Source organism: Corvus cornix, chromosome 7 (assembly GCF_000738735.6).
Source record: "Corvus cornix cornix isolate S_Up_H32 chromosome 7, ASM73873v5, whole genome shotgun sequence".
NCBI lineage: Eukaryota > Metazoa > Chordata > Aves > Passeriformes > Corvidae > Corvus > Corvus cornix.
The window spans coordinates 31,172,325-31,276,324 of record NC_046337.1 but is presented as its reverse complement, the minus strand read 5'-3'; the positions used below and the strand labels follow the sequence as shown (position 1 = coordinate 31,276,324).

Sequence of the window (104,000 nt, the reverse complement as noted above, 5' to 3'; positions counted from 1 at the left end):
TACAGGGGAAGCTTTGTACTTCTTACGGAACCAGCTTGAGGTAGAAAGTCAAGTGATATTTTCAGAATTACCCTGAAGGTATTAATGAAATCTCAATTACTTTTGGAGCTAAACTCAAGGACAGTCCCATAACAAGCATGTCCATGGTAACATAAACTTGCAGCTGAAATTTTAACGAATTTATTTTACAAGACTCCAGTGACAAAGCAAGTGCCATTTTTTCTTGATTTAGTTCTCCATTTGCTCACCTCTGATTTTTTGAAAGTCACTCTGGTAGTTCACCTTGATGCCTGAATTTCCTGGACTGTGTTTCCAGGCAACAGCTCCTGGAAAGGAAGGAGCCTTAAACCATTGTAGAGCATTGCTGTTGGTAATAAAAACTGCCCACTGTCGAAAACTCCATAATGGTTCTGCTGCAGCTCTGACTTTTTGACTCCCCAGTGCTGGTTACTGACTATGGCATTTGAACAGAAGTTTTCTTTAGTCTTCAGAGAAGCCAAAATTTGTACTTGTGACCTGTCTGTAAGTGTAGAAATAAGTAGGAAGAAGCACTGATAACGTGAACTGATGAAGCATAAAGAAGAAGGCGTAATGTTGAAGAAAGATTGGTAGCTGTGTGTTGCATACACGATAGAAAAAATAATTTCCCACTCACAAATACTTGTATCAAGGGGTTCTGGTTATGTCATATAACCTCATGTATTATCAGAACCCAGCCACCTTGAATGCACAGGAAATGTGCTGCTTGGTGTTCACAGCAAGCTTTGAGGCATTTGTTTCTTCACCACTGTAAGACCAAGAAAAACCAGCAATTTTGTGAAATCGTGAAAAACTGATTATGCAGTCGAATCAGACTTAATGCCATTTAAAAAAATGGGCTATACAAGCAAAGAGAAATGTGCTCTAGGCTCTGGCAACATCACATTTGAAACGTTTACATCACACAGCAAGGCTGAAAAATGACCAAACGTTAAATCAACAGAACAATTTCTTAGACTAATAATGTATCAGTCTGAGCTTTTATTTAAAAGGGTATTTAACACCATGAATTCTGTGTTGCATTTTCCTTTGTAGCTCTGACTACATTAAAGGTTTAACCATATTTTATTTTCATTGTATACAGAAGAATCTGAGGCACAATACCAATTTACCAGATCAGTGACAGAGCCAAGAACACAAAAGGCCTCTTGACTTTTTGCTTATTAGGTCACCCCTTCACTGTGCTCTTTCCCCAAGGGCTCCTCTTAAACTAAGAGCTGATGCAAAAAAGTAAATGTTAATCACTGTGTAAAGCAGTAAAAATAACAATTTGCCTTGAAGTGATTTTTCCCATTATTAACCAGAGATACAATTATTTTCTCATTATAGAGAATATTCCTGAATGAAAAAAAAAAAAAAAAACAACAGAAAAAAGCCTTGTGAATGTCAGGCTAGCTAAAAAAGTCTTGTCAAAATTGATCACACTGCTATAAATTTTTGTATCACAGAACTAAGCAGATAGATAAGATGTCACTAGCTTTGATCTTTACAGCCTGAGATCATCGTTTCCCAGTGGTTTAAAACAGTTGTCCACAAATTCATCGCTGACTTCTTCTAGAGCAGCTGGGTTCCATTTGGGGGACTGGTCTTTGTCAATCAGCACTGTCAGGTGGAATAGAGAAACACCAGAGTTACTTGTAAACTTCCTCTAATTAAAATGACTTAAGGTTGCATCAAGACAGATCACCACAGTGGTTACATGGGGAAGACAAATCCATGTGCTCTGGAGAAGGCAGAGTTTTTGTAACACGCGTATTTCTACTCTGATAAGAATTCCTGAGTTGTGACCTGTCCAGAGATGTATCTGGGATGATACAAGGAACAGTGCATCACTTCAGAAGTACTGAAGGAATAGACCTGAAATTGGTGGTTTAGTTAGACCTGCCACTCTTTGCTGACTTACACTCCTTCATGGGAACCTGGAACAGTACATTATGATGCTACTTTGGGACAAGGCTTTCACAGCTCTGTGCAAAATCTGACTCTTGGGAGAGTACAAGAGATGACTCAGTGGTGCTAAGTGCCTAAAACGAATTTAAACACATCATGTAAACTAATAATGAAATAACTCACGAGGAAGGACTAAAGCAGAGTATCTCTGTGGGAACCAAGAGTGTTTATTTGTAAATACTGACAGATACTGAGGCCTGGGTAGATTTAACTGTGACAATCTGTATGATCTTAGTATACAGACTTTATGCTGTATCCTGGGAAATACACGACTGAAGATAAAAACCATCACTGAATGAATCACATGTAAAAGGCTAACAAGAAAATGCCAATCCCAAAAAACATTCCCTGTATCACAGGAATTTCAAAGGCATGCCAGCAACAGCTGCATTAGCAAACAATACAAGAGGGAGTTTATTTGTGTGTAAAAATGACCAGTATGAATGGAACTCCAGAGCATCCTTCCAAGTACCTTTCAGGCTTTAAGAAACCCATAAAAGTGCTATTGAAAATGTGAAATTTTTATCATTTAAAAAAGAGCAACTGTAAGAACTGTGGCTCTCTACGATGCACTGACTGCCCAACACTCCTCACGACACACATTTTCTTCAGGTGAGTGAAATCAGCAACCTCCTGACCAACACAGCCCACAGCATGTAAGAGAGGATGGGCGGGAAGAGGGAGCATATTTCAAATTTCTCTCCTGAGAATGGTCTTTATTTGTTTGTTTTCTGACAAAGAGTTTAGAGTAGGATGGTTCTAAAGGCAGGTGCACTATGACACTCACGGAGACCAGATATTTCAAAGAATAACAGCTATTTTTGGGTAAGTTATGTTTTACTAAACTTTGTTCTTATTGAATGAACTAGAAATATCCAAGATGAGGAAGGTGCAAGGGGGTGGAATTTTACAGTGAAAAGAATACCTACCTAAAGATTGTGCTTATCAAAAAAACAGGCATTGTGGCCTGCCTACCAACTTGTAGTAAAAAATGTGACTTGAAAACTTCTCTTTAACTATTCTGTCTTTAACCAATGGCTGAGAGTGGTTAGAAAATAAACACTATTCAAATGGAAATGGCACTAATTAATATTTCTGTAGCTGAAGGCATATAGGTATCACAACTCTTCAGCTTACATCCCTAAAGAGCAAGGCAAATCAGAGTCCCACATCCATTTAGTTGCAAATAGGGAACTAAGGACTCCTTAGAAACAAACTGATTGTAGAAAGTAACCCATTATATGGACAGAAACTGCAATTCCACAGAAGACAGAATCCATGAGGACAATTCTTTAAAAGAAATGTCCTGTAGAGTGCTTTTACTTTGTCGTTCAACTGGGTAACTTACTGAAAAGCTGTGATCTTCCAAGTTATTTCTGAACATGGTGAAACCATTGATTGGCTTGGGTCAAATGATGTAACTGTCCCAAATCAACTGTATTTATTCCATTGGAGTAGTACTTATCTACTGATTTTCTTCAATTTTAGTTGAAGTTCACAGTCCAGCCAAAACAGTCTAAACTGTTATGCACAAAAGCCAATGCTGATTAGAGATGCTTTAAATTAAAGAGGAGAAAGTGTCCATGTGTATGTTACCAGAGCTTCACCTCTGCTATGCTGTAGTAAGTGCTGCCAGTTCTCCACTCCAGGGTGCTGCTGTCTATTCAGGTTCATCCTTCTGTTTGGATCTGTGGCCAGTTTTACTCTGGTGGATAAGCTGAATGCTCATAATGGTCTCTCCTGTGAAGTCTTTAATCTTGTGTGAGTCAAAATACTTGTTTTCTAGTAGTATCATGAAAATATTCCCTTTCTGCATTGACTTCTTTATATTTTGTATCTCTCCAGGTTGAGATCAATCATTACAAGAACAGAATAAAAATTCTGAAGACTTCTAAGGTAGGCTAAGGGAAATTCATTATGATAAAAGTAACTGAGCACAGACATCATGTTAAGGGTTTGTTCTTTTGTTTCACCTTTTTTTAATCAAAATCCTAAACCCCTCTGTTCAGTAGTAGTGACTTTACCAGACTTCAGTTAGTGCTCTGTTGCTGAGCTTCCTTCAGCACAGTCAAAACGCTGATATTTCCAAGTCCCTGGCATTCTGTTTGCTGCCATAAAATCTCTGAACTCGTGCAGGGCCCTGGGGTGCCCAGGGTACAGCTCACATCTGCCAGCACTGCAGGGGAGGTGGCAGAAGCTGCACAGAAATATCATCTTTGCAGGATCAGCAAGATGTAGAAGACCTTTACAATTTCATTTCAAGTGCACATTCTGCACAAAGAGTTAGGAGGGTGCTTTAACAGGTATTTGTCCCTGAGATTTGCTGCTGAGACTGTATCCTACCTGGATGTGTTTGAGCACTGACTCCAAAAATGGCCACTTTTCTTAGGCAGTAAGATTTGAAAAACAATTCTTGGCAGCTACCCAGACCTATGCATTTCTTAGTTTTATTCTATTAATCAAGGTGAAAAATTGATACCTAATGTGTTCCAAGCCCACATTTACTATTTTATGGGAAAATGTTGATGAAATATGATCCATGTGTTTTATGCTTTAAGGGTTTTGGCTTTTCTTTAATAGCTCCAATCACAAGAATCATAAACAGGGAAGATTGTTTGCCACAGCAGATTTTCAGGTTGAAAGAAAACCGGCTAAAAAAAAAAAATATTGACCTCAGGTCAAAGCAGGTTTAAAAAGCTTTTAAACTACTCCCTAGCATGCCCTTTAAAATTATGGTTTGAAGCAGATGAAAGGTATTATTAAAACCTGACCTGTGGCCATTGGCTGCTGAAAAACATTCTTAAACTAAAATCTGATTGTTGTAACTCAACTTCTTTTGGTGGTAAATCTTTTTGTGGTAGAGTGGGTCAAGAGCTGGCTCTTAAATGCTTGTAATGTAATGCTTTAAGAAAGAAAAAGCTAATACTTAACACTTTTATCATTTTTATTCACAATGGCTGGTTGAAATACTTAATAATCTCCCTTCCTATTAAAAAGGATGCTCAGCACATTGATGGATAATGATTTTTATGAAATTAGACCCAACTACAAAAGTGATCTTGAGTCAGACTCTACACTCCTCTGAAATGAGAAACAATCCTAAGACTGAAAATCTGAGAACAAGATCTATGCACTAAGCAGAAAACAAAATTGCTTCATGAACAAATTATTAATACAAGCAATCTCCTCAGCGCAGTTGCATTTTTCAAGGTTTTGTTTTTTCTTCCCCTGATATAGCTAAAACTTTTGCTACATCATCCTACATAAAAGAGAAGTTTCCCAACTGCTGTTGTTGCAGCTTCTCTCTTTACAATGAGTTTGTGTATTTCCTGGCCATACTGACAAGGGATTTGCTTTTGTACTGTACTGCAGTCCCAGATGGTTTCACGACCTTGTGCCTTACAAGGAGAAATTCAGTTGGTGTTCCTCAGACTCTCAGACTTGGAGTTTGTCACTTCCTGAATAACTACATTTCAGCAGCTTATTTGCTGATTTAGAATACATCCCAGGAATAATAATTTTAAGATATCCTTGTCCCCATTACCAACATAATGAAAGCCACTTCTCAACACGTGGTAAATTCTTCAAAGGAGTGTCTGCTAATAAGTGCTAAAGACTAATTAATTAAAATCAGAAACTTTCCTCATGCTGTATGAATAAATTTTGCATCTCTCACCCCAGGCTATCTTTAATACAGTGTTACTAATAGCAGATACTCAAACTAATATCCATTCCTCAAGTGGCTTTTAAACTGCTTTATAAAGACAGATATAAAACAATGAGGAGGAGGTGATAATACACACTTGAGTATGTAACTGTGTGAATTAAAAGTCCAACCAAAAGTTATCCATCCAAATGCCTTGTACTGTAAGCTCCTTGGAAAAAGAAACGCCTGTGCTTTATTTCATCTCGTGATGAACAGTACATAAATAATTGCTACAGCCCCTAACAGATGGGACTTTGGGTTTGACAAACTGCACTGTGAATCAGCAGTAGGATCAAGGACAGACTCGAAGTCTGTCCCCTGGATGAACTTGCTGAGCCACTGCTCTACTTTTACCACTACCTCTCTTGACCAATGCCTTAAAATGCTGAATTATTTAACATTATGTATATAGTTTTTTAATAGTCAGACACTTCCATTTAGAGATATTCTGGACACGGGGGAAAGCAAGTCTTTGTTTTCTATGCAAACAGCTGTTCTTGATTTTGAGTCTTAAAGCACTGTGTAGCTGGCTCAACCAGCTCTGTGGCAACACTAAGCCTGGACACAGTGATACACGTACTCAGTACTGTCAGTGTTTAATGTGAAATGGTGAAACCAGGTGGATGAATAGTGTTAGGGAACTAAGATCGCACAAAGGAAACAACATGGCTCTTGTGCTTTGGAACAATAATAAATTCTGGCCACACAAAAGTCCAATAAGCAAAACCTATGGGAATCTGGGAAGTTTTCTCTCAGGTGTTGCTGTACCCACTTGTAGTGATCTCCAAAGAAGCACCACAGTAGTGAATTTCTGTATTATTATGTTTGAGAAGTGTTTTTGGTGTGCATGCTTACCTGCTCGAACCCCTTCGTAGAAGTCATGGCCTTTCTGAAAGATCATAAAAAAAAAAAGTTGTAACATGACATTCTATTTATCCCATCTTTCCCTATCCCACTTCTGCTTGAAATGCAAGTTCTCAAGATTCAGTTAAATCCCACTTGTACTGTTCTTTTCTAGGCCTACTTTGTCTTTACTTATTAAAGAGCTCTGTTATCTTCTTGCTTAAATGCAGCCACATCTCTTAGAATCAGTCTGTCAGCCTGTAGCTGATCAGGCACTTTGGCACAGTCCACGTTCTCTCTCTGTGTAACATCTCAGATCTTTTTCTAAAGAGCTTCACATGATAGGTCTAAGGTGTGTAGTATCAGGAATTCTTCTGAGAAAGGCTAGTCTTCAGGAATTGTGCTGTATTCTGCATACTTGGAACACTTTGCAGTTAAATGGAATCCTGTAAACATCCACTTCTTTTTTGATAAAGGTAAATGTAACAAATCCCTAAGCATGCTTCATTAGTAATGGAGCCACAGTACTAGTTTTAGTTAGGCATTAGAACATATCAGAAATAGACAGATTTTCACTTCTTTAAGTATTTACTTTAACCATTGCAAATCATTTAATCGGACCTATAAAAACCTTATTTTAAAATGTGACACAACTAATAATAAGGATACCATGGGGAGCCCTGCAAGGCATTTGTTCACATAATTCAGTTAGCAGCTCTGTTCCACTGGAAGGATCCCTTTCTCATATGCTATCCAAGTACTCAGCACTTAGTACAAATAGCACTAAAATCTCTTGCTGTGATAAATTTTTTTATAGACAACACTCTTGAAAGGCAGTGATAAACAACTATTTGCACCCTGCTGCTGGGAATTAAGGCACTGAGGACTAAGTAATTTAAATAGAAAACCCATTCAAGAACACCAGTTTTAAAATTACAATCCAAATATGAAACTATCTATATATTAATGTTTTCATACTTTTTTAACAGAAGTCTTCTACATTTCCATCTGACCATCATTAATGTAGTGTCCTTTGCATTCCATATAATAACATGAAACTGGAAAAAAGTGACAGCCTCACAAACTCAAAAAGATGATATTGAAAATTAAAACCTATACATTATAAACCCTTGATGTAATCTACATAAAATTTTTAGCCTCTGATAAACTGCTCCCCCTCTGTGGCTGGAGAGAAAGAGAAGAGGCTCAGCTGTTGCTTACCATGCATGCTTGGCTCAGTCTGTATTCCATCCTGAGTACCTCTTGTAAGCTCATGGAAGCTCCTTCTCTGAGCTGTCTGAGAGTCAGCTTTAAAGATGTAGGTGACATCTTATTAATAGTCTGGGGAAGACATTAACATTATTTTTATTTTCTTCAATTTGGACACATTTTCAAGTCTGTCTTTTGTGCAATTTAAACTTTGTGAAGTCAATGATGGCTCTCTTCTCCCTCAGCTCCCTTTGTGACACCTATTCCTCCTGCTCCCTCCCACCAGGCTGTCACATTAAATGAACTTCCCTTCATAAACTTTGATCAGCAAGATCTCTGGGATGTGTGCCATCACTTGTGGAAAGCCTACAACTCCTAAGGTCCCATTATTTAAGATCAAATTACTACTAGCCAGAGAAATTAATGAAAGACATTTTCAAGAATAATCTTTTGCTAAGTGAAGGCGTTACAAGCAATTATACTTTGTTTCTGAATATCATATATATGTAGTCTGAATTGCTCTTAGATGTACTGATATTGTAGCTGATATTAGTATTGCTCAGCATTTAAGTTTTATTTGGTACAATAGAGTAATAAGGTAATAATAGAGAGAGTGGCAACAAACTTCAGGTAGTTGCTTTATCATTACTGGCAAAGACCAAATGATACACAAAGAAAACAGAAAGAAAATGTTACATTAAATCAAACATATTTATCCAGGATTCTTGTCTGGGATCAACAGATACTGAAGTAATTTAGCCCTACATTACTCTGCTGATAGGAAGCTTGGAGGTCTTGCCTTACTTTTGACAGAAGTAAGGCTATAAATATTGTGCCACAGACAGGATTTGTTTAAGGCACACGAACAAATGCTGTAAATTTGGCTCTCAGGAGTATCCTTTGATGAACAGCATGCCAGTAAACAGTAGGATAAAGTGGGGAGAAAGACAAAAACCTAATTAAGAAAACAGAACTGAGCTTTAAAGATTCATGGATTTTGGGGAAAAGGAGCTAAATCTTACTGCTGCTTATCATTGTTTTCTTATTCGAAACAAGATCCTCCTTCCTCTGTGAACCCAAATAAAAGCTCTGGATCATTCACAGTACAATAGACATTTACTGATAATTAGGACATTTTTACCACTATTAAAAAGCAGCAGATGGTAAGATTTGCCTCTTTACATTATTTTCATTGCAGACATTAGGCTCCTTACCACAGACTGAAATGGCAAGTTTCCAGTCATCAACAGCAACATTTTTTCTAGCTCCCAATTACTCTTCATCCCTCCAGACACCAGCTGATACAGCAGTGACCCATTTTGCCTAGTTAAGCTGGAAAACATGTGATACAAGCAGGAGTCTGTGGAATTGGGCCTTCAAAGCACTGGTTCTGTCGTTCTGTTATGTAGGAACCCAGAGTGCCGAGAATATTTCTCTGCCTGTTTTGAAGGGTTCTTACCCCCCTGAACAACACTGTTTCAACCTCCAACCTTGGAAAAAATTACCAACAATCAGACAAGAACTAGAAAATACAGTGGTGTGAATTAGGTGATAGACTACTATGTAAGATTGTCACAGGGTGAAAAATCTAGAGGTTTTGGTCTTCTCTTTGTAGTAAATAGCTAAGAGTAAAAAATATCAAAATGGGATTGTTGTGTTCTCTAAAACGTCTCCTTCTTCTACTACTCCATGTTCTGCAGTAAAAGTAGTTTGGAATGACTGGATAGAGAATTCCGCAGTTCCTGCCCGTGTTACTGAGTAATTGGTAGGAAAATGAAAATAATGTACGTTTTTAGTAACTATTGGTTAAAATATCTTTAAAAGGCTGTGTAAATCTTGATAATTAGAGAGACTTCTCTCCTGCTTTCTGTGCTCTATGCTGTACCTAGGTCACACTGGTGGCTCTGTTCCTCTGATAAGACTTAATAAACAACTATCCGGCAGCATTGAAACTCCAGGAAAAGTCTTGCTTTATCTTTGAAACTCCTTGCAAGGACTTTTAAAATTCTCTCCCATCAGGAGGGATTTGATTTATGGCACAGTTCAGTGTCATGTTACTTGCATGTAACCACTGTACTTGAGAGAGAAGCTGGCAAAGAAAGAGCCAACACTGGCTCTAAGTGCCAACAGTTCTTGAGTTCTGATCAAGCTCTCAAACAATGAGCTGCCTTTCAGCAGATTAAGAAATCTGCTGTACCTCTAAATACATCACTCTGTAGGTCTCAGATGGGTGGCAGCTCTTAACTAGACCCCTTATTTCCTGTAAGATGCTCTTGCTGGCCTTACCTTTCAGCTGGACCTTTCCCCTTTTGAGTTTCACATTCTGCCAGTTAGATTAGGAAGTCTTTGTTCAGACCAGGTTAAATGGTATGCATGGTACAGTCAGGTGGTTCCAGGGATGAAATGGTAATGGCAAGTTCTTTCTGGTCAAAGCAAGCATTGGAATGGGGAAGATCTCAAAACAGCACTTAAGGCAGCTGCTAGATCCACTAGACTGGTTATCTTGGCATATCAATGAGGCTGAAGGTGGAGGAGGTAGTGACATAAATCAAGCTGGAGGAAGAGGAACATGGCAGGAAAACGGGTAGGTGTAATTGCAGAAAAATGAGTCACCAGTGTAGCTATAAATACATCTCTGTACAAAGAGGAGGAGACTGGTGCTAGGGAACAAGCCTGAAAGGGAGACAGGATAGGCTGGAGTGGGGAGTACTAAAATGCAAAGAAGTCTTTTAGAAGTATTTGACATCTATTCCAGTACCTTTCAAACCATCTTGATTTTGACACAATGATCCCAAAAGCTCTGAGCTGAATTTGCAGCAGACTGAACACCAATAAAATACTATCAGAAGGTGATTGAATTAAGCGGCGCTGACACAGTGGAGTCCCTTACAAGAGTACAAGAGGGAATCGTGATTTTCTTTCACTTAAAAACCCAAAAACGTCTCAGAGGTTCAGTGCATCACTCCCCTTGCAACAGATGAAGACACCCATCACTTACTTTCTGAGGTATCAATGCATTTGGTCAACTACAGGGAACAATGGTCCTGGAGGAGCTTTGACAATGTATGAGGAGTATCTAGCCAAAGCCACACAGGAAAGCTGCCTAAGGACAGAACATCACCCTCACTGGTCTGTTAGAACAGTTTCAGAATGCTGCTTTGAATTCAACATTACCAAGCTTCATTCCTGTAATCTACCTCACCCATTTGCTGCACACACATTAAAGTTTCAGGAGCTATTATGTGCATCCTTGCCTGACCAGTAGATCGGGACAACGTGTCCTGTAATTCTTAGTCTGCAGTGTCCTGCACACTACATTGGCACTCATTCAGTAACAATGAAGGATTTTAAACCATTAAGTGTCAGTGCTCAGAAGGTGCACTGTCCTGCCAAAAAAGCTCTAAGAAAGCATTACGTGAAAACCAAGTCAAGTATCTGATGCTTTTCAGGTTTTGACCCTACATGTTTACTTCATCCCATTAGAAATGGTACACCTGCCACTCAGATTAAAGCTTTTTGGCTCATGTAAATCCTGAAAACAAAGCAGTGAAGTTAAAGGTTTGGAAACTACTGAGTTCAAAGTTCTCTAGCTTTCTACCTGTTTGTAACTGCATTCAAAATGTGGTAGAAATCATGAAGTCATTCTCAAGCAGAATTTTAATGAATTTATATTCTTCTTCATGCAGTATTTCAGTATCAGATATGCGACAGCCTGCAAAGCAGGAATGTTTTGAAAGTAAAAAGCAGGAGTACTGTAGGTCAAAGAGAACAGGATACTTGGGATAGCATGGCTCACAGCGTACTTGGATTATGGCACAACTAGGAGTTCCATTTTATTAACACTAAAAGGTATCTGTTGATCCAAGGTACAAGCTAGATGTACCAAATTAGGATATTTGTATTAAACTTTCAGTTTGGGCTTATTCCATAAGTCTTCTTATACATATAATAAATATAGGGGTAAACAAGGGGAATAAGATAGACATTGCTGTTACTGAATCAGCTGATACAGTATATATCAGTTGAATTTGCTGTTGTTCCTGTACCTGGACACTAAAGTGAAACCTTGGTTTCACACTCTTGCCTAATCCTACTGCTTAGCACAGTACATCTGCTGTCAGAAACTCCTCTGAAACTTGAGTATTTGTTCACACTAGCAAGTCTTGCATCTGCTAGAAAATGTGGGATTTGTTTCATGGGGTTTTTCCCACGAATTTCTGCATGGACTGAAGCAAGTCATACTAACACATTCTTATCTCTTGAACAGAACAGACAATTGTTCTGAAACTTTGGTCAACTCCAAGGATGTTCACTTATGAATCACATGAAAGAAAAAAGTTGTTATAAAGTCCTATTAAAGACATGAGAGAACTGAAGAAGCAACAAAATAGCCTTTTTTCTTTTTTGTTCAGGAATTTTAAAAATCAGTTACACAAAGTTGTAACTTTGAAGTAGATGACCTAGTTTTAAGTTCTAAATTAAAACTGTTAAACAAATGTACTATCATAAACAATACGGATAAAGAACCAATAATTCTTGGTTGTTTTCAACATCCACTGAACCTAATCAATAAAATACAAACAGATAAAATTTGTGTTCTGGCACCAGAGTACATCTGACTGCTTTATTCAATGAAACTTGAATACTAGGGGGAAAAAATGAGCTTTCCATTTTATTCTATTTCACTTTCATAAGAGCTATGCTAAACTTCTTGCAAGGTACTAGATGTACTGGTTGGCACAAAGATAATCTTAAAACTCCCTTCCTCAAAAACTGTCTGATAGTTCCAGTGACAATGTGTTACATTTTTTTTTTAAAAGTGACAGGATGCCTAATGTGAACACTACCTTATAAAATTCCTTCTGCTCATATCAAAGTCAGACATGATGGATGTTTTACTATGAAAGGAGGATTTCTTCTGTGAGCTGTAACTAAAGTTAAAATGACCCTTTTGTTGAGAAATGCTTCAGTTCTATCCAGCTGTAGTATTTCACTAGCTCCAAACCAAACTTTTACAAGGCACCTGAACAAAGATACTTCAAAGGAAAAAAGAAAATATAGACATCATTTATAAATGAATATGAGTTGCTTCTTGCTTTTGAGGCTGAAGTATGAATTATGTGTGTAGCACTGCTATACGTTTTTTGAGTAGTGACTACATCCAACTCTCAGAAATGCATTAAAAAGGTAAAAAAAAACTTCGTGATTATAAATTTTTTGCTGTTTACCCAAATGAGATATCTGGAATTGAAGAAAAACAACAACACTGTTTTGGCACTGTTTTCTTCCAAGTTTTGCCAATAAAATAAGAAGCTATAAAGGGAACACTTGTTCCCAACGACCCCCCTGACTGTGGGGACAGGAAGAGAAAGGGGAGCTTGGTTTTACATTAGATTACAGTTTTATGCACTATAAGATGGTGCTCACATTGTGTGATTTTAGAGGAATACCCTTGTCTGAGTAGAACTACTGAGAATCCCTCAGGACTATGTGTGAGAAGCTGAGGCTCTCAGTCCAAAGTCCTACAGGGTGACTAAATTTTCCCTATGATAATAAACCATAAAACCAGACTTAAAATCTCTAACAAAAATGACATAGAAGACTTTACCTCAAGCTGCTTCATGGCAAAAGGAGAACCATCTTGCTTTAATTTTTTAACAATTTCTTCCATACTGTTTGCTGAAAAAATACTAAAAGAAAAAAAATTAGTTAACAAGCTGCTTCAGTCTCCCCCTTACCTTTGAAGGGTTGATAACACTGACATTAGAAGCAGGGCATAACCAGCTGATTTGGCTTTTCTTAGCAATGTCTTCCATGTTGTTCAATTCACTAACAAACTGGTATTTATCTATGAACTTCAATTACTGCCATCAGTCTCAGCTGTGTTTTTATAACATATCAAATCTTTAGCTATCAGTTCCATTCTACTGGTTTGGTGTCAGTATCTTTTATCTCTAAATGTAGTTATTGCCATCCTTCTTCCACAGTTTTAGCTCTTTCTTATCACTCCCACTTATTTCTCCTTCCCTTTCTGATACACAGAAGTTTCAAGCTATCATAGAAATGGCCTTAACCCAATGAGTACTATAAATGTGTTGGGTAACATTTCCTGCTCAACTTAACAGTTACTCTTACAAATTCCCATCCAATATCTACAGAAAATGTTAATTTTAATGTGCCATAGGCTATGAATCAGGCCACTATGCCTAAGTATTCAATGTACTGATGAGTGAAATATTTAATGAGCTTCAGCTAAAGCTCCCTAGAAACAAAATGTTACTTAAACTTGCAGGTCATTTCTCTCACCTTATCTGTGAAATACTGTTACTAGATTTAACTTCATGTTCTCTACCCACAAGAATAAAAAATTTAAAAAGACTGCTGAATACCTGTTAATCTTCTCCATATGTTCATCAAGTACAAACTCCTTTTCTTGATCAACTGTGCACTATTTAAAAAGCAAATACGTATTTTACTTGGTTATTTTAGACTTAAAAGTGTACCAGTACCAAAAAATTTCAGTGACTTGTGTTACAGAAATATCGTATCATAAATGAACACTTAATATTCATAAGACAGTGCCATTTTTAATGAATTACAATTTTGCAGTGTGTATATATGAACTTGTCACTTTATCCTGTGAATGTTAAAGATGTTGCCTCATACACTGCAGTGCTTGCTCTGAGATACTTTGTATGCATATTTGTCTGGGTGGTTATCTTGTACACAAGTAATTCTGATCATTCTATCAAAACACTTCTGTGCAATACACTAAGAAAGTCAGTGTAGATAAATCTACTCAAAAACCTGAGATTGTTTTTTAAAAAAAAAACCCTTTCATTTTCTTTAAAAATATACAGGCCTATGTTTAGGCTTTTTTAATGACCAAAAAAAAAAGCATTTCTCTTCCTTTTCTATGTCATTTTAAAAAATTTATTTAGACAAAGTGTGTGATAGATCCATCGGCCTTCTGTGGGAAGGCTGTCAAATGTTTCGCATCTTCTGGCATTAAGGGGTTTGGGACATAAGCAGATGTTTCAGGAACAGCAGCTGAAGCTGAAAAAGGTTCCCTGGCATTTCAGCTCTGATAACTAAAAATACACAGTTTCCGTTTCCATTCAGTGTCATCTTGTAAAGCGGGATACTGCAACATATAATCACTCCCATTTCATAGCGTTCTGTTTTGTCAAAAAAATCAGTACTATGATGTAAATTAGTTTATCCCATTAATTTTTCTAGTTAATCTTATTTATGAACTTAGTAATTACAAAACAGAAATAACAAGAGTAGACACAGCACATTTTAAAGCCGAACAACAGCAGAGTAATAGACTGACTGAATAACACTGAATACTGGTTTGACTCTAGAAGTTTTCTTTCTTTTGAAAGAGAACTGCAATGCACATCAAAACAGTTAAAACAGCCACTGACTGTAAAAGAAAAACCTTTTATTTTCATGCCCATTGTTACATGGGGCTAACACAAGTTTTATGGATAGAGTGCAAAGAGTTTGGAAATTCATTATTTTCAACCATAAGAAAAGATAATCAGTAGCATGGATAAAAAAACGTCTACATATATTTAACAATTTTGCTTGATTTCAGTGATTTCAGGTTACCTTCATGTGGTAGGAGTTCAATAAATCTGCAATTTTTTCTTTTGAAGGGGATTTCAGTGCTATCAGGTCTTTCTCCAAGGCAGGTAGCTATTAAAAATGAGATTTAATTACAAATAAGTAAAACAAAGCATACTACTTGCGCTATTACTATGGTAATAGTAGGACATAAGCATATAAACATCCCCTCATCCTCCCCAAATTTCTGATAGACCTTAAAGGAGTACAAAACAAACACCACCAGGAGACAGAGTTCATTTGCTAGTGTTGAACCACCCAAATTTAATTATGTCTGCAGTGACCAGCAAAGAACTGCTTCCCAAGCAGCCCCCCAATGCAAGTTAAGCCAGGCTGCACCAGTCTGAGAGGAAAGAACACATTAATGGGGTGTTACCTTGACTGCAACCTTTGCAGTTGTATAAATCTCTAGTTTCATACACTGTTGTCTAAATTGTACATTTTTAAAGCCACTTTCATAATGCTGAGTAGATCATGTCCTTCCAACAGTGGAATTGCAAAAACAGCACCATTTGCTCCTTTCTTCAAGCAAAGCTGTCACCAGCTGGCAAGTGTTAGAAGGACAGCTTGAGAGTGTCTCACCATCCCTGTTTGCAGGGCATGGCCAGCTAATATAAGTGCACCTCTGCAGACACTCGTGTTGGTAACAGTATATTGGGGTGCTGAAACCCCAAACCTGTCACTGTGGCTGTGGGCTGTGCCCTGGCCAGCACTGTTGGCACCTTACCTTTTCGGATTCTACAAAATGCGTAGCGATGCCAGCTTTTAGCACATCTCTTCCTTTCAGCCTACATCCTGTTAGCGCGAGGTAATAGCCAATCTTTCCTGAGAGCCTTGGCAAGAAATACCCTCCACCTACATCAGGAAAAAGGCCTGTAATAAACAACACAAAACAAAAGTGAAGGGAGAAGATCCTGTACTAATCACCACTAGCAGCAATTTTTTCTTGTCTCACTTTCATCTCCCTCACATAAGCACAGCAACCTTGTCCAAATTTCTTCTTGACTTGTCTTGACATTTCTGGCATCAAAACCCTTCCTAAAACCAAACTCTTGAACACTTTCCAAACTTCATCCTTTCTACTGGCACATACTTTACAAACATATACCAAACAAAAATATTTAAGCTATTTGCCAACAACTCGAGACAATTTTAGGTGCTTGAAAAATCAAGTGTGTTCTCAGCTAAGAAAGAGAAGTGACACAAAGAATTATGAAATAATTTGTGCAAACTCAACCTGGATGCTGCTGTTTCACTGAAATCTTTTATTATGATAAAAATATCAAACACTGATGAAGCGCCTCTTGCGCAGCTTAGTTTGAACCAATTTTGGGGTTGAGAATTCAATAATAGATCAACAGCATTGCCAGGGTCTTCCTGAAGGTGGAGGCACAAGATGCTGACTTAGTACTTGGCTCTTTGACAGAACTGTGACTAAGCTGAAATTAAAAAAAAATATTAAACTCCAGTTTAGTAACTGTCTTGTATATTTTTTTAAATCTACAGATTAGGGTAATTTTTTAAAAATTCAAAGCTGTGAATAGGATTTAAAATACTTTAAAAAGTTGTAATTACAAAGTATCTACCTTCTGTTCTATACATTGATCACCAACAAAATAAATTTAGACATGTTTTGTAACATACTTAAATTTGAGAAAACTTTGGCTTAGCTGTATTGATTTCAGAAATCTGAGTGCATAGAAGCAGGGTCCAGTTACTAGTTTGAAATCATGCCAATGGTGCATTCATGGAACTGAAAGTCTTTTAAAGAAATTAAAGGTGTGCTGCGTTTTTTTCACTTCCAGAGAATAAATGAATCATGGAAACAAATGAAAAAGAATATAAATGAGCAATAAGAAACTCCTAAGACACATGCCAAAGAAGAGATACTAACTGGGAAAATTCACATGTACATAAGGAGTTTAAATGGGATTCTGATAGAAGATGGTAGTTTTTCACTCACAATTAATTGCTTTTGTTCACAGAAGAGTCAATGTATGTATTATAGAAAGACCCTATTCCAAATATTTTGAGACATGGGAAATTAGTGGTCCCTGAACAGTCCTCCCCCTCAGATGGAATAAGGGGAGGTTTCTTTCAGACAGCTGCTCTTCAGTGTTTCCCTCTTAATAATATCTAACCCATCTCAGGTTCCCCTTTGGTTCCCTCTTGGTCTTCTTTTTGTTCTGCTGCTTCTAATACATCAAAAAGCTGGTTTTAGGAGTCACTTCCTATCAGCTACAGCTGTAGTATTCTATTCCCACTGATGGGTGTGCTGTCATGAACTGATTTATTCCTCATCCCCCAGGCTACTGAGACATAAAACTCTCATCCTGAAATGCTGAATGCCTTGCTGACACCCTTTAAAAGCCCTAAGCTGTATTAACTCCAATTCATCACTTACCTTCTTTTTCATCTATACTCACATTCTCAAATAGTCTATTCTACATTATACCTTCTCAGCTTGAGCCATCATAACATTGATGCCAAGACTTCTATTTAGTTTTATGTTTCTATTCATCTGTCTCCCCTTGGATATCCTTCTACTGCAAAAAAAAACCCCACCCAACCTCATTTCAAAGTAAAACTTGTCTTAAAAATGCCCTCCAAAGCAAAAAGGTAATTATATTATTCTCTCCCTCCACTGGAACAATAACAATATTTTTTGCTTTTTGCTGTAAAATAATACTTATGCTGGACTACTGTTTTCCCCACACTCCAGCACATTTCCAGAGGAAAAACATCTTTCTATTGGGATCCATAGTGCCCCCTTCCACTCCCCATACACAGGGAATTCAGTTCTAAATAAACTGTGAAGTTGATTAGCCTAAGTTGTTTTAGAGGCAAATAAAGCTAAATTGAATGAAGGTTTCTTTAATTAAGGAATTTACAAACAGGATTAGTGAAGGTCTACCTAATCCACTTGAAAATTACTTGGTTGCATAGTCTGCTATAGCTTCTACTGTATCCTTTTTCAGTATTCCTGTCTTCCTTTTTCTCTTATAATTTTACTTCTCTTGTCCATGTTCTACATATTGCTCCTAATTCTCTCAGTAACGCTTCCCATATGTTTCTCTTTGCTACTGGGGTTCTCTTAATGTATTTCATACTTGATTTTTGGTTTTTTTGTTAGCATTTAGCAATCATTTCTCAATTTCCTACTGAAGTAAGAGAAGAGCTGTGTTACTGCTGGGCTGCCCAGGCCATAAGCCTATGCCTGTACTGCTGACTTGCAGTCTGTGCTCTGACACAGGAGCAACATGCTCTGCTGTAATCCCAAAGGTGCAACTCTGCATTTGCCAAGCATAAGAAAGGCAGTGCTGCTATGTTCTTACCTTGTCTGGCACAAGGGGTTGGGAATTTATTAGTATTGACTTACAGAAAGCTAAAAACTTAGCAGGGATATACAAGAAAGTATCCATTATTAGTGTAACACCACCTCAAAGCCCACACATTATACTTTCATGGTTTGTTCTCCCCACCAGTGGTTTTTCCATACCCTCCTACTTCTGTGCTGATTTCTAGTGCTTTATCTTATCTACGTCAAATTCCACAGTCTAAAACTGCCTTTTCTTTCCATTTGCTAAGTGGCATATTTATCAATATCCTTTTATTTATGGTGGTGTACAAGTGCAGAGTAACTGTGTGAAAATGGAGCCACTGAATGAATGCTTTGTTTTCATTTCCCAGCAAAGGTGTCATGCCTACTGAAATAAGTGAGCACATGAAAAAAAACAATTAATACAGTATCTAGAGAGCTCGACATTTTAAACACACCCCACAGAGATCAAAACAGCTAAGCCTTTAAATCCAAACAGATTTCAGTGGTTTTACTTCTAAGTGATCCCAAAAGCGGTTTAATTACTTTCTTTCCTAAGCAAGTTCCAAGCTTTTCCTTCACATCTTCACAGTCTATTTTTGTTTAAATACGTCCTTGTCACCACAAGAAATCTGTGTAAAGTACGTAGTTTTTGTTAATATAAAACTACTCACATCTTTACCTTTGAAGAAGAAAGTGAAGATACTTTTATTATTAGAATAATTTCACATGCCAATGAACCTCTATGTTTAGTTAAAAAAATACAAATACAAATTGTTTACTTCAAATTATTTTCATATACAACAACCGATTATAAACTTCAGAGTTTTAGAAAACTCATGCTGTATTAAAGCTTAAGTTTAGTTTACTAAGTTTTTCTTCAGCAAAAAAAACTCCCAGACCTTAGAGGGCTGAAATAGCTTTTGGCTTTTTTATCCCAACTTTACTCGTTCAGAAAAATTACATTACATTTATCAGCTAGCAGGAATTGCTCTAATATTTTTTCAGGAGTTAAAATGATAACGAGCTTGCTTATATTTGCGTGGTTTATTATGCTTTATTGTGCTTGACAGCTGCATCAGGAGATCACTTCAATCTGATTTTTCTTGAGCCATACCTGTATCTTTATGTAGCTTAGAAGCTCTGTAGCTCTACATTTTCTTTTGTACCTCTCAGAATTAACAAAGAAACTGTAGGATCAAACATTAGAAAACACATGGTACATGTTGCTATTTAAAAGAAAAAAAGGCGACGCTGAAGACATTGTGATCTTGCCTAGACACAATCTGTGCACGATTTTAATGGGTCTACATTATTAATCTACAAGAAAAGCTGGAATTCCAAAATCTGTCTCATTAACATTGCAGAGCAGCTTGTAGTACACCCAGTTTGACACATACCGAGTTCCCACGGTAAAGCTGGCATACCTGCACTGGGAGCTTCAGACTTTACCTGCCTTCATCTGTAGCAAGACTTGGTTCCTTTTTAAAAAGAAGTTTTATCCTGTCAGACTTTGTGTCAATCTACACAGTTAAGAGCTTCAATGATCAACTCCCAGAATACAGGTAAGTTTCTAATAATTTAATAGAAAATACTTTTCATATACGGTCATCTCTAATTCCCTTTTAAAATTCTTTCCCTACCACCAAAGCATTCAAAGATATTTCACCCTGGTTACACAAACAGTGAAACCCTAAACATGTTAACTTGTGATAACCTGTTAACACACTTACCTATTGCTGTTTCTGGCATGGCAAAAAGAGTCTTTTCTGTAGCAACTCGAAAATGTCCATGGACTGAGACGCCAACTCCCTACACAGGCAAAGGACACAGTTATAAAATTACTGGTAAAAATAATCATGACCACAATCCTATGTAACATACCTCTTGCTTTGCTCTACAACGTAAGTAGCATTAGATTTACCATGTGCATCTCAACAAAATATTAGAAGACCTTTTATGGTTCAAACACTAATAAAGCCTCATATTACCTTCATGATTTGGCTGAAATAGCATTCTATGCTTTGAATGATGGGTGAGTCATACAGAGAATAACTTCAAAAATCCACAAGTGACCCTGTTATCTCCACTACTAGGGGAGTTGACATCCTTTTGCTCATGTTACTCCATCTATAATTTTTGCACGTACTTCAAATTACCAACCAAAAAAAAGCCAATCCTTTTGGAAAATACATAAATTTCACAAAGCTGTCATCCTAATACTTTCAAAAGAAATAATAATTAACTATTCTTCTAATGTGATAATTACCTACATTATAAACACAGAAGTATTTCAAGCAGAAAAAGCCTTCAGCATTATTGATTGAAATTCAAAATACGTGAAAGAAACTCACTTTTTATCCTGGGCACTTGTGTTCACCAAGTCATTAATGGAATTTACATTTCTAAGTATCTAGCACTCTTCTCTAGCAGCCTGTTCTGATGAAACATTTCCCTCAAAAGCAGAAGAGTTTCTGTGTTGTCTACACCATATTTTCTGATTTAGGTAGTGAGCAGCAACAAGGCCCAATATAAAAAAAAAAAAAAATTAACTTAGCACAAAATAAATTTAATTTAGATAAATCTTCAAGAGGCAAACTGACAAGTAAAACCAAAAATGGTTATCTGAAAAAGTTACTACTACTTAGTAATAGTATTTGAAGAAATACAAGAATATTTAGATTATAGGGCACAACCACAACACACATATTGAGGTCTCACTTCCCAAAGCTTACCTACATGATATTTGTCAATAGAAATGTGTGTTTGATCCTATGTGGAGACAAAACCCTCTGCTGAATACTTCACAAGAAATTATTTCATACAAATATTCTCTCTCTCTTCCTTTTCACTGTTTCAGTTTACTTCCGTTCCTCACTGTTAATTTTCCCTTTGCTCAGTCCTTCCAGCCACCCCTTTTTTATGTTAAAACTAAAATATCTCAAAAATCATTGGCCCGAAGTAGTCAGTGTCTGACTACTTAAATACAAGAGATTTTAAATAACATTTTTAATTGTTTAAATACTAAAAAAATGGCACTTTACCCACTAAGGCTATTAGTCTTCACAAATATCTTCACAATATTTCATACTTCCCATAAAAAACAGTGGGATTAATTGGGTGATATTCCCTTGGACGACCAGTATGTATTTGACAGGTTTTAAAGATGAGAATAGAACTTCTTTTCCTTTTGCTTATCTACAGAGACCTTTGATTGGGGTTTACATCAAAATTTTTGAAAAGTTATCTCAATTTCATATAAATTCAATTTCCTTTACATCCTTCCCTGGCCTGTCTTACAATTCTGCCCAACAAGAAATTAATTGTCACTGGTTATTCCATTAGGGTGATACACAACTAAACCTGAAAATATTTTCAAGTTTCTTCTGTGAAATGACTCTCTGCCACTCTTGGGTTTTAATAGAGATGTATGAAGTTTTTAAGATTCCAGTTTAATTTCATAGGGTAACTGATTATCAAACTTGATTTTATATTCAGGGACTAAGCCAAATGTATTCACATGAAGAACTGCTCTTCCAAGGAGGCAAATGGGATTTGAGCAAACATCTGAATCTTATTTGCACAAACCTTATGTCTCGTCCCTTATCTGTCCTTTAGCCCTTTCTCTGAGCACTGGTCAGATCTCATCTGAGCAGCAGCAAGAGCAATGGGCCTGTATTTAGTTCTCCTGAAAATGCAAAGCTGCATGTAAAGCTATGTTCACTCCTAAAACAGTTTCAGAACTCTTAAATGAAATGTAAATGTGACTTCATCACTTTCAACTTTTTAAATGTCATAATAGCATATTTTCACTGCATTAAGTAAAGCCTGCTGTTACTTTTAGGCATGTTCAGCAATAACTATGAGCTTTTTTATAAAGATAATGAAATAAAAATCATGTCCATTTTGGTCCTTCTTACACTTAAATTCGTATTTTCTAATCCTATATCTAAAATACAAATACCATCTATCTCAAAGTATTTTTTCTGGCTTGCTTTCTAGACAATCAGAATTTTGTTTAAGGACTCAAATTTTTAGCCTGAGTATTAAGTAACAAAGATTTGAGTGTGAATTTCATGAAGGGAGCTTCTCTTCCAACCTCGTTCCTTTTTTAGAGTGATAAAAATAAATGTCAAGTTTTAATCATAGAAAGTTGAAAGATGTAATTTTCTTTTGAAAGAAGTAATTAAATCAGATTTCACTTTCTCAAGTGCTTAAGCCATAATTGGATTTGTTTTCTAGATAGCCTTCGAGTTTTATATCATAGATAACAGCCTTATTTCAGATGTATATTTAAAAGACTAAAACTTTATTTTCTTTTTATTTATTATAAGGAAAGTGGTGCAAATATGTTCTTACTTCTTTGAAGATCATTTCTAAATAATCCAATATTAAAATAAAATTTGGAGAGAAAAATTAATTAATGGTACAAATCCCAGTAACTTCTTTACTGGTGTTCATATGCTTTTGTTTGTTTATTTGTAACTTCCCAAACAGTTAACAGATCACTGCATGTGTTTAACCTTCTAGAGCTAATACAGAGGACAGATACTCATTAGTTTAATAATATCCTGTGTAAAGAACAAACCAGTCAGAAGTCTAAATGCATTCCTCCTTAATTTCTAGATTTTCTGATTTTATTTTGTTTTAATTTAGCTGAAATCTTACATAGCTAGAGTCCCCCCTATCTTCAATTGGACTGTGTTCACTTCACCAGGTACTTCCAGCATTTACACATACAAGTCTTAACACTATAATATCTTTATTAAAATACACTATATATTGCTGTCAGAGTTCCGCTTTTCATTATCTTACATACTAAAGCTAATGTCTTCCTTCAAACTTTTCCAAGGTAATACACTCCCGTGGTCAATCAGGCTTTTACTGGCTGGAAACATTTTTCCACTGACACCTGAGTGTTTGAATTTTGTAAAGGATACTTAAAGAATCAGGCTAGAAGTTAAGGAGAATAAAGAAATTAATGAGCAACCAACTTAAACTCCTGGGCTGATTTGACTGAGGTAGTTTTCTTCAGAGTAGCTTCTTCCTAGCATGGGGGCTGTGTTCTGTCTTCACTGAAAGCAGTGCTGATAATATAGAAATGTTTTTGTTAACACTGAGCAGCATTTGCACAGGGTCAAGGCCTTTTCTGAGTCTCACCCCACCCAACCAGTGAGGGGGCTAGTGGTACCAAGGAGATGGAAGGCCAGGACAGCTGACCCCAACTGACCCAAGGGATATTCCATATCATATGGCATCATGCTCAGCACATGAAGTGGGGGGAAAAAAGGAGGCAGAGGGAACATCTGGAGTAATGGCGTTTGTCTTCCCAGGTCACCATTACGTGTGATGGCTGGAGATGGCTGGACACCTGCCTGTCCATGGGAAGTACTGAACGAATTCCTCGTTTTGCTTTGTTTGTGTGTGTGGCTGTTGCTTCACCTGTTAAAGTGTGTTTATCTCAGCCCATGAGGTTTCTCACTTTTACACTTCTGATTCTCTCCCAATTGTCCTGGCCCACGAGTGAGTGAGGGAGTGGCTGGGCAGGCCTTAGCTGCCAGCTGGGGTTAAACCATGGCAACTCTCCTTCTGTAGGGTTTATATATGAATCAAAAATATAGATAAGAGCAGAAATGAGGGTCTGACAATGTATTACTGGAGATAGGCTATCAAGGGGTTTGGTTACAAATTACAGATTTATTACTACATGGATATTAGAGCATTAATCTTAAAAACAGTGTTAGAACTCAACTCAGTCTCAGTGTACCTCAGGGAGGAATGTAATTTTATAGGCAGTTCAGTCTGAATTCATCAACAAGCTTACAAAAAAGAATGTAGAGTATCTGAATTTTTTTTCCCATACAAGACTGCCTACTCAGTGCTGTATTTCAAAAATCATTATGTGGCTGTGTATAGAAACTTTATCATTGATCTCCATTTTGTTTCTCATGATAAATACAGAACCTTATTACAAATTATCTTTCTAATGAAAAACCAGGTGACCGATAGATGAAGAAATGAAATACAGCTACTGTGAATCTTTTGTGTCCCGAAGGCTGTATTATCTTAGATTGAGAATGACCCACATTTAGTAAATGAGAGAATTTATCACATCTGGGAAAGTTATTCAGAAACTGAGGGCCATCACAACAGGGAAAAATACAGAGCAAAATAAATACTCCCTTTCTGAATGACATACCTAAGCATCTGCTCACATACAGAAAAGCAGACCTGTGTCACAGCAAAACCATACATCACACTTGGCTATTTACTAAATAATCCATCCCAGACTGTAAGGAATGCGTAGGCAAGACAACAAAAGAAACATAAATAGAAAAGGCCTTCAGGAATGTTGCTTGTGTCACCTTCACCAGGCTGGTAAATAATTTTTAGCTGTTTGACTAAGCACTGTTATGATAATACCAATATTGACTGCAGTAAAAGACCTATTGTAACAGCTCCCATCTAGTGACTACACTTTTTACATTTTTAACTGCATGAGAATAGCTTCTGGTAGAGCTAGAACCAAAAAGAAATGTAGCAATCAATTGAGCATAACACAACAAAGGGCAAATATGTCTGCATACAAATGAGTAAAAATAGCCAAGGTGCAGCAAAAATGTTTTCAGATTGGAACTGATTCAGGAAGCAGCAGGAGCTTATAGCTACAGTGTATCAAAAATCAGGGATGTAAGAGCATTACCCCCTGCATCCAGACACAATGAATCTTAAATTGAATCAAAATTAATCTTCATTCATCATTAATGTTATGGCCTACTCCAAAGAGTATAATTCATTTTCATCTGTAGATACTAACAGACAAGATGACAAAATGAACCCGAGCAATGCAGCATGACAGATCAATCTGGACTTAGAATATCACTTCCTTTGGCTGTTGACATATAAATCAACTCTATACAGGTATTTTAAAAATATCTTTAAAAACAGTGGGTATTGTGAAATTTTTCAGTAATTTAGTGCGGTAATTTAAAACGTAAAATATTAATATGATATAATTTAAATATAAAATATTAATTTTCATATACTGATTATGTATTAGAGAGTCTCAGTCCAAATTGCTACAGACACATAGAAGCAGAACGAGCTGACAGGAGACAGATTATCTGTAGTAGTATCTGATGTCTCGGTCTTGTTCTTCTGACCCCTAAGTATTTAAACAAATTGATTGAACTACATGAATAGCAATCATTTAGGTCAGGTTCTTCTTACAGGAAAACTTAGGGAAAAAAACACATAGGCCATTCTATGCACCAATGCTGCTGCAGTGAGTGACCTTTATCAACCAAATTTAGACTGACTTTCTAAAAGCCCAGGTTTGGTTTTTCTACTGCCAGCCCAAGCTTTCAGTGATCACTAACAATTTTTACTACGGTAGCTATCATAATCTGCACAAATTTTTATGGGCACAAGACTTGTACTGCAACAGAAGGGAAAGAGAAGATGTAAGAAGACCTAGATCTGAAAAGCCTACAGCTTTTAATTAGCAACAAGGTCAACTTTTTCTAGTTTTACATTTGAAAGTATTCTTTTTATCCCAATTTGGTTTCTTTATACATTAACTGGCCATGTGTATTCAGAAGATAGCAAGTGTGGCTTTTTGATTGTTTCTAAAATTCTGGAAGAAGCTCTCCCTTTGTCCTTCTGTATCACCTAAAAATGTAGCTACTGCAAGAGATTTCTATGTCCAGCTCATCACATCCTAATGTCTGCAGGGAGGGCAGGCAAGTGGGAGGTAATGTGTTTCAGCAACGTGCATCAGTGCACAACTGAGCTTTCAGGCTTTATCTTAGAATTGAAGAAACACTTCTTGTTCTTAAAGACAGGTATGTGCATCAGAACTTCATTTAAATGGTGGCACAGTTATTTGGGATAACAGGAGTGAATCCAGAGGATTTTTGTAATGATGCTCTCTTTCTCCGAAAAAAGTGCTTAGAAAGTATAAGACTGATTAAAAGTCTTACAACTCAAGAAGAACATGAGCACTCAAATTCTTCAGGAATTGAGGAAAATGAGCAGAAATATGAAAGGACAGGGAAGCAGGCAAAGATAATTCCCTTTAGAACTTTTATTCCTTGATCTATAATAAAGGGAAGGAGAGGGAAATAATGAGCTAACTCTCAATATGAGGCTAGGCATGTATACGAAGGCCTAGAATTGGAGAAAAATAGTGGGACTTTTAGCACACCAAGAGTCTGGTGTTAAATGGAAAGAACAAATCTGTGCAGAAGCCAGCAAAAATCTCAGCCATTGTAGAGTTAGGAGAGGGAGAGAAAAGGAGTTTTACTTGCTGTACCAGTACTGAGCTATAATTTAAAATAGTTGTATTCAAGACAGTGCTTTATGATAAGCCCTTTGGGGAATAACATCACGTGCAAACCATTGAGCATTCAGTGGTTACATTTTGTTGATGTGAAGAGCTGCTGACATTCTAGACCGATTAGCCACAAAATGAAGAGCACCATTTATCCCTGGGATCATACACCAGAGCCAAGCAGGCAGAGCAGCGTGGCCAGATGGCAGAGAGACTGGAACAGCAGCAAGGAGTGAACCCTTTCTTAGGATTGCCTCAGCATTGTTTTCAACAACCCATATTTCAGAAGATAAGTGGTGCACAAGGCAATCTCACAACAATTTGTTTGTACTTGCAAAATCTGTATTCTATTTCACCGTAGAAGCTGCCTTCAGCTTTGAAGCACTGGCAACAAAACAGGCCACAAGCTTCTCTGTGGTACACAGGCACGAGGGAGGGGGAGAGGGGGACAGGCAGGGAGAGGATTGGAAAGCAGCTTATCTAGGTTTAGTATGACAATTACTTTTACTTCAGGGCAGATTGTAGAGTGTGAATTAAAACAAAACCGAAGACGCTCCAGAGCATGATGGCTGACAAGAGGCATGACATACTTACAAAAAGAAAGAAAAAGAATAAGAATCAGGAGAAGTCCCAAGAAGTACTGACATTTCTAGGTTCCAGTTTCCTAGCTTTAAAAAGGGTTAAAGGGGTAATAATGTCCACTACAGTAGAGAAGTACTATGTAAAATCATAATTTTTCATGAGCTTTCTATGATGTGCAATAAAATTTGCACCCCAAATTAAACCAGAATGAATAGCTTTGCTCTGTGGGCAATATCCACTTGCAAATGCACAATCCTGTAATTAAAAATTGTATCACAAGTGGGCAAAAAAGTGAGATTTTATAGATACGGTTAATCCTAATGTTTCGTCGTTTTTGAATGTTAGTCTCAAATGCTGCTATCTACACTTCTGAGTAAAAGTTACATGCACACAACTTACATGAACAGATATATGTTGGTAGTGAAAGGAACATTCCTAAAGAGTTACAGCTGCACAATCTGGATAAAAATGGGACAGGATAAGGACAGCTATTGGTCAACTCCAACTCCTTCGTGTACTAAAATTCTATTGACTAAAATGGATAACATACAAGCTGCTTATGACATCACTACCAATTTACTTGAGAACAAATATTAATGTAGTAAGAATTGTTGACCAAATCCTACTAAAGTGTAAGTGTAGACGTCTGTAACTATTGGTAGATACCCCATCAGGTCCTGGGATCTGATTTACAAGGAAAAGTAGATTCCTCTAACAATGTCAGCATCTGGAATGTTTTGCTGAAAATTAAATGGCAGCAATGTGAAAAAGAACTAAAACTGAATATTAGGTACTGAGTTCACTCTTCTACTACAACACAGGTGCAGTAATCCTGATTCTGTATTCCAGAAGTGAAGATGCACAGGTAGATGCACAATAGAATGAGTATTTCCAAACTATGGAGTAGGTTCAGGAATTTGGCTGCATGTGTTTCCCTGGAACACCTGCATTATCCCTTGATTAAAATGACATCACTCATTAAGCAGCATTCTGAAAAAGCTTCATGTTTTGAACTGCAGTGTTTGTGATGCTTTCCCATCCACAGCATAGTTTCCTTTCACAAACAAGCAAGGGAAGCACAGCCTAGATGATACCCCTGGGAAATGGAGGGCACCATCCTCTGAAACAATTTTAAGAGTTACCAGCAGTTTGCAATAAAACTGAGAGGGCACCCCAGCTGAGGTCATGCAGAAGCCAATCATTAATGAAATTTTATTTGACAGCTATATTACCTGCTTGGATGATGAAGTAACAAGAATTTCTATAAGTCACAGTTTACTTTTGGGGAAGGCAAACACTTTGAAGGGCAAGATTCAAAACTATCTCACTTTGGAGAAAATAACAAAATGAAAATAACTACACTCAGGAAGGCATAATCAAATGCAGAGATGATAAGTATGCTTTCCATGGAATAAATGACTGGATGTTTTTCACAGGTTTACAGCAACCATGAAATTTGTACAAATAAGGCAATGCTGTTGTGAAAAGAACTACTGAAGGTATCACACTACAGCACAGTCTGCACCAAGGCAGCCAAGGGCTGCGGTTGGAACACTCAGCCTAGATTCAGTACATCTGGGCAGCCTCATCAGCCTAGTGCCACCTGATATGGCACTCAGGTGTCTTGAAACTCAGAGAAAAGGAGTACTTTTTTTCCTTTGTAGTCTTTGAAGAAAAGAGTAGCTCTGCAAAACTGTCTCTTTGACAAATGAGTTCAGTTTAAGGAAGAAGATTTAAAATTGGTAAAAGGTAAGCAATAAAAGAATGGACTGTGATGGAAGTCTATGTTAGGCAAAGAGGAAAGAGGTGAGAGTAGAAGTTTTGCAAAGAACTAGAAGTGGTGGCCTACTAGGACTGGATGCTTTCAAAACTCCTATTTACATGGACTATTTGTGACAGGATATCTCTGTAATAAAGGGAGGATAATTATTCTGCTCTACTTGGTACTGATGAATCCTCCAGCTGAAATATGGTCTGGTCTCTGGCAATGAACTGTAAAGTACACAAATGGGAGAGATTCCAGAGGATTGCAAGAAGACTAAGAGACTTAATCTATAGGAAAGGCTGAATTGCTATCCTTATCCCTATTAAAGAGAGAGGACCAGGAGGAAGAAATGCAAGTATCTCAAAATGTCCACAGGGAGCTGTGACTAAGACTGGAATATACTGATTACACATACTAAAGACTTATATTAGACACTAGGGAAACCAAGCTTGAAAGAGTAACTAAGCACTCAGGTGACATAGCTAGAAAAACCAGAATTCCTGCCGTTGGAGAGTTCTGAGTGCTTTAGGTGAAAATCAGCTAAGCAGTCACCTAGCAGTACTTAACCCTAATGCAAGTGCAAAAGAATAATCCTGATGCTCCTTCCAGCTCTACACATCTGTGTAGTCTAAAGCTTAACATATTTCACATTACTACATGAGAAAGTAACACTTAAACGGGTCTTAAGAAAATTCTGCTGTCCAACAGTCACCCTAAAGAAACTCTAACTTAGATGTAGACTCTCAGTGTAAGTAAAAGACCTTGCCTAAAAAACTCATACCGACAGGTGTGTTGACAAAACTAAAGGAAAGCCACTCATGAACCCGAAGACCCAGTTAGGGGTTGACATTTTAATCACCCAGTCTGTACTACTAAGGTGCTCTGAGGAAAGACTAAAGGAGTCAGCCCTGTGTACTGCTCTTACTCTCACAAACCAGGCCCCACAATCTGGGGGAGTCAGAGGTGGAAATTTGGTCAGATTTTCTTCTGTATTAAAGAAAAAACTTCCCATGATACTTCCTAAACAAGAAGATTGGAAAATAAGATGCTTGGAATAACTAAAATCACAGTGCTTTGCAAAGGATTTAAGAGAGCTAGCAACTCTACCAAACTTAATTTCTGTACTGAAAATGTTGCAAGTTACCATGTAAGTTAAAACCTACTTCCCCCACAGGAAGATGTTTTCTCATCCTAAAACTAAAATCATAAATTTTTAAAGCAAGGCTAAAACAAACTTAGCAAATATGCTGCGTAAGAGGCCAGACTAAAGGATTAAATCCTGTAGAAAATTGTCCAAAGCCAAGAATTCCTATGTTTCAGCAACACTCTCTTTACTCACCAGTAAAAAAATAAGCATTTGGGGTTTTAGTTTGGCCTTACTGATAATTAAACACATAAGCATTTAATAATATTAAACAATAGGCTTGAAACAGCAAGAAATTGCTTTTCACAAAGCACAACACTGAACTGGGAAATAGATTGCCAGAGGCCTTTCTGAACACCAAGCCTACTTACTGTCATAAAATACAAGATGTACAGAGAGGGGAGTGAGTGTGACCACTGATGGTTATTTAGCACTACGGTTCTGAAATGAAGCCTAGCTCAGGAAGTTTCTAAATCCATGCATGATCTAGAATACGATACAGCAAAAAGGGTACTTCATTCATGCTGTTACAGATCCCTGTCTAAACTAAAAGCAATGGCCTTTGCTCCTGAAAATGTTCTTCTGATTTTGCAAAGCTCCTTAAGTTTTTTTACATATATTTTAAACTTTTGAAAGTTAATCCAGTGACCTTGAACATTTTCACCAACTTCCAAAGTCTACACCCTGTTTATCTTTTTTTTTCCTGTCATATATTCACCTTGAACTCCAAGCCAAATCATTGAAAAGCCACCACTCAATCTGTCTAGTGTGCTTTATTTGGCTCTGAAAGAGGTTTCAAAACAATTTTATGAATCTTTTTGTCTGTTAGAGAGAGTATCTGACACAGTAATATATTTTGTGCCAAAGCCCTATTTAAAACCATAGCTTTGGACTGATCTTATAAATCACTTATATTCATCTCCAAAGAACTTAAGATTGTGACTTTTCTAAAACCAAGAAGACCAAACTTAGGACATCATTTGCAGGCAGTATTTTTAAAAACCACAGGCTTCACAATTTCTTATCAACTGTTCGGGTACTTAATTTCAAGAAAAAGAAAATTTACGGATAGAAATCAGCTAAATGTGAACTAGATTTTAGCAACATGGGAGTGCCCAGTGTTCCTTTCAACAGAGCACGTCCTTTAGCAGTAAATGTGGTATTTGTAACTCATTTCACTATTTTTCAGTAAACTGCAGACACCTTTGCTTCTAACAAATTTGTCTTACAAATTTGAACTTACTGCTCCAAATAAGTACAAAAAGATGAAAAGATACGTTTATACTGAATATCAATTTTTGATGAACTACAGAACAGACAAGAAGGGGCTGAGGACAAGCTCCACAGCCCCATCTGTTGGCTAATGAAGCTCCCAAAGCCATCTACCAGCCCCTAGCCAATAAGGAAGTGGAAACAGTTCGTTTTTTGGATAAAATTCCTGGTTTTACCATCACGGATCTATGGTATCCGTGCACCAGTAGCAAGTTTTACTACCTAAGCACATAATAACTGAGTTTCTAACACACTTCTGTGATTTTTAAGTAATTTTAAATAAGAACAGCAAGGCAATCTGCATAATGCTGTTTGTTTGAGCAAGGTTGAGACTGGCTTGCTTGCATTTTCATTCAGAGATAAATGGCCTATAGTGAAATTGCAGTGTTTAAGACGTGTCCCTTGACTTTTAAACCCAAGCTGAAATGACTTTCTTTTAAAGCCCAGGGCTTGAATGTCCATCTTTTAAAGGCATCTACTGTAGTTTGTAAGTGACAAATGTTCTACAGACATCTGCCTACAGGGGAGGTGGTTGAAAGGAAAAGGGTGTCAGACAACTCAAATCTAACACAAAGCACACACATGAAAATTAATCAGTGTTGAGAAATACTACTGCTAGCCTTCTTTGTTAAATTATCAGGAGATGCTTCCATGCGCTGCCAGCGTGTGGGGGGAAGTGTTTTGATGCTGCACTCCTGTAGGAAGTACATTATCTCAGAGTAAACTGCAGCTGTGCTAACAAATTCAAATCAAACAGCACTCAAGGTTACACAAAAAAAAAAGTTTAAAATATTCTGGAATATGAGACCCATCTACTTGCTCCCTTAAGTTAGGCCGCATACTTGCTGAGTCAAAATCTAATCCCCTACCCACAAAGATAACTGCTACTTCTAGTATATGATAAGCAAATATATGGTCATTCAAACCGTAATGGCAGTTAAAACTCTGTCATGGTCCCACTGAAATTTGGGTATCCTGCACTAAAATTTGGTTATCCAAAATAAAGTTTCAGACTAATTGCTGTCTCTTAGAAGCTCTTTAGAGGAAAGAGAATTCATGAAGAATCTTAGTAATGCAGAATCATCTGACTCCATTATGTTCTTTTCAGTCCAAAAATACACTTTCCTTTCAAAGGACAGAATTCTATTCCTGCTCAGGCCACATTCATAATGAGCAATCTGCAGGACCTTTAAAAAGACAGTGGCTGCTGGGCAGTTTTGCTCATTCATAGCTTTCCATCCTATTATTCAAAAGTCCATAAAATAAATGGACTCCCTACCTCTTATCTACAAACCTTCAGGTCTCCTTTGGTCAATTAAGTACTTTTCCTGCAAGAAGAGCTACAGAACAAGACCCCTTTATGCTGGAAACAATGTATGTATACTAGGCTGGGGGGAATGGCTCTCTAGCTGAGATCTTTGGGACTTGGTAGAAAAGAAGCAAAGGGCAAGAGAGCTACTGTGTGTTTAGATCACAAGCTGAAAAGACCAAAACAGACAAATGAAATGTGTAAGGAAAGATGGAAAGGGAAGAGTCATGACAGGTCATGGATCACGTAGTGTTCCACTTCTTCCATCCTATCTCTGACAAACTTGATTTAAATAGACTCCACACCCATATCATAGGGACGTGCCAGAAAACAATGGAAATCTAAGCAGTGACATGGTAGACACGCTTCTTAGTCAAACTCATTGTTCAAAATAACTGAGGATCATTATAGTCCACTCTCTGATATGGTGCAAATATATCCTACAGATGTCAAACTCAACAGAACAGAATTTTAGCATGTAAAAAAAAGCACGGCATTGCCCTGTTAACTACCTACTTATGGTATTTACAGACAACAATTGCTGAAAAAATTATTAACACTGAGTAAAACTAGCAATATGATAGAGTCTTCTCTATGTTGCTTTAGAATTAAGGTGCAGCCCTGGGTGAGGTGTGTGTGTGGAATCAGGATCCCACAAATGATGTTTTAAAAGTACCACAGAGGTGAGAAAGTAGATGCATTTCCAGATTAGTTGTTGGAAAAATATAGAACTCATGAATGTCTGTTAAGGTGTAGCTGAGAATTTTCCCAATTTTTCAGAGTTGTTCTTTAAATGTATTTTTATATAGTTCTATTTTTTAATACACTTAGAGTGGAGAACTATTCTCAGCTTTTGTATGATATACCAACTCCCCCTCAGTACTCTGAAAACCTTTGTGAGGGTTTTTTCCAGCAGTGAGGGGATTCTGCTCTTTTCCTCAGAGAAAGCACTTGTATTAGCTATCAAGGAACAGCAGAGGCCCTACAAGAGCAGCAGTGTACCCTGACAAGCAAGAGACAAGGTTCAGATGATGATGCTTGTTCTTCAACTGCCCTGTTGGAAATGCCTTGTGTGCGCTTCATTCAACTCACGGACAGAACACTACATTATTTGAAAACAATCTATCAGGTATCACACCAAGGTACTTAACTTACCCCTCCCATTGTAATGCCATCGATAAGTGCCACATATGGCTTCTTGCAAGTCCCTGTAAGAAATGTAAAGAAAAACAATCATCCATCTTTTTCAGGAGTGGACCTGTGACTAGCTGCCACATGACACGTTACCCTATGTCTTACTTCAGCAAGAGCAGCAGAAAATAAATGGTAATTTAAACAGTAATCATGTTATCAACTTACAATGAAGGTACCACATCAAGTTCTTAAGAAATGAAAAGAAACACTAGTTTCTGATTTACTGGATTGTGAGTGTTGTAAGAGAACATTATACAACTATCAAATGTCAGACTGGTTGTTGTGTGAGTACCTGACAGTTCAGCCATCATAAAGAGCTTTGCCTGATGTTGGGACACAGCAGATGGCCTTTCACCCCCTCTCACAGTCTGGATTAACAACAGCACAAGGTGTGTGCCAGCCCTTCAGTGCTTTACTACAAAGCCAGATGTATGGGCAGGTTCCAGTCACAATGTGACTATAAACTAATGCAATGCAGGCATGCTCTGTCATGCCAGCTCTTGCATACAACCCTGAATGTGGTGCAGGCAGGTTCAGATGACAATGTCCTGAACTACCAGCTCCATCTGTTGGGGCCTTCAGAAGGCATAAAACTAAAGCCCCAATGCTTTCCATTACTATTCACGGAAAGATTCAGAGCTTCACTGTGAATGAAACAGCTGCCTTGTATTCAGTGTTTTCAGGTCAGACTTACAGTCCAGAAAGACTGCCGATACAGGTATCCCCCGCAACCACGTTGTGAATTTTTCTGTAACAACTATATAGAGCTTTGTTTAAAAAAAACCCTGTTTTTAAAAGGCAGTTCAATCCTTCAAATGAGTAGGTAGAAAATGTTAAGAGAATTGTATTTTGAACTTTGTTCTTAGATGAACATACAAGCTAATGCATGAGCGGTAGATGCTACTCCTTGAACTAAGTTTCTGTAGTGAAAGCCTTTCCCATTGCCAAGGCTGTGAAAGCAGCTCCCTGCTGTATTTTTAGGTTGTAAAATGGAAGATATAAATAAATCTTTTTAGCAGAAAACTCAGTCTTAAAGGAATACAATCATACTAAAGCTATCAAAAATCTAGGTTTTGTAATTAGATGCATTATAGATATTGAACACCTAATGAAAAAAAAAGAAAACAGACTTTTACGTACCCTTGCAACAGAATCATCATCAAGTTCAACTGGCAAGGTAATACTATTTTTCTCCAACTATGTGAAACCTTAAACTACTTTTTCATTTTGTATTGGTGAAGAAAAGAAAGGTACATCACAAGCATGCTCAGTCTAGAAAAACTGTCAAACAAAGTAAAAACAACTTTTTAGGAATTACTCTAATAGCTGTGCTCTTCTGTCAATGTAAGCAACACCTTCACCTGTCCTCCTGTAGTGACTAACACTGGATACAATATTTTAAAACTCAAACTGTATTCAATTAAAATATGTTTGGAGTATTTTCTTCTCACCAAAACCTTCAACTCTTGACTTTTACCCTAAAGAATTAATATCCATTTTTAATATGCTTTACTCCAGTAAACATCACCCAGTGTCTTTGCCATTCTTTGCAATAAACTAAGGCAGCTCACTCCTGAGTTATGCAGCCCTAGTCCTTCATGCAGTCTATTTAAATGGAAAGACTTAATATAATTTGATCTTCGGCTTTCTGACTGAATATTAATGATTTTCACACATCTATTTTTACCTCAGGTCTTCTTTGAAGCAGATCAATGATACTTAGGGCAGAACTGCAGTGTCTGCAGCTAAAGCTAATTCTTCCACAGAGGAAATAGAACTAACCAGAACAATGGGATGGGATAAAGCAGCTGTCACAGTAACTTAAACAAAAGAAACACATTCTCCATGCAAGGTATAAAAATGAGATATGTTACATTACTGGTATTGAACTCAGTAAAAAAAAAATTACTACTTCTCTGATGTTACCACAGTCTTTAATAGATTATCAAAGAGATAAGTTTACATTTGAAGCCAGCGTTACGAAAACTGTACTGTTTCAGAATTGCTATTAACATACCAATGGCATTGTTCAGTCTATATTCTCCTCTGAAGAAATCTTGTGACAGTTCATCTCCAACTTTCCCCGCTTCTGTGATGGCTTAAGAGAAATAAAAATTCTGAAGATAACTGTAAGTTTAATAGAAAATAAAGTAAAAGAAAATAATGTCACCCAAGTTGGGTCTTTTCCTACACCAAAGAGAGAGCAACTTAATCCTGCTTTATTATATTTGAGAAAATTTGCTCAAATTTAAATACGAATGTTAAGTCTCAAACTGTATTTAATCGTATTTTGCTGGAGACTTTGTCACATACATGTGAGAGTATGGTCCATTTTTGAACCCCTCCTAATGTCAAGTACTCATTTGTGATATTTTTTCATACCAACATTTAGAACAGTCACTTAAAACTGATTATACTGAAGACTCTAAATACTAAAAATGAGAAACCAATTAGAGCATGACATAATCTAACAATAACCTGTGCTGCTTGTTTACCGACAGTTTACAACAACTGCTAATTTTGACACTTTGGAGATTTCCTGCAGATCATAGCTAAAAAATAATCACAGATACACTGATCCCTCTTGTCAGATCTGTATCTAGCCATCCAAAACATCAGACACAAATTATCCAATACTATCAGAGCTACGTGTTAGGACCGCTCAAATTTCTTGTAAAGAAGCTGTCAGTAATGAAAATCTGGGAAGAGAAAGGTAGAGACAAGAACCCCCTCTTCCCTGGAATGACTGGCTGCTATTATCAGTTATTCATAAAAATGTAATTTTTTCACTTTTATACAATGTCCTGACAGTTGTCTCTTGACAAATACCTTAAACAGCATCTGCACATGAAGGTGTCATAAGAGTCAGCACAACTGATCTCTTACTGTTGTGTAGCAAGCTTTTTTTGCCCAAGTCACAGTAAACAAAGGAGATCAACACAAAGTAGTAACTGGGAAAGACATCAAATATTTAAGAGAGTATAGTCCTTACCTCTGATGTCACCCCCAGCACAAAAAGCTTTTCCTCCAGTTCCCTTTATAATTATGAGAAAAGTTTCAGGATCTTGTTCCCACGTCTAAAAAGAAATAAATATTTCCACAGAGAACTTAAAATCTGTGCAAATAATGCTTCCTCTGCATAGTGTCTATAATTTTTACTTTACTTTTTCAAAAAGCAAATCAAACTGTATTTTTAAATAGTTTGTCTTAAGAGCTAAGTGTCTTTCTTCCACTTCTGCATCCTATTCAACCATGAGAGCAGAGATCAGCAGAGCTGCCTCACATATTTCAGAAAAACACCTCTGCACAGCTCCCAGCCTCTGGGGAAAGGCAGCATACCACAAAACAGGGCCTGACAGAAATCCCAATGGGAAAACTGCGGGGGCAGAAAGGTGGGAATATGGAAGACATATAGTAACAGTGTCTCTATCCAAATCATGGAAGTTGTGTAAACCTAAGATGTCTGGCAAAGAAATCAGCATTTAAATTGTCAGTGGATTTTGTCAAAATGACTGCAGTCGACACTAATGAAGGAATGGATCGAATCCATTTGTCCATGTATGTTTTGATAGTTACAAAGACTATGGGCTTTGGATTTTTTTTCTTTAATTAAATACACTTGCACCTGACTTCAGCAGTGGTGCACCTGTAAGAGAAAAAGATGCCTTTTTCAGGCATTCCACCCTTCCTCTGAAATTATGTTTACGTGTCCCTTAATCAAGTAAGTGTACCCAGATAAAAGAGGGACACGGTATTTCTGTATGCCAGCAACTGCACTTAAAACTTTAAGGTTATGCTTCAAATAAAGCCTGGTACCCAGTACTACAAATTAAGTATTTCTTTCTTTACATGTTCTTCAAAGAATGCACAAATTTGCAACACAACCATCTACCAAAATACCAAAAGGCATCAGACAATTATCCAAAAACTACTGGCATCTAATGAATTTTACTCTGTGCACATGATAAATAGTATCATTAAATTAAAAGGAACTACTTTCATGCTTAAAATCTCATGGTACTTCACTAGCTTGTAGAAACAGTGACTGTAAATCCATGAGTTCTCATTTAAGGAACGACACTGACAGCCCCCTGCTTCCCAGTGGCTGGTATCTTCAGCCATGCAGCCTCCCCACAAAACATGCACTCCATCAAGAGGCAACACCACTGGACAGTTTGAAATCTGTGCATGCCAACTGATGAGGTGGGTGTTGCCAAAAGGAACATACAAATGCTGAGCACTGCTTGCTCTTAATTCAGTCCTGGTATTAACACGGATGTCCATTTACCTATGGAGATGCTAAATTTAACTCTGACAGCTTGTTTCTTTGACCTGTCTTCTCCTCTTTCTAACTTGCTTGAAACAGCCTGGTTTTTCCCATGGTATAAATCTGAGCCCATTGTACTCACACAAACTTTCATTCTTTAAATCAGTACACTAAGAAGTGTCTAACTGCACTTCAAAATCGGTTTCAAATAACATATGTATAGTGGATGGGTAGAAATGGAGCTACTAACCTTTATTTGAGGATAAATTTGTTGGATCATAGACAGATTTAGCGCATTGAGAGCCTTGGGTCTATTCAAAGTTATTATTCCTGCACCTCCTTTCTTTTCCAACAACACTTCTGCTGTCAAATCTGTTTGCTTAGACATTTTCTGTGCAGGCAAAAACAAATAAATAAAGCAAACGTCATCAGTTGGATAACTTGAGTAACATATTTACAAAAGTGTTTATGGAAATTTATTCTCAAAACACACTATTTAGGATCACAAAACAAACATGCATTCTGGAATTGTATGCTAAGTTTTTCCCACTGTACTTCTATTTGCATTTACTAAACAATTCTTTGGAAACTACTTTATGTTTGAGTCCTTCGAAGTTAGAAACCTCAGACAGGTTTTCAGACTACACATTGTTTCACAGTAATATTCTGAGTTCACTTAAATAAAATTTACAACAGAAACACACACACACACAAAAAAAAACCCCAAACACCAAAAACCAAAATCAAACAAACAAACAAAGAATTCCGCATCCTACTAATAAAACACAAACCCATGGTTCCTTAAAACTGACATTCTGAAAATACTTGCAACAATTAGAAAAACGTCAGTTCCATATATCCTTACTGGTAGTTTGACACTGCAAACCCAAATATACATCCTGCTTTGTCTTTAAGTAACTTTTAACATTACAGAACAAATCCCCTGAACTTTTTTCTCACTCACAGTAGGCTGATATTTAAGGAATTTATGGAGGCCAACATAGAAACTATCTATAAAGGTAAGTAAAGCCAAAAAAATTAAGCTTTAATTTACAGTAGAATAAAAACTTGTAACAAAGTGCTCAAAGATGTGAGCAATACTATGCCTGAGCAATAAATGGCAGTGTTCAGAACCACTGTGTGCAGACACATTAGAAGCTGCATGTGCTGTGTGTCTCAGGGGAGCTAAAGAGTCCTGGAAGCTTCCAACTCAGTCAAACATGATGCTCTCCTTACCAAATGTTGTAATATTACTTGCAGTCTGTTGAGTGCCTTTAGCCTGAAAAAGAAGTATTAAAAAGAGCTAAAACCATAAATGAGCCACACCATTCCCCAAATATCTGACAGCTGGGTTAAGCAAAGCAATGGCAGAAAAATTTCTGAACACTACTGTTTTACGTTCTCCTGTTTAAATTAAATTAGGGCACAGTTTTGTTATCGAAACAGTTGGAAATTCTTTGCTTACTAGTAAATACACAGCAGACACCAGTGTCAGCTACTAATGTTTTCAAGTTAGGAGAACCTGGAAATACCAGGATAGAGAGATTGAGGGGTATGACTGACACTTTGTGTTTTGAAGATTTACAACCTTTGTGCGGGCGTGTTTAAATACTGACTTTAAATTAAAAAAAAAAAAAAGAAAGTCTTGTCAAAAACTTCGTGTATTTCCGAAAGCTTCCATGACACCAACCTGCCCTCGTGTATACGTACTTATTACATACATTTACACAGAGTTTATGTAAGAGCTCGCCCAGTGCTCGTGCTGCTGTGGGCGACAGAAGAGACCCACGCTGTCAAACTTTGCGAACACGTCACTCGTTTTGAGTAACGAGGCTATTATTTATTTACGGCCACTGAGGAAGGCTGTGCTGGCCAGACACCAGAGAGCTCGAAGGAGAAACTTCACCTTTCAGCTACTTCAGCGCACACACCCAGTCAACTACATGTTACACATTAGTTACGCGGCATACTACGCTATTTTTTAATCACAGGCTCGCTCCTGAAGGTGAAAGTTAGTGAAGGCCTGGCTGATGTAGGCCCAGATTATAACTCGCAGCAGCTGCGGGGCTGCGATCCCCGGCCGGCCCGGGCCGCCGCTCCCCCTCGCTCCCCGCCGCCACTTGAGCCCCTCAGGGCGGCCCCGTTACCTGGGCAGCGCCCGCAGCGCCCGGCCCGCCATGGCGGCAACCCGCTCCCTCACCGGCTCCGGCCCCGGCGCCGCACGGCACCGCGCGCATGCGCGGGGCTCTGAGGGGCCAGCGGCGGCACCGGCACCGGCACCGGCTCCCACACGCCGTGGGCCGGCTGCCAGCTCGCTCCCAAGAGCAGCCCTTTTCTATTAACGAAGGCAGATTTCTTACCGGAGGGAAGGGGTGCTGCTCCCCGTCCTGGATAAGGCTGTGAAGTGTGAGGGCACCAGGTGATGCAGCTGCTTTGTCGGTGAAGCGAGTGTTGCCGCGTGTAGCAATAACATCACCCGTGGTGGTTGCTGCTCAAGGTGGGGAAAGCTCGCATTGCCAAACTGCCTTCAGAGCTGAACTTCGTGCGCTGGAGCTGCATTTAGACGGCTTATTATTTTCAGCAGTAAGACTGATTTCTTAATTTCTGACCTCCCGGCTTCTCTTGATCCTTTGCACCTGCCCTCACAGCTACGGACAAACGGACAGCGAGGGGGGTGGGAGTAAGGAGCCGCTCTAATGTAACAGCCCACCGAGAGCTGCTTATCCGTCAAGGCAAATACATGGATTGAGAACTTGCACGGTTACTGTCCCAACAGTAGCTACAGACAACTGTAAGCTCAAATACAGCCTGTGTCTTCAGCATAAGAAGACTCAAAAATTGCAGCTGTGAAAATTGCCTTTTTAAAAAAAATAAAATATTAAGGCACTTGAGAATTTATGGCCGTCACGCTAGGAGTCAATAATAGAAAATTCGCTTTGATTTCAGTAACTAAGACCGTACCATGAATTTTTTTTTTTAGGCTGACACATACCAACATGAGACTGATATTGAAAAGACACGATGAACCATTGATTAAATTACAATATACAGTGCATTAGGTTGAAACGTAGCTTCATCAGCTCTTGGTGTAACAAGTTCTTAGCATTAGCTGCCTTGATTCGCATTTGTATTTAAAAGAAACAAAAATCTTAAAACCTTTTAGCAAATTTGTTTTACTGGAAGAAAAAAAAAAAAAATCCCAGCTCTCAGAAGCACTTCTCGAGAAGTCTCCAGAGGGCAACCTTGCTCTTCATTTCAAAAATGATTCAGCCCCCTGCTTATATCAGCGTCATCTGCGTTGGCATTTCTGTTGCAGTCATTCTCAGAGTATATTAAATCTGGTTGTAAAAATTTTAATCTAACTAAATAGACACACACAAAAAAAAAATACAGAACATTTCTGTATTAATGCAGTCTAGGTTTTCAGTCTTGTACAATGTGAACAAAAAGTAACTGAGAACAGGACATGAGGTGCTTTTGCAGGCACTGAGAGACTGCCTACTGCAAACTAATTAATTGCAGAATTCATTAGATGATCCTGACTATTCAAACTTTCACCTAAAGGTTATATGATAATCAATGATGCAGCTTATTAGTGTCATCTTGAGTACAGACAGCCCTATATCCTGCTTTGTACCAAGTGCCATGCGATTAAATCTAAACCAGACTAAACGATGCCAGATTATCACGGTTGCCAAACCTGAACCCTGATTTAGATACATATAAAAAAATATATTTTTGAGGATAACTCTGCAGCTCTCATCCAGGCATAACCAATTGCAGGGAGTTTGATAAGCAGATAACATTTTTGTTTCTCATTTCCTGTGACTGAAAGTCTCTACATTTCACAGAAAAATATGAAAAGAACTTTTCTGTGGGATAATCTCTTAGTTAGGGCTGTTGTGAAAATGAAGAAATGGGTGTATGGCAGCTAACCTTGGGTAAGAGCAGGTGGAGGCTGTTTGAAACCCCTGGAAATCTCCTAACAAATTCTACCTGCACATGGACAGGACATGATTACACGGGATGTTTGTTTCTGGGGGTCCAAATTAGAAGTTGGTGATCTGATTCATCTTTTACTTATGCTGATTTTAATCTGTTCTCGTCCTGTCCTCAGTGTAAACAATGGTGTAAACCCTTTGTGGTCTTCCAGCTGTATGTCTGATGCAAGACACAGGTGGGCCTACTCCTTTGTAAACAATGAAGTAACAGCAAGCTTTGTCTTGAGAAAACTACTGATTTCTCTCCACAGTGCTGACATTGATTTTATGCTTAATGTTTTCTTTAAATTCTTTCCCTTCTTTTTTTTTTTTTTTTTAGGTCATTTTCAAGAAGAAGGGCTGGTAACAAAAGAGCCATCTTCCTTGAGCCCTCATTTTTAAACATGCTGGTGATGGCTTGAATTTACCTATAGGTTTTTGGGGGGGCAGGGGATTCTTAGGTGTTAGAAAAATGCTGTTTTTTCACAGCCATTTAGCTGACTGCAATCCTGTCCAAAAAGTAACTCAGATATCATCCTGTTTTTCAGTAGTCCTCCTGCACACCCCATTTTTTTTCAGAGTGGAATATCAAAGTGCAAATGCTTTCTAAAAAGTAAATAAAAGAGTTCTCTAAGTAGAAACAGGAAAAAGAGTGAAAATAATGGAGTTGCCTGAGAATAAGCAGAATGAGATGACCTTTAACCTGGGAGTTTGTGGGTGATATTACTATTGGCAAAGAGGGCTGCACAACACTGGACCAAGCCAGGAACTGAGAGTGTGTAAGTGCAATAGCCAGAAGGATAAGCAGCGTGTAATTCCTCCCCCTGGAGAAATTTCCTGGCAGTGCATTCAGCAGGTTTGAAAAGAGAAAACAAGTTGCAGACTGTAGGAGGTCTTCAGAGTTGAGCAGATGTTTTCAGTTTTGTTTTTGGTTGGTTTTTTTGTTGTCGTTGTTTCTTTTCCAGAAAAACATATACTTTTAGAATGTGGGAGCTCTTGCTCTCAAGAAGAATTCCAAGAGCAGCTCAGCTGCATTCTGTGTGCCACCTGTACACCCCTAGTTAACCATTAATTTGTGCCTCGCATTTGCCTCTGAGAGGTCCCAGAGTAGTTGACCAAGACCAGATAATAAATGCTACAGGTACTTCATCATGCCCCATGCTGCTGTGTCCAGGCTTGCTGTAAATTCAGTCTTTTCCTCTGCTGGTCTAACAGCTGGCATCTAATTTCTCTATGTGTGGGTAGTTAAGTGCATCCTTACAGCGTGTGAAGGTTAAGGAAAAATGAGTCTGTGAAGGTTGGAGGAACAGAATGGGAAAACTTCCAGTTCATGCCTGCTAACTGGTTGTTACCGTGCTGACAAACAGTCCTCACATCGTTATTTCTCAGTCCAGATTCAGCTGACAGCCCTCTAAAACACCCCCACAGGTTACACAGGTTGAAATTTCCTCGTGCCAGCTCGGGTACCTAATAGTAAAGGCTCAGGTCTGCAGTAAGAGTCTTCCAGGGATGTCACTGAGAGCAGAAGTAGACTGAAAGTAAGCAGAAGACTAATCTGTTTCTTCACTCTCTAACAGCAGGCCAACCCAGGGAAGGACTGAAACATCTATATAATATGGAGAAACAAATTTTTGCTTTTGTCTGTAACCTGAGTAATCTCATGCAAACAGACTGCCTTCCCCGGGGCTTTTGGTCAGAGATCTTTCAGATAATGCATCCATGCAACATCTGAAATCATAGATTTGGAATGAGGGCACAGCTAATGGCATGCAGTAGTGAATTTCTCCTGTAACAAGAAAGTGTGTGTGTAAGGGAGGGGGAAAAAAAATCAACTTTTATTTTCCCCTTTTTTTTTCTTCACCAGTTAATTTCCATCTTATCAGTGGGGAACTAGAAAGTGTTTGGAAAAGGAGGAAAGCAAATCCATAATGAAGCTGATGAGTGAAGTAGTTTTCATTTTCTTTTGGCCTCAGAGAGCACCGGGGAAAGTGTAGGAGTGGCTGGGTGCTGCTGCAGATGCTGCCGTGTTGATGAGACAACGAGGAAGGATTCCAAGCGAGGTCCATCCAGCAGTGAGTTCCTCTCCTCCCACCACCCCGGCTTAGACACAGCACTCGTGCTGCAGCCACCCTGCCAGAACCCCCTGGGTTAGACGGGACCCTGGGCAAACACCCTCCTACATCTTTCTTCCCTGCTGCCACAAGCAATCTGTCACTCCTCTCCCCGAACCACCCTCCACCTACGTACAAAGCCATAACTGTAAGGAACGCCCTCTTCCCTCCTCCTTTCCCCCCCCCACGAGCCTGTTCTCCATGGGTGAAAAATGCAATCTTCCCAGAGATCTGGTCACCCCCGACTTTGGCTTTGAGACCCAAGCTGTTTGATACCTTTTAGGACTACAGCTTGGAAAGCTCTGCTTGCAGATCTATTGTGTTCGTTTTTCAATTGCATATAATTGCACATGTGCAGGTGGGAAGGGGCTATTTGCTTCCCACTCGCTTTGATACGCCTCCCTTCCTAAGAGGACCGCTTCCTTCCCTTTCTGCTCTCAGCCTCCCACGCATTTAGCAATGAGAAATGCTGCAGAAAACTGACCAGCTACCAACCCGCCCACCTGAGGAGGAGGAGCACTAGCAGCAGCAGCACATTTCTCTTGCTCTCAGCTTTTTAAACACAGTTAAAAAGAGCTGTAGCGTAGGCGGAAATAGCTGTAGGGAGTGTGTGTGGGAATGGGGCTAGAGGAAAGTGCATTTTTTCCTTGGTAGGACAGTTAACTTCTAGTGGACCAAAAAAATACCCCAAAGATATCTCACTGCTGAGGGTGTCTTTGGCTGTATAATTAGTTCTTAAGGTTGAGTTTCCCAGGTCTGGAAAGAATGAAGCAGGGAATGAAGCAAGTGATGGCAGGGAAGCTTGCCTACCAGACTTCAGGAGTCTGCTTAGCAAATTATATCTGTGTTGCATCTCGTTGTGTCATCACGTCTGTTGTTCTGCTCTCAATGTGTGTGCTTGATTCTGTGAGAGTCAGAGCTGCCTGTATGTAGGAAGAGAAAAAGGCATGTGGTTTTCACACAGTGTGGGTCCGTATTTCAAAATACTGTCCCTGTTGGACCTCTTGAAATAGCACTGTCCCAGAATATCAGTTAATTCAAGATTTACTCCGTGTGCTTCTATAAGAAATTAAAATCAAGCTTATTTGTGTTAACTGGTTGTTATTTGAGGTGCTTTGCTTGTATTACATGAAAATAGCTGTGAAACTAGTATAGGAAAACAGAACTTCCAAGACTTGTGGTATAGAGTGCAAAGTGATAGTGCTGTTTCTTAAAAAGTCTCTCTGATAGTCTCCAAGAACCAAGGGTCCTCAACAGCCGTGAGTTTCTGACTTGGTTTGATTTCACTATCTGAAATACAGATTTTACAATATGTAATCCTCATCAACGCTATCCTAACCTGAGTTAGTTGCATGCATTCTTCTCAAGTCAAAACTCTACCCATACATTGGTTTTGACTAGATTTCTCACCAGCATCAGACTTTCCATATATGTAAGTGATGCAGAATCTTCTATCAGGATGTGGTCTTTAATGATTCAGAGGTGCAATAACAGCCAAATAATGAAATTTGACTGAAAGTATTGGAGATACCTGAAAAAAATACTGTGTAGGACATGTTATTTTTTCCTAGTGAGCAGAAGCCTCAAGCCTGGGAACTGGGCTCACTGACTTCAGTGCTTTCCTCCACAGCCTATCTCCTGCAGCTCTGGAAATTTTACCTTAGAGTTGGAAGGAAAATGTAGGCATAATTTTTAGACTCAGAAACAAAGGAAGTTATGAATAAGCCTAATTAACAGATTTGCATGTGACACAACAGACAGATCAGCTGATGGACTTGTGTTAACAAGAGCCAGAGCCCTATCAATGGAGATGTAACCTTAATGGAACTAATTATCCTGGTGTTTTAAAAGTCTTATTTATGAATGGTGAATAATATTTTAAATATATCCTTCTAACCTTCCACTGAATCTTATGTAAGTCATAATTATAATCTACTGGAATTACATACCCAGCCTGAGGAGGAACAATATTCCAAATATTAAGTTCATGTCCCTTGACTGATTTACTTTAAGACATTGCAGCAGTTCCTTTGTCAGTACCATTTTGAAGCACTATTGGCCCATTTGTAATTCTACCTCATATTGGTTCAGTTAACTTTGAAGGTAGCGCTTTTCGTACCTTTTAGATCAATGAATGTACATCAGATTTTAAATGCAGATTATATGCTTATCTTGCCAACTATCATTAGCCCGAAATGTTCCTTGTATAATCTATCTATTGTGGTAGACTTATATTATTCAAGAAACAGGAGGAAAAGAAAAAGAAAAAAAAAAAAGGAATAAAACCCCCAAACATTTAGAAATATTAAGAATCTATTTTAGGAGCTCAGTCCTGTACATAAGATTCCCTATTTTGTCTGTCGTTCAGCTGGAGTGTCACACACTTTGGTCTTGAACCATCTGCTTCCTTCTCAGGGGTTGTAGTGAATGACTAGTTACCTATTTTGTTTCCATCAAAATCCTAGTGAATTAAGAACAAAAGCATTTAATGCTAATTAGTAGCTTTCTGACAGGCCAGGGAATTGATCACCTCAGATGTTTACTTCAAGAATTTGTTACTCTAAATGAAAGTGAGGCCCTTCATCAGGGCAGTTTGGCTGACAGTTTGACAGTATCTTATTAAATGGATGTGGTGTACTCAAACTTTTCCCTGTTTCTCATCTGGCAGCTCACACAAGCATTAATTTTCACTTGAAAAGATCTACATTTTGCTATAAAAGTCAATATTAAGAATATTTTTCAAAATTTCTTTTTGTTTTATTTCATCCTGGAGTACAGTGAAAACTGTTCATAAAATAATGACTTGAACATTGCCTAGGGAAAGATACCTCATTTAATGCCACAAATGATGCAAAGGACAGCAGAGCAGATTGGAGAACTTAAAAATGAGGGGGAAAATAGGTCAGTAGAATAAACAGAGGCCTTTAAACTATTAAATAAGCATATATCACTCACTGCTGCAGATATATTCTGTTCAAAGTAGAAATTATTAGCATCCAGTATGAGGTAATCATGAGTTTCAATGCAACTCAATTTATCAGCTCTGTGTATAATGATTAACCTGGCAGAAGGATGTGTAGCATGTCAGAAGGGGAAGTGTTTGTTTTGATTTTTTTTGTTTTTTTCAGGAAAGAAATATGGTCACCCTGGATCATAAACAAACTTGCAATGGCAGTGACAGGGACAGTACTCGGTTCCTTGAGCACTTATTGAGTGGATAGGCTTCCCTAGGGATATACTGCTCAGTGAAGAAAGGCAGTGGCAGCTGTGGCAAGGCACAACATAGATTTAAATTGTTCCAAAGGCAATCCATGGTCTCTAGTATCACTAGCTCCTCTCTGTAATCTCAGTCTTGCATCTGCTCCATGGATTTCGTGATGCCACTGGTTCTCCTGTCCAGACCCAGACAGTCCATCTCTCTGTGTCTCTGCAATAGCATGCTGGGGCAGAGCTTCATGCTGCTAAGTACCCTGTATGGGAATATATATAATTATTTCAGAAATAACATGGAACTCAAGGTGATTGAGTCATACTTTGACACACCTCTGTCTGCCAAGAAAAATGCAGGCACTCCCTTACAGAGCAGTTGCTAAGAGCACTTCTTCAGGCTCTAGGAGAGAGAAGATGCTTTATTGTACAGTTAACTGCAGGAGTTAACAGCAGGGTTTCAGTCTGGGACTTGTCAAAAAATTAAAGCATGTAATTAAAGGCTGGGCTTCTGCCTAAGAGATGTTGCACCATGTAGAATTAGTCTGGGACATTATTCTGTAAATTTAAGACACTGTGAAAAGTGATTTTATTGGCATTTGTAGCCTAAAAAAATAAAGAAGAGAAAGTTCTGGTCAGCACTAAGAACAAACATCTTTTGTTTGTTTTATGCTAAATTTAAATAAAAGAAAGCAGAGACTATGTAAAAAAAAAAAAAAAGGAAAGAGAGAGAAATTCTTTTTAATTTTGAAATGTTAATGGATTTTTTTTTCCCCATGACTGAGCAGGAGAATCATGAAACACATTTGATCTGTGCATTCCCTTTCCTGTGTCACCACTAGCATCCCTTAGCTTTTGTGAGCCTTTTGGAACATTCACCATTGACCAGTTACCATCCTAGTAAGAGACAGCTGAATTTTGCAGGTACAGCTCTCTGACATCTGAATTACAACAGCAACATACAATTTTCAGCATATTTCAAATAGTCAGAAGAAGCAGGCAATGAGAAAAAACTTTGTGGCTTTTTCACTCTTCTATTTTAGTTTTCACTTCTATGAAGTAAAGAAAGTAATCTGTTTCATTGTAGTATCAACATTAACCTTTTAGTTGAAACAGTAGGACACCATACAATGGTGATAACAAATGGCATCTTGTCATTGCTCCTATTAGTGAGCTAAAAAATAGTTTATGTTTGCAGTGCATGTACCAGAAAAAGCCACATAGCACAATGGCCCATGATTATGGGATCTAGAGGAAGAAGGTTCAGATGCTTTGAATTTCTGTGTTGCTTTACAAGTCAACACATGGAATATATTCTCCAGTTATTTCTTAAAGAAAACTGTTCTGTGAACTGTTATAAACTGATATTTAAAAGGGTCTTCTCTATGTTACAAGGGATGCATGCTTTTTCTTTCCAAGCAAAGTTTGGAAAGAAATAGTTTGACCATTGCTTCACACGTGAGCCTGTAACTCTGCCACCTGTCAGCCGATACCCAGTTCCGCAGAAGGAAATGAGCCTATTTTTTTAGCACAGGATAAACAAATCCTCCATGTATTAAAATGCACTCACTCAGCCACACTCCTTTCCCCAGGAGTCTTTCAATTTATCTTTTCTTCTGAGGAAATTTCCCACCTATCTAAGAGTTTCCCACCTTCTTTACTTTTTAAGTAAAAAAAGCCTAGTATTTATATTTACAGAAGTAAGAAGCCCCAAACTCTGTCATGTTCTCCAGTATGTCATTTCAGGAGGCTGTAGGGTATTTGCAATCATCTGTCTGTTTCCCAGGAACTCATTTGCTTTTGTTAGTTATTCACAGTCAGTCTTGATCAGTCAGTCAAGCATCAGTCTTGATGCTTGTAGGTACCATAATTACTCACCACAGAATGACTGCAACAACGAGTTGTGACTTTGTCACTGCATAGTAACAACCAGAGCAGTTCTCTCCGGAATATGTGCGCTAATTCTGGAAGGTGAAGGAAAGCATTCTCCCTTCAAGATGGGACTTCAACACCTGGTACCTTGTTGCCAAAGACTGCAGTGACCCCCACTGTGTAACCTTCGCTTTTCCTGTTTAAGAGGAGGAACTGTTGCAGATCTGTTACAATCTTTCACACCTATCTAGTATGTAGAACGTGAGCACTATATACTTCTCGCAGAAAAAAAGCTATAGCTCTGATATGTTTTAAAAGAGCTTTAGCTCAGGAAGTAGCCAAATTGAAACTGTAGTTCAGTTCACTTTCTGTCTCCCTTTCCAGGATAGGCCTGGGTTAATTAGTAACCACCCTTCCAATATCCATTTCCTCCTCTTGCACTTTTTCTATATAAACTGTGTACATTTGTTCAGCCACTGCTGTTGCAGGATCACCCCACCCTGCTCAAGTCCAAAGGTTTACCAGTTTTGTTTAGCTTATAAATCTAAAGATGAGTAAGATAAGACAGGTTTTGTAGACTAATTACTGCAATCTATTTTAGTGATACTGCACTGACTTAAAATTTGGTGCTGTTGCGTCAAAATTTAAAATATATTGCAGTTTGAAGTCTTCGAAATTCTTTTCCAGTATTACTATTTGGAATGGTAGTTTGTGCTTAAGTTACTAATTTAGAAAGTGAGACATACGAGGTAGACAGACAACCTATGTGTCATGTACATTAGTGTCTATCCACATTTTCATTGTTGCCAATGAAAATTATAAATAACACAGTTTACTGGAGAACTTTCAAAATTAGAAGTCTTACTTCTGAGAGTGCTGTCTGAAGGGGTTTTAGGCATCAGGAGGGCTGATTCACGATCGTACTCCATAGTGTTTAGTTTAATTGTTTAACTTTTTTATTCCACTTCAACCTGAACACCAAAACCCCCCTACAGTTCAGAGCTGATGGCATTTGCTCTCTCTGTAGTTATATTATTCAGCACACATGCCACAAAGAAAGAAGAAACTGAGACCTCAGGCTTTCCTTAACATTCCCCGCTGTTCCTGCTGTCAGTGGCCAAGGCTATGGAAGACACGAGGAACATTTGACTACTGCTTTTCTGACTTAGATATAGCTGATGACAAGGAGGGACCAGCTGCTGATAGCTTGCTCTGGCTTCTTCTGTCACCCATGTAGGAAATGCTGCTGCTTTAAATACATTAGAATGGCTCTGCCATTCTGGAATAGGAAAAATTCTTTCCCAACTGAGCACATCTGTAAACTATTTTTGAGGCAAAATATGAGGATTAGTAACACTTACTACATGGTGGCCCAGGGAACTGGAGTGCTCATGAAACCACCACTGGCCCAAAGGGGAGCTGCAAAACCCTGAAATGTTTAATTACAAGAATGCAAGATATTTTGAAAAACTGAAGGGAAAATAAATTGTCATACAAAATTTTTGAGAACTATTAATTTATTGTTATTCTAGTATCTTTTCGTTGTTCCCTAGAAGATTACAGGTCTTGGAAACAAAAAATCCAGTAACATGGGGATTTCTCTTCTGTGCATGTTCCTTTGCTGGCACTTGACAAACGTTTAGCATCCTCAGTCTCTTTGCAAGTTTTGGACAGGTCTCCTCATAGCTTCATTTGATGTTTCATATTCCATGTATGAGAAGAAAGAGTAAATGAACTTGCTTTCTCCAATTCAGGACTTTTTAGATCTGCTTTATCCCTGCTAATTAGCCTCTTTTCCTGACTGGTGAATACTAGGCTGTTCCAGGCAGAGAATTCAGTCCAAGCATCCTTCTTAGAACCTTTTCTAACACTATCATATTCTTTTTGAAAGGAGGAGGACATCCCAATTTTTTTCCTGTAATTCTTGCAAAATCTATGTCTGAATTTCTCTACATGTGAAAAAAAAAATCCATATATAATGCTAAAATAGAATTATTTCTAACTTTCCAATTGGTTTTGCACATATAATTTCTTTTTTCCTCCCTCATAGGTGCTTTGACAGTTTTGAACCTTCTGGTAATAAACAGTTAACAGCATGCTGTAGCAATACAAGAAATGCTCAGGGAGCGAGGTTGTGCATCCTAAAAGCAGATAAAATTGTCCAACTCTGCAGGCAACAGGCCTTTACTGAACTATTTATAGAGCTATTTATAGGGGAAGAGAGGGGAAAGAAGAAAAGGAATTAGTAAATGACTTTAAAAAGCACAGGTACTTAGAATTCATAGTGGATGTGCTGATTTAGGAAGTCAGGAGATATGACAGAGAAAAAAGGTAAGGAATGTTAATAGTGTTACATAGACAAAGACTATTTTTTTCTACTTTTGTCACCTTCCTGTGTTTTGAATTTTTTTTTCTTTTCCCACCCAGCCATTTCAAAGGCATATCCTTGCCATGACGCATCAATTTTCTGTCTACTTGAGGTTTAGAAATAGCTGAGCTGTTATAAATAGATCACAATCTGCAAGAGACTAAGACAATGGAAATACTGTAAAAGCTTCACTGAAAAATTTAGAGGTGGATTGAGATTCCGGCTGTCTCCTAGAGTAGAAGTGCTCAGTTTGAAATGCTTTATTAACCACTGCAGAGGAAGCCGTGCTCTTTGTGCAGTAGGGGGGAACAGCCAGGTGGAATCAGGTGGTGCTTTTGGTCATGGTGCCAAGCAGAGAGCGACGTCCAGCCCCGTCCCTGGGAGGTCTCAGCTCAATGATGTGAGAAGGAGGCACTTTGCTGTTCCTTACTGCAAAGCTAAAACACAAGAGGCAGTTACACTTTTATACACTGTAGAGACACTAAATCAGAATGTATCACTTTTACACCACAATTTTTCTGGCAGTACTTGTGTACTCTGACTTGATAGCATTCGTCAAGTTTGCTCCCTTTTTCCGCTTTGCCTCCAAAACACCTTCAATTTAGTGAGGTGTTGTAGCATATGGTTGAAAGCTCGACCTTGTCTAATAAGGCAGTGAAAAAATCAAAACTGAGAAACAGTTGAATATCCCTTTGTTTCTGTTTGAGTAATTCCTTTGTAAGGTCGTTTAGATCCTGCCAACACTTCCAAACAGACTTCAGGAGAACGAGGAGTTGTCCTGCACTGAAACCTGATACCTGGGAGTGGTGTTATTCCCCCAGCCATATATGTATAGCTGAGGTCCATTTTCTTATACCTGATTATATAATTCTGTTAGAGACTGAGAAAGGTGTGGATAAAATAAGACATTAAATGGAAGGAACAAACTTTCTCAAAGACATGTTTCTGCCTTAAAGAGGAGCTGCTTCCTGAAACCAGGCTATATCACAGTAGCTATATCATGGCTTAACATAAGCTATCCATTCTCAATCCTTGTCAAACACAATATCATACCACTAATGTAGGACCTGATCTTTGCCTGAAGCCTGTCCCCAGTTGTTGTAATAGAACTTTAGCCAGTACACACTGCAGAATCAGGTCCTTCAAAACTAAATTAGCATTCTGTTGAAAACTAAACATATGTTGGTTTTTTTCACTGTCGATAACTTTGTTTCCAGGTTTGGAAGAGAAACTTCCTGTGGAAGAATCCAATGAATTTATTAATGAGCTCTGTAAGTACGTAACTATTAATATCTTCTGAGATTTTGTTTGTCTTATTTTTATCTTCAAGTTCAGACTCTGAAATAAACAGATGTTCTGAAGCTTTCCACTGAGAATACTACAATATGCTGTCTTAGATACATTGTGATAACTGGGATATTGTAGGAAACAAGTAAATAGCTGTGTACAATATTTCTGAAACAATTTGTACCTTTATATGAAGTAAAGTACTTTATCTCACATTGCACTGATAACCCTAAAAAGAAAATATCTAAAATATTTCTTGCATGTTATTAAAGATTTTTTCTTTCCAACCAGAAAAGAGAATACAAAAATTGAAAAAAATACATAACTTTGTCCTCTAATACTATCAGAGAACATTGAATCTGCTATTACTATTCCATGGCATGACTGGCAACATAGTTTACCTGTCCTAAGCACATTTTCAATAGCTGAGTCCTTCAATTTGTCAAAGAAATTTCTATTTATTTCACAGTCAGGTTTGATCAGAGATATTGTTTCAAGTCCCAGTGTAATTGAAGTCTGTGGCAATCCTCCTACTGACTTAAGTACTCAGGTCCTTTTTTCTTTACAGTGAGGATATCCTTTCAAGAGTTGGAGAAGGGCATCAGTAAATTGCTCAATGTTTTCACATTTTGAGGGGAAGGAACTGTTTGAAATTCACCTAGAAACTAAATTCAACTACCAGTATCACTTGGATGTTCTCCTATTTACCAAGAAATTAAGAGCTCAACCCATCAGTTTGTTGGAGGTCCTGAGAGGAAATACGGACTAAAAAGATCAGTATGCTTTCTGGGGAAAGAAGCTAGAGGATTTGGCTAACTGTGACTGCCTTCTGTATGGAAAGTGACATTTACTGCTTTTATTTATAACGAGGCAAATTCAGCTCTAGAGAGAGTTAGATGTGAGGCCTCTGAAGTCAGCAGCTAGCCTTGGTCCGAATGTGGTTCAATGTGTTCCTCAGTACAAAAGATTATTTCACTGCTTATGTCACTTAAACTTACAGGTACTGAACAAAAATGCATTAGTCTTGGTTTAGGTTGACAAATCTTCTACATTGTAGAAGATCTGAATTTAACCAGGGAGATAAGACTATATGACTGCACTTGCATCTGATTAAAACAAACAAAAACCAGTTCAGGTGAAAAGTGGTCTGAGTTATCACCTTTTTTTTTTTTTTGCCATATAAATTGTGAGAGCTAGTCCTTGTATTAAAAGGGAAGAATATTTAGTGCTGTATGAAATCAAAAGTCCTTTTTTTTAATAGTCTTTCAATATGTAGAATATGGAACCTCAAAATTACTTTTGGTGAGGGAATATTTTGCCCTGCAGTAGTATGGCATTTCCTTTACAAGCTATTGTCAGAAATTTAATTTTTTTAAAAGCTGAGAACTCAAATTCCCATTGACCTCAAGTCATTGACTAGTAATTAGGAAAGCTGGGATATCTGACCCTATATGAATTTCTTTTGTGGATGTAAAGGACAATAATAGTAAAGAATTTCCTACTTGAATGCTGGTATTTGCTCAACCCCTTGCTCTCAGAGGGGACAGAAAGAAGTTCTTAGGGATCAGAGAGAAGTGGTCAGTTTGCTGTCCTTGGTCACATACCTGCAATCATCAAACACATGAGGCTCAGCAGGTACTTGGTACGCTCAGAGAACAGCATAAAAAACATAAATTTGTGTTACTAAAATAATGTAGAAGTACAGACTCATTGTGCAGGACATAGTGGGCAGAGGAGGTGGGAGGATAAGTCATATTTTTAAGTGCTTTGCCTGCCCTACTCATTTTGCATTTTAATTTTAACATTTCTAGTGCTTATTTAGAATAAGATGTATGAGCCTGTGGGAGCTGTCTTTTGAAGTTTTACAAGTTGGATTTTTTCTGGGGACCCCAGAGGGTCTAAGTGGACTCATCTCTAAGCTCTGGCCAGTTAAGCTTTCTTCCCTCTGTGAAGACAGGCCAACGCAGAATTCATTGCAGGTTCAGTGGATAAATTGCATAAATTGTCTCTAGTTCCTGCCTGGACTACAGGGTCAGCAGTGCTTTGCACACTTCCCAGTCTGGAGGGTCAAGGACATCATATTTTTGTGTGTCATGGAGTCAGTGTTGTCCGCAGCCCAACTTAAACATTTACACTACGGACACCAAAACCAATGAAGCTGTTATTTCCTATGGGTTTGTGTATTTGCATTTTTAAAATGCACTCCCTTGTGTCACCACTTTAAATGCCTCACCTGTTCCCCCTCCATTTTTTCCAGTTCCCTCCTCTATTCTCTTACCTGCACCCAAGTTCTGCACTACTGCTCAGGCACAAAAAGTGATTCACTGGACAAATGGACACTAGATGCTGTGGAATTCCTGCCCTGGACTTTCCTCCCACGGAGGGCACTGTCTTGCCTTTCTTTTCTGCACCAGCCACTGATGTCCACACTACATTGTAGGAATTTAATATTTGTGCCCATCAAATTTAATATCTGCCAGTGGGTTCAAAGGTCTTGAGGTGAGGAAAGGTTGAATACTGTGTCAGCAGACACCATGCAAAGACAAATCTGAATTTAAGGGAAAAAAAGAAAAGCCTATCCAGTAGGGAAAAAATTGGTGTATACACACACAGTAAAGATAGTCACAGCATACACAGTTTCTGTCTTTGGTTTTGTGCATTGCTGTCCCTTTGCTAATGAATGTAATGCTTCTAAAAGTGTTAGATTAAAATTCAGAGGAAGAGAATACTCTGCTTCCCTGCCAAACGGGACAGACCACTGCACTGGTTGTCTTGCTGGCTGTGAATGTTTTGCCCTTGGTTACCATTAACATTGCCGCAGCTGTGTATGATTTGCTGATTCACTTGGTGACTGTTTCTCAGTTCCTCTGCTGGGATTTTTCCCTAACTGGTAACATAAGTGCTTTTAGTCTTTGAAGAAGTAAGGAAAAGTCACACTGTTCCTCATACTGACTTAAAGTCCTCCCAGATTTACCCTGGGATATGTACAAACTGTTGTGCTGTAAAGAACCTCAAGAGGAAGATATGAATGTCATAGTTGTCTTAATGCAGTGTCTCTCCTACTAGCAAAGGATTGACTAAAAAAAAAGTAGTTTTCATGTTATCCAAAATATATTAAAGGTCTCGTGAACAGGAAAGCTTTTCTCTTGACTTCATTGTATTCTGGAGCAAGTCCTAGCAGCATAAATCTCACCTTCAATTTATCTTTCTAATCTGACTGATGTAAATGATGCCTTTTTTTTTTTTTTTTTCTTTTGGCTCAGAGTTAAAAGCTGCAAAAGGACAGAATATTTTGTATCAGCCAGAAATTCTTGATTTCAAAGTACAGTTCCAGCTTATTAAAGAAACCATTAAGTTTTTCTAAACATGAAAATTTAAGCTCCTAGAAACCATATTTGCTTTATTTCCCCTCTAACTTAATGAACAAATGATGGAGTCAGCTGACACCACCTTGTCCTTTTCAAGTAAAGTCGACTATGCTTAGCTGTGTGCAGTCCTAGCAGGTAGTTGTAATTAATTTTGTTTATTTTAATTTTAAAAGATAACTACTTTGCTTTAATTTTTCAGTTTATTTGGTGCTTTCTTTTAGACGTTAAAGTTGCTTATTTGTTTTTTAAGCCATTAAGCATTTGTAACTATTTTTGGCAAGCATTCTCACCATTATATATGGTAAAGTTGTATGGGGAACACAAATCAAAATCTTTATAAAGTAACATATGCATTGAACCAAAATCCCACAGAAGCCCATAGGCATGGATAAGTTAACCCAGGTGTGTGTTTATAGTACAGAGGTTTTTATATGCATGTTTATGTATGATTTATATTCATTTATATATATATATTCATATATATATATATATAAAGCATTAATTCTGATTTTTCTAATATCCAGTGGTCATGTACATATTTATTAGTGTCACTCTATTAGTGTTCTGGTTTGGCCAAACTTAGAAATATCTTCTCTGAGAGAAGGCAGGTTACAGTCATCCCCCCCCCCCCCCCCGGGTTTGGGAAAAAATAAATTTTCCTCAAAGGAAAGTGAGAGAGATAAAAACTATTTATTTAACAAACACACAGGAAAAGGATAATAATGCTAAATGATAAAACCACTTGGTCTGCGGAGAGAAACCTGGGAAAATTTCAGAGTCCTTCTGTAGATCTCTCTCTCTCCCTCCTTGGAGCTGGGATGGGGTGGTGGGCCCACCTCCAGGGTCAAGGCCTCAGTGAAAATTCCTCCCAATGTATTCTGATGTTGAAACTGTCCAGCAAAGTCCCAGGAAAAACAAAAGTTCAACTCTCCGTCTCTCTCCGGAGAAAGAAAAAGGAGCTGAAAAACTGGCCGAAAGCAAGCAGGGTGCTTTCCCCACTCTCGCTCTGCTGCCACAGCTGAAAAAAAAGTCTCTGTCAATGTATGACCTTGAACAAGCTGCAAACTGCTTTGAAGAAGTTTGCTCAGGTTTTTCTCCCCCCTCTCAGGCTCAGTTTAAAGGCACAGAAAGGCACAAGATTAATTTCTGGCCATGGGGCAGTGATAGGGGATACACATCACAAAGTCACCCCAAGACAATTAGCTAAGAGAAAAAGATTGTTTTTTGGTATATCACATTTATATATCACATTTTACTGTCATTCAGAGCTTGAGGTTTTTGAAGAAGAGGTATTTCAATTAATTTGAATGGATTTTAATTCTGACTCAGCTTTTTAGTTGCTATTTCATACTAGCAAGTATTTTTTAAAAAAGCTTTATACTTCAAGCAACTTACAGCTACATTTCCTTTCCTCTGAAGACTGCTTTGACTAGAAATATTTGCAATAAAGATACATTAGGACAGGTTGTGAGCAGGGCAGCAGTTTCTCCATTTTTCCTAATCCTTGTTTTAATAGATGAAAGAACTCTCTGAGAAAGTGTAGTAATTTGTAACAGGCTGTAATCCAGATGTTTATACACAGCCTTGCTGAAAGAAATAACCATGCAGAGCCCTACTATGTTCAGTTCTGCCCAGGCTAAAGTAGCTTGTCAGGCTGGAATAATGCTGTTCTGTGCTCAGGCTTCTCACAGTGCTCACCTCACCACACTCAGTTGGGGATGGATTGGGCTTTTAAACACGGTAAGAAACTATTTATATATATATATGTATAAAAACACTGTACATCACTCTTTATTAGTTGTATTCTATACTCTGGTCCTCAACTGTAACTTCTTGTTCACATACCAGGTTATGCAGCCTACAAAGAAATGTTATGTATTTGGTCTTAATTCCTCTATTCAGAGAGCATTTAAAAAAATATTTAATTTTTAAAAAATTTTATTTAGTAAATGTCCCTGGCACTTCTGAAACCAAGTAGAAGGAAAGGGGATGATCACAATCCAAGTCCTTAAAAACATGGCTACAAGAAAAGGAAAAACACAGCTCCAAGCGAGGCTGCAGAAGATGGTCACATTCTTAGTGTGGTGGGCAACAGTGAGTTATCAGAGTCTAGAGAAAAACTGCTTTTAAGGCTCCACTAAATGTAGTCTGTGACTACAAAGATCTGCTTTTTAGTTGTCAAACAGTGACTTGCAAATTATTTGAATTACTTGTTGTCCCTAAAAGCTTCTATAGTAATTTGCCAAAAGAGTCTCCATCAAAATTAAATAATTTTGTTTGGAGCTTAGATCTGGTTTATTACAGTAACATTTTGTAATAAAACCCCCACTACATGAGCTGACAATTGTCTGTCTCTGAATTCTGCTAGATTATCAGAGGCATGCACTCCTAGTCTCAGACGTGGTTTCTCTTTGTGGTTAATTAGCCGTGGGGGAGATTCTGAGAGATGGCAAGTTCTAAAAATCCTTCCAGAGACAGATGATAAACAAGCCTTCTCCTGCCCCAGGTAATTTTTGTCAGCTTTTGTCTCCTACCTCCTTCAGGAGAAGCCTTTACTGTAGAGGTAGGCAGGATTTTAATGGGACGGTGTCCTCAATGGCGGGTGTATCCACATACAGAGACCGTGCCCCATTGGTATGTCATTGTGGCAGGAGAACAACCTGCAGAGAGCATTGCCTTCCCTGCTGGCTGAAGTCCCTTTCACTTTGGTGAGAACTCAAATTAAATGGGTCAAATGCCTGCCATGCCTCGGTTCCCGTTCGTCTGCCTCAATCACGCAAACTTGTCATTTTTTCTCGATTTCTTCCCTTGGGAAAATAATGCAAACTATGTTTTATTCTTTAAAAAAAAAGGGAGATCCTCCCTCAGAAAAGGGAGATGCAAAATAAGATGCAAGTAGTAATGTGTTTGTTCTGTAGTATCCCAGTTAACGATGTCTGCAGTCAGGTCACTGACCTGGGCAGAAGCTGCCGTGCTGTGCCACTGGAAGGGATGGCCAGTGGAGCCCACTCTATTGACCTGCTTGGACTAGGGCCCAATGTAAACTCTTGTGTAAAGAACACCATCATTTGAGCTTAATCCTTAAACAGCCTCAGGGCCTCCTGTTCAGTTCAGGGCTGATAACCCCTCCAGATCTCTGGCTGGCCTTTCACTTCGTGACTGTTCCCCTTATTTAGTTTAACACCACTGATGTTTTGATATTGCAGCACGACTCAGCTGTTGCTCAGGAGTTACCCTTCCTCCCTGCCTTTTTCTGCCTCAATAATTAGTGGGGGAGAAGTTTATGTTGTTGTTTTAAACATTTAAGTAATTTTATTTGTGTGCAAGTCTAAAGCCAGTGTTACCGAAGAGGGGATGCCAGTAGCTGTGAAAGGCACTACAGTAAATAATTCTTTATGCTGTAATACGTGCTTGGAACTTGTGAGGAACAGGAAGCGCTCTGAATGTCATTCGGCTGTTGGGGCCCACGAACGCTGCCCAAGCAGTGATTTTAAACCCAAAGGCCTGCCCGTGTCCCAGCACAGGTGCGGACCCGGCAGCAGCACCACACCGCAGCCGTGAGTCGATGCGCTCTGCCCGTGCAATGGCAGCCCGGGCCGGGCCGCGGCGCGGGGCCCGTGGAGGCGTTGCCGGGCGGGTGCGCGGCCCCCCCGCGGCGGGGCGGGGGGCGGCTCCGTCCCTCCCCGCAGCGCCCCTGCGCGGCGGCGGCAGCGGTGCGGCCCGGCCGGGGGGGGGCGGGAGGTGCGCGGAGCCGCCGCCCGCAGCAGCCGCGGCGGCAGGGAAGGGGCTGCGATGCTCCCGGCCGAGCGCCCCCCCGGAGCCGCCCCCGGGCGAGGTGAGTCAGCGCGGCCCCGCGGTGCGCGGGGGGCCGGGCCCGCAGCCGGGGCCGCCCGGTGGGGCGCCGCCGCCTCCCCTGCCCGCGCTCCGCGGAGACCGGCCAGCGGGGCGGCCGGGAGCGGCTGTGGCGCACCGAGCCGCTGCGAGCCACCGGGCTGGGGAGGCTGTTTCCCCCCTGGTGTCTGCCCCGGCACCGGCTCCAGCGCACTCCCACCGGGGCGGCGGGCCTCGTCCCCGCAGCCGCCCGGGATGCTGCCGGTGGGCCTGCGCCGCAGCCTTTCCCCGGAGGCGTTTCCTGCCGCGCCGGGGCCGGTCAGCTGCGCCTCCGCGGAGCCGGGCGGTTGTGTCAGCCCTGATGGCCGCTCTGGTAGGTGCTGACGTTGGTGGGGTGCCGGCCCGCTTCTCCTGAAGCTCAGCATCCTGGTTGAAGCGTGCTGCGGCCGAGTCGTTTAATGCCCCCTGCTCTCTCCGGTGACAGGGTCTAGACCCGGAGGTGGCCGCTGGCCGGGCCGTGTCCCGCGGGAGCTCCTGCACAGGCATCGCCGCACTTCTCCCTGCCGCCAGCATCCAGGCGTGGCGTTACGTGTGGCTGTCAGTAGGATCTAGAGCCCTTACATCCTTAAAATACCATAGGTTTTAGTAAGCGGGTTGTCGGTTGCTCCTCTGTTTTTGGAACAAGCGTAGGAACAGATACTTATTTAGGCAGTCGGTGGTGAAGGTGCCATAGCTGCTACGGATGCCTGCGATGTTCTAAGTTAGATGGAGTTTAAAACCCATGTCTGTTCAGCAGCTCTGAAGTTTTAACAGCAGGCTCTTTTTAAATGTTGTGTTAGTGAAAAGTGCAGTGTTGAGGAGTGATAAACTTGGAATGATAAACTTGAGGAGAGGAGAACAGCTGAATAAACATAGCACTGAAGTATTTCAGTAAAAACTTGCCCCAAACATTATTATGTTACTAAGATACATTGGGTCTTGTTGTCCACTAGTTAGTAATGTCCAAGGAAAGAGATTACAAAATGCTAGTTTTCTAGCTTGTTTTGTTTTGGGTTTTTTTTTTTTGTGTGTGTGTGTGTGTGTGTTTTTTGTTTCACTGGATAGAAATAGCGGACAAAGATGACATGTACTTTACTGTTGGTATTCTCTGAAGACCCACTAAGGAATAGGAGAAAAGAAAACAATCATCCCTTTAAGGATGGTATTTGTGGTAGTAGTCATAAATCCAGTAAAAATCCTGAGAAGACTTAATAAAAAAATCAAACAGGTGGAGTGAGAATATGAGAGGAGAAGCTGACAATATGAGGAACTAATGGGAGGAAGTTGTGGTTTATCACTAACTTAGCTGGTTCTAGAGCACAACTTGAGTGTAGCCTAAAATTCATCTTAATCTTCAGCTACAGTACAATGGGCCTGAGTTTATATAGCAATGTGGGAAATTGTGAACTGGTGACATGGTCCATCTGCAGTTGCAGCAGTTGGTCCCAGAGGCTGGAATGGCCAGGAAGGCTTTGCTGTCTCACAGCAGACCAGTACTGCCGCTGCTGCCAGGCTTGATGGGGCAGCTGGGTGCCCGTGTCCCTCCCCAGCGCTGGCAGCAGTGTGCTCCTGGAGTCCTGCAGCTCTGGGCACTTGCCTGGTTTGTATCTGAAGGTACATGTGTAAATTACCATCATTAATCAAGTGTAAACCGTGGAGGTAGTTGACAAATTGAAAACTGGTAAAAAAAACTGGAGGCTGATACCAACTAAAAATAACATGTTTAACAAATACAGTCTACTTGGACATCTTAATTTGCACATATTAAACGGAAAACAAGATTGGAAAGCAGGAGTCCTAGGATGTGAATTTAATGGTTTTTCTTTAATAGATGAGGATTCATAGTGTTCTTTTCTTTAATGTTAATACTAGCACTATTGTAGCAACTTCAGACCTATCTTAAAGTGCATTAAGCCTATTATAAATCTGATCTTGACATATTTCAGACATACTGTTGTCTCTCAATCTAATTGACTAAATGTGTCGGTGTGTAGAGTTTTTTTATCTGTATTCAAGAAGCAGAAAAACCTGTAGCCCAGCACATTAAGTAAGTGCATATCAGCAACACAAAATAAAGCAATTTTAAGTGTTAAGTGTTTTAGAACAGGGTTGGTTTCACTTTCATGGAAAACGCTAATTATGTTGGTTAATGTTACAACACTCATGTCTTGCTTCACAGTTGAAACAAGTACATCTCCCAGCACCAAGTTAATTCACTCTATGCGACTTACTTCTGATTTTATAAATTCAGAGCCAGCTGTTCATGCTGGGGCCTCACAGGAGGAACTGCTTACCTTTAGAGAGCAGGGGATGATGTGGGGCAAGTGAGTCAACCTGTCGAGTTGTTCTGTATGGCTTGGCAGGGAACAGCCCATCCAAGGGCTCCGCCTGGAGGTTGGCTTAACTGGGAGAGGCTTGGGAACGTGATGCAAAAGTAAATGAAGTCTAGGCACTTCCCTGTCATGCTGTAAGTTGTTTGCATAACATTCTCCTCCTTTCTGGCATGGATGCAGGCAACAGCGCCAGGCTGCTCCTTAGGGATGAAACTTGCTTGAAAATGGAAAACATGGTCTATTATTTATGGCTCTTGCAGCGATGCCTTGTAGGCCTGCTGGATGCGGGACTTCATTCTGGAGGTAGCAGAAAGTCTTTGACCAGAAGGTTTTGTAGCTTGGATCAATGGGACAGGGGGAGGTAGTGTGCATGTGCTGTGTGATGGATGTACTCATGGCAGTTGCACCAGCTGGGGGATGAGTGAGGTGAGCCTTCGAATAGTTTTCAAGTCTCTTTCTCTAACAGACTTGTTCTCAATCAAACAATAATTAGTGACTTTTAAAAAAAGTGGTTTTAAGAAATACGTTCTCTGTTAGCAGATTTTAAAATGTTTGTATGAAAATTTCATGTGGACTTCAATGTATTTGCTACAGAGTGAGTTTTCTAGTCGGTGAAAGACTGGAAGGGGTCAACTAAAATGTGACGCCATTCTGGCTGGCTTTGATTTGTCTGCACAATGCAAACAGCAAGCTGGCCTACTCTGTTCCTACAGCTGCTTGTTGTTTGAGAGATTAATTGATCATTCCTGTTTTGAGTATGTTTTCTGAGACTGTGTAAATATAAATCTTCTACAATGAGTCATTTTGTTAGGTATTTAATGGGTTAAGCCTCTCTTGATCATTTGCACTGTCGTCTGATGAACTGTCACGGGTTTTTTTTGGTGGTTTGTCTTTTAACATTCATATACATCCAAACCCAGATTTGAGGCTCTGCTTTGTGAGTCTTAATTATACTTTAATTCTCAAAGCCTAGTGAATGAAATATTTATGCTGAATTAAACTTTATTTTAGAACAACAGTATTATTTCACCTTAAATCTAACTTTCTGTTAGTCTGCAAATGAAGTTTCAGTGCCTGGTGCTGTGAGTACCATGGTATTTTCCCTGAGAGGTTTAGGGATTTGGTACCCCAGTCTGATCTCTTGATTGACTTTTTTTTTTTTTTTTTTTTAATCTGAGATACAGTTCAAAGCAGGTTGGTTGTTTTTTTTACCCCAGAGTTTTGGGAAGAGTGACTCCAAGGGGAGAGCTGACTTTTTAGTATACTCTATTATTATTTTTCTTTGTTTTGTAAGGAACTTCTTATAATGTCAGGTTGTCTTGAGTAGATTAGCTTTTTATCCTTTCTGATCTTGAAATCCTATTAATTACTAGGAGAGACAGACTAAATGAGGATCGATTTAAGAAATAAAATGCAAGAATGCCAAGGAGATACTTAACTAAATGTAGAATACCCTCTTTCTACTTACCTGCCAAAGAGGCTCATTACAGTCATTAAAATGACCACTGCATTGTCATCACTGAATTTCTTGGGACAAATGGTTCTTCCTCCATTCCCAAGATAGCTGCTCAAAGGTGCAAGTCTGCAGGGAAGTTGTAGCTGTTTGCAGGAGATGACTGGATAAAAAACATGTTCTAGATGTACGGGTTTGAAAGTGGATTTTTGACTTGCTGGAGGAATAGATATAAAAGCAGGTGACAGCAATCTGTATCAGGAAACTTAGAAAAAATAATAGCCTCTACTTACAAAAAAAAAATCCTATCTGTGCAAATCTTGAAGGAAGAAGAGCCTTGTGGTTAACAAGTACATTCTTTATATCTGAGGAGAAGCACATGCACTTGTGCATAAAGAGATTCAGAGTACGCCTGAGCTCACAGAAGAATCCCCAGTGTGAGAGAGCTGGGTCGGCTGCGCTTCCCGTGCAGCTGCGAGCGAGGGATGTACGCTCCCAGGCCGGTACGGTGGGATCTCAGGCTGAGGTCTCAGGGGGAAATCAGCACTTCAGGTTTCAATGAGATCTTTTTCCATTGTAGCCTTGTCAGGTGTGATGGGATGGTGAGGAAACAAGGGCTTGGTTCCCAGTTCTGAATTCTGTAGTGGTTTGGAAATGTAAACCTCTGTCAAGATAAAAGCTCGTTAGTGAGTTGGAGGGCCAAAGCGCTTTCTCATGACACGCGTGTGCTGCTGTGCTGTGCCCTTGCTATGCCTCTTCCCTTTCCCTTTGCAGGGCTTTCTCAAGATCCTTGCAGAAGTTTCTTCCAGTTTGCATCTTAGGGCTTTCTTGTGCATTTCTGAACTTACCTAAGTTTGGGGGAAATAGATCCAAACTGTTACTCCTGGTTTTAAAGTGATGGTACCCCTCTGCTGTTCTCATTTGTCCTGGTTGAGTTGATTACATTCAACAGGCCTGTACCAAAATGTTGTGTTCTCTTCAAATGAGTTAAAGTTTATATTCACTCTGAACTCCATCTGTTAACTCTCTGAACCTTTCTCCCTTACTCCTGTTCTCCGTTGTTCGTTTTAAATTTGCCAGTTGTGCTTGTCTTCTGTCCTCCTATTGTCTTGTGGATTAGAAAAAAAATTTGCTAAGTGAAGATACAGTATTTGAAGGCAATGGTTAAAATAACCAGTAGATAACTAGCCTCTTATCACTGAGAAGTATATTGATTTTCCATCTGTCTGGTTTGCTGCACATTCAATCCCAGACTGGCATGGGGTTTTTGTCAGTAGAAGGAAAGCCCCATAGGTTCAGGGTTTTTGTAGATCTTTTTCAGTAGCGATACTACTTTGTTCATTTTCTCATGTTCAGTAGTTTATTTTTAGAATTCAAAACATTGCTAAATATGACTTTCAAAGACCTGACTCCTAAACAAACTAGTGATCAAAACAATAAAGAATGCCATATGGCTCCTACCAGTCTTAACGCTGTTACATTTCTGAAGAGTATATTCTGTATTATTAATAACATTCAATGAAGCTCTTAGTGTGGGAAAATATTTATTAAAATTATTATGGAATATACTTTTCATAGCATTCTAACCCAGGATGTTCTAGTCAGAATTGCAGGAGTGGATCTTTTGGATTAATCCTTGCATGCAATGTGTTAGAAGAAGATGGGTGCTGAGGCCGTTATAAATTATGGACGGGGGAAGAATATGCAACAACTGAAGTGTTTAAAGATTAACAGTACCATAATTTGTTATGTACTCACTATTCATACAACATAGAAATTGAAATTCCACTTCAATAGAAAAGGGAAACTAAATTAAAAAAGATTGAATACTAATTTCTCTGAAAGCCTTCAGTATAATTTATACGAAACCAGATGGTTCAGAGCTCAAATATGGGAATAAGCTTGTTTAAATCAGGATAATTTCAAGCCATGCTTACAAAGAAGTTGTCCTAAAATATCCACATGGTTAAAATGTGAGTTCTGTCTTGTCATGTCTGGGGAACAGGAAATCTATTCTTCAAAAATAAATGCTGTAAAGCTCTGATGCAGCAAGTAAGCAAGTTGCTGCTAACAGATGAGCATATACTGGAAGCTCAGTTACACTTGACATAAGTGGGGCCCTGCACAAGTTCTGGAGTCTTTGTTGTCAAAGTAAGGCGAGGCATAAAGAAAATAACACAGATGATGACTGATCTCATTTACTTATTAGAAGGGCTTGTTTTATGGATATAGAAATGAGCAAAAACCCCACAGTTCTTCCACCGGTCAGGTGGATGTGGCTGGCTGAACCGAAAATTGCGGGAGCTCACTAGACAGCTGCTGGTTTTTGGTTCATGTGGCTTTTGATGGTAACAGGTAAGAGAAAGAAAATGTGCTTTCACATTTGACTGTTCTAACAACTTAATTAGGACTGTCTAATCTTTTGACAGTTGAAATACTTTTTTTTAAATTTAATCGGTTTGTCTCTGAAGAAACTGAAGGAAAAAACTTAAGTCTCTGTGTATGTGCTGTCATGGTTTTCATTTACTTCTAACCTTGAATACATGAATATTTAAGGTTCCAAGATTTGTATGTAGCCTTTTCTCCCTAACTGAAACCAGAGATCTTCAGTATCCCATAGAAATGACATTTAAAAATGAAAAGCATACACAAACCTTATGAGTGTTTGGGAGTTTAATGATGGTATTTTTAGGCTTGTCTATCACTGAGCTGTGTAAGGTTTAGATTATTTGCATGAACTGTTGTTTTTAGAAATATCTGTGGCTTGTTGTCAGCTGTTGAATCAATATATGTTGAATCAATAGGAAACAATTAATTTAACATACTAGTGAATGTTAGTCTCTTTTCTCTTATTAGCCTTGTATCAGTTTGCAAATCCATTGTCAGTACTAAAAAATGATGAATTGTAATTAGTTAATTTAAAGGCACTGAATATACTGTTGTATGACTAATTTTAAGGGGATGATACTGTGCTTTCAGATGAGTAATGAAAGACTGATTTCATTGTCCCCTTCTACTTGGAATAAAGTGCAGCCCTGCAAAAAAATACTTATAGAATGATATAACATCCTGTGTTGGAAGGAACTCACTAGGATCATCCTGTTCAAGTTCCTAGAGCAGGTCCAGATCATAAATTGACTGCTCTTAGAGAAATTTCAGGTTCTTCTGGTTCTCCTTTCAAATATTGGTCCTTGAAAAAGTTCCTTTGTAATAGTAATACTAACCCAAACAGCAAAGGGATAATAAAACCGAAATATACTAAATGTTTAACTTTCTCACAATGAACATGAGCTAATCTTAGTAGGTTAAATTTACAGATACCAATAGAGGAAAAATAGTTTTCTAATAATGATTTTGAGCTGATAGCCTGCTGGCAGAGCTGGTTTTTATTCTTTGAACAGGAAGCTTTTCTTAGGTAGCCTAGCTTATTGGAGTGGGTTGTTGTTTTTAAATGTGAAAGCTGGTTGGTCATTCAAAGTCTAAGGAGTGGTTAATTTATTTTTTAGTGTTGCTTATCAATTTTGCAGGGTCTTCTGCAGAAGATAAGCACAGGCAGCTGTAGTGCTGTTATCTCCCAGTCCACCCTTTTTCGATTTCAGAATTTGACTTGAAGATACCTTCATAGGGCCTGTCCCTGTGTTTCTTTGCTCCCAGAACTTTGATGTCTTTGAGATTGTTATCCTAATTTTGATCTTCAAGCCCCATCCTAATTCCCACCTCTCTTCCCATTCAGCCTAGAAGCTCAAGCTTGCCGTCAATTTCTGCTGTAGTTGTGGAGGGCTTAGAAAAACGTGTTTCAAGAGGAGACTGATGAACCTTTTGAAGGCTGTCATGAGGCTTTGGATAGTAATTTGTTTTGATGATCAAAATAACCCAGATATATGTGGCTGCATTACTTAATTACAAAATCACGGCTATCCTTTGGTATAGGAGGGAATACTGGAAATAAAGCAGTTAGCCTTGGGGAGAAAAGCCAGTTTGAAAGAAGAGACTTGCAAATGCTAGCACTTAATTGCCACAGTAACTCTGAATATATAAATTATTCTCTGTCCTAAACATGAAAGAGGTTTTAATGCACAATATAAAAGCTGCTGTTGGGAGAACTTCACAGAATTGGTCATAAACCACATTTTTATTGATGCTACCATGTACCAGTCTAGACAAATGGCCTTCCCCACCCTGAATACTGCGTTTATTGCTCAGGGATGTTACTTATAAGAAAGAAGCTGTCTTTGTCCTTGATGGCTGGCATTGCAGGTCTGTTCCTCTGTGGTATCTTAACCACCTCATGTTTTATTTGTTCACAGGGTAGCCCTAATTCCTTGAGAGTCTACCATATATTGGATGCTTGTGGTAAACCATGGCAGCTGATGATAAGGTGGCCATTCTAACTGATGATGAAGAAGAACAGAAGAGAAAGTATGTGCTTGCTGATCCTTTCAATGGCATTTCCAAGGATCAAGACTTGCCACCCAATAATGAATCCCCTTCTACAGAGACAACCACTGTCCCAGATGAAGAGCTGGATTGGTTAGAAAAGCACTGTGTCAAAATAAACAATGATCTTCTGATTTCAAAGGTCTTTTATTTTTTCTTCTATTCTGCATATGGCTCTCTCTACCCCTTGCTGCCTGTGTACTACAAGCAGCTGGGTATGTCACCCAGTCAGAGTGGACTTCTGGTGGGTATCAGGTACTTTATTGAGTTTTGCAGTGCTCCCTTCTGGGGAGTGGTGGCAGATCGCTTCAAGAAAGGCAAGATTGTCCTCCTGTTCTCGCTTTTATGCTGGGTTTTGTTTAACCTGGGCATCGGATTTGTGAGACCAGCCACCTTAAGATGTGTACCAAAGGGCCTTCCCCCAGCACATCCCACCAATGCAAGCAGCCTTTTAACGACAATTCCGCAAAACGCCTCGATGTCCTCTCCGCTGACCACAGTGAGTGCTGCATCCCCGAAAGTCCGTGGGAGGAGAGACCTGGTCACTTCCAGTCCAGTCACTTTGGAAACAACAGGGACACCTAATCCTGAAATAACATTCCTGTTACCTACACAGAGCAATGATGTGGATTTTGTCTTGGAAAACAGTACCCATTTGATTTTGAGAAACATCACCACTAGCCCAGCCTCACCAGGGAACACAACTCCAAGTACCACACCAGCTTCCATCAGCACGAAGCCGATGCCTTCTGACCAAGCTGTGCTCGTTTATGATCAACAAGAAGTAGAGGCCATCTTTCTACTCATTCTGCTGGTTGTCATAATAGGAGAATTTTTCAGTGCTTCCTCTGTTACCATTGTGGACACCATAACTCTGCAGTACCTTGGCAAACACAGGGACCGGTATGGATTGCAGCGTATGTGGGGGTCTCTGGGCTGGGGGCTGGCCATGCTCTCCGTGGGAATTGGCATTGACTATACTCACACAGAAGTTGCCATTGAAGGTCAAGGATGTAAAGCTCCAGAGTACAAGAACTACAGGATCGTTTTCATTGTTTTTGGTGTCCTAATGACAATGGCGTTAATTGTGGCCACCCAGTTTCGATTTCATTACACACACTTCAAGCAAGATGAGAAGAGAAAAGAGGTGGAGGTCTCACAGGTGGACAGAAATGCCTCCAATGAATCTTCAGATAACACTCCCACTAGTATGAGCCAGTCACAGTCTTTCAGTTTTTGGGACCTCATTAAACTGCTGTGCAGTATCCAGTATGGCTCTGTGCTCTTCGTGGCCTGGTTCATGGGGTTTGGATATGGCTTTGTGTTCACCTTTCTGTACTGGCACTTGGAAGACCTGAATGGCACCACCACTCTCTTTGGAGTTTGTTCTGTGCTCAGTCATGTGTCTGAGCTGACTGCCTACTTCTTCAGCCACAAACTCATTGAATTGGTTGGTCACATCAGGTAAGATGGCAGCAATCACTAAAGAGCTATACAAAAAATGTTGACTCTCGGGCTGAACTTTATGCTTCGAAGTGAAATTCAAGCCAATCCTTTTTTTTTTTCTTTTTTTTGAATTCCAAGTCCTGCTCAGTTATGTGGCTTGCATGATGGAGATTTTGTTATTTTAAGAGTTGAAAATGTGCTGAAATGCTTGCTTTGCATTTGAGTTGCGTGTTAGTATGTGCTTTATGCCTGGCACCATAACCTTTTGCAGATGGTTCTAGAAGACATCCTCGTTCCCTGATGAATCACTCTGTTAGAGATCTTTACAAATTACCACCCACTCAAGGGTTGTCTGTTTTGACATACAAATACCATTAGTTTTTCAGTTTTTTTCCTGTGAGTAGCAGCATTCTGCAAATCTCCTGCTTTAGCCTGCTTCCCCTTGCAGGGCAGTTCGTTGCCCCCACAGTAGCCTGGAAAGGTGTCAGCTGCAGGCTGAGAGGGGAGAAGATGAGCTGAGGAAACGAGGTGAGCACCTCCTGTGCACATGGCCTTGTAATCAGACTCTGGGTGTTGGCAGAATGAGGTTGCAGCCTGGCAGTGTCACTTACCAGTTCGGAGCTTGCTCTCCTCCTTTAGTTGAAGCAGTGTGTGTCAGCTATGGAGTGAGATGGCTGCAGGGCTTGTCCTGTTGTTTTTGCCTTGTGTAAGTGAAAGTGACTGCTTCCAGCATGTTAGTGAACATTGGTTTCCAGTAAATTCACTAAACGGACTTAATTTCCATATATTCTAAATCCCTTCACTACTCTTTAAAAAAAGCACAGGGGAGGAAGGATAGGGGAAAACCTGAGTTGATGAAGCTGCAAAGATGGAGTCTTTCATGTTTACACAGGTATTCTGTGCATCAAAGCACAGAGCTGTGTGTTGTCAGAGTCATATCCTTTCGAAATGCCCAGTTTATAATCATACAGTCATTGAGATGTAAGTATTTTTGAACTGTTTGCACTGTTCTTTTTGCGTATTCTGTTCTGAGGTTTTGCTCTTTGTTTTGCTTTTATTGGGATGAATATTCATTTGACCTCTACTAAAAACATCTGAGATGTTTAGCACAGTAATTTGAGAGATTACTTAAAAGATTATGTTCTTTCTTACTTTAAACTGAGGAGGATCTCTTTGCTTAGAGTTGGTCTCAATCTCTGAATTTGACAATAATTAGTAAGAGAAAATGACACCTTGCATGCAGAGCCTGGAGGAAGGATATGATGATGGAGGAATGGTGAGAACAGATCACAGTCTTGATAGCTAAAGATAGCTTGGGTATGCTCTTTCAATGTATATTATAGTACAAAATTCGGGCTTAGACTTCAACTAAAGGAAGAATGGAAATCAAAATAGTGATAGGATTGTGAATAAGATGAAATAGAAGGGATGGAAGCATTGCGGAGCAAAAAGAAGGATGATGTATGGGATTAACTCTTTTTTTTTTTTCTTGGCACTGTTAAGCTTGTGAAGACAAGATTGGAGCAAGATTATTAAATTGTTTAAACACCAGTCCCTATTTGCTATGAAACAGCCTTCTGCATATCTACACCTGGGAAATGCACATTAGTCATATTTTAATGTTATCTAATGCTTACTTGTATTTAGTCATCACAGTCTGAGGTGACTCCTCCTGGCTGCCTGCCACCTTGTACTTTCTGAACTTTGTATAATGCATGGTGTGTTTGAGAGGAGGCAAGCTTTTTTCTTTTTTTTTCAAAGAAAAATGGATAGGAGTTCATAACTCATCTTCTTTGACAGTTCTGTATATGTGTTGTCTGCTGCCTTCTAGTGCAGATATTAATTTTCCTATTAATAAGAGCCAATAGCCTCCAACTCCATATCCTTAAAACAGTCTTAGCCAGAAGCATTTGGCATTGATATTTTATCTATTTTTTTAATAGCTCAAAATTCCTGTCTTCTGGGTTGTTGGACTTCCAGATGTTGTAGACATTGTTTCTGCAGTATGTGAACATTTATCATTCAGTCTCTCTTTCCTGTGCTGAGTGTTTGAAGACAGGTATGAGTACCAGAATTGCATGCATTGTCACAGTAGCAGGAAAAAATGCCGTTGAATGTCCTTGTAGAACTACAAGAAAACAGGCTTTACACCTTATCAGACAGAAGCTCAGTTTCCCTTTTCAAGTCTTACAAATCTTTCTGTTTCTACCATTTTATGTGGTGGCATATAAAACCCTTACAACAGTTTGAACCTATTCTGTTTTCACAGTTTTTTAAACTAATACTCAAATTACTGTCCAAGCATTTTAAGCATGACTGTGTTAAATATGTGCTGAAAAAAATGCCCAATTTCTGACTTTATTAGCTGTACTGTTCATACACTTGTGCACTGCATGTGTGCCTATGTAGTACATGCTTCTAGTGTTTCTTTGAGAGGATATTGGGATGAAACTCTTTACTGTGAGGGTGGTGAGACCCTGGCATGGGTCGCCCAGAGAAGCTGTGGGTGCCCCATACCTAGAAGTGTTCAAGACCAGGCTGGATGGGGCTTGGAACAACCTGGTCTAGTGAATGGTGTCCCTGCCTATGGCAGAGGGGTTGGAACTACTCCATCTTTAAGGTCCCTTCCAACCCATACCATTCTATGATACTGTGACAAAAAAGTGTACAAAACTGGTTATGAAATATTTAGACCCCATTGTTGAATGGCACCTGGTGTCGAAGCATTCAAAACTGCCAGTGGCTTATGATGATGTCAAGCCCTGAAAATAACTTCCTACTTGAGGTTAAGCTTCAGTGTGTTTGTCTGACCACAGTTCCAGCATGTGAGTTTTTATGGGAAGCAGAGACTGGCAGTCATGGCTGTAAACAGCTTAGACTCCTTGACACAAATATAGATTCAATGTTTTAAATGTTTAACCTGTGAATTGAATATGGTATCTCTGTGGGTACTGCATACAGGGTTCAAAAGGAACATCTGTTTACATTTTCCATTTAGGTCTGATAAGGAGCCTAAGTGATTATTATAAATGCATTTTTGAAAAGACGCTGTAAATACACAGAAGTTCTTGTGTGACATTCCTCTCCAGAACCATATTTATAGAGATCTTCATAAACTGTAATTTACCTAAAATTCTGTATATATATTCTAACAAATTAAGAGGTAGAACCTGACTAAATTGCTGCTCTTAAACCCTGAATCTAAGTCTTTCTGCGAATGTAATGTGTTGGAAAAATACAGGTAGGTGAGTGGTTAGTGATGATGGAAAAACTCTGAAGCAGGAGGAAGTCGCATCTTTGGTCTGACTGTGCTAGGGAACAGATGAGGTGGGAAGAAAGTTCTTGGTGAACAGACAAAGTTTTTGCTAGACAAAAGTGAAATTAAGCTGTCTAGAAGTCATCCTAAATAGAGAGGTGCATTTGTACTGCTGCTGAGGAAAAACAAGTGTACATGGTGAGACAATTCCTTTGTGTTCCCAAGAGTGTGCATCACCCTGGGCCTTTCTAGTAGGGGAATGAAGACAGGAGCCTGCAGACCTTGTGAGTTTGGTTACCTTTTGTGGCCAGTGTGTCCTAATACGTTTCAGAAATGCGACTGTACATAAGAACTGCATTAAGTTGTGGCTAGGAAAGGAACCAAGTTATTTGTTTGGAACAGAAGGCATTAATTAAAGGATGAGATTAAATTTATGATTCACAGCACAAAGAAGAAGTTTGTTCTCATTATTGTATAACAGTGAAGTTTTTCATGGCTTCCCGTGTTTTCTTCCATGAATGCTTGGGCTTGTGTTGCCTAAAGGCAGCTTCAAGCAGCTAGCTATTCATGGACCCCACATGTATCTGGAAGCTTGGTTTGATGTATGACTGAGAGGGGATGACTTCCTGCCAGCTTACCCTACTTGTTGAAAGTAAATTCATGTTGTTGTGAAATGCACAGGTCTTTTTTGATATCACTGACATGATGAAAAGTATGCTACTGGATTTTTCACTGTCAGCATGTGTATTTGGAGACCTCAGATGTTGACAAGATGCTGCGTTTTTATGATGGTGTCTCACTCTAGATTTTCCAGTGACTCTGTACCATTTAATTAAATCTTGGTGTGCATTTGTAGAAAAACTAACTGAAAAAGCAGCACAAAGAATAACGAGCCCTTTCACAGGGTTGGTGCTTCACCTTCATTATCAATTGCATTTATTTCTCTTATGCCAAACCAGGGTTCAACCAACAAGTCCTATTTGGACAATAAATTATCCTTGTCCCTGAAAAAAATCTTTAAAGGTTGCAATAGCCCCCTTTCTCAAGCTGTAAACATGTTTTCAATTAAGTCTTTGTTTCCCAAGATCCATCTAAAAATAAGAGAAAGATAGCTGGATGAATGAGCACCCCAGGGAGAAGCTATGCTAAATCTAAAAACTGGAAGGGAAGAGTCAACAGGTTAAATGTGCAATGGGAAATGCAGTTCACAAATAGTCTTTGTATCTCATTGTTTAAAAACTGTTGTAAGCGCTTTTTTTTCTCTAAATTCTGAGATGCAGCATCTGCTGCTTTTCAACAGGATGGCTAAGTTTTATCCTGAGGCATGTTGTTATAAACCATATTGCTTCTGTGGGATGTGTTTTAGAGTAGTTCTGAGCAGTTTGCAGATACTGGGACTATAAACTTACATTAATTGGGTTTAAATTAATTCCTTTAATACAAACCTGCTCCAGGCTTTCACTGAAATGGCAGAATGAATCTCTGGATGATTAGAAAAGAAGGTTTGGAAAAAATGTTGAATGCACTTAGAAATTATCTCTCTGGAACACAGTCCTGTATAGAGTGTGGCATAGAACTACAGAGCTTAGTTAAAAGCTCAGTGGGTTTGCTGTCTCTTTGATTTTTTTTTCCTATTAGGATTTCAAATGTGTTGAATGGGCAAGAGTTATGTTTGGGTGTAGGACTTAAAGGATATATTTTGTGTTGAGCAAGTGCTGCTTTAGACTGGCAAACTGTATGCATGCAAATAACTTCTAAATCAGTAAGCTATATTATAACATGCCAGAAAGGGAAAGTGCAAACTATCCTGACTTCTCCTTTCTTTATTTCCTTTAGAGTGCTGTATATTGGTCTTGCCTGTAATACAGCACGATACATCTACATCTCGTATCTGGAAAACGCCTGGACTGTTCTTCCGATGGAAGTGCTTCAAGGTAAGACAGAGCAGTAATGACCTTCCAGCATAAGATCAGCTGCTTCAATTTATCTTGTTTTCAAGTGAGCTATGGTTAAATTAAAAATCTGGTATTTCTCTAGTTTTTTGACCACAAATACCCCAGAAGATGCAGGTTCATAAAACACATAAACCATTACTGTTTGTCCTGGGAAAGATTTGACATCAAAAGGGTGGGTGTGCACTTGATTGTGCATAGTTCTCTGTTTATTCAAACAGAACTGTGCTAGAACAACACACCCATTAAATAAACAAAGAGACAGAAGCATGAGCTGGGTACACACCTACTGCAAATCCTGTTTGGTGATAAATGTGAACTTCATTAAACGCAAGAGGTTGCAGTCCTTGAAAGGATGCTGCAAAAAACCTCCAAGCATAGTCTGGGTCATTTGGTCTGTTGAAATATTTCAGTTTTTCAGTTTGATCAGTATTTTTAGATTACAGAATTTTTGTTTTAATAGCTAGAGCAGAATTTCTCTCAATGCTAATAGAACTTCTTTAAGATACATGCCCTTTCACAAACTTATTTACAAGGACAGAGATATGTCTATTGACAAGTAACTTGAGTCCTGTTTTCAAATCCTGTTGTAGAAGTCTGTAAGACCGTCATTGCAATGCTAAAGAATACATTGTTCTAACTTAGTTTTTATGACCTTTTTTTGTGTCTTTGTGGTGAGTACCACTTCTCAAAACCATGAAAAAGTGGAACTATTTTACTTTCTATTTTTCAGTATTTGAAGAATACCATTTTTGACCATCTTTTTAAAGCCAATATTTTGGTTTTATACAGTAATATTTAGACATTTTTCCACAGATTATACTTAGAAGTTTTCTGTGTGCAGCATAACTTGAATTTAAATTAAATTTTTTTACTATATTTACAGAAGTCTTTGTAAGCTAGACTTTGAGTTACAAAATGCTATTAGAGAGCGCTGTGTGGATCTCTACATACAGACAGAGAGAGGTTCATTTGTGTCCTGGCTCCTTACCCTCCCAGCTAACAAAAACAGTTTATCATGTTGTAACTGCCACCACAGCAAGCTTCTGAATTTTGTTATTAAAAAGCCCCCAAACCACAACTATTGAATTGATACTTCATTGTTCATACCATGTGTTAAAATAGGAAAACGTTAGAAAGAACCTGAAGAATGTGTTATACTCTTGCCTGCTTAAACATCTAGGGAAAACAAATGATGAATACAAAGCTTTGGATGTTGCCTTTTAGGTAGTCCTGTTTTAAAGATAGCCCATATCAAAATATAGGAAAAAAACCTTGTGGTTTCACCAATACAGCCATAAGTTTGTGCCCGGAAGTATCCTGTAAGTCATGGCTGAAAAATAAGTTTCTTGTATTTTGAATGTGGTTTTTATTCTGCTGAAATTTCAATATGAGTTGCACAATATGTAGGTTTGCTTTTACATGCAGCAAGGCTGTGAGGGAGTGGTTTTGGTGGGGGTTTTTGTGTGGCACAATCCTGAGTAATTGATATTTGAAGAAAAAATTAAGGACCTTCAAAATAATACTTTGTCATAAATGTATCTGCCAGTTGTTACCATATTTAGCCACTGTTGAATCATGGGCTCCTTGGTTGATCTGGCTATTTAACAGGTATTTATAGCCAGCAAATGAAAAAGCTAAAACCAAACCAAACCCACACACAACTCCCCCTGCCCAGCCCCCAGGTCTCTGTGCTCTTTGTGCTCTTTTCAGCCTGCATCAGATGTCCCTTGTTGGCCCCTGAAGTCCATGGGTGCCCCGTGTGTTTCTAACGACTGCCACTGCATTTGTGGGATTCCAGTCATCTCATTCAGTCTTCCAAATGGGGGATCAAGATTACCTTTTTAGAAGTACTGTTGACTTTCCCTCCTTCTTTATTCATTTCCCTTCCTGCTCTTACCAGTTTTCATCTCTTCTAGAGTTGTTATTTTTTCTGCAGCAGTTCCAAGTCCTGTTTCTTTGGGCTCTGCTTTCTCTCCTACATAACTACTGAATTGTCAGTGGCAGTAAGAAGTGACACCTTAATGAAATTTGTTGAGGTGGAAGCTCTTGTTTTTAAGTGAGCTCATTGACAGAGGGAAACAAGAGTTGTAGCTGCTTTCCCTGTGTAAGGATTAGAAGTATTGAAAACCAAAAAAAAGTATATTGTGTAGAACATGTGGGCTCCATGTGGGCCATCAAGTTGAGGGGTCTTCAAAAGCCCTCGGTGAAGTCCTTGTTCTAATTGTACATAACTCTTTCCCAGGAAGCTGTCAAATTCTATTTAAACTCAAGTTCCATCAGCTCGAGGGGTTTTAAGGCTAACAAAAGTTTCAGTTGCCTTTTGTGAAAAATGTATTTTTCTATTTAATATGTTTCTGCAATACAAGTAGGATTATCCCCATGTGCTGTGCTGAAGGGCATGGAGACATTTCTGGAAGATGACTGTGCAGACTTCCATCTATTGATTGTAATAAGAACCATGCTGTGTTCCAGCTGCTGTTTGTAGCTGGGGTGAGGACAACTCGCATTGCATTGCACTCTCAAAGGAGTAAATGAGGAGATTTAAACTCACTTCTCAATTTAAAGTTTTCTACCACTATGCTGTATTGACTTGCACAGGCATTGTATGAAAATAAGAGCTTAAGGCTGAATCTTTAATAACTGAAGATTTCAAGACATCCTTGTAAAGTATATATATCTGTGTCATCAGTATGTGGGCACACCAGTAATCTTGTTCAGTTGGCACTTAGATGAAGTTTTGCTATGCTAGTTAGCTGTAATTTATTGTTCCAGGGCAGTGGTCCAGATTCTCTGGTAACAGCTATGCTAGCTCACCAATTTACATGACAGGAATTTTTCTAAATTACAAAACTATATTGTTAACCTGAAAATGAGCTGTTTTCACTTGGCAGTTACTCAACAAACTCCAAAACAAGTCCTATTCTAGGAAGTGACTCCTACTGATGTTCCAGCAGCCCAGTTTTATGTCTAGAGAGCAAAGAGTTTGGCCTTTAGCTGACAATAATTATGATACATTTTTCTCTTGAAATAAATTTGGATCCCCAAATCTTCAGGTCATGGTTTACATATAAGTTATCCTAAATTTACTAAAATAACAAGCATCACTCTAGGGTTGCTGCACTTGTTGGAACTGTAGTGCAGATGATGAAGTGGTGGTTAGTGGTTTTAGCATATAATGTCACAATATATATAGTGAGCAACTTCTTTTAAAAAGAATTGTGGTTAGCAGTAACAGTAATCCAGACCAGACTTCATATGCAAGTTGTGGTAAAAACTGTTCCAAATAGTCACTATTGTATAAATAATTATAAAAAGAATCACATTAATAATGTACACATACTAAAATAAAAAGGTTGTGCCTTTAAATGCAAGTGTATTGAGCTGATTTAAAGGTATGGATTTGTTTTCAGAGAAACCAGGAACACTGTGTTCTGGTGGGACTTTCACTGGTAAAGATGAAAACATCCAAGAACCTGTTGGTTAAGTTATGGCCTTTTGTATTTAAACAAACTCAGTGGTATTGTGCTTCACAGTTCAAATAATTTCTAATGTGTTTTTTATTTGCCTGGCTTTAAAAATTGACTCACTCCTAATAGCTGATAAAACTGCATGTTTTATGTTAATTGATATACTTTCCAAACCAAAACCACTTTACCTATTTTAAATTAGCTCTGCTTTATTATTGGGACAGTTCTTGGTTGCTATTTGCAATGCATCCATGAATCTACATTAAAAAGAGTAGAGACTTAATGAGTTTTAAAGCTCTTAAGCTTTTTCATTAGAAAATCTGTGAGTTTTAAAACCTGGAAATATAAATGGTAAGGTAATACAGACTCATTTTAGTGCAAGCATTTTGTTTTTCAACACACTGATCTACTATTACCAAAACTTATAGAGATATATACACATATATATGTATAATACCCAGAGTTTGAGGAATTTTGGGGTTGATTTGGAATGAATTTGACCTTTACAGCCTGGTGGACATCTAATGTGTATACCTGCACTATATCAATTTCATATAGTGCTATTTATCATTTTATCTAAGCAAAATCCAAATTGTTCCCTATGTTATGAAAGTATGTTTTCTTGCTCTTAGGAGTCTTCAGCCTAAATGCCTAAGCATTTATTGTCCAACTGTTCATTACTAAGTCAAGTGTAGAGGACAGAAACATGTTGACGGAATCATCAATTGTGCCAATATTTGTTTAAAACTGAGGCAGTAGAGCTCAGGCATGGGTAAACTGTGATGACTATTTTTAATACCTCTGAAATAAGGAAAAAATATTCCCACTCAGTCTGAGGGTGGCAAAATAGTTCAGGCTTATTTAATGTGTGATGAACTACGAAACTGTTTTGTTTTTCTAACTTCTCCACAATCCTGCCTTTTCCTGTCCCATTCTTCCGCACTCCACACACGCGCTCAGGCAGGTGCTCCAAGGCGAGGGCTCCACCTGCAGCCAGTCTCCCACACTGAGGGAGCTGCGCTGGCCTTCCCTTAGCTCTCCTGGGGGAGGAAAAAGTGTTCCCAGCCCTGAATCTGCCGGGCACATGCCAGATAGACACTTGCAAGATCTCGGCTGGGGGCTGGGGCTGCCGCGGGGCCGTGGTTGATGGCAGTGAGGGCTGGGGCTGCCGCGGGGCCGTGGTTGATGGCAGTGAGGATGGCTGCTGCAGGAGTGAGCGAAGCGGTGGCAGTGCCCACTCAGGATGCATGCATAGCAGGCACAGGGCAGGATGCAGCCACAGCAGGAGGGAGGCACGCTGACTCTGCCTCTCAACAGCAGCCATGGAAAGTGACATCTTTGGCTTACCCTGAGGAGCTTGTGTGCTGTTCCCATCTGGACCATTCCATGCCCAAATGCAGAGTGTGTTGGTGTTGAGTTCAGAAAGGAGTTTGCTGGGAGGTGCTGGGTTTTTGCGGGGAGTGAGAAGGGCATGGATATCTCTGATAGCGTTTGGATTTTATGACCTTTGTGCTGCCTTCACTGTGGCAGTAAGGAGACTGCTGAGAGACATCAATGGTTTAATTGCCTGCAGCTTGTAAAATTGGGACTGTATACCAAAGGCCCTGGGTCTCTTCTGAAGGCACAAGGAATTTGGCAGAGAGACTTGTCTCCCTAGGGACTGTGTCTCAAGAAGAGGAGTGAAGTCATTTTAGAGGGAGAAAGAGCTTTTGACAGGCTCTGCAGAAGGAGTTGTCCTGTCTCCCTGTGGCTTGGTTGCCAGTATCACATTACCAAAAACTGATTTGTACTCTGCAGACATTTGTCACTGGAGGGATTTTGTTGGTTTTTCTCCATGTGCTCCAGCTGGTGAGTGCAGTTGCTCAGATGTTGTGCTGGTACCCGTGGCCCTGGTGCTCCTGACGATGTTTCATTTCTCCAGGTGTCACGCATGCGGCTATCTGGGCAGCCTGCATCTCGTACCTCAGCGCGGCAGTGCCTCCGGAGCTGAGAACGTCGGCACAGGGAATACTGCAAGGTCTCCACTTGGGGCTGGGCAGGGGATGTGGAGCCATGGTTGGAGGGGTTTTGGTCAATTACTTCGGTAAGGAAAAATCTTATTGAAAATTTCATTTTTATTTATTCTGGTTTTACTGAATTGTTGGCTTTAAACTTATTTGTGCTGTAGGTGTTGTTATACATTAGAGTAATACGCTTTGTATGGATCACAGAATCATAGAACTGCTCAGGTTGGGGAGGGCCCTGAGATCTCCAGTCCAGGCCTGTCATCAAAGCAAGGTCAGCACTACATTCAGACCAAATTGCTCATGGCTTTGTTCTGTCAGTGTTCCAGATTGATTAAATATGTTACGCCTAGATATTTTCAGTATTGTGTTGAATACCCGACCTGATCTGTAAGTAAGATGAATGAATCCTTTGTGAGAGAATAGGTTGATACTATAAAGCCTCTCAATGAACAAATGAGAATCTAATTACTTGCTTAAAAATCCTTTGCAAAGCCTGTTGAAGAAGTGATGGGGGAGGAAAATGTAATGAAACAAGCTAATAAGAGTCTGCATGGGCAATATATAGCCAAGAAGCACATAATGCTGACTCATTTTATTTTATTAAGTAAGTAGGTTCTCAGTTTAGAAAAAAAAAATCTCATTACAGGTCCTGCTGCCACATTCAGAGGAATAGGGATGGCTTGTTTAGTGATTCTGCTTCTGTTTGCACTGATCCAGTGGATGCTGGTTCCTGATGAAGAAGAAGGTAAATGTTCGTGTCACAAAGACACTACAGAATTAGAAGTAGTGAAAAAAGATCTCTCTGTAGCTGCTCTGGCAGCTTTAATTTTGTATGTTTGGTGTCTTGACTTGGATTTTGACAAAGCAGTTTGTTTTCAAGAGGGAAGTTTTTGTCCTGAACAATGAAGACATTTAAGCAGTATGCTGCTGCTGCTGTAAGAAGGGTAGCACTGAGTTCTTGAAGGTCCATAGAAGGAAAGCATGATATATTTTGCTGCCTGTATGTCCTCTCAGTTCTGAGAATCCCTTAGGTTAGTCTTAAGAGCTGTAGTGAGTCATGTCAGTTGCATCAATTCTTTAAGGTCACCTTGATCCCACTTCGTGCTCTCATGTTCTACTAGTCAAAGCCACCTGCTAGAAATTGTAGAGATGGCTTCAGAGGACACAAAACTTCATAGATTTTTTTTTTAAACCTGAGATATCGCCTCTCTGTGGAACTTGAACTTTTTAATCTCTACTTTTATCAATATAAAGGCTAACCAGAAATTAAATACTTGGAACAAACTTAGAGGTTTGCCACAAATCTAATTCTTACAAAGACAAACTCTGGCAAAGTGTGAAAAGTCATGAATTTTTGAGCTGCTTTTTACCCAAATACTTCCCAATATGAGCTTTGAGTATGAAATGAAAGTTAGTTTTCTTTAACTGGAATATGAAATTAAGTAGTTACCAAGTTGCCTGTACTGAAGTTTTCAAATATATATTTTGCTTGTATTTTCTTCACCTGTATTCAAATGATAATGGCAAAAAATGGAAAGATGAAAAGGATATTTGCTGCTTCAGTTTCCCATCAGCATCTAGTTAATTACATGGGAATCTACAAAAGGCCAGTTTGTTCAAAGTGTCCTTATTCTCTTTGTTTCTGTCTTTTGTTTTCATTTAATACATACTACCCATTTTAACAGTGTGTATGTTAATTTTAAGCATGACAGTAATTAGGCTGCTTTCAAGCAGACCAGTGGGATGAGTAAAATGAAGCATGTGGTCAAGTGTGTGCAGGGGTAGTCTCTTCATTTCTTCACTCCCTTGCTTAAAATATCCAGTACTATCTAGGAGTTTGTAAACCAAATGTGATTTTACAATTTTGAAAAAAAGATATTTTTTAATCTGTAAAATATTTTCTTTGGAAAAAAAATTTTTTCAAAGTTTACAGAATGTGTTTTTTACAGAGAGCACACAGCTAGTACTGAAAATATCGCCCAGCTACTAAAAATCTGTTTAATTATTTTTTGTATAAATACTCTGGCTCTTCAGGATTGTAAAGCACATTGGGTTGGGTCTTGGCAGTCATTTTATGGATGACATTTCAAGATAGCTATGAAAACTATTACAGTTTATTGGAAGACCTAAGATATGTAAAGGTCTCATGGGAGGATTTCTTCCTTTACCTGAAACTCTTTGACAGATACTTTGTGTCTTCCAGTGTGTCACTACCCTTAATTCTCGTCTCACTAACTGCATAACTCCACAGTAACTGTTGGGAACAGCTGGAGTTTTTCATACTCCTCAGCCCTTGTGCAGTGGCACAGCAAGCCGTGCTTGTCAGGCACCAGCCACGTTTCCCTAACCAGACTGTGCTGTGTCTGGCTCCTGGCTGTTCGTGCCAGTGTTCTGCTTTCAGGGCAGTGATAACCATAGTGTGAAAGCAAGAAGCACTTCATGCTCATTGTCTGCTTCAGGTTTTATTTTTTAAGCTTGTTGGCTTTGCCAGTGATTATTTTGTTTTGAACTTCAGAAAAGACAATGCTGGCAGAAAGGATTCCAGTGCCTTCCAGTCCTGTTCCCATAGCAACTATTGACCTTGTACAACAGCAGTCGGAAGATATCATGCCTCGGACTGAGCCCAGACTCCCTCCAAAGAAAACTAAACACCAAGAAGAGCAAGAGGATGTGAACAGGCCTGCATGGGGCATCAGTTCTTCTCCTTGGGTCACCTTAGCTTATGCTGTCTACCAGATAAAAGAGATGGTTAAACTATCCAAAACCAATCCAGCTCCTGAGAATCAGCCTTTACAGGTAATCTTCTAATGTTCAGGAAGTTCTTAGGTAATTTTAGCTGCTTGAAAACCTTTATAGCTCTGTAGATCTGTTAGTACCTGGCAGGTATTTTCTATCAGCTTGTAATAAAGGTGGACTTGTGACACAGTAGTTGAAATACTGCATGAAATAGAGTTGTTTTCTATGTATAATGCAGCAGGAATAACTAGTTTTGCAAGTACTGTCTTCCTGAAGATGGTAGGAGAAGACGACACATGGAAAGGGACTCTGTTTTATGGATTTGGATATATTTGTTTACATTTCTTTTCATATTAGTTGGAATGTGCAGGTTATGCATTTTGCAAAATTTACAAGGTGATAATTGAACATGAAGATGCACAGCTGCTTAACAGACTGTAAGATTATTTTTATTTAGTTTTGCTTCCTTAGATGATGCTGTCAGACATCTGCATGGTTGCTGTGTGCCAGACAGCTACTGATTGGATACAGAGCCTTCTTTTCAAATGAAGTTAATCTCTTTTTCACCTAGTTACACCAGATAAGAGCCATCCTGGGACTTAAAATACTGGTGGCTGGTGCTTACTGTGCACCATTCCCCTTCTGTTCAGTCTCCCCCCAGAACAGCTTGTAATAGCTTCCTCAGTGGTTGGATGGGCTTGGATCTTGAACTTGAAATGCTCTGGCCATGTCTTTCAGACTGGAGCTGGAGCACGCTGCTAAGCCCAGTAAGGAAGTGCTGTCAGTCAGGGTTTAGAGCAGCACGGTCAGTCTCAGCTGCTGTGTTTACCTGTTTGGAAGGAGTGGGTGAGGTTCCTTCTTGCACCCAGTAGGCGTAAACACAGAAATGCTTTTTCCTCAAGTGCTGTCTTTAGCAATGGGTAATTTGGGATATGAATGTGAATCAGCAGAGCAGTGTGTAGGAATTTCACCTGGTCACCTGCCTTTCTTGCTTGACTTTATTCTTGTAAATGTGTTACAGGCGTGCTTTAGATTGGTTGGGGTTTTTGTTTGGTTTTGACTTTTCCAGAGACAGAGAATGTGAGCTGAAGATATCACAAGGTCTCTGACATCAAAGTAATGTCTCCAAACAAACTGCTCAGTTTCCCGCTGCAAATGCCCTCAGGGTCTTGGTTAAGCTGCCTCTGTTAAATCAGAGAAAAAAAGTTATACAGAACTCAGGCAATGAACATGGCAATAAAATAATGTTTGGTAGGTATGTGGTGTCTGAGAGTGGCTTGTCCAACACTGTTGGACACAACCCAGCTGCTTCCCTGAGCACTGTGAAGTGGCCAGAAGGGCTTTTGTGCCTGTTCTCTATGGCATATGGTCTCTTCATTATGTCTTTCTTCCTGTAAAAATACAGTGCTGATCTAAAAGTACTTATTTTTGATGTGCCAAAATTCAATGCACCTCATTGTATCATTTTCTTCAACATGTGTATTCTCCAGAATTTCTCATCCCTGTTTCAGTGCTCCAAGAGGACAAACTTGTTCCAAAATATTTCAGATTTTGTGCTTGGTCATTTACTTTAGGCTGATGATATTAAAATACTGAAACTAGAAAAGGCTGTCCAGGTCTCTTACTAAATATATTAAATGGCTTCCTTAAAATGAAAATAGATCATTTGGAAGGAGGGTTGGTGCACAGAGAATTAGTGACAAAAATTATTCCTTCTTATTTCATAAAGATTTTGGATCAGTTTTGCTTCTGCTTGCTTATACACATACTAGCCTTATTCTCTGTGCTTCAATGCAAAACAAAAAATCAAAGGCAGTGCATCACCTTCTAATGAAATGTGTTAGTGTGCAGGTTTGCCATTTCAGCCCTGGGAATGTAACTGGTGTTTAAATGTGCTCTTATGTTCCCTGGTAAGGCTTGTTTGAGAAGATTGGATGGATTTGTACATCAGTACAGCAAAAATCCTGCCAGTCAGGAAGTCTGAGCAGTATCTTGGGGAGGGAGGGATCAACTGAGAAAAATGGTATTTAAGAAGCATTTAAGTGGGGAAAAAAAGTGTATTTAAGTGAAAAAAAAAAAGTTATGGACTTGCTTAGTCAAAAGAATTATCTTGTCTAAACACTTTGAAGTCCAGTTAATTGTTTTTTTCCCCTTGAAACACAACAAGTTTGTTTTTTGCATGCTTCTTGGGAAAGTGCAGTTAGGAAAAGAGATGGAAGGTAAGCTGCTGTCTGCTTGCTATTAGTGTCATCTGGATTTAAATGTACTACTTTTGCTTTGCTGCTTTACGTTTGACTTGTTATGTTGTGGGCATTCAAAGCAAGTGCTTTGTGACTTTCCAGCAGTGCCTGAATGCATCTGGGGGTGTGCCGGGGGGGGAGAGTGTCCTGAGCATTCATGGTGACTTTTGGCATGCAATCCTTTCCCCTCTGTCTAGAAAACCAATGAGAACTGCAGTGCTTCGTCAGCCAGCTCAGCAAGACAACCCCAAAATCCGACAGATTCTGAGCAGTCCAGAAATTGTTCGGCACCAACACCTACAGCAACATCAGATTCTCAAGCAGATGGCAACCGTGTTGTGTCGGATCATGATGCTCAGCCTGCTGCTGCAGGGCCCTGAGATGCGCTCATCTTACCAAATCCAGTGCATGGAATTCTGCTTCTCACATGGGAAACGCTGGAGTAGGAGCTCAAAAGTAGGACTTCCTTCATCTTAACAATCATAATGTGATGCAGTGCAAGCTTTTAACTATATAAAGAATATTCATATGACTACACAGAGCAACATGAGCAGGGAGGCCAGAAGTTCGGATTCTTGAGGGAAGTGATGTGGCCAGATATGATGGTAGGAAGAATTCTCGGCTGCTTTGCTAAAGCTGAGTCAAGTGCTATGAGATTTCTTTGCAATCTGTAGAAAAAAGGGAGTTCACTCCTCATTTGTTGAGGCACAGAGTGTCTGACTTGATTGGATAATTTTTTTTCCTTAAATTTATTCCCAAATCAATTAAGAGAGACACTGAGTTTCCCTGAATAGTCTATTAGAAAATACCAGATCCAATAATTCTAGGAATGTTGTGAAACTGTCTCTGGAAAGATGTCTCAGAAATAGAGTAGCTTAAGGAAGTGTATCTTAATATTACGGTGATGGATTAAGTAAACCACATACATATTCAAAGAATATGTTTTTGAAGCTAATGTTCTCTTGTTTGAGATAAAAGTTTAGTTCTGCAAAGCAAAGGTTTTTGAACAGGCCTTTTAGTGCAACACAAAAGCTGGAGGAAGGCTTCTGAAGAAGTTACCCTCTGTGCTTGCAGCCCTGCAGTTGGGCATAAGGTTGTGTGCGTTTGGGTAATTTTAGTTATTGAGACAAGAATCTTTGATCAAGATTGCACAGCCTGAGACTGATCAATGGTCTTTTTGGGGGTTTTATTTCATCATCTATACAAGGGTTTATTTAATGCAGTGTAATTACTATGGTTATTTATTAAGAAAACATTAAGCTTTAAGTGCCTAGGGAAGGTGGGGGGGGTAGGGAGGAATCACCTAAAAATCTTAATGTTTAGGATTATAGGGGCGAAGTAGTGGATGCAGAAATCGAGTAGAGTGAGAGATTCTCAGGAGGAAGCAAATGTAACTCAATTGCAGTGTATTTAGGAAGTTACTTTGCCCAATGTCAAGACACTGGAGGACTTTGGATTATGTTTTGTTAAGCTTCTTAATACTGTCTGCAGCCAGCTCGTGCTGGTGCATAGTGAAAATTGCTGCTGGAGGGAAATCCTCGGGCTCAGGGAAGAGTCGGGGGGGTTTAGTCAGGATAGTGTTTTGGCCCGTTTTCTTAGATGAACAGCTGGTTCCCAGGAGATCCTGAGCACTCAGCTCCCATGGGACTGAGGGAGCACTGCTCAGCTGCCCTCCTGGAAGTGAGATGTGTGTGAGGTGCAAGGCCTTCCGTGGGGAAGGTGCTGCTGTGGGACTGTGGTGAGCCAGAGGTAAAGCCAACCGGAGCCCAGAGCCAGGGAGAAGAAGGTGGCAGCAGCTGAGCAGGGAAGGGGTGCACAGGTTTACCCACTTTGACATCTGTTAGCTTGACTGAAGGGGTGTCCCATAGCTGTGCTTTAGCTGTGCTTTTAGAACAACCCATGTTCTGGCAGTGCCTGGGACCAACACCATAGACGATAAAAAGAAACATCAATGACTAGCCACTTGTTACTTTTTTTGCACTTGAACTTAAATGTACTGTACTCACATAAATCCTCATGACTTGTCTAAGTGTCCTTTAAAATCAGAAATGTATTTATTGTATGTTTGTATAACTTGGGGGAGAACTAAAGACTGAACAGGTGACAGGACAGAAGAATGCTAAAAATCATCTTGAGGCTAACCAACCATTTGTTGAGTTCATGCTGTACGGTGTTACCTCAGCTGCTACTGCATAGCACCTGGATTGTGAAGTGAAGAGCTTGTACACTGTGTTTACACTTCAGAATTGTGTATTTGAAATGCCTGCTCTTTTTGGAATTGTATAGTCATTCTATGTTGCAAAATGGACATGTACACCTGGATTTTGATATTTGTGAAACTGTAAAAACTGTGGTAAGAAATATAAAATATCCATAACATATTTAATAGTATCAACATGAACTTTTATTTCATTTGCTCATATTACAATGTCAGCAGTGAACATAACCTGAAAAACCTGAAGTGAAAATAATTCAGTGATAATGACCTTTTACTAAAGTCACTGGAGGATGCTGAACCAAGAGCCTGGGAACTACTCTTGCACTGTGTTAAAACAGTATTTCATAATAAAATCTGACTGTAGGCACCAGTTCCCTTCTGTCATGTGCAGGGAATGTGAGGGACACAAAGCAATGTGTGCTGTAAACTGGTCGATATGGAAGAGTGCAGGGCATCACTGTAAACACTACAGAGAAAAATGTAACATCCTTTGTTAAGGGAGAAAGGCTTTTATAACAGCGCAATGGATTAATGCCTAGATTCTGTTCCCAGATTTTCTAGCTGAACAGTGGACAGTACTTAACAATTGTTTCAGTAAGGCTGTGTCATCTCCACCTATCACAGGAGCACTGTGCAAGTGAACAGGGCTCCAGTGACAGCAGCTGGTTCTGGTGGCTTTTGTTTATGAAACCCTTCCAGTGTTGGAACAGGCTTGGGAGGATTTTTAAGGTCACTATTAGCTACCCACTAAGGTAGCCATCATCTTTCTCATGTTGCTGCCATTCTGTCTTGCATGCATTTAGTCATTTCATGCTCTACTTTGGATAGTGTTTACCCATCCCTGCCAAATGATGGATCTCACAACTACATACAACATGGGTTGATTTTTATTTCTAATTTTTATTGCTTTTAAACTTTCTTCCTTGTTTGAAGTAGGTTACCTGGTATTCTTCTAAAACATATAATTACCTAAACTGGGGAGGCTTTTCCATTTAACATATTGCTTAGGTAAAATACTACCTTAATGTATAATCTAGGCTGTTGTATGTAAATACATATTATGTACTTATATAGTACATATATGTACTTATGTACTTCCATATTATGGAATGATAATCATCACTGCCTCACTAAAGAGAGGACATCCAGAAAAACTGTGTGTTTAAGCTCAGACAAATCTGATTTTCTTCCTTGGCCTCAAATTACTTGGATGGGAGTTCTTGGCTAACTATGAAGTACACTGAAAAAAACCTGTGTATTTTAAAACATGCAAGAAACATTGACTTCTTTTTGAGTATCCTTTGCCTAATCTGTAATGTTTTTAAGTGCTCAATTTTCATGATGGTGACAGGCAAAGATTAAATAAATCTTAATTTGGTCTATGGTAATTGTTCAGGGAGGAGTTTCCACCCTTCTCTCAAACCATCCAAGATAATGAGGCTTTCCTCCATTTTCACAACTGCTTGTTGCTACTGCCAGAGCCTCCCAAGCCAAACCTGACTTTTAGAGTGTGAGTGGCAATTTAGCTGTGGATTTGGTAGCAGCAGCCTCTCTTAGGGGTGAGTCTTGCTGCTAGTGGCCTTCCTATACAGAACTCTTGCTCTGTTTTTGAATGTTCTTGACTTAACAGTGAGTGCATTTTGGATCGCCTGCTTGACAGGGCTTTTCTCTGCTAAACATGCTATAGATTCTGCACAGGTACTTATCATTTTATGGCACTAAAGGGTGTTAAGTGTCTCTTCACTGTAAAATGGAAGTGTTCCTTTTAAACTGAAGCAAAGCTGAAGCAATATAAAGAAGGAAAGACCACGTAAGTAAGGCTTAGGGCTTTCAAGCACCAACTCTTGAGTCCTTTGTTACGCAGAGGAGCTCTTGGATTAGGGTACGGCCACACTTCTTAGCACCGTTAGAGGTAACGGGTTTTGTCCCTGGTGCAGCGATGGCAAGGAGAACCCAGGACAGCACCTGCACTGCTGCAGTCACGCTGCACCACTAGGCATGTTACAGACACCCCATTAAAGTAGACAGATCCCAGTCTCACATGTCCTTCTTGAGCCCCAGCTGCTCCCCATCGCTCACAGTTCCTGGTGAGTTTGTAAGATCAGATGGTGACAGAATTAATGGTCTTTTGTTTTCTGCAGTTTGTAAGACAGTAAAGGAAAACAGCGAAGTGAGAACAGAAGAATATAAGGAGGGATAGTCTAAAGAACAAAAGAAGGAAATGACATCTGCAGGTGGATGAACTGAAGTACACACTCTACTCCCTAGCCTAGGACTGTGTAATACATATGCTGACAGACACGTGACTGCCTAAATTTTTCTCCCTGGTCTATTTTTCCTCTCCACATACCTCCTGTGAGAAGTCCCACAGACAGCTGAGAAAGGAAAGGTAAAAGCCAGGTATCCTCCCTCATTGTTTTGCCAGGAAGTACTTTCTGCATCTTACTGAGTGAGCAAACTACTGAGTACTCCGAGGCCAGTGGAGCTCTGCATGGGTTATCTGCATTCCCAATTCCAGGGTCACAGCAGCACTCTGACCCTGCTGATAGCAGTTTCTCCAAGCAGCTGAAACAGCCTCAGCCTTTGTGGTCTTTTCTGGGCTCTTGAGAGGCCTGGAATGGACAGCAGCACCCATCTGAGGTAAGCTGACAAACTGAAGGCAATAGCAAAAATGTTTGGGGATGGAAAACCTCTCCTAAACCCTCTGCATTGTCAGAGGGGGAGAAGCAGAGGGCTAGAGCAAGGTTTAGCAGATGGATCTGTACAAGCAGGAAGAATGTACATAAATAAACAAAGATTTGGAAAGAACAAAATGCAGTACAGCTACAGCAGAGATCAAGAACAGAATAATATGGGCAGAGGGTGCAAAGTCAGGCAGCATTCTGAGGGGTAAGGGGAGCTTAAAACTAAAGGCAGAGGCAGGATGAAGCTAATGGACAGCAAGCCCAGCCAGAAGAGGAAACAAACCTCGTTCAGCTGCATTAACTCTATGCAAAGTCTCACGAACAATGAACACAGTTTATCAACACTCTGACAGCATTATCGGAAATGTTGACACAGAGGGTACTTAGTAAAAGGAGAGCATTAAAAATGGCTTTTCCTCCCTCTAGTGCTCAGCACGGAGGACTTGATGGAAAGGGCCAAAACATTCTGTTTTCTGGAGGTAGTATCCTTGGTAAAACAAGGCATCCTGGTGGACAGGCTGCCACCAGTACTTGCCTTAGGAATACACAATGTTTGTCTTCCCCAGTGAAAATACCAATAGCATGAGATTCCTCTTCACTTGAACAGCCCCTGTGAGGGCTTCCTTCTGTTGCTCTAATCAGGTAACATTGGCGATACAGTTTTTTCAAAAATCCTTTGTTCACGAGCAACCACAAGAAAAGGCAAGTGTGAGTTCTCATTCTGTATCTTCCCTTTCTAGGACAAGTGTGTTTTCTGTCTTTTTAAATTTTTTTGTTATTTCTCAACCCTCAGAGCAGCTCAGTAGCGTATGGAAATGGAGTTTGTGTATGCATTTCATTTTCATTCTCCTCATCCTCATGGATGGAATTGTCTGGCTCATCTTGCTCAGACTGTGCCCCTGTCTCAAACAGCTGCTCTTCCAGGAAGGAGCTCCCAATGCCATACTGCTCATCATGCGCCTTTGTTTCTGCAGGAGAGACGTGGGGAGATCCCAAAACAAAAGCTGCAAACCTGCCAAATTTTTAAGAGGAGAAGTGATCAGCTGAGAAATTAAAAGAAGAACTACTGTAAATGCTAGGGGTATTGCTATTTAAGCAGGAATGTTGTAAGGACATCCCCACAGGCAGTGCAGATGAGGGGAAGTTCCAGTAACGGATGACAACAACCCCAAAGATCGGTTTTTCTGGCTCATCTTTTCAGTATTTTCTGTAGAAGTAACTTTTGCTCTTCTGGAGACCATCTGCAAAGTCTTGTGACTAAGCAAGAAGATCTAACTTTGTTTTCACATCTTGTCAGTACTTGTGGGGTAATCCAGAGTAAGCATTTGTACAGTGGGGTACTTGGTAATAAAAAAAATAAATTCAAGCTGTAGCATATTTGAGACAAAGGCTGTAAGAATTCAGGTATGTTGATACTGCTAATGAAAGGAAAAAATGGCAAGAATTCTGCACTCCTACACTGTGGTGCAGTCACCTTGCTGCTGGTGCTGCGTGCACACTGTGGGCAAGCTGAGCTCAAGTCTTCCCAAAGAATTCCTACCTCTGCTGAACCTGCAGCTGCAGACTGGGAATTCTGCAACTGCTCCAAGTAAATGCTGAACTGGAAGTGTGGCAGAACAAAGCATGAACTCAGCACTGTCCCTACACTGCAATTTGCCACAAGTCTTACTTTCAGTGGGCAACTCCATTGAGGAGAGAGAACAGAGCTGGAGGTTTCTGGCAAGTGTGTGGGAACAGACGGCAGTTCTGACACCTGGGTAAGTGTCGACAGCATCAGAGAAATGTATGAAAAAGGAAATGCAAGCTACATTCTGGAGTTCTGGTAAACTGATCAATAATTTACATTTCAGACTTAACATTTCTGTGAGATGAATGTCATCACCTCGCTGTTCTTGGAAGCTCTGTTAGTCTAAATGGGGAACAGGTTTGCCTTGGGATGAACCACCGTCTGATGCTTAATGGGAGCTGGGAGGGGTTCTCCAAATCTGATTGCTGTTGGTTCTTCTTTTTATTTCCCTATTCTCAATTAGTGAACAGTTTATAACAACTCTATTAATGAAATGATGGCTAGAAAATACTTGTGTCTCAGTTGTTTTGTACATTTGGTGGTATTTAGTTGTACAATACAACAGTAAGCTTTCACTTTTTATCTTTCCATCATGCTAAAGCAGGCAAGCAGCTTAGAAAGTAAGACTGTTTAACAGTAAATCTATAAAACCTGGTAGAGAGGCTGTCTGCGTGCCAATCCAAGGAAGATTGGACTGGGGCTCCTTTAAAATTGTGACACTTGGTTCTGTGGCAAGGACTAAGTCTCTGTGGCTGGCTAATACATGAAACTCTGCTTCTGATATCTTTAAGTTTCTGTTTTGATGGGAATACACTGTTATGATTAATTTTATATTCTGCAGGGTTTTCTGGCTTTGCTTGCTTGACCCTTTCTGACCTATATTTGTCTTAAGTTTATCTCTTAAGCTATACATGGCACAGCTCTTCTACCTGTTCTATTTGCTAGGTGCAAGTATTGATTTCTTTCTCTGTATTCTTAGTCTTAGATAGTGATACTTCAATAATAGGATTCCCTGACTGTGCAGGTTTGCAACTGGAGAGCTTAATATAGGTAATCTTTGAGTATGTATCTTCACCCTGCTCCAATTCTACGCCATAGAAAAGGGCACTGCTCTAAAACCTGAAGGAGGGCAATTTCACTGGTTAGAGAGCCACCAGGGTCACTGCAAGAGCTTACAGAGGCACTGCAGGAAGCCTTAAGTTCTATGACCGTGAATAAGCTGTGAAGGGCTGCAAACTCCCAAGAGTAATTTGTGGTCAGGGAGGAACAAACAGAAGTTTAATTCCATCAGCGAGAAATACCCTTGAGAGGTGTGGCTGCGGTCCTGAGTGGGATATGCAAGATAAACACACCTGGAACAGTGCCTGAAGTGGCATTTAGGTCTGCTGTGTGCCAGTGTCTGTGCAATGTGTTTCCTGTTTTAGAGGAGCCAGGTTTTCTTACCTGTGTGGAGCCTGGAGTTTGGACACAGCTATCCATGATGGGAAATCAGGGCTCCTGCAGAATGAGCGCAGCTCCTCCAGAGCTGTGATAGTTTCACTTTCACCTTGTTCTCGATACTCCTCTTCAGTAAGGTATTTAAACACCAGTTTTTTTGATTTGAAGTGATGTTTCATTTTTCTAGAATGAAATGACAATAATCAGTATTTCTAAAGTCTTCTGGCACGTAATTATTATCTATGTTAATGCTATTAACATGCATTAATCACCTCTGTCCTTTTAAGAGAATAAGCTGCATTCTTACATTTGAGGACAAGGTATGTAATGTTTGCTAGCCTGTTTACCCTAGGTCTTAACCAAAGCTGTAGAATTTCACATGATATTTAATAAGCTTCAGATAAGCTTTAGATCAGGTTCTTATTGTGTATGCATGGACTAAAATCTCACAGAATTAAAGAGATGGCTGCTTGCTCAGCCATTTTTAGGTGCAAAATGCAAAATGTGTCTGTGCAGAGACATGGGCTGAATCAAAACCCAGTCTGCATATGTTACTTCAAAGATAAGCAATGCTCTAAGCCTGTTGTGAGTTGTTCATGTTGTTTACTAGATTGCTTCTCTTAAATCTTACTCTAAGTTACAAAACTGAGTAGTCTGAGGCCAAAATGTTTACAATCTGATGGTTTTTTAGCTGCTGCGTAGCGATGTATAATATAATTAGATATAAATTAGAAAGTGTGCCATGTTCAGTTCCCTTCTGTCGACTGCTTTCAATTTAAATGTTGTGATGAGTTAAGATAAGCAAGGGCTGGATGCCCGTAAAACTTTCAGCTCTGTATAAAAACACCTGCTCCAACATCAGCAGCATTCAACTTTCTTCCTTATATCCCTTTAAAGCAGAGAACTGCAGCCGTTATTTAGGTCAAACAGTGAAGGGTCTTGCTGGCTCAGTGAGATCCACTGTTCTTAAAAAGAAATACCGCAAGATTCTAAATTATTTTGATATATTTGCTGCTCTGAACTGTGTATCTGGCATCATGGCCTCACACTTCAGTGCTGTGGCATACGGATTTTGAAACAGAGAAAGAAAACAGCCCTTATCATTCTCCTAAGAGAGATTTGTAGAGCTGTATTTCTTTATAGAAGCATCAGTTCATGAAAACCAAAAACTAAGAACCACATGAAGAATAAACTACAATGTTTCAGAGTAAAGCAAGTGTGTTCTGTGAACTTGTGGCCACATACTGGAATCATATTGATTCCAGAGTTTTCTGAACCTGCTTACAACAGGTGCTGATCTTACAAGTTGCTTTTGAAACAGCTGGTGCTCCTCAGCTGCAGGCAAAAACTGGTCTACAACAAATGATAAATTCTACCTAAAATAAAAAAGCTTCAATTCAGTCCCCACTTCAGCAGGTAAAAAGGAAAGAGAAGATCAAAGCAGTATATTCTTCAAAACTAAACAATGTGTAAAAAAAAACAACAAAAAACCCAAATTATTTGATTTGTATTATTTTGGTTATGCCAGTTCTAGCCTTTGCCTCATCCTAATTCTCTGCAGTTCAGCAGAGTCCACAGCTATGGAACAGTCTGTACTAAAGACTCTGAACCTGGATGCCATCCATCACTGAAGGTAGAAAAACAGATGTAAACTGGCAGGGCTTTTTAGAATCTTCATTTGAGTGTTGTGCTTGTGCTAAAACATGCTTCAAATTCAAGGATGAGCAAACACATTGTTCCTGTATTGCTACTGAAAATACTTAGCAAGTTAAGGTCTATCTACTGCAAGCAGTTCCTTTTCCAAATCCACAATGTAAATGGGCCTCTAGGAATACAGAGGAGTATCTCCATAGTTCTAATAGATTGCTTCCATGTACAAGGTAACAACCTTGGAAAACTAAAATCAATGGAGAACACTACTTTTGTGGAAATGTGATGTTAGTCTGAACTCTATTCAACCTCCAAGAACTGTCACTTTTCAACAGCTACTTCCTTGGTGGTGGTACACTATTTTATCCCTAAGATTCCATATGAGTTCCCTGCAGCTTCTCTCACTACACGTCAAACCAAGGCAGTATTGCTGCAGTCTAATCAATCAAACAGAAATGTTCTGGTTACCATATGCCGTGCACTAGAAGGTGCTGCTACATTTGTCCTTAAGAACACAGTCACTCCATTATCCATAGAACAAAACTCATGCTTAAAACTGCCAAATGGAAAATAATTCGTGTGTCTCGGGTCCTGAAACCTTTCCTACTGCAGTTTTATGTTTGGCAAAATTATGAACTAGTATCAGAAATTCCTAAATCATGACTGAAGAGCAGAGGCTTTTTTCATTATCAGTTTCCAGTATTTCCTGGTGCTCCCAGGACCTGGACATTCACAAATAGACACAGACCTGGCAATGTGACAGGCAGCACCCAGGGGGTAACACAGGCCTTTGGAGCAGAGGCTGACTGCTATGACTGCATATGCAACCTGAGGGATGGTGACACCACAGTAGATCAGGACAAAGGCTGTTAACTGGAGCGTCCATGTGAACAAGGTTATGCTGAGCTCCGTGGTCAGTGGCCCATGCTGATAGGAAATGGTAAAGCTGGTAATCCCAACAGCCAGAAAATACCCTGTAGATACAGAAAAGGACATGGAGAAAAAGAAGCAAACTACACCTATAAACTACTTTGCTTCACAAAGCTTGCAGCTGCTGTGAAGTGTAGCGTACTGATTCTTGTGTTGTCTTACAGATAACTGCATGATGTTTTATGTGCTTTGTACTTCCAAAGTGTGCAAAGAGTTCACAAGGTTATCTCTGAACAGCTTTTAGCCAATGCTGTGGGCTACACGTCAGTTCTCCTCATGTGACCATGTCGAGGCAGGTGCCAGATCAATAGGTTTGTCAGCCCCTGCAGCCACATCCCATTAGCCATGTGTGCATCCATTTCCCACAACCAGCAAAGTGCAAGCCAGAGGAGCTGCCCTTTTGCTCTTACAGGGAAAGTATGTAACAGCAAATCAATGAACTAATAATGCAGGCAAAATCTGCTCTTAGAACTAGTCCTCTACATCAAACTATTTATTTAATGATACAATGTGAGTAACGCTCATTTCAGTGGATTAGGAACCTTTAGAATGTTTCAACATCTACGGCTTAGGAGAAAATAGAACTCCATAAATGAGTCACTTGATTGTCTTTTTTTATGGGCAGGTATTCATCTGACCACTAAATTAAACCAAAATCTGCAGCACATTTCTTGGTAATTTTCTTACCCAACAGGTAGTTTCTGTGTTCAGACCACAACCACTGCATATTCTCTTTGAAGCAATAAATAAAATAGAGAGAGGCCATCCAGGAGCCACTCATTAAGATCCAGAAGGTACTGTGCTGGAAATTTAAAAAAAAAAAAAAAAAAAGGGAAAGAAGAAAAAACTTCATCAAAAAAAATCAAGTCAGAATCAGGACCATTGTTTCCAAAGGAACTCACAGGCAAAACCAGATGTGAAATTCTTTAGAGCTACAGGGTTTATGATCTGCATTGAGACTTCACAATCCTCTGCATGCTACAACAAAACAGTGCCAATTCCAAGCAGAGCAACTGCATCTGTATTTGTGTATCATGTCCCAGTGTTACAGTGTAACCCTGCTGCACTGTGTTCCCAATTAACATACCTCAGCAATATTATGGGAATGCACAGGCTTCGTAAAAGTAAAGGAAAAATTCACATCTGCCTTAAAATGAATTGTCTTTGGTGGGTGGAAGAGAATCTGTCTCAGTTGCCACTGTATTTTTATTTAGATTGATTCACAGATTCAAAGGTAAGCTTAGCTCCAGTTCAATAAAAATAATTTATGTTTCAGAACGAACTCTTCTTGTACATCACCAATCTCCTGTTCAGTTTAAACTCAGGAGGAAGCTAAATAGAACTTGGCTCTGACCTAACTACATTTACTTGATGCAAGCAATCCTGCAGTCATTTCAGTGCAGTTACCTGGCCACAAAACCAGAACAGAATCTGGCTCTGTACCTTCACTTCTGGTATTATGATGATGACTATTATTTTGTTTTATAAATGTAGATTTACCCTTGGAATAAACCTTTTAAGTGTCAACAGGACAAAGACTAGCAGAGCAAGAGCACCCAGTATTATTCCAGAAAGGTAAAAGAACTTGGCACTCCTGTAAAGAGAACAAGAGAGAATATGGTGAGAAATACAATTTGTAATCGGTTAAGATGCCAACATTTGTAAAAACAGCAGTGATCTTCAGTGAGAACTTAACTCTGCTGTAAGTTAGAGTTGTAGTTATATGGTTAACAGGCCCAGTTCAGGTATTAAATCCGTGTAAGGAAAAATTCCCAACAGATACTTAAGATCACTGGAGTTGTTACAGGTTAGGAGACTGTGCTGTGGATTTTTAAAACTCATGCTACTTCTGACTGCATTGACCTTCTAGTCTCTAGTACACAGAAGAAACTGAAGTAACCAACATGGTTCTGTACTGCAAGAGACGTTTTATTTTAATTTAAAATGCAGAAAACCCTCCACAAACCCACAAGGTTTTTCGCCTAAGCATATGCATTTATAAATTCCAACTTACTAATTCACAGTTAATGCTATAAAACCTATGACTGCTCTGCTTGTTTTAGAGGTGCCTCCTGACAATTATTTTGTGACTCACTTTGCTTTGAAGTTGTGGGCCACTTATTTTGCTATAACAACTGAGTATCCTCCCTTACATGCTATGTAAAACGTGCATCAGAAGAAAGGCTGGCACAAAGGTGGTGGCAGAAAAGGCCCCAGATGACTTCATCCTAAATATTTTCCCCCACTGATAATCAGCATTATTTAGCATTCAGCTACCCTTAATGGTGAACAAAAGGGAGAAAAGACTTTTCTGATCCACACACTTGCTCACTGAGGATTGTCCTGGTGTCCCCCAGTGCAGGAAGCTTGGATACAAAAACCCTAACACAGCTAATTGATAAACAGTTAGGCACTCCAAGGTATGTCACAATCTGTCCAAACACAAGTGGTATGAGGAATTTTTAAATATATATTCAGTTTCTTATTTCACTTTCCCAAAGAACTGCCTCTTTAGCTTAGCAAACAAACCAAAGATGCACAGGCTTTGGGAAAGAAGCTCAAAAGTAGCTAGTACTCACCTGCTCAGGCTGTTTGCAAAATGGAACAGAAAAATTCCAGCTACAAACAAAAACAAGAGCTTTCCATCTAGCACTAAAAAAGGGGGAAAGAAATAGAAATTGACTTTAGACTAATTCAATCTGAAATGCTGATCATATAAAATATCAACAGAAAAGTCCCAAGCTTCTTACAGAAGAGGTGGTACATTCAGTAGCACTGGCAATACCAAGCTATCTGTAATCTAAACTCAAAGATTTGGTACTTACTTTCTCTTTTCACCCTCACAGTGTACGGTTCAATTTTGAAGGGTTGTATTTTGAAACAAACATCCTCTCCATATTGTTTTATGCTCAGAAAAGTTTCTGTACATGTCTCTGCCTTCCAGAGGATTTGAACAGCACATGCAGCAAACTCAAAAACAGTTTCTGAATTCCGACAGTTGTTTTTTTCTGAAATAGGCTCAAACCGGAACTTTTCTCTGCTGTTAACTTTTATCTAGAAACAAAGAACAGAATACACAGAGAAGTAGCTCAGAATCACTGTGGGTTTTTGTTTTCATGAACTATATCGCATATAAGCCATGCATGTGGTAATGAAAATCAATCTCAATTGTTTAGTCTTGGTTATTTATATTATGCAAAGATTACTTGTTTACAATTGATCACCTTACGAGGTAATTCAGAGAACTCATCGGCAGCAAAGTTCAGTGGAGGGAACTCCATCCATCCAAAAGCACAGTGGGTTTCGTTTTACTGTGACACTTGCCCACAAATTTTTAATGAAACCAGTAATATCTGACTGACCACATTTTCTTTTGTGAATGTTCATACCCCTCCTCCTTCCCCTCCCGAACCATAACAAATTGGACTTGCTTTTCTTTATCATGTAATCTTCATGTTGGGGACACAAGAGGGATAAGGCAAATAAAAGATAGTATAACCAGAAATTTAAATAGAAGCACATTCCTGTTGGGTATTTGGGGTTTTTTTGCTGGTTCCCTGTGCCCTCCCCCACCAAAATGGTAGAAGATCTTGTCCATCTTCTAAGTTGGGATGATTTTCCTGAAGACTCTGATACATTGTGAGCTCTTCATCGGGGCCCACTAGACAAAAAAGACCCATCTGCAAAAAAGTGATGCAAGGGGTAATAAACCAGGTTTGTACTGGGAGAGGAGACAATGTGTCAGCAAGCAATTTGTTGTGGAAAAAATCTGAACTTCCTGCTTTTAAACATTGACTCCAGGAAAGTTTGTGTGACTGATGGAGGGTTTTACCACCTGAAGCCTGCTACCATTCATAAAATCATCTGCAACATGTTCCTGAGGAAAATAGTCCTGGGAACAGACAAAGAGATGTTCCTCTTTCTTTTATCTGAGAGAAAAGTCCTCAAACAGAGTCAAAATGGAACTGTGCCCTTCCTTTGTCTGGAGAAATACTTCCCAGGAAAGAAAAGGAACTATGGAGATGGTTAGCGCATTCCTTTAGCTGTTACTGCTTCCACTCTTGAAGAGATTTTTACTTGCTTCAAACTAATCTCTAAATGTGTTTCTTGTAAGATGACCCTCTATTAGTCAGGAAAACAAACACACTGCTGCTGCTGTTTGTTCATTAGTCACAATCTAACGAGCCTTTGGTTCCTACACTTCGGTATGCTATGGTGAGAGAGCCTCAGAACTGCATTTAGTCCTCAAATTTAGAAGTTCCATAAAGGCATTTGGTGACAAGCAAATTTTCAGAGATTAACACTGGTTCATCAATAGAAAAGGTGTGCAAGAAAATAACACACAGTCCTAAATTAATGTTTTTGTGGCACCATCATGCTCTAAGCCTGGCTGACATCCTTACAGTAGAGCCCAAACCTCTCTGCATGCCAACTGGAGGCTCATAATGCTGCATTTTTATCATGGTCCCAACTATACACCACTTGAACTATTAATTACATGGAGATGCTGCCCTGATCTTGCTAACTGGCCATGTGGTTTGCTGGGAAAAGCTCACATGGAGCACAGTGAACGGCCTCTTACCTGGAGAGTTGACCAAAGGTACTGTAAGTGAATGGTTCTGTTTTGCACATAGCAGTAACAGTTTTCATCCTGCTTCTGGATGACATCCATCTCCTGCAATAAGCTGCAGTTTTTACCTGGGGGGGGGGGCAAAAAAGTTAATTTTAAGCATGAGTCAAATACAAATGTCTGATTTCAGTCCATTTCATTGTTGCAAATGCTGAAACATGTTCAATATGATTTAGATGAAAATTCAAATTGGACTTCTAATCAAGTCATTTAGGCTCCAAAGTACACTGCAACACCTTTGGAAAAAAAATAACTAGGGTGGTATTTTTAAAAAATGTAATCCAGAAAAGCTTGGCTTCAGCATCAGTGTTTTGATGGCATTGGAACAGGGCCTCTGGGCCAAATTCACTGCCAGCATGAGTGGGTGTAACTCCACCAGAGTTCCCTGCACCACTGGTGAATGCAACTGTGGGAGTCTGAGCAGGTAAACAGACTTACATATTAACATAGTCATTTAGCACATGACACAGCTGCTGATCACAGAAGTCATGCTCCTCTCCCTCGGAAATGTTTCTAATGTTAAATAACACAACTCTTCTTTTTAGAACATTTTTTCTGCTGTCACAGTCCAGCCACAGCATGTTGTAAGGGAACTGCACTGACAGCTCACCACAAATCATTGAATTAGGGATGTGAATTGTTCTAACCCTCCTGAAATGTTAGTGAGCACCTAGGATCTTTAGAATTAAGATTGCACTTTTGAGCAGAAATGGACCTAAAAGACTAATGGAGCAAAGTTTGAATAACATTCTGATCTATATACATGCGTAAAATATACCCTACAGTGCATTACCACAGTGTTTCAAGAACATTATTAAAGAGAAGAATAAAGGAAATAATTACACATCTGAACAGAGGGACTCATCTGGCTTACTGAATAGAAAATGTAGGTCTCAGCCAAGCTCAGTAATAACTGCTAATACACTGTCATGCACGCAGAGCAGCAAAATGGTTATGTGCAGTCTCAATCCAGACAAGGAGATGCTGTTTGCAGGTAAAAACCTGTTGTGCCTCTATAAGGAAGCTGAAATTAAGCTAAATTATATTTTAACCAATTTAGTTAAGCCAATGAAATATACTGTGTGGATGTTCTTACTTAGGTTTATTATAGCATTGCAGAATTATTGTCCACACGTGATCCTACTAAATTGGTTTAACTTTAAAATTTGGGCATTTTTCTTGTGGAAAAAATAACCATCTGATTAATTTTCATCCACGGCAAATCCAGTGGGAGGGAGCACAACCACTCAGCCAAGCGCTGCCTGTACCTTTAGACAGGCACTTTCACAAAAGTCATCGGATGATGCTGCAAAAGGATTATTTGTCACTGAAGTGCTGCCGACTGACACAGCAAGGAGGTGAGGCTGGGCACTACCCAGGCCTAAAACCAAGATAATCCAGTAACAGGAAATGACAATACCCTGCTAGCAGGGCCAAAACACAGCCCGGAGGGTCCACACCTTCCCCGAAGGGCATCTTAGGATCTCCTGCCACTATGGATAAACTATCCACCCATGTCAGAGGCAATGTCATCCACACGCAAGGCTAGCAAATGTTTTCTTACTACCCATAGTTTTAAGGCATTTTTCTTGGGGAAAATAATCTGCTTGAAATGTTGCATCGCTCCATAGAGTGAAACAACGATGTTACAAAAGGAGAGATGCTTCTGAACAGGTAACTCTGAGGTAGTGGGCAGGTCTAGCTACTGGGAGGACACACAGGTAGAGTACCTCGCAAATTCTGAGACTGCAAGCAAAGAAATTTGAAATTATAAGGCATCAGCATCTGCTGCAGAATCCGGAGGATGCCCAAGACTCGAGAACGTCAACGCAAGGAGGCAGCCGGTTCTCGAGTTCCATATTGCTACTACAACTGAGCACAGCCTTTAGCGGTTTTCCTGCCCTCAAATATGTTAATAAAAGATCTGTTCTGCACTCGACGCCCCTGACCCGAGCTCCTGAGAAAGCCAGAGGGAGTCGCACACGCAGAGGCAGCTCCCGGCCCCGCCGCTGAAGTGGGAGGGACGCGCCCGCCCTCTGTGCGCCGCGGGTCCTTTGTCCGTGCGAGCTCGCCGGGGCCGGCTCCCCGCGCCCCTGCCCCACCGGGGACGGCACGGGGCCGGCTTGTGGGAACCGAGCTGCGGCGAGACAACAGCGGGACACGGCAAAGCGCCTCAGGCCGCCGCTGCCCGGGCTCCGCTGCAGCTGCCGGCGGGGCGAGGCGGCGGCTCCGGCCCGTCCGCCGGGCAGCGCCATGTTGGGCGGCAGCGGGAGCGGCGGGGCCCAGGGACAGCGGGAGCGGAGCGTGTCCCCCGCTCCCGAGGGGATGGGGCTGAGGAACCCCGGCCTGTGAGCACCCGCCCTGCCCCGGGGCGGGAGGGACGGGCAGTACCTGCTGGCGGAGCCTCCCCGCTGCCCGCGGCCGCCCCGGGCAGCGCCAGCCGGACGAGCAGCAAGAGCAGCCCCGGCCCCGGGCGGGCCCACGGGCGCTGCCAGCGGCGAGGCGGCCACGCCGGACCCATGCGGCCGCCGCCGGCTGCAGCCTCGGCCCTCGCGGCCGGCGAAGGGCGGGGCAGGGGCGGTGCGGCCCCGCGGGCCCCGCTGCCCGCTCCCCCCGCAGGGCGCGACCCGCCCGGGGCCGGGGCTCCACCCGCGGCGCCCAACGCTTGTGCGGGAGCAGGCGGGAGCAGCCCGTGCGGGGGCTGAGGGGCCCGTCTGCAGTGTGACACCCCGCCCTCGGCTTCTGTTACGCCTTCCCTGGGGTTGAGAGGGTGCGCTTAGAAAGAAGGAGGAAAACCATCGAACGTAACAGCTCAGGCAGAGCGTGTCCCTGGATTGTGATCTCGGCAGAGCGAGAGCATTGGCTGCCCAGTAGAGGTGTAAAGTGGTTCCAAACCAAACGTGGACAGCTTTTGACACTTGCAGACCTC

General features: G+C 39.7%; 3 protein-coding genes and 1 long non-coding RNA gene across 9 annotated transcripts; 2 read left to right on the top strand and 2 right to left on the bottom strand.

Annotated features, from left to right (window-relative positions):
- Positions 1–871: 871 nt before the first annotated feature.
- On the bottom strand, positions 872–41,057 carry HIBCH (3-hydroxyisobutyryl-CoA hydrolase). 2 transcript variants are annotated; one of them, XM_010406514.4, is made up of 14 exons: positions 40,924–41,057; positions 39,800–39,842; positions 38,814–38,954; positions 37,289–37,373; positions 36,314–36,394; positions 34,258–34,310; positions 20,432–20,510; positions 16,107–16,252; positions 15,365–15,451; positions 14,137–14,195; positions 13,356–13,437; positions 7,760–7,879; positions 6,551–6,584; positions 872–1,641 (listed from the first exon to the last, which is right to left on the bottom strand). In XM_010406514.4, exons 1-14 carry the CDS (start codon positions 41,034–41,036, stop codon positions 1,526–1,528), a joined length of 1,239 nt encoding a protein of 412 aa, XP_010404816.2. In that variant the 5' UTR covers positions 41,037–41,057; the 3' UTR covers positions 872–1,525. The 2 variants fall into 2 exon arrangements, with proteins under 2 accessions (XP_010404816.2, XP_010404817.2); XM_010406515.4 differs by lacking the exon at positions 40,924–41,057 and adding an exon at positions 40,711–40,791 and having other exon boundaries at positions 1,082–1,641.
- LOC120410279 lies at positions 41,058–57,148 on the top strand. The gene is made up of 4 exons (XR_005602322.1): positions 41,058–41,146; positions 44,517–44,615; positions 53,319–53,372; positions 55,646–57,148. It is a non-coding gene; the product is annotated as an uncharacterized LOC120410279 (long non-coding RNA).
- A 3,334-nt stretch (positions 57,149–60,482) lies between these two features.
- Positions 60,483–88,346, top strand: MFSD6 (major facilitator superfamily domain containing 6). Of its 5 annotated transcripts, none has more exons than XM_039554945.1 (8): positions 60,483–60,591; positions 68,720–70,313; positions 75,388–75,485; positions 80,895–81,056; positions 81,626–81,724; positions 83,495–83,775; positions 85,916–85,934; positions 86,153–86,245. In XM_039554945.1, the coding sequence occupies exons 2-8, from the start codon at positions 68,773–68,775 to the stop codon at positions 86,161–86,163; spliced, it is 2,211 nt and encodes a 736-aa protein (XP_039410879.1). In that variant the 5' UTR covers positions 60,483–60,591; positions 68,720–68,772; the 3' UTR covers positions 86,164–86,245. The 5 variants fall into 5 exon arrangements, with proteins under 5 accessions (XP_039410879.1, XP_039410878.1, XP_039410880.1 ...); XM_039554944.1 differs by having other exon boundaries at positions 85,883–85,934; XM_039554946.1 differs by having other exon boundaries at positions 85,911–85,934; positions 86,153–86,203.
- Positions 88,337–103,567, bottom strand: NEMP2 (nuclear envelope integral membrane protein 2). The gene is made up of 9 exons (XM_039554947.1): positions 103,463–103,567; positions 101,024–101,139; positions 99,267–99,495; positions 99,021–99,093; positions 97,942–98,035; positions 97,129–97,243; positions 96,260–96,485; positions 93,868–94,044; positions 88,337–91,869 (listed from the first exon to the last, which is right to left on the bottom strand). The coding sequence occupies exons 2-9, from the start codon at positions 101,111–101,113 to the stop codon at positions 91,647–91,649; spliced, it is 1,227 nt and encodes a 408-aa protein (XP_039410881.1). The 5' UTR covers positions 101,114–101,139; positions 103,463–103,567; the 3' UTR covers positions 88,337–91,646.
- Between the last annotated feature and the right edge of the window lie 433 nt (positions 103,568–104,000).

Excerpts from the sequence above, each read along its gene's own strand:
- NEMP2 (XM_039554947.1), bottom strand. The coding sequence starts at position 101,113 with ATGGATGTCATCCAGAAGCAGGATGAAAACTGTTACTGCTATGTGCAA. Across the intron at positions 99,094-99,266 it reads TGTGAGGGTGAAAAGAGAAA|TGCTAGATGGAAAGCTCTTG; the intron begins GTAAGTACCAAA and ends CCCCTTTTTTAG. Across the intron at positions 94,045-96,259 it reads GCTGCCTGTCACATTGCCAG|AAAAATGAAACATCACTTCA; the intron begins GTCTGTGTCTAT and ends ATTTCATTCTAG.
- MFSD6 (XM_039554942.1), top strand. The coding sequence starts at position 68,773 with ATGGCAGCTGATGATAAGGTGGCCATTCTAACTGATGATGAAGAAGAA. Across the intron at positions 75,486-80,894 it reads TCCGATGGAAGTGCTTCAAG|GTGTCACGCATGCGGCTATC; the intron begins GTAAGACAGAGC and ends TCATTTCTCCAG. Across the intron at positions 81,057-81,625 it reads GGTTTTGGTCAATTACTTCG|GTCCTGCTGCCACATTCAGA; the intron begins GTAAGGAAAAAT and ends ATCTCATTACAG.
- HIBCH (XM_010406514.4), bottom strand. The coding sequence starts at position 41,036 with ATGTTATTGCTACACGCGGCAACACTCGCTTCACCGACAAAGCAGCTG. Across the intron at positions 20,511-34,257 it reads ATGGCATTACAATGGGAGGG|GGAGTTGGCGTCTCAGTCCA; the intron begins GTAAGTTAAGTA and ends TTGCCTGTGTAG. Across the intron at positions 7,880-13,355 it reads TTGCCATGAAGCAGCTTGAG|ACTATTAATAAGATGTCACC; the intron begins GTAAAGTCTTCT and ends TGTCTTCCCCAG.